At 32.9% G+C, this 118,885-nt stretch overlaps 11 protein-coding genes and 1 long non-coding RNA gene across 15 annotated transcripts; 6 read left to right on the forward strand and 6 right to left on the reverse strand.

Annotated features, from left to right (window-relative positions):
* Positions 1-14,219: 14,219 nt before the first annotated feature.
* Positions 14,220-14,771, forward strand: LOC133309236 (secreted RxLR effector protein 161-like). Its single transcript, XM_061509993.1, has one exon. It carries the CDS (start codon positions 14,220-14,222, stop codon positions 14,769-14,771), a length of 552 nt encoding a protein of 183 aa, XP_061365977.1.
* Positions 14,772-17,816: 3,045 nt separating this feature from the next.
* Positions 17,817-19,241, reverse strand: LOC133309237 (coumaroyl-CoA:anthocyanidin 3-O-glucoside-6''-O-coumaroyltransferase 1-like). Its single transcript, XM_061509994.1, has one exon. It carries the CDS (start codon positions 19,239-19,241, stop codon positions 17,817-17,819), a length of 1,425 nt encoding a protein of 474 aa, XP_061365978.1.
* A 3,232-nt stretch (positions 19,242-22,473) lies between these two features.
* On the reverse strand, positions 22,474-23,824 carry LOC133309238 (receptor-like protein kinase ANXUR2). Its single transcript, XM_061509995.1, has 2 exons — positions 23,206-23,824; positions 22,474-22,925 (listed from the first exon to the last, which is right to left on the reverse strand). The coding sequence occupies exons 1-2, from the start codon at positions 23,822-23,824 to the stop codon at positions 22,474-22,476; spliced, it is 1,071 nt and encodes a 356-aa protein (XP_061365979.1).
* A 1,705-nt stretch (positions 23,825-25,529) lies between these two features.
* On the reverse strand, positions 25,530-31,667 carry LOC133309215 (receptor-like protein kinase ANXUR2). Of its 4 annotated transcripts, none has more exons than XM_061509973.1 (5): positions 31,536-31,667; positions 31,347-31,409; positions 26,630-26,833; positions 26,162-26,476; positions 25,530-26,090 (listed from the first exon to the last, which is right to left on the reverse strand). In XM_061509973.1, exons 3-5 carry the CDS (start codon positions 26,808-26,810, stop codon positions 25,699-25,701), a joined length of 888 nt encoding a protein of 295 aa, XP_061365957.1. In that variant the 5' UTR covers positions 26,811-26,833; positions 31,347-31,409; positions 31,536-31,667; the 3' UTR covers positions 25,530-25,698. The 4 variants fall into 4 exon arrangements, with proteins under 4 accessions (XP_061365957.1, XP_061365956.1, XP_061365953.1 ...); XM_061509972.1 differs by having other exon boundaries at positions 26,162-26,213; positions 26,286-26,833; XM_061509969.1 differs by having other exon boundaries at positions 26,162-26,833.
* A 6,210-nt stretch (positions 31,668-37,877) lies between these two features.
* Positions 37,878-48,115, forward strand: LOC133309185 (putative disease resistance protein At1g50180). The gene is made up of 4 exons (XM_061509920.1): positions 37,878-37,989; positions 38,731-39,788; positions 45,804-47,614; positions 47,851-48,115. Exons 2-3 carry the CDS (start codon positions 38,774-38,776, stop codon positions 47,579-47,581), a joined length of 2,793 nt encoding a protein of 930 aa, XP_061365904.1. The 5' UTR covers positions 37,878-37,989; positions 38,731-38,773; the 3' UTR covers positions 47,582-47,614; positions 47,851-48,115.
* A 765-nt stretch (positions 48,116-48,880) lies between these two features.
* On the forward strand, positions 48,881-49,508 carry LOC133309239 (probable disease resistance RPP8-like protein 4). Its single transcript, XM_061509996.1, has one exon. It carries the CDS (start codon positions 48,945-48,947, stop codon positions 49,506-49,508), a length of 564 nt encoding a protein of 187 aa, XP_061365980.1. The 5' UTR covers positions 48,881-48,944.
* A 4,464-nt stretch (positions 49,509-53,972) lies between these two features.
* Positions 53,973-55,924, forward strand: LOC133309272 (uncharacterized). The gene is made up of 3 exons (XR_009751293.1): positions 53,973-54,176; positions 55,052-55,131; positions 55,601-55,924. It is a non-coding gene; the product is annotated as an uncharacterized LOC133309272 (long non-coding RNA).
* A 3,647-nt stretch (positions 55,925-59,571) lies between these two features.
* On the forward strand, positions 59,572-61,932 carry LOC133309240 (PI-PLC X domain-containing protein At5g67130-like). Its single transcript, XM_061509997.1, has 8 exons — positions 59,572-59,655; positions 59,752-59,874; positions 60,244-60,381; positions 60,499-60,597; positions 60,698-61,001; positions 61,142-61,365; positions 61,467-61,553; positions 61,655-61,932. Exons 1-8 carry the CDS (start codon positions 59,572-59,574, stop codon positions 61,688-61,690), a joined length of 1,095 nt encoding a protein of 364 aa, XP_061365981.1. The 3' UTR covers positions 61,691-61,932.
* Positions 61,664-64,336, reverse strand: LOC133309180 (receptor-like protein kinase FERONIA). The gene is made up of 3 exons (XM_061509913.1): positions 62,941-64,336; positions 61,898-62,026; positions 61,664-61,796 (listed from the first exon to the last, which is right to left on the reverse strand). Exons 1-2 carry the CDS (start codon positions 64,286-64,288, stop codon positions 62,013-62,015), a joined length of 1,362 nt encoding a protein of 453 aa, XP_061365897.1. The 5' UTR covers positions 64,289-64,336; the 3' UTR covers positions 61,664-61,796; positions 61,898-62,012.
* Positions 64,337-82,073: 17,737 nt separating this feature from the next.
* On the forward strand, positions 82,074-82,827 carry LOC133309270 (uncharacterized). The gene has a single exon (XM_061510024.1). The coding sequence runs from the start codon at positions 82,197-82,199 to the stop codon at positions 82,596-82,598; it is 402 nt and encodes a 133-aa protein (XP_061366008.1). The 5' UTR covers positions 82,074-82,196; the 3' UTR covers positions 82,599-82,827.
* Positions 82,828-96,451: 13,624 nt separating this feature from the next.
* LOC133309174 (receptor-like protein kinase FERONIA) lies at positions 96,452-100,096 on the reverse strand. Its single transcript, XM_061509908.1, has one exon. It carries the CDS (start codon positions 99,417-99,419, stop codon positions 96,657-96,659), a length of 2,763 nt encoding a protein of 920 aa, XP_061365892.1. The 5' UTR covers positions 99,420-100,096; the 3' UTR covers positions 96,452-96,656.
* Positions 100,097-101,169: 1,073 nt separating this feature from the next.
* On the reverse strand, positions 101,170-107,280 carry LOC133309194 (putative methylesterase 11, chloroplastic). Its single transcript, XM_061509939.1, has 5 exons — positions 106,889-107,280; positions 105,455-105,691; positions 103,989-104,132; positions 103,170-103,301; positions 101,170-102,037 (listed from the first exon to the last, which is right to left on the reverse strand). Exons 1-5 carry the CDS (start codon positions 107,186-107,188, stop codon positions 101,765-101,767), a joined length of 1,086 nt encoding a protein of 361 aa, XP_061365923.1. The 5' UTR covers positions 107,189-107,280; the 3' UTR covers positions 101,170-101,764.
* Positions 107,281-118,885: the final 11,605 nt, after the last annotated feature.

The raw sequence follows: 118,885 nt of genomic DNA on the forward strand, positions 1-118,885 counted from the left end.
ACGGCCAATGAGGCGACGATAAGCAGCAGGATCCTCATAAGGTGTTCCTTGAACACGCTGTAACTTAAGAGAAGGATCAATAGGTGTCATTACAGGTTCTGCCCGCGTGGTAATCGATTAATTTTCACTTGGTAATCGATTACCATGTGCAGTAATCGATTACTTTGTTTTGGGTAATCGGTTACCATGTGCAGTAATCGATTACCAAGTGTTTGGTAATCGATTACCCCCTGTCAAAATGACCAGAAACTAGTTTTAATGCGTGGGAAAAGTCCCTATTTGGGCACGATGCCCTAGGAAGTCTGTGTTACTGTTGGGAAACAGTAATATCTTTAATTGTGGGGCTTAATGTTTGATAATTATGAACTAGAAAAGATGTAAACGAAAAAGGAAATGTTGCCATATTGAAATGAACCTTTAGAGTTTGGATATTGATGATATTTCTGATATAAACAGACTGTGATTGTGCTGTTTGGTGACCTTGGGCCAGTGTGGACTCTTTGGTTGGATAGTTAGCTTGCGAGGTAAGCTTTTGTGTCCTCGGTTTAGCCATTGTTGGTTCCACTATACCCATGGGGGAATGGTTTATATGCATGATGTGTTTTCATGTATTGATTTTGAAATGTTGTTGAGCTTTTATGTGCAAATGCCTTATAATATGCATGTGTTGTTCCACCTAGACGGTAAGCCTGTGTATGTAGGAGACATACCATAGGGTGATTCTATGGGATAGGTGAGAGTGGTGTCTTGCACTGATTGTAGGTAATAGACGTATGTAAACCCTGCATTTCTCTGGCCAGTAGAATAGTTGACACACATAACATGATTATTCTGCTGCATTGCACTGATTCTGGAACTTATACTGTTTTACTATTTTTAGAACTTATATTGCACATGTAAGTGAGCTTGGGGTGGAGAAATCCTTGAGGACCCCTTCTCTTACTGAGATTTCTGTTTAGAGATATCACCCCACGTTTGGGGCATATTTTCAAGTTCAGGTAACTCGGGGATTGATACCTCGGGCGGCAGGAGGTCGGAGCTGAGTTAAGAATTATGCTTTTATGATGATGTGCTGGATTCTGACATGCTTCACATTTATTATCATGTTATTTGATGTGAGACCCTGTTGGGCTTTATTGCCTTATTTGGTGAGCATGGGGATTGTCCATGCCATATTGACTTGACTTTGTTGATTTAGTTTCGAGTATATAATTGTATCAGGATTATGGTCCGGACTACGTGTTGTAGTTCCGTGACTTAGATACTCACTTATTTATATTATGAGGTTATTCAGTGTAGATAGCTGTTTATTTGCAATTACATACAGACAATCTCTTGAAAAGAAATTAAGTAATCAACTTGGTTAATGTAATGACATCATAATTGAAAAGAAAAAGTTATTTCCGTATTTTTAAATTAGTGCAGCCTAATACAATGATATGTTAACAAACCGGGTATACACGGAGTGTTACAAAGCTCATTACCAAATGAAAAAAATCTCATAACACATATCCTATTTATACACAAAATATTTTCATTTTTTTAATGACTATTTTTTAACAAAATATTTTTTTTATGCAACATTGATATGGCTAACTATTACCTATGTATAAAGTAATGGGATAATAAATGAGTTGTCTGTCATAAATAATTGTTCAAATATTTTCTCACAATTACAAAGTTTAAAATTCAAAATTCAAAATCAAAATTGAAATTTAAATGAAATTTGAAATTTAAAATAAATATTTCAGAAAGCAGTGAGTTATTATTAATTTGGAAATTCTAATGTAGAAAGCAGTGGGGTATTAAATGAGTTGTCTGCCACTAAAAATTGTTGACACATTTTTCCATTTAATTTATTTCCAAATTTCAAATTTATTTTATATTTTTTTAATTTCATCTATTCACTAAAGAAGGAAAGTTTTCAAATGGCATGTAGTGTGAATATAAATGTGAGACTGAAGGAGGGAGTGACACATCATCAAAGTTTCCAAAGAATGAGTTTCCTTTATATATATATAAATTACGATCCTAATTCAATGCAACAACCATTATTGAGGGAAAATCATAAATTCTCTAACCATGCTCTGATACCACATGTTCGGTTTTCTATATAATTTCATGTTCAAACATGAAATAATAAGAACACGAATAAAGATCTTAAGAATTCATGATTTTCACATTGCTATATGTTTATGTCAAAATGCACTAACCTTTGTCCATGATCGCGAAAGATTGTTTGTTATTCAAAAAGGCCTTTATTGAAACCTTTATCAATCTCTTTACCTTTCTTAGTACGCTTTCTCTTCTTGATGGAAAACTTGAAGTGTCTTTAACTGTCTGAGAATGAATGGATAAGTTTCTTTTCTTTATATAAATTATATACCCAAATAATATGACTCTTCAAATCCAATGGATATGACTATTCTCATCAAGCAGTAAAATTTTTTTTTCCCAAAAGTCATTTGCCAATGATCATTTAAGAATTTTTTAATATGGTCGAAAATCACTATGGTTTTTTTACTAAAAATTTGACATCTAGATCAATTTTTTTTCTTCCTTCTCTCTCCTCTCTCCTTTCTCCTCAACCTTTTTGTTCTTTCTCTCACTTCAGTCCCACCAAACTTTTTTTTTGATCCCGAAGCACACTAACTTTGCTTGGTCATTTAGCCGTTTCATTTTATTTTTTTGAGTACAAATTTAACCCTTTTATTAATTATTAAATCATATAAATTTTTCACAGACACATGAGGCATTTCTTACACAAAACACTAACTGTTATTATTAATTCAGTTTTGAGTTTAAGTTTCTCGGTCCTCTGCAGATTTTTTTTTTAAATAACAAAATTAAAACTTCATTAGCTGTAAGAACTAATTATACATAATTGGGATGTAATGGCTTTTTTAAAATCTCCAATATATAAGATGCTGCTATATATTGTGATATTTCACAATTATTTATTGTATTATTAATATGGAGTGCACACAAGATTTTTCTCATCTTCCACAAACAACATCACATGTGCATAGTCGTTTATTATTGGGAAGATCTCCACAATGGCAATTCATAGCCATGGCGCTTGCTCCATATTTCGAGTTGAATTCTAGAAAACAGTCGAAGCCTCCACGAACACCGTCACATTTGCCATCCAACGTCATTTGTTTAGGACAAAACTTGAGATCCCCTGTGTATTTTAAACAAGTGAATTTATTTGAGAATGTAATATACTCTCTATGAAAATTTGTACGAATGACAAGAAGAGCTACTCTACTACTACAACTACTACTAATAATAATAATAATAATAATAATAATAATAATAATAAATAAGTGATGGTGGTCGTACCATAGGTGTGATTGAAGAGAGCGAACAAAGCCCACACAATGAGAATGCTTCCTAGCTTCATGGTTATATTCTCTCCAAGATGATATTCTTAACTTGAAGTCTTAACTCTTAAGAAGATGGGACAGAAGTTGACTCCAAATGAGATGAATATATAGATCTTCGAGCATCCAAGTTCGAGCATCCAATTTGGTAATTGCTCAGAGGCTTTAACATTCTTTAAAACCAAAGATGGCAGTTTTATTAAGAATCCTATAGAATAGATGGGTTTGGATAATGTACAAAAAAATGATTATGTTATTTGATCACAATTATTCATTGATAATGACATAAGAGAGAGAAAAATATATATTTTTTAAATGGATGGTTATGATCAAATGACATGACTACTTTTTTACATTATAAGATCTAAATCCAAAATGGGAAAATATTTAATATGCACCTGTGCACAAAAAAATTAGTGGGCCAAGCCAATTAAAAACTTGCATTTTCTAAAAAATTTATACGAAAGAGAGAGAAAATAAATTTTTTATTCTAATGTCATCAATTGAGTGTGGGAGGCCCACGTGCTCCAAGTTCACTAAAAACGTCCTCCCAGAATGGATAAATATTATTATTATTATCAGCAGGTGTTTTTATTGAGCTAATAATATTATATTTGATAAATTATTATAATGCAATACTTCAAGAGTAAATACTATTTTGGATTCCTAACAAAAAATACGGTCCATTTTTTAGTCTTTTATAAAACAAAAATTAGTCAGTTGATCTCTATGAAATTCAAAATGGATCCACTTAGTTAAAATTGTGGTCCCTAAAATTTTCAAAACAGACCCACATTAGTCCCTCAAAAGGTATAAAATAGGTCGACTTTGAATTTCATAGGGATCAACCGACTAATTTTCTTTTATATGGGATTAAAGTAGAAAACATATTTTTTGTTAAGGATCCAAAAAGATATTTACTCGTACTTTAAAAAAAATTTCAATAAAAAATGTAATAATGATCATTTGCAAGATATCAATCAGTGATTGTTGACCAATTAATTAAAGATGATTAATAGTCATTCAATGATTTAACCATTCGAAGATGAGCAATAACCATTCAGGTGATAGGCTGATAGCCACTGACAGTTGACCAACCAAAGATAATTAATAGTCATTGACAATAAAATCAAACCATTGACAATTCAAATGATAATCGCCAAATGATATATGATTATATGTTGACGAGTCAAGAATGAATGAATGATATAGCTTAACAAGAGTAATTTGACTATAATTTGAATTACATGGTCTTTTTCTTTAATTATAAAGAGAACTAATGACCATTTTTTTTTCAATCTTTATAAAATAAATATTGCTTATTTATTTTGTTATGAATTGTGGTTGTTTTGAGAAATAACTTTTTCTATCCAAGTGTGATGGGTGATGGCTCAGTTGGTAGCATGGAAACTGAGTGGTGGGAGAGGACCTCGGTTCGAATCCCACTAACACCATCTGGGGAGGGGCATAAGTACCGTAATCCTTGGACTCGCACTCGAACTCTGGATTAGTCCCACAGACGACTCAAAGAGTCGAACCCGTGAGGATACCGAAGATTCTGATTCGCCTCAAAGAAGTAATAAGATCAGTTACCAAAAAAAAAAATAACTTTTTCTTATTTTAAAAGTTTAAGAAATTTATTCTCTCTTGAGTCTTGAGTATATCTTTGGTGTTATAAGAGGAGATACTCCTTTTAAAAAATTAAAAAATATATATTTTATATATATATATATATATATATATATATATATATATATATATATATATATATAGGGTCAGGATCATTTTACACCAGTGTAAGTTACACTCTCAATCTTGACCATTGATCTCACTTATATCTAAGGGCTCCAAGTTTTTAGTAATGTGAGCCATTGGATATGAGTGAATCAATGATCAAAATTGGGTGTAAGACTTCTAATTCTTACACTGGTGTAAGAATATCCTGCCCCATATATATATATATATATATATATATATATATATATATATATATATATATATATATATATATAAGATCGGAGTTAGTTGCAACATAACTCAGTGAATACATAAAGGAGAAATCTTTTCTTATGTTGCTGGAATTTTCTTCTCTTATGTCACTCACACAATCTTATATTGGGTCCCACCATTTTAATTAAAAACAAAAACAAAAAACCTTAAATAAAAAACTAATGTGAGATAACAGGAGATGAATTCTCTCCAATAACAGGAGAAAATCATCTCCCATACATAAATCATGAAATCTACAAAAAAAAAAATGATAAGACATGATAATATATTAAAATAATATTTAATTAAATGATAAATATGTGAAATTTTCAAATATAAATTAATTTACATGTGTAGCAGAAATTAATATTGTACCAAATTAAGATACGGATGAAATATAAGAACAAGTTGAAAGTAAATATAATAATTCAAATCAATTTCTATAATCCAAAAATTCACACTTTTCTAAATAATATGTTGACACTGTGCTAGTGCCAACATTGTGGGCATTGTTTGCTCTCTTCAGACTTCAATCACACCTATGGTACGACCACCATCACTTGATATATTATTAGTAGTAGTAGTGGTGGTTGTAGTAGATTAGCTCTTTATGTCGTTCGTATAAATTTTCAGTATACATTATATTCTTAAATAAATTGACTTGTTTAAAACATGGATTTTATAAGAATTATGCTGTAGGAAAAGTGATTGTGTAATATTATAGAGATTCGTTTTGCGTGCCTTAATTTTTTATTTATTTTTTTGTTTTAAAAAGTGTGGGCCCCACAAAATGTTGTGAGTGTAGAAAAGTTTGTTGTGTTATGTTAAAGGATAAAACGAAAACCCTTAAAACATACGGGGGATCCCACGTTTGTCCCAAACAAATGACGTTGGATGGCAAATGTGATGCCGTTTGTGGAGGCTTTGACTGTTTTCGAGAATTCAACTCAAACTATGGGGCAAGTGCCACGCCCTTCAGCGTATAGAGTTTTTTTAAGTTAAAAAGAGCAAGAAATTAATCTAAGTTGAAGTGAAAAGACTCATAATTGTTAAAAATATTGATTATGCCAGAAAATATTAGAAATGCAAGATTTTGAAAACAATACACATTCATTAAACATCAATTAATTATATAGCATAAAACCAAATTTATTTATTATATGGGATATTCCAAGGTTGCTTTTAATTTTTTTTCTTCAAATTATTATATTGAAGTAATTATTATGTAAATGTCTATTAGATTAATTATTAATTTAATAATGAATATTACGTCTGAGGTGTTCATCGCTAGGTTATGACTAAATTAGGGTAATATGAAATAATAAAATATCTAAACAATTAAAGTAATACATTTTTTAATAAAATAAAAAAATTAAGAAAACACAAGCGTATAAAATTAATACTAGAAAAAATGTAGTTGACCCACTTAAACAAAAAAATCCGCTAGACATGAAAAAAAAAATGTTAAAAATTTGCCCCAAACTGGTAATATTTTTAAAACGTGAACTACCATTGTTCAATCAGCTAGATCTTATTGCAAATTTTGCAAATTCCATTTCCTAAACTTTAAAATTAATTTCACTTCTCCTCGATATTTATGGTTTGGTTACTTCTTATTTATGAACAATTATGTCTTAATTCTATTGTGCTTTTATTGATAAAAAATATTTTAGTATCTTCCGATAAGTTTTTATAAAAATGTTGAAATATTTAAAATATGTACTCATTTCATGGATAAATTCATTTAAAATATAGTTTTTAAAAATTTAAATCTTCAAAGAAATAATTAAAAGCAATCTTGAGATATCCCATACAATTAATGAATTTGACTTTTTTCCATGTAATTAATTAATGTATAATTAATGTCTAGTGGTCCTTAAAAGTTATATGGGAGTGGATAAAATTTCCTCATGTGAAATATTTGTGTCTAGCTCTTACTTTATTAATAACTAGTGAATTACCCGTGCGATGCTCGGGGGAAAAAGAACAAAATTGTTGTCGGCTGTCGTTGGTTAATCATCGCTTCGGGTAAATCAACACCTTCATCGTAGTGTGAAACTTTGAATTTTAATGTGCTAGAGATATAAACATAAAATTATAAATATAAAGGAACAAAAAACACAAAAAAGCATATCTGTTCTGAAATGGAAATGAATTATCGTGCTATATTGTGGTACTTTTGAACTTGAAAAAACTACCGCATTCACGCAGAACTTTGAAAATAACTACTTGCCAAATTCTTGAATGAAGTAAAAAGGCGACAGAGTCCAGGACAATGCATAACAGTCAATGCAGCCAAAAATTTCGGCTGTATTTTATTTTTCTATCTTGCTTTCCTTGGGCAAAGAGGACACGTCCAACACCCTACAAAGACAAAAAAAAAAAAACAACCAGAAATTATTTGGGAAGAACACTATTTGAGAATAGAAATTTTAAATGAATATAGCAACCAATGAATAAAAAAATAAATTACAGGTCGCATTAAACAAACTGGTCAAACATTTGGGATAATTTATATATTGGTCATTAAATATAAGACACTTATATTTTAAGATGCAGAAGAAATAGAATAAAATAAATCTTGTCTTACAGTGGACACAAAGAACTACACTAATCTTTGAAATAGTTCCTTGTAGACGATGTTAAAGGTGTTGTCTGTAACACAACCATTATCTCCAATCTATGTTTGCTCTTTACTCTCGATATTGCCACATTTAATTGCCCATGAGTGAAGACATACCTAGTGAATTACCTGTGAGATGCCCGAAGGAAAAAGAACGAAATTGTTGTCGTCGTCGTTGCGTCTAGATTACTATCTATCTAAGTTTTTATATTTAGATAGTAAACATAAGGGGGAAAAAAGTGTAGGAGGGCGGGGTGGGCCGGCCCTCTGGGCCGAGCCCATTTTGTCACCTCTAACTATCAGCATTTTATATAAGCATGTAATAGGTTTTTATATCTATCCACAAAAAAGATTCTTATAGTTGCGTCTAGATTACTATCTATCTATATTTTCTATAGTTTGACAATAAACATAATAATAGATATAAAAAACTGCTGGCGAGCATGGGTGGGTTAGTCTTCCGGGCTTCCGGGCCGAGCCTATTTTGTCACCTCTAACTGTCAGTATTTTATATAAGCATGTGATAGGTTTTTATATCTATCCACACAAAAAAGTTCTTATAGTTGCGTTTAAATTACTATCTATCTACGTTTTCTATATTTAGACAGTAAACATAAGGAAAAAAATGTGTTGGCGGGCGAGGCGGGCCGGCCCTCCAGGCCGAACCCATTTTGCCACCTCTAACTGTCAGCATTTTATATAAGCATGTAATAGGTTTTTATATCTATACACAAAAAAGATTCTTATAGTTGCGTCTAGATTACTATCTATCTATGTTTTCTATAGTTTGACAATAAACATAATAATAGATATAAAAAACTATTGGCGAGCATGGGTGGGTCGGTCCTCCGAGCCGAGCCTATTTTGCTACCTCTAACTGTCAGCATTTTATATAAGCATGTAATAGATTTTATATCTATCCACACAAAAAAAAAGTTCTTTTAGTTGCGTCTAGATTACTATCTATCCACGTTTTCTATATTTAGACAGTAAACATAAGAAAAAAATGTGTTACCGGCAGGTTGGGCCGGCCCTCCGGGCCAAACCCATTTTGCTACCTCTAACTGTCAGCATTTTATATAAGCATGTAATAGGTTTTTATATCTATCCACAAAAAATATTCTTATAGTTGCGTCTAGATTACTATCTATATATGTTTTCTATAGTTAGACAGTAAACATAACAAAAAAAAACATGTTGGCAGGCTAACCTGCTTATTTGGCAGGCAGGGTAGGTCGGCCCTCAGGAATAATCTATTATTTTAAGCTTTTAATTTATTTTATTTTAAAGTATAAACATGTCATTTCTTATTTTTTTCAATTAAATTTCAAATTTAAATTATTTTTTATCAACTATACATATAATTTTATAATTTTAAATATTTTTTTCGTTTTATATTAGAATTATATTTATTACATATATCTTTTTCTAGTTTTATAGTTAATTCTAATAAGTATAATAATTAAGCCCAATAGACATAATAATAATTCTTATTAATATATGCTTAACAATTTTTCCTGAAGAAAGTAGTGAACAATATTAAATGATGAATCTTTTCCCACCTATAAAGTTCAAAATTAAAATTTAAAAAGTTTAAATTTTCAATACTAAATATTTTTCCTTCCAATAGACATAATAACAAATATTATTAATAGGCTTAACAATTTTTTATGCAGAAAATAATAGGAAACATGCATAAAAGTATGTGCACATTCTCCAAGTAATAACTTCTACTATTCACTCTTCATCAAAAAAAAAACTTCTACTATTCACTTACGACATAGAAAATTGTGTTAATTACACTCTTACATAAAATGAATGAAAATTTAATTTATTTCTTATTTAATACATTAAAATTTACATTTGTATAGTGGTCAAATTTTTATAATTTATTATTTACAGAATGATAGATATCATTATTAATTTTTTATCTAAATTTAAAAAAATTTAAATTCTTTTGTATTATTTATATGTATTTTTAAAAAAATTAGTTTTTTCTCTTTTAATTAATAGTTTCTATATATAATTTTTAAATTGGTTATACATATATATTTAAAACTTTGATATTAAATATTTTCTTAAAATTACTTGTACGGAATTTGTTTTAACTTTTTGTACTATTTTTTAAGTTAAGCTTTTAATTTATTTTCTTATAAAGTATAAATATTTCATTTCTTATTTTTTTCATTTAAATTTCAATTTCAAATTATTTTTTATCAACTATATATTTATTTTTATAATTTTAAATTTTTTTTGTTTAATCAGTAATTTTATATTAAATTTAAATTTATTATATATATCTTTTCTAAAGTTTTATAGTTAATTCTAATATGAATAATAATTAAGCCCAATAGACATAATAATAAATATTATTAATATACTTAACAATTTTCCATGCAGAAAGTAGTGGAAAATATTAAATGCTGAATCTTTCCCCCTGTCAAGTTCAAAATTCAAATTTGAAAATTGTAAATTGTAAATTTTAAATATTTTCCACCCAATAGACAAAATAATAAATATCATTAATAGGCTTAATAATTTTCTATGCAGAAAGTGGTGGAAAACATGCATAGAAGTATGTGTACATTCTTCAAATAATAACTTCTAGTTATCCATTCACAACATAGAAAATTGTGTTAATTACACTATTACATCAAAAAAATGAAACTTTAATCTCTATCTAATATATTAAATTAAAATTTACATTTTTATAGTGATTTTTTTCCTATTTTTTTACATAATGATATTTGTAATTTGTAATTTTTTATATTTAATTTTAAATTGGTTATTCACATAAATTTAAAATATTTATGTTAAATTTTTTTTTTAATTTCTTGTACGAATTTTTTTCTCTTTTTGAATCATTATTTTAAGTTAATGTTTTAATTTAATTTATTTAAATTATAAATATGTCATTTCTTATTTTTTCAGTTAAATTTTAAATTTAAATTATTTTTATCAACTATACATATATTTTTACAATTTTAATTATTTTTTCATTTAATATATAATTTTATATTAAATTTAAATTTATTTTATATATCTTTTTTCTAGCTTTATAATTGATCCTAATAGGTATAATAATTAAGACCAATAGACATAAAATTAAATATTATTAATATGCTTAACTTTTTTCATGCATAAAGTAGTGGAAAACATTAAATGTTTAACTCTTTTCCCACCTATAAAGTTTAAAATTCAAATTTAAAAAGTTTAAATTTTAAATATAAAATATTTTTTCACCAAATAGACATAATAATAAATGTTATTAATAGGCTTAACAATTTTCCATACATAAAGTAGTTGAAAACATGCATAGAATGTTGCGCACATTCTCCAAGTAAAAGTCTATAAAATACTTAATGGCAAACATCCTTTTATTATGCAGAAGTTGGATGGTCATTCATTTTAGTTGAGTTATTAATAATAATAAATAATTATTAAGATTTGTGGCTTTTTCAACAATCTAAATTATTTATGTTTCTTAAAATTAAGCCCAATAGACATTGATAGGGAATAGTTGAAGAATTGATAGGGAATAAAATAACAAAAAAGAGATGTTCTTGCCAAAAAGTCAAATTATTTAAAATAAGATTGTCTCATTCTTGGAAGTGGGGATTATAGTGTAGGATACATAAGAAAATTGAGAAGAAAAAAATCTTGAATATAAGTGATACTAAACAACAAAATATCAAGTTCGATTTTGATCTCGTTTGATACCGTTTTTTGAAGACTACAACCTCTAGTACATTTGAGTCCAAGATAATCCTTGTCATATATAGAGACAATTAGAGTATAAAAGAGTTAAAAATAATTAACAAATATTAAAAAAAAAATTAAACCCTTTATCCTCGCAAGCTAGAGTATTATGATGTTCTGAGAAGACTGATTGTTTGCCAAAAACGTTCGCATTTCATCCACATACTGTTCGCATAAAGTGACTAAAGCTTGTGACCCCTAAAACCCTTAATTCTTGCAAGCTGGACGATTACAACGTTTTGAGGAGACTCGTTCTTTTCCAAAAAGGACTGCACTTTATCCACGTGTTGCTCCCACAAAGAACGAAATGGAAAAAAAAAAGTAAAAAGAAACTAACAGAACTCAAAGTATTACCTTCTCATCTAATAGAACCATGTCCAGATTGTCGTCAAAATATTTATGCTGAAAATTAGGAACCTTCCAAGTCCTAACCACTCTCACCTTAATCCTCCACTCCTCTTTCGACGGATTAAGATCCTTAATGAAATCATACATGGAGTACATATCTGACACCAAAAAAGGTTGAGAAGATGAAGATACAACAGATAACACATAAGAACAGGATGAAGAGGGGAAAAATCACAAAAGGCGATGACCAAAGGAAAAAACCAAGCAGCACATATGATATATATACACACCTTCCAAAATGGAGTGAGGAAATGAACTCGCTCCACTGCCACATTTAATTGACTCCGAAACCGTGGATGAGAAAGAGGGAAGACTTGGAATCGTTGTGGGTCTTGGGGACCCAACAATGCATAACGGTGCCATCGCCGAGATCTGTGGTGGTGGATTTGAGACCCGCGTTCGAGAAGGAGTAGCGGAAGCACCTGTCACGCGAAGCAGTGAAGCTGAAACATCTAGCCATCTCGTGTGCTTTTTTTTTTTGGATAAAAAATTATGTTGTTTCAAGAAAGTTAAGGAGAATCAGTGTTGAGTTTGATAGATTATGCAGGGAAAATGAAATGATTGGTTGATGATGGAGGAAACAGTGTTAGTGTTGTCGTCAATTGCTGCAGAGCGATAGATAGAGAACATAGAGAGTCATTGACCAGAGGATGAGGAGGGGAAGAATCACAAAAGGCTATGACAAAAGGGAAGAACCAAGCAAAACATATGATATATATACACAACTTCCAAAATGGACTTGAAAAGTCTCTGAACTTCTTTTATTGTGTGCAGTGCATCATCATTTACATTTCAAATTTAATATTAAATGCACCTAACAATTACCCATGCATAAAGTAGTGGAACTTTAATTTAGCCTAACCCCACAAAGATAATGATTCCCTTTTTTCCACTAATTAATATTAATTTTGGATTTTAAATTAATTTTCGATTAAAAAAAATTCCAAAAGAAGAAACTTTTCAAACTTTCTCAAGTGTGAACACATTGGTGAGATTGAAGGAGGGAGTGACACATCATCAAACTTTCCAATGATGTTTATTCCCTTAGTATATATAATGATAATTAATAAAGAAAGAGATAGACACAAAAATTTTACATGAATAGGTCATGTAAAATTTTAATATGAGATGATTTATTTTCATGTTATTATATTCCCCAATATTCGATTACATAATCAATACCTAGTAATATTAAGCACCGTGACATAATATGATGAGACTCGTTATTAGAATTTAGGAGTTACGTACAGGTCTTAAACCCATTGAGCCCGAGCTTTTATTGACCGTGGGTCTTAAAATATTGCATTTTGGTATTTTATTTAGAGAGGGTTATATTGACAAACTTTTTATTTACAAATCATACTGTATCTTACCAGTAAAATATAGTGTGGTTTGTAAGAGTTTGTAAATAAAAAATTTGTAAATATAATTTTCCCCTTCTATTCATAAAGCGTGACATTTTGAAAATTAAAATGTTAAAACGAGACATTTTGATCTTTCTACCTAGTAGTTGTATTTAACCTGAGATCCTTACCATTTCTAGTTTCTCACGCATCTAAGTGAAAAGCTTCTTATTATTACATGGCTAAATTTCACGTTGGAGCTTAAATTTTAGGCACTGCACTTTGTTCACAAAAGAAGTAGCACATATGCAAATCATATGGAATTGAGGGTACATTGAACAGCAATATCTCCAACTTTCTGTTGGGTAATAAAATCCGAAGATTATAATCGTTCTCTAGGAACGGTTTGTTTAGTTTTATTTTTAATTCCTATTTCTAATTTCTTGAATTTTAAGCAATCAATCTTTTAAAACTAAGAAAAGACTAAATGAATCAAGGTATTTATCAAACTTGTATTAAACAAAATTAATAGAAATATCTAATCACAAATGCAACAATTATACAGTACTGGAATTCTTGGATGATGGATTTTCTAAATAAATTCGCATTCCTGCGTTTTACCATTGCTATGGCACTTTAATCTCAGAATTTGAACTACTATAACTACTATCTCAGAAAGGATATATTGAGAAAATTCTAGAGAGATTTAATATGAATAAATGCTCACCTGGGGTTGTTCCTGTACAGAAAGGTGATAAATTTAATCTCATGCAATGTCCAAAGAATGATGTTGAACATAAAGAGATGGAATCAATTCCATATGTCTATGTTGTGGGAAGCTTAATGTATGCTCAAACCTGTACTCGACTGGATATCAATTTTGCGGTCGGGATGTTGGGCAGATATCAAAGTAATCCAAGAATGGAACATTGGAAAGCTGCAAACAAAGTTTTAAGGTACCTTCAATGCACGAAGGATCACATGCTCATGTACAAAAGGTTCAATGAATTAAAAGTCATTGGATATACTGATTCAGATTTTGGTGGATGTCTTGATAGAAGAAAGTCAACCTTTTGCTCCTTGTTTATGTTTGCCCAAGGAGCCATATCATGGAAAAATGCAAAACAGACTATCATTGCTTCATCCACTATGAAGGAAGAATTTGTGGTATGTTTTGAAGCCACAACTTATGCATTACGGCTGCAGAACTTTATTTCAGGGCTTGTGGTTGTCGACACCATTAGCAGGCCACTAAAAATTTAATGTGATAATTCTGCAGTAGTATTCTTCTCTAAGAACGAATGATACTCTAAAGGTGCCAAACGTATAAAGTTAAAGTATTTTTCCGTTAAAGAGGAGATTCAGAAATAGAGAGTGTCAATTATGCACATCAGAACTGAACACATGATGACAGACCCTTTGACGAAAGGGTTACAACCAAAGCTATTTCAAGAACATGTTTAAAGTATGGGCCTTGGTTGTATTAAAGATTATTGATGTGTGACACTCTGAGCTCACCTATGTGTTTCTGACATACATTATGTTTCCTTGTTATTTTATGGTTGTATACACATTATGAATCTTGACAAGGAAGTCTTTGTAAGACATTATGTGGACCATTATGTTTCCTATATTATGAATTTTATATGATGGATTGTTGGTGTTGTAGTATATGGAAGGGAATGTACTGAATTAATAGCGCATTACCACCATAACTCACACTTGTCAATTTATCTTTTATGATGACTAACATTAGAGATGTATGTACGTATATTAAGATTAATTGGGCCAAGTGGGAGAATGTTAAAAATATTAAGAATCAATTATAATATTAAAAGGATTTTATTATAATTATAATATTAAGATTCTTGATATTACCCATTAAATGTTATATGGCCCAATTAATTACTGATACACTTAATCTCAATCATTGATTTGATTTGGTATATAATGGACTTACCAGATTATGAGTTATGGAATATATATATATTAGAAATGGTCTTCTCTCCCCTTCTACCCAAATGTCATTCTCTCCATCAGAATACATATCAAAGTAAAGAAGGCTTAAAGAGAGAAACTATCCTAACACAATTGCTCACAAGATGATGACTTTTGTTAATCCTTCATCATTGTTTCCAGGTATGTCTTTATCTCTTATGTGTATGTGAAAATCATGTATTCCCAAGATCCTTTAGCATGTTCTTGTTTATGATTTATGAACATGATATATTATGAACAAACTAACACTGACATGTAAAAAATTTGTCCAATATTAGTTGCCTCTCCCATGTAAAAAACTTCTCTCCAAAAATGGAATGATGTGATCCATCAGAAGTTGGCTGTAGCTCCACTTGAGCATGAGATAGAACACGACAATATTCACATGTCGTTTCTAGCTATTATTATTTACATACATTTCTACCTTATTATTATGACATTGTTGTTAAAACATCGTTTCAACACATGGAAACATTCGTTTCTATGTTTTTTTGGTCTAAAAACATGTCAGAACGATGGTTGAAATGGAATTTGGGTTGAAACGTCGAGTTGACTCAGTAAACTTGGTTGACTAGATCATTTTACCGAGTTGACTCAGTACAGGGAAAAAATGGAGGGTATTTTGGGGCAAAACAAAATTAAGGCATCGTAGAGGTACTGGCCGTATATCTGGAGCGCATTCTTGGGGTCATCGACAAGCTTGAAATTGATATCGAAGCCACAAGATTGTAAAGATCACTTGAAAAAGAGAAAGTGAAAGGATTTGACGAAGAAGTCATCGAGCAAAACGAGGACTCGCTGGTCTGAGTGTTTATCGAGAGAGAAGGAGCTGCAAAGTAGAGGAATGAGGGTGAGGAACACCAATATGAGCTTAAAAATTTGGGAACACTAAGTCTTCATCTACGACGTTTTTTCCGTAAAGAACCAATTCAACTCAAAAGCTTAAGTTGTTAGCTGAAGTTATATATTAATGGTTTTATATATTTCTAACATGTCTCTTCACACGAGAGCCCATTGAGCTTGAACGGAGAATGACGCATCAGTCTCAACCTATCTGTGTTAAAAAACTCTATAATTAATTATTAATTAAAGGGGACGGTAAGGAACGAACCCATGATATAGAGGCTCTGATACCATGTAATGAATCAATTCAATCCAAAAGTTTAAGTTGTTAGGTGAGACTACATTAATAATTTTTAAATATCTCTGACAATTTCTTAAAGGGATCTATTAATCTCATGTTGCATGAGATAATTATCTCATGCAATAGAGACAAGATAGTGGGGTCCACCATTTGTTAAAAAAAAAAGAATGTGGACCCCACTACTTTGTCTCTGTTGCATGAGATAATTATCTCATGCAACATGAGATAATTATTTCCCTTTCTTAAATCATAATTTGGGTTTCTTTACCAATCACAGTTTTCACCTTTTCCTAGTTCATTTTTGGACTTTGGGCTACGACCCAATATACTTTAAATTATTATCATTGAGTACTTAACAAAAAAAAATTTGTAATATTATATTTGGTGTGTTTCGGTTTTATATATGTTCGATATATTTTAAACTATTGCCGGCAGCTTGTTATGAAAGCGACTAGATTACGAGTGGGTTCAAGCGTTGATTTAAACTTTTTTTTTTTTTTGGAAATATTCCAATCGGTTCATCGCTTCGCAACTAATCCGATTCGGGGCGGGTCCAGGATTAAGGCTTTAAACCTCTCCCAAAGGTGGTACTGAGAGGATTCGAACACATGCTCTCTCCCCACCTGCTCAGCTCCCATGCGCCAACTGAGCTACCACCATTTGGTGATTTAAACTTTCTTTAAACACTAAAAATTCAGGGGCAGCATTAAATATGCAGATATAAATAATTTTTCTTGGGTCCGCCACTGCCTAACACAAGCTAGAGTCTTTTCCCCTAAATTTAGGCTCTCTTTGATAACTGTTTTTTAAAAATAATTTTTTGGTTTTTAGAATAAGAAAACTCGTCCCTCTACAATTATTTATGACATGGACCATAATTATTGGGGATAAATAATAAAAAAATAACCATAAAAGATACCTGATTTTAAGAAAAATTATAGGGAGGTTTTCGAAATTTTCCCAACTTATTATTACATGACCATAACTCACCCACACAAATTAAAAACTTGTGAACTTATTGTTACATGGCCATAACTCACACGCATAGAAATTAAAAACTTGTTAACTTATTATTACATGCATGGTCTTAACTAACTCACCCATAGCTAGTAACATTGGAGCTTATGTCGTGCATGATGTGCAATTCATGCTCAATTGACGGCAGATTAAGGAATAGCAATATTTCTAAGTTGGTCTTCCAAGATGGCATTAAATTTCTTCATTTGAATTCCTTTGAATGCTACCCCAACTTCAACGCCACCTTCTTTGTGATCCCTACAATCAGAAAGACAGATTGTTGCACCATCATCTGCATGAAGTATTTCATGCAACTTGGGCTTTCCCCAACCAAAGTCAGTCTCATACATGTTCATCTTTGGTGATCCTGCGATTTTCAACACACGCTCCACGTTCAACTCTATTTTTTCCCTTGCTGACGCAAACGCTTCAACCCCTTTCATAGGATCACCCCGCAGAACTCTAACCATGTTTCCAATAACACTCACTGCCTCATAAATACCATTTTCTCCAACTAGCTTACTCCTCATAAGTTCCGCAATCCCATTGGTCAAGCAGTTTCCAAAGTATGTGGATGGAATTGAAAGCTCAGGAAAGTTGCGGCAATCTGCTAGAAAAACCAAGCAGCAATTATCATCATTATTGGCAACATTATCAACTTTGTTGTCTTCTGATTTTACCTTACAAACCCAAACCAAAGAACATGTCACAACGAAAGTTGATAAGTGCAATGTCTCTACACCCATACTCTGACCTTTGAAAGCGATCCATTTCTTTAGTTTATCAACTTGGTTACGGCTTAATATAAATCTATGGCGCACCATGTCGCTAGGAGCATCATGGACAAGGCTCGTGTCTTCTATGATTTCTCGTGGCAAATTCCATTTCGTCTCCAAGAAAATGGGCTTAAGCCCTTTTGGGTCTTCGATGATGTCCCTTTTGTGGACCGGCATAGGAAGAGAGCCTTCAAGTGAAGTGAAGTCCCCTTTTGACCTACAAACAGTGGCCCAAAATTTCATGAAATGATCAAAAGCTCTACCATCCGCAATTTCGTGTCTGAAAGTGAGGCAAATGCTGAATCCAGAGTTGGCAAAAACCGTGGCCTGAATGGCCATGGTTGGTAGCAACAATGTGCCATCTTCTAAGGTACGTGATGAAGGATGGACGGGAACAAGTGGATGAGCATCTCTAACATCTCTTGGGGAATCAGATACGAGTCTGGTGAAATCTGCTGTGGATTCTGCGACGGTGAAGGAGACAAAGTCACCTTCGGAGTAGAGTATGTGAGGAGTGTGGGGTTTGGGAGTGAAAGCGACATTACCAGCGAAGGGGAAGAAGCGTTGTAGAGTGAGTGAAAGAGAGTGTTTGAGAATAGGAACCACCGTTTGAAGGAAGTGCTGTGTAGAATAAGGGAACTCATAGAAGAAAATCGATTTCATTAAAGTGCAGGAAAGCCAAGGGATGTCAAGGACAGAAAGAGGAATGTAGGTGGAAGGAACAGAAGATGAAGGAGGACTAACATGACACTGATCTATGACCTTCACCATGTGATGATGCTTGACTTCTTCAACCATGGAACTTTAGCAATAATAACCAGATCGAATGCTTTTCAATCAGAGAAGAAAATAGAAAGTAGTACTGTATATTGTAGCGAAGAAAGAATGACCACTAGAAGACTTTATAGGCGAGGAGTTCTTGATTAGTGTTTTGTTTGTTTTCTATTTTAAGGAGGAGAGGAGTTGAAAATAAGTCCTACCAAATACACACTTAACTTATTATCCATGTTACTTGTATGTCGCACTGTGGACTATCTTAAAAAACAACTTATTGCATGTGTTAATTTGCTGGTGGTTAGATTTCAAAAAGGATTTATGTCAACTTGTACTGTACCAAAAAATAAAAAAATAAAAATGCATGTGTTAATTTGCTGATGGTTAGATTTCAAGAAGGATTGATGTCAACTACTAACATGTAAAAAATGTTGAAAATTTAAGGGATATAAGGAAGAAATGGAGAAGAAACTTTTATATTAAAATTTTACTAAAAGACAAAAAATACAACACAATTTCTCACAAACACTCACTCTTTACTTCCACAAGTGCTACGGCACTTTTACACTTACACACTTGTTGTCTTGTTTTTTATCTTCTCTTTTCAATTGCTCACTTGTGTCTCTTTCTCTTTCTATTCTCTTACACTTCTATCTCAAGGCACGTTACATGAGCTTTAATTTATAACTTGAATAGCTAAAAATTCTGGCCTAACAAGATACAATTAAATATTAAAAATACATCACAACATTAATAATACATGTTTATATAATTGTCCAACAACCCACCTTCCACACATTATGTCCAGCTCCCTTTCTTTTCTTTTCCCACCCACCATCTAAATTATTCTTATCTTTAGCTAAATAATAGCTTGCATACTTGGAGCTTTCTAATTATTATTTGTAGTGGAGTTTCAAGTTGTCTTTCAATCATAGCTAAGATGGTGGGGACTAAATCAAAGTTGGGTTTGTACCTTCTAACAAAAAATTTGTACAATATTAGTTGCTTCTCCCATGTAAAAAACCTCTCTCCAAAAATGGAATGATGTGATCCATCAGAAGTTGGCCGTAGCTCCACTTGACCATGAGATAGAACATTCACATGTCGTTTCTAGATATTATTATTTACATACATTTCTACCTTATTATTACGACATTGTTGTTAAAACGTCGTTTCAACCCGTAGAAAAGTTCATTTCTATGTTTTTTGGTCTAAAAACGTGTCAGAACCATGGTTGGAATGAAATTTGGGTTAAAATACCGAGTTGACTCGGTAAGCTCGATTGACTAGACTATTTTACTGAGTTGACTCAGTATTGAAAAAAAATGGAGGATATTTTGGGCCAAAACAAAATTAAGGCATCATAGAGGTACTGGCCGTATCTCTGGAGCGCATTCTTGGGGTCATTGACAAGCTTGAAATCAATATCGAAGCCACAAGATTGTAGAGATCACTTGAAGAACAGAAAGTGAGAGGATTTGACGGCGAAGTCATCAAGCAAAACGAGGACTCGCCGGTCTGAGTGTTTATCGTGAGAGAAGGAGCTGCAAAGTAGAAGAATAAGGGTGAGGAACACCAATATGAGCTTAAAAATTTTGGAACACTAATACACCTCTCTACTGCAACTTGTTGTGTGTGTGTATGTTTCACAAGGTCTACTCTAAAGTCTTCATCTGCGACGTTATTTCTGTAAAAAATCAATTCAACTCAAAAGCTTAAACTGTTAGCTGAGGCTATTTATTAACGATTTTATATATCTCTAAAACGTCCCCTCACACGAGAGCCCATTGAGCTCGAAGGGAGGATGACGCATCAGTCCCAGCCTATTCGTGTTAAGAAACTCCACAAAACTTAATTAATTATTAATTAAAGTGGACAGTGAGGAACGAACCTATAATATAAAGACTCTAATACCATGTAAAAAACTAATTCAACCCAAAAATTTAAGCTATTAGGTGAGGCTACATTAATAATTTTAAATATCTCTAACAATTTCTTAAATCATAATTTGAGCTTCTCTACCAATTAGAGTTTTCACCTTTTCCTAGTTCATTTATGGACTTGGGCTACAGCCCAATATACTTTAAATTTTTATCATTGAGTACTTAACAAAAAAAATTGTAATATTATATTTGATGTGTTTCGATTTTATATATGTTTTTTTTTTTACGTAGTAACTCTTACATTTCGTTTACGCTTTACGATTTTACATTTTTGCTAACCCCTACCGTTTCTATGTATGCTCTACGTTTGTAACAACATTGATTATGACCATAGTTACGTTTGATATACTATGATTAGTGTGCCATCAATATAATTGTAGATGGTCATTATCAGTGGCGGAGTCAGCCTCCCAATCCAGCTAGGGCCAATAAAAATTTAGCCATTGAGCCCAAATACTAAAATGTGGAAGGTTATTTAACCACAGTTATATTAAATGTGGCTAATTTTCGAAGATAAAAACGTTTGTAACATTGTACTTTTGCCTTAGGTTTGGTCTAACTATGTTGAATTCATACTTATATCCAAAAATAAAAACATCTTAACTTATTATAACATGGCAATAACTCACAAAACCCAAGCTAGTAACGTTGGAGCTTAAACTTCAGGAACTGCACTTTGGTTCACAAGAGAAGTATCGCATATGCAATTTACATGGAACTGAGGGTACATTAAGAAACAACAATATCTCCAAGTTGCTCTTCCATGATGCCATTGAATTTCTTCATTTGAATTCCTTTAAGTACTAGCCCAACTTCAACGGCACATTCTTGGTCCCTAGTCCCTACAATCAGAAAGGCACATTACTCCTCCATCATCTGCATGAAGCATTTCACTCAACTTGGGCTTTCCCCATCCAAAGTGATCAGTCTCATACGTATTCAACAAATAGAAGTCTCCTTTCGCTTAAGCTAAAATAAGTAATGGTTTTGGATAATAAGATATAATCACCATTCGTCTTTTCTATACCTGCTTCTTCCTGCAATGACAGAGCATGCTCAAGTTGAAGCTATTATTCTTAAATATCCTACAATCTTTCCCTCAAATGCAAAACTTTCCTTGATATGCTCCTCTCAACCCTAAGGTTGCAGCATTAGCTTATGTGATGCTATATATAGACCTTCGCAGTATAAGAAGGGAAATTTCTTCGGAACTACAAGAGTACCGAACTCATACTCCCTTTTATTAAAAAGGAATTTTTTTTTTTTTTTTAATTTTACAACCATCAGTTTATTCTCAAGTGAAATTGGAACACCTACTCGGGCTCAGTATTAAAAATGGTTGTGGATAATAAGATAAAATCACCACTAGTCTTGGTGGCATCTGCTTCCTCTTGCAGTGCCAGACCATACTCAAGTTGCACCTCTACTTCACCCATTGTTGGTCTCTCATTTGGTTCCTGCTTCAAGCATCTTTCTGCAATATCTATAAATACTTCCCAACACCCAGGTGCAATCTTTCCTTTGAGAATTGGATCCATCATCTCCTCAACCGGGAACCTGTGCACCAAGTCATATATATCCATGGTTGCTGGGGTAACCTTAATAAACTTCTCTAATTCTTTGCTTTGGTTCTCTACTCTGTTTATCTTGTCAAAAATTGTTTGCTTGTCCTTTGTGCATATCACTAGTAGCATAACTACACCAAAAGAGTACACGTCATATTCAACTGTGAATGTATTGTTTGGGGCATTGTAACCAGATGTACCTGTAAGTGAAATTATGTATCAGTTTCCTAATTCGATATATAAAAGTCATTGATATATAAAATATGCGAAAAAGAAGTATTATTTAAAAGGACAGAAGTTGTGTCCTTTTAATGATTTACAACAAAGTATGACAATTGTGTAAATCTGAAAAGTTGCTTTTTGTCCTCTCTTTTCGGTCACATCGCTGACGTGTAAAATGAAAAAAAAACAACTTTCTCAGAATTAGAGAGACTATGACTGATGGTAATTTGTGTAATACTAAACCCATAAAATATTTACCAGCAATAAAACGTGGTCCCTGTAAGGAAAGCCCGAAACCAGTGATTTTTGGCACCATATTGTTATCCAAAAGAATGCTATTGAGATTGAGGTTTTGGTGAAAGATGGTGCGTTTGGCTCCAGTGTGAAGATAGTGCAGTCCATGCGCTACTGCTATGCATATCTCTAGCCTTTTCTTCCATGAAAGTGGTTCCATATCCTTGCAATATAGACGATCATGGAGAGATCCATTTGCCATGTAGTCATACACAATAATTGTCTCGTTTTTGTCGTCATAGAATCCTACAAGAGAGACCAAATTAGGGTGACAAAGCTGGCAGAGCAACTCTATTTCATTCTTGAACTCCATGATCCCTTGCCGTGATTTTCTATACATACGCTTCAATGCAATTGCATAATCAGTTCCCTCATCATGTTTAAGATGACCCTTGTACACGTCACCAAAGCCTCCTCTTCCTATTATTCGTTTTTCATCAAAGTTGTTGGTTGATTTTCTTAGATCCTCGAGGGAAAATTTACAGCATAGCTCTTCTATTATTGTCGGAGACTGCTTTTTAGATGATGATGATGATGACCTTGTATGCTTTGACCAACAGAAGCACATATACTTGGGAAGCATTGTCAATGACCACGAAAATTCTGCTGAACTTGTCTTGAGTCCACATTATGCATCATTAACGTTAACACTGTTTAGAACCAAACCAAAAGCGAGGAAGTGCAACATATTCTATTGGCAGTTACTAAATACGGATATTGTAATTGAAGCATTTTATTTTTCCCCTGAAGTCACTGCTGGTCAGCTTCTGATAACACATAGGGACTTAATCTTGAATTGAACTCGAGGAATTTGTAAACAGGAATCATAAATTATAACAAGGTCATGGAAGCAGCATATGCGCATGAATAATATATGAATCGTGAGTTACAGTTGTGTTTCAAATAAAAAGAAACACAAGTGCATCAGTGAATACGAAAATAAGGCATCAAAGATTATAATTGAAATGTTTGTGACACTTGCGTTTTTCAAACAAATGACTAAAGACATCATGAATTTGCCAACACAAAAGCAATTAAAAGATGCTTCAAACAGAAAAATGTATTTTTCCTATCATCAGATAAAAGTAAAAATCATCATCAAACATAAGTGCAAACGTGAAGTATCCGTATATGCACAGAAATAGCCCATCAAAAGGAGGTTACCAAATCATAGTAGTAATAATAATAACATAGATCTGGCATAAGAGTTCATACATAGGTAAGGAAAAGAAAAGAACCTGAAATTGGAGTTGCAAAAAAGATGAGAGTATTACTCTTTGATTAAATAAGAATTTCTGGAGAAGAAGGCGGAACAAAGCTTCAAAATGTTCTGCTTTGATGCTGTAGCCCTCTATTGTTGTGCACCTTCTGAGATGTAGGTAGCTTATTTCTTCCAATGGAGGTGAATAAGATGATTTCATTATAATAATTGCAATATTTTTTATCACCCGCCACCATTTTGTTTCATCTACACGTTTTTCCATTTCAAAATGTTTGACTTTGAAAACGCGTTTCAGCAATTCCGGATTTTTTGCAATTGAATACAAAGAATTATCTTTAAGACAACCTTTGTATACGTCACCAATGTCTCCTGTTCGAGTTATTTATTTAGTTTGCATCAAAGTTGTTGGTTGATTCACTGAGATGATCAGCCTGAGAAAATTGATGGGATGCTCTGGTTTTACGATTGGAGATTGTTTCGTAGATGAACTTCAATGCTTTGAATGAAAGAAGCCCAAATACTTGAGAAGCATTATTCCCATTTGAGACTTCGTTGTCTGTCTTGATGAAGATTCAGCTACACTTTGTTTCCAATCTTTATAGCTAACCGGAGGTCAAAAGCATCACGAAAGAGGGGAACACTCATCTTTGAGAACCAAAAGAAGTTACCTCCTTGGGATAAATTAAAAGGATTTAATTTGGAAATGAACGTGTAAAGACTGTAATTAGGAATTTATAAATACAAGTTATGGAAGGAACGCACATATGCACAAACTTGCCATTGAATATTCATTGCACCATCAAGTATGAGAACTGAAGACCTTTTGTGCTGTTCCAAAGCTTGCTCTTCCTATTATTCTGTTTTGATTAAAGTTGTCAATTGTTTCTCTTAAGATTGGCCTCAGAAAATTGACGAGCTCTTCTATGCGATTGTTTACTATATCAGTGTCTCTTCTTGTGAAGTAATAGTGTCCAGACTAAACAGAAGAGGTAGAGCAAGAATTATCGACTGAAAGCAAAGGTTCAATCATTAAGGCTTTGCTCCCATCTGATTTCCTGCATTTCTTTCAAAATTATTCTAGTTCATGATAATTATAATAACAGCTTCCAATACAATCAAAATCCTAGGAATATCTCAAATAAACTTAACGACTGCAAAGAGTCTACAGTGTCTGTTTTCTGACTCAAAATTAACACCCTTAATTCCAGTTGACCACATTACCTAAGAAACGTCTTCTATATCACACTGTCCTCAAATTCCGGTCCCAGCTTAATAATGGTGTTGGACAATAAGGTGTATTTACCATTGGTAGTTGTGCTATCTGCTTCTTCCTGCAATGATAGAGCAAGCTCAAGTTGCACCTCTACTTCACCCATTGTTGGTCGCTCATCTGCTTCCTCCTTCAAGCATCTTTCCGTGATATCCATAAATACTTCCCAACACTCTGGTGCAATATTCCCTTTGAGATTCGGATCAATATTCTCCCAAGCAGGTTTGGACGACTGTATTGAGGATATTGGCTTTTCCAACACAACTTCTAGTAGAAGCCTACCAAATGAGTAAACATCACATTTATCTGTGACGGTACCGTACATGGTATACTCAGGGGCCATGAAACCGAAAGTACCTATAAATTAAAGTGTTAGCTTACTTAATTGATAAAATTCTATGCAACAAGCTTATATAAATAAAATTTACCACAAATGCGGTCTACTTCAATTGGTTTTGGCTTCGACATGAAACGTTGTCCCTGTAAGGAAAGCCCGAAATCTGTGAGTTTGGGAACCATATTGCTATCCAAAAGAATGTTACTAGGCTTTACGTCAAGGTGAATTATCGTGCGCTTGGCTCCTGTGTGAAGGTAGTGCACCCCACATGCTGCTCCTATGCATATCTCAAGCCTTTTCTTCCATGAGAGTGTGTCCCTGTCCCTATCGTGTAGATGATCATGGAAAGTTCCATTGGGTATGTAGTCGTACACAATAATCTTCTCATGTTTGAGGTTGCAGAATCCTATAAGAGACACCAAATTAGCATGACGAAGCTGGCAAAGCAACTCTATTTCGTTCTTGAACTCTCCATAGTTCACGAACTCTCCATAGTTATTCCGGTACGATCGCTTTAATGCGACTGTATAATCACTAACACCATTATGTTTGAGACAACCTTTATATACACTACCAAAGCCTCCACGTCCAATTAGTTGGTTTTCATCAAAGTTGTTGGTTGATTTCCTAAGATCAGCCGGGGAAAAATGATGGCATAGCTCTTCTATCACTGTTGGATACTGTCCCTTAGATGCACTTGTATCCTTTGAGTGGCAGAAACCCAAACATTTGAGAAGCATTATTCCAAATTTGAGACAGACACCTGCGACAAAGATTCAGATGTAATTGACTTCTATCTTAATAGCTAACCTTATCTGAAATGCATCATCAACATGAACACTCATGTTTGGGAGCCATCACCAAAAGTAAAGTTCTTTTTTGGGATGAATATAAGGATTCACCTGAGTGAGCTCTAATAGCATACTAAGCCATGGCAGGAACCCACCATTAATGCTTAGCTACAACTACAACAAGTGAACTTGATACCATGTTGTTGAAAATAGAATTTAAGTTTGAATTATTGTTACATAGAAATAGGAACAAGTTGTTTAGAACAAAATCATTTTCTGATTTAGTTGTTGATTATTGTTAGGATGTTTCCTTATTTTATGGCTTTATTGTTGAAAGTAACTTGTATATATACTCCTCATTGAAGAGGTAAAGGAATGTAGTACAGTGATTGTATTATGGAGTTCAAATTTTAACATGGTATCAGTTTGTTTTGATCCAGGGTTCCTCTCATCCCACATCGATCTTTTCTTAATTTTTACTTAGTCACTCGACCCGAATCTCTTCTCTCACTGACCCGAATCTCTTCTCTCCCACCACAGTTTTTCACTTTACCCGACCCGAAATCATTCTCCTCTCCCATCAGAACAATCTCGAACCCGTCTCCCACATTCCCTTCCTCGATGGAAAGCCCTAATTCCACGGACAAAACCACCACCCAGTCCCCCGCCTTTGTTCCGCCCCAAAATATCGTCATCCAACAAGATACATCTTCATTTCCAATCACCATCATCCTTGATGATTCCAACTACCCTCTCTGGTCCCAGTTAATGGACATGCAAATTGGCGCACGAAATAAGTCTGACTTTCTCATTGGAGCCACACCGAAACCCCCCATCTCTGACCCTCACTACCATACCTGGGTCATCGAAAATAAGAAGGTGAAAAGCTGGCTTATCGAATCCATGACCCCATCCTTAATGCAGCGGTTCATCCGCCATGAATCAGCCCGAGAAATTTGGGATGCGGCTCTTCGTACTTTATATGACGGATCGAATGAAACCTGCCTCTTTGAACTCCGCCAATGTTCCTTTTCCACTAAACAACTTGGTCGCCCTCTCTCTACCTACTACAATGAGCTTCTTTCCATTTTCCAAGAGATCGACCATCGCATGTCTTCTCCAGCCACCACTGTCAATGATGTGGTCCACACGCATTCATCTATGGCACGTCTGCGAGTCTATATTTTTCTTAGCGGATTGGACTCCGAATTCGACCATGTCTGCGGAGAGATTCTTTGAAAAGATCCCAAATTGGATCTTGAGGGCACATATGCATTCCACTGCCACAAGAATCAACAGCGTATCACAATGAATCGCCCGAATCCCACATCAGAATCCTCTGTCTTGGCCACTCGTTTTTCCCTGTGCATTCTTCTTCCAAAAATCGAAGAGATTCTTCCTCCGGCAAACCATTGGTCTGCTCTCACTGTGGAGATTCCGACCACTCCAAGACCCGATGCTACGAAATCATAGGCTACCCAGAATGATGGGACTTCACAAAGAGGCCTCGAAGGAAAGTCACATCCAAGGCTCTGCAATCGTCATCCGAAGGTGAACCATCTGCATCCCCTCAAGCACATGCAATCTACGAAGGAATTTTAGGTAATACCGTTGCTTTCTCTGTTAATTCTGGGATTGGCTCATGGATAATTGATACTGGAGCACCGGATCATATGATCCGTGATGCCTCTGCGTTGACACATTGTTCTACCTGTAGTAAGTCCACCGTCACCACTGCACATGGTGGCTCTGCCCCCATCACTGGTCAGGGTACCATTTCTCTGACCAAAACCTTAACTCTTCATTCGGTTCTTGTGGTTCCCTTTTTTGATTTTAATTTAATCTCTGTAAGTTAACTCACATCACAACTACATTGTTCTGTGATTTTTTGGCCAAATTGTTGTGTGTTTCAGGACTTCCGGACACAGGAGATTCTTGGTTATGGTGTTAGACATGGCAACCTCTACTTCTTGGACCTCAAAGATGGACCTTACCCGCACCCCATGGCGTCTGCTACCAAGGTTCCTGACTCCGCTCCTTCTGAAGTTTCAATTTCTGCATCTACCCATTCTGAAATATGGCTTTGGCATAAACGACTGGGACACCTATCTTTTTTTTCTCTTAGAAAATTATTTCCCAGTTATTCTCTAGACATAATCCATCTGAATTTAGGTGTTCCATTTGTGAAATGGCTAAAAGCCATCGCATTTCTTTTTATCCCAGTCCAAATAAAAGTTGTATCCCCTTTCAAGTTGTTCATTCAGATGTAGCAGGTCCCCTCCCTGTCCCAGTCTTATTATTTTGTATCCTTCATTGATGAATGTACTCGAATGGTTTGGATTTCACTCCTTAGAAATAAAACTGAAGTCTTCTCTATGTTTCAGAAATTTCATAGTATGGTGCAAACCCAGTTTAATAGCTCAATCCAAATATTTCAATCCGATAATGACCTGGAGTATAAAAATAGACTTTTTTCTGAATTTCTGATATTTAAGGGAATAAAACACCAAACTTCTTGTACCTATACACCTCAACAAAATGGCTTAGCTGAGAGGAAAAATAGGCATCTCTTAGAGGTGGTAAGGGCCTCTTTATTTGGCATGAACGTTCCCTCATCCTATTGGGGAGAGGCAGTCCTCTCTGCTGCCTATCTCATTAACTGTATCCCTTCAAGTGCTTTGAATTTCCTCACTCCTCAACAGAAACTGGAATCTTTTTTCTTTATTCCCCATGTCACTAGCTTGGAACCTAAAGTCTTTGGTTGCACTGTCCATGTTCATGTCCTTAAACCACTACGCAGCAAGCTTGAACCTTGTGCAAAAAAATGCATCTTCGTAGGATATTCTGATCTCCAAAAAGGATACTGGTGTTATGATCCCACTTCTAAAAAATTGCATGTCACTCTTGAAGTAAGGAATTCGGATCACACACTGTTTATCAAAAGGAAGGAAGGGAAAATTGCCATACTTGTTGTCTATGTTGATGATATGGTTCTAACGGGAGATGATATGGAAGAAATGAAACTGCTGGAAAAAAGGCTTGCTGATGAATTTGAAATGAAGAGTCTAGGACAACTGAAATATTTCCTTGGAATAGAAATTGCAAGGTCTAAACACGGAATATTCATGTGTCAGAGAAAGTATACACTGGACATCTTGTCTGAGACTGGAATGATGGCGTGTAAACCGAGTGACACTCCAATAGAGATGAATCACTCCCTTGGTATATATCCAGAGCAAGTTGAAATGGATAAAGGGAGATACCAAAGGTTAGTAGGAAAGCTAATATATTTGTCTCATACTAGACCTGATATTGCATATTCTGTAAGTGTAGTAAGCAGGTTTATGCACTCTCCTAGTGAAGAACACATGAAGGCAGTATACCGTATTCTCAGATACCTGAAGGGATCACCAGGAAAGGGACTTCTGTTTTCAAAAAATAAAGAAGCCTACATAGAAGGATACACAGACTCTGATTGGGCTGAAGATAAAACCATTAGGCAGTCAACTTTCGGATACTTCACCTTTGTAGAGGAAAATCTAGTAACATGGAGGAGCAAGAAACATAAGGTGGCAGCCAGGTCCAGTGCAAAAGCAGAAGCCAGAGGTATGTCATATGGCATCTGCGAATTACTTTGGATCAAAAGCATACTTGCTGACTTAGGAATAAAATATAATCAGCAAATGAAGCTTTTTTGTGATAACAAGGCTGCTGTGGAAATTGCACACAATCCAATTCAACATGATAGAACTAAACATGTTGAAGTGGATAGGCACTTCATTAAGAAAAATTTAGAAAATCAAGTAATCCATATACCTTATGTTCGATCAGAAGACCATCTTGCAGATGTGCTGACAAAAGATGTTTCAGTGAAAGTATTCTACAAACTTACTGACAAGTTAGGCATGACTAATATTCATGCACCAACTTGAGGGGGAGTGTTGAAAATAGAATTTAAGTTTGAATTATTGTTACATAGAAATAAAAACAAGTTGTTTAGAACAAAATCATTTTCTGATTTAGTTGTTGATTATTGTTAGGATGTTTCCTTATTTTATGGCTTTATTGTTGAAAGTAACTTGTATATATACTCCTCATTGAAGAGGTAAAGGAATGTAGTACAGTGATTGTATTATGGAGTTCAAGTTTTAACACGTGTTAACCCTAAAGATTAAGGTATTGTTTCCATGCATCCTTTTACTAATATGGAGCCAACCAATTTGAGACTTAAATACCCCAAAAATCTCCCTGAAGCCTCCCTTAGTATGCTCCTCTCAACACTAGAGATTGCAGCATAAGTTCTGTGATGCTATATTGCTATATATAGACCTTCTCCGTATAACAGAGAGATCAGATTGAATAATATCAGCATATTCAGAGTTCTACTCTCTGCTTTCTCTCACTTCTTTGCTTCACTTTTTTCATTTTCTCACGGATTATATTAATACATAACAATTCATATATAGGTTGGGAAAAGAAAAGAACCTGAAAATGAAGACAGGAGCAAAGCTTCAATATGTTTTTACTCTGACGCTGTAACCTTCTTCTCTGTACTAAATTCAATGTGGATATTTATCTAATTGTTATGTTGTAAATGATGTAAAACGAATATAGAAAAATAATACGCAAATACAATATAGGTAGTCATAAAAAGGATCCATTAAAGGAGGTTACCTTATCTTAGAAATCTCTCACCTCACATATGAACCTGAAGATGAGGACAGAAAATGAGCTTCAAAATTTTCTACTCTGAAGATGTAGTAAAGCTCTTCTGAAGAATAAAGAATGAAGCGAGTCAGCAAATTGACTCCAGCTGTTTTCATCATAATTTCGACTGTTTTCATCTGCCTTTTCCTTCCTTTTTCGCGATTTTTTTTTTTTTGGTAATGTCCCTTTTACGCGTTTTAATTATTAACGTATGATATGACAATATGTTACGAGTCCCAGATTGGGCACTGTATATTACTATCACTCTCACCCTTTGAGCTAGCTTTTGAGGTGGTGACCTCAAGGTCCGTAACAATTATTGTTTTCATTGAAAATTGAGACCACGGAAAGGGCTACCTATAGGCTGGATTAAGGTGTCTTTGGGCACTGAGTACTGATAGGTGAGTGAAGCCGCCCCAAAGAGGGAAAGGGCTACCGTCGGGTCAGTGTCGATAGAATTAAAGTCGTCGTGGACGTCGGCCCTTAAAGGGGGTGGCAATGTTACAAGTCCCACATTGGTTGTATAGAAAATTAATGTGGGGTTTAAAAAGGCCTTGGACACTCCCACCCTTTGAGTTAGCTTTTCAGTGTTGACCTCAAGGTCCGTAACAATTGGTGCTTTCATTGAGAGTTGAGACCACCGGAAGGGCTACCTATAGGCTGGATTAAGGTGTCTTTGAGCACTGAATACTGATAGGTGAGTGAAGCCGCCCCAAAGGGGGAAAGAGCTACCGTCGGGTCAGTGTCGATAGAGTGAAAGTCGCCGTGGACGTCGGCCCTTAAAGGGGGTGGCAATGTTACAAGTTCCACGTTGGTTGTATAGGAAACTAATGTGGGGTTTAAAAGGCCTTGGGCACTCCCACCCTTTGAACTAGCTTTTGAGGTGGTGTCCTCAAAGTCCATAACACAATATATTTTTATAAATATTCTTATAAGATAATATTATTTTCTTATTAAATCAAAAATAAAATTTATCCTCAAATCATCTATTAATAATTATATAGTGTTTCCATGAATTCCTTATAGTGGGTGTTTATGAAGCACCGACACTTCAAAACCTCCGACGTGTCGTGTCCGACACTCCCCGACACTCCAACACGTGTTATAGAAATTCAAAAAAAAGTTTAAAGGTTGCGTCGTGTTGAATTTTTAGTTTCAACTATTAGATTAGTTAGATTACCATTACTATTTTATTGAGTTTAATATAAATATTTGTAATATCTTATGTTTCTTTGTAGAATTTATGAATATTATAAGTTTATATTCATTTTTTTGTTAAATTATTGAATATTAAATATAGTATACCCTGCATAAATTAAAAATATTATTTAATATCAAAATGTGTCCTAGCGTGTCGAAATCTAACATTTTTTAGAATTAACGTGTCGGAGTGTCGTGTCGTATCGTGTCACATGTCCCGTGTCGGTATCAGTGCTACATACTGGGTGTTTGGTACGAAGATTTTGATAGAATATGTGAAAAAGTGGTGTGGGAAAAATAGGTTTACCATGTTTGGTATGAAAAAAGTTAAAAAATACCGGTATAAAATATTTCTCATGAATAATTTTTTCAACTGGACTTTGGCAAAAAAAGAAATACAATTCAAAAGGTGGTATTTTTTTTATCTAAGAACTAAGATTCTTGACCTACCCTATAAAAAGTACATTTAAAAATTTTGGACACACACAACCCTATTATAAAGGGAATGGTTTAACAAATTTTCAAATAGGATGGGTACTTTTGTAATTTTATTCCTCTTTCTCACATATATTTCACAACCAACCAAATATAGCATTAATATAATAACTCAATTTTTCCATCAAAAATTTTGGCCTACCAAATAACTTTTTGTAACTTGTCCAACATAAAAAAAATCCCTTCATATTCTCTGTAACTTTTTTTTCTCGGTAAAAAAAATATCTCACGTACCAAACACCCCTTTAGTGAGTTTATTCTTTTTGCCATTCCAACAAATGATTAATTTTACAACCATCAGTTTATTCTCAAGTGAAATTGGAACACCTACTCGGGCTCAGTATTAAAAATGGTTGTGGATAATAAGATAAAATCACCACTGGTCTTGGTGGTATCTGCTTCCTCATGCAGTGCTAGACCATACTCTAAGTTGCACCTCTACTTCACCCATTGTTGGTCTCTCATTTGGTTCCTGCTTCAAGCGTCTTTCTGCAATATCTATAAATACTTAACCCAACACCCTGTGGAATCTTTCCTTTAAGAATTGGATCAATCATCTCCTCTAATCTGTTTATCTTGTCAAAAAATATTTGCTTGTCCTTTGCGTATATCACTAATAGCATAACCACATCAAACGAGCAAACTTCATATTCAACTGTGAATGTATTGTTTGGGGCATTAGAAGTTTGGAACCAGATTTACCTGTCAATGAAATAATTAGTTTCCTAATTTGATATATAAAAGCCATTGCGGTGAGCTTATATAAACCACTTCTAATTAAACCCTGACTAATAAAAATGAGATTTGGGTAATCTTTGTAAATAACATTATCTTTGCATATTTGTCAAGATATAATTTTTTTGGATTCAGAGTCATACCTTTTAGTCACAATAAGTATTTTTACTATTACTTTACGTTGAGCTTATACATAAAATTAAAAAGCTGGCATATTCGTTAGTCTCTTGATTAATGAAATTAAGATAAAGTTATTTAGAAAAATAAATGGTTATTTAATTAGTCAATGTTACATAGCATGAAGAAACTCCCAAAATATTTAATTATTCAAGTAGATATTCATAACCTAAGTCACTAATTATATGCTAAATTATTATTATAACATTATCTATTACTGTCATTTAAAACATATAAAACAAATATTAACACTTATTTGAAAAAAAATTATATAATTCCGGCTCATTTTATATTTTCGTGGTTCCACTCACAGTCAACACTTTGTTTTTACTATTCTACTCTTGCTTTTTCTTTTGTTTTCCGTTTTTGGGAGAGAGCATTTGTCAATTATATAGCACTGGTCCATAGAATAACTCCTCCACTTATTTGAATTGGAGAGTTCTAACCCACAAAAACTTAGAAAAAAGTTAGAGTAAAATCTTAAAAGATGGTGAAAGGGTTGGAAATGAGGGGTGGAGTATCTATATGACGCAATTAGTTAGGCTTAATATCATGCGCAACTCACCATTAGTCGAGCCTAAATGGGGGCGCATTTCACATGCAGTCATCTCTGATTTTGGATGTGACCGAATGGGGCGCAACTTGGCTCTGCCCCGCCTAATTTCGTGTCCAATTTTGGGCACAACTGATTGTTCTAGATATATAAATTGGTACCAAATCGTTATATTTTTATATATTTTTTATTTAAATTACAATATTTTAATTATTTTTGCCCTTTCTTCTCATTAGCTTCGTTTCAGTTCTCAATTAATAAGGTGGGCCTAATTTTATCTCTCTCTCCATCGAAACTACATGGAAAAATAAAGAGGACACCTAAATAGGCACATGTACTGGGGCCGTTAATAGGTTACTAAAATTTCTCACTAAGTAATATATATATAGAGAGAGTTTTGTTATGAGAATTCAAATTTTCCTACACATCATTCGATTTCCGTGCTGACATGGGTCTTATATATAATTTTTTCTAATACCTGGGTCTCACATACTTTTTATCTCTACAACATGAAAATTGAATTCTCATTTAACATGAAAAAATCAAACCCCATATATATATATATATATATATATATATATATATATATATATATATATTGACTTATCATTTCTCAAGCTGCCGGAGATAAAGTTATTTCCGGCTACTAAATCATAACTGTACAAAGATGAATCAATGGTGATAAAGGAAGAGAGAGAAAAAGAGAATCATAACCATTCAAAGGTGAATCAATACATATAAGGAAATAAATAATCAAAACGACGTAGTTTTGGGGTGGTCAGAGATAAATTTATCTCAAGCAGCTTGAGAAATATTTCTCCATATATATATATATATATATATATATATATATATATATATATATATATATATATATTTATACCAGTGTAAGTTCAATCTTGTCCGTTGATCCAACTTATATCTAAGGGCTCTAATTTTTTAGTGATGTGAGTCATTGGATACGAGTGGATCAATGCTCAAGATTGAGTGTAAGACTTCTAACTCTTAGACTGGTGTAAGAATATCTTGCCCTATATATATATATATATATATATATATATATATATATATATATATATAGGGTCAGGATCATTTTACATCAGTGTAAGTTACACTTTCAATCTTGTCCATTGATCCCATTTATATCTAAGGGCTCTATTTTTTTAGTAATGAGAGCCATTGGATATAAATGGATCAATGGTCAAGATTAGGTGTAAGACTTCTAATTCTTACACCGGTGTAAGAATATCCTGCCCTATATATATATATGTGTGTGTGTGTGTGTGTGGTGTCAAATTTAGATGTTCAATTTTAAAATTTGACACCTTATCTAAGAGCTGTTAGATTAAAAAAGATCAATTGTGTCACATGCTTACAAATTAGAGTCGTTGATCTTTTTTGATTTAATGACTTTCAGATGGGGTATGAAACTTTAAATTTGACACTGGTATCAAAGGATCCTACCCATATATATGTGTGTGTGTGTGAGAGAGATAGTATCAACTTATACCAGTGTAACAATAATAAATCTTACACCAGATCTTAACCGTTGATTTACGTGCATCAAACGGTTGAAATTTATTGAAAATCCGTAATCAATTAATGAGTAAGACCCAATAAATATTAACCGTATTACACGAGATAAATTTATTGTTTATACATATAAAAAAGTAAGTGGAATCCACTGAGAAGAAGAGAAAAAGAACTTACCTACTTCTTTTATCTCATACAACATGAGAAATTATATTCCCCATATATATATATATATATATATATATATATATAGGAAAAAGTATTTCTGCAGCCACTTTATATAAGCTTATCTACAGCTACCCATTTATAACTATGTTCTCCCAGGAGAACAAAGTTATAACGTTAAAGTTGTTTTTTTTTCTCTCTCCACGTCAGCAAACAGGTTCTGAAAAATAAATGAGAATATAGCTTATCTACAGCTACTCTTTATAACTATGTTCTCCGGGAGAACATAGTTATAAAGAGTAGCTGTAGATAAACTTATCTAAAGTGGCTACAGAAATGTTTACCCCATATATATATATATATGAGAAATACTTTTCTTATGTTGTAGGAAAGTTGTTACCTCATGTTGTAGAAATAAAATTATAAGTGAGACCCACAAGTAAGAGGAGAGAGAAAAAAAGAGTGGTGGGACCATCCCTCTTTTGTGTGTGTAGGAAAATTGTCTATTTCATGTAAAATGAGATAAATATAACCCTATATATATATATATGATTTAATGTTTTTTTTTTGTTGATAACATATGATTTAATGTTTTTGATGTTATATAGAATGAAATTATCTACTAAATAAATTATCTTTTACACATACTTCTTTTTCTCACATGGCTACATATGAGATTCATGTACTTATATATATATATATATATATAAAAGGAGGTAGGATCCTTTGATATCAGTGTCAAATTTGAAATTTGACACCTCATTTGAGAGCCGTTAAATCAAAAAAGATCAACGACTCTGATTTGCAAGCATGTGACACCATTGATCTTTTTTGATCTAACGACTCTCAGATGAGGTGTCAAATTTCAAATTTGACACTGTTGTCAAAGGATTCTACCTCTATATATATTTTTTATTTATTTTTGAATATTTTGTGTATAAAATATATTTTTTATTTAATATAGATTATTAGTATCAATAATTAATCTCTTCCTCGAAAATATTTATAATTAATATTTTTATTAACCTTAATAGTACTTATAATTTTAAATTTTTATTTATATCCTCTATTTTAGAAAATTCTGCTATACTCCCTTTATCAAGGGTAGCAGGTTTGAACCAACGTGGAAAAGTCTTTCCGACACACTTATTGACGAAAAGGGTTTTGGGTGGAGAGAAAAAAACTTTCTTCTTCGTTGACCTCGTTTTCTAATAAGTTGGAAAATGGGGAAAAAAAGAAAAAAATGAAGGATCCGACGACAAGTTAAAAATTGAATTTTAAAAGTTAATAACTTTTTTTTTTTTTAAAGTAAGAGACACGAAATCCGTTATATTAATTAGTATATATATAATAAACATTATCATTTATGATTTATGTAATCGTTATGTAATTTTCATTCATATGGATAAAAAAACTTAAAATATTAGAAATTGAAAATTCAATTGAGTATTCCAATTGTCCTGAGCTGCAGAACCACATGTATTGCTGCTTTGTTCTACCTACCACAATCATATTCATCGGTGAGCAATTGCCTGAGAACTCCATACCTGTACTCAATTGAAGGTGATATCTCCATCTTCTACAATTGATAGATCGTGTTATGTTAATCTATGGATCTGGTTATGCTCCAAGAATTGGCTTCTATATCTAATTTCTCCGTTCTTCCTTTTGAGTTTTATGCTTATGACATATACTAGTTGTTAAATCATTCATTATATTCTCTAAGAATTTATTAAACACTCTTTTTTTTTTAGGCCAAAGTCAATACTGGTCTGCTTCTGAAAGTGTGGGGATTTATTTTGCAATTGAAGTAACATAAGCGCAAGATTATGTCATAAACCGATTTTTTATGGTTTCTGGAACATGGGTCTGAGTAATAGATTATAGATATAATTGTATGGTTTGATTGTGTACGAAGTTCAATTGCTATCAAGATTTCTTACCGTTTTTCTCCTTTCCAATTTTTGCCTGCTTTTTGTACTTGAAGTTAAAAAAAAAAAAAAAAAAATTAACGTGCCCAGTTTTGGTTTTATCCCCTTTTTGCAATTTGAACTGGAAAACAAAGTGAAGAAGTAGGAAAATGTTTTTTTTTTATTGCCAAAATTTTGTGTATTAGAATCAAAACCGTTTGTGCTGCAAAATCTTATGACAATTTAATTAATTGTTATGCATTCGTATATGATCTATATATAGCGGAATTCCATCCATATATTTTTTTTTCTGTAAATAGAAGGCCTATTGTATATGTGTGAGTAAAGTATCTGTGTCAGATGTAATACCTAGCTGACAACAAGTTTTCCGCAGGTTAAGTCATCATCTTGTTCCTGAAGGAGACAGAATAATCATAATGGTTGAGTCAGTTGTGTCCTTTGCAGTTGAAAGGCTTGGTGACCTATTACTTGAGGAGGCCAAATTGTTAAGTGGGGTGAAAGTCCAAGTCAATAAAATGCAAGATGAACTAAAGTGGATGCAAGGCTTCTTGAGAGATGCTGAGAGAAGGCAGGATAAAGATGAGACTATAAAGAATTGGATATCAGACATCAGAAAATTAGCCTATGATGCTGAGGATGTGATTGAAGTTTATGCAATGAAGGTTGCATGTGGCATAAGTGTTGGAACTAAAAATCCTCTTTCCAGAGGTATGCATCTTCACAAAGTTGGATCTGCCATTGAATCCATTGACTCTCGAATATCTGACCTCACAAGAAGGTTACAAACTTATGGTTTGACCGAAACAAGAGACAACGAGGAGTCACGCTTTGAGAGGCAAAGGCAGTTGAGATGGTCTTATTCTCATATAGTTGAAGAGTTCATTGTTGGCTTAGATGAAGACATAAAACAAGTGGTGAGATGGCTATTGAATCAAGATCAACATTGTAGAGTGGTTTATATTTGTGGAATGGGCGGTCTAGGAAAAACCACTCTTGCCAAAAACATATACCATTACAATGCTATTAGGCGCCACTTTGAGGGGTTTGCTTGGGCATACATATCTCAACAGTGCAAGAAAAGAGATGTTTGGGAGGGAATTTTGCTTAAGCTTATTTCTCCTTCCAAAGAGGAGAGGGATGAGATTATGAAAATGAGAGATGAAGAATTGGCGAAGAAGTTGTATAAAGTTCAGCAAGAGAAAAAATGTTTGATCATCCTGGATGACATATGGAACAATGAGGCATGGGACATTCTAAGTCCTGCCTTTCCCTCTGAAAACACAAGAAGTAAGATAGTTTTTACATCCCGCAAGAAAGGCATTTCAAGGCATGTAGATCCTAAAGGCTTGCTTCATGAACCAAATTGCTTAAATGAAGAAGACAGTTGGGCATTGTTTCAGAAGAAAGCCTTTCCAAGAAAAGATCATCCAGGTACCTATTGTTAGAAATAATATTAATTTATTATTATTAGAATAGTCTAGATTGTGGGCTTGGCCCATTAGGTCATCCCATTAGGTCATCCCATTAGGTCTTTTAGTCTCTATAAATAGAGAGCCTCCTTGTACAGACTTACACACTTGAATATACGATATATTTCAGATTCAATTTGGTATCAGAGCTCTCGATCTGAGGGCTCTGCTTCCGCATATATATCTTTTCCTTTCTTTTTACTGCCGTGCATCATACCAGCAACCATCCTTTCACACCTAACCCTTATTTAGTCACAAATTTCTTGTCCTCAACATCGTATCATCGGGAAAAAGATCGTCAGCCTCCGTTCATCACCAGAAACCGCCACAAAACCACCGTCCGCCACTGTTCACCGCCGTCAGACTGCTTTTCCGGCGACTTTTCCGACCAACCACCACGCGATCAGGAGCGGCTCAGGGAGGCGACCCTGTCTGTCCAAGCCGCGTGTTGATCGGATCATCCACGCGCCGGTGGAAGTCTCCGGCGGCCGAACCACTGTTCCGGCGCGTGAGCCACCGTCCGGCCACCGTTCCAGGCTGGACCACCACCTTCTTGCTCGCCTCCTCACCCTCTTTCCAGATCTGGTCTCCGTTCGTTGTGGGTCCCATCCGTTTGAAAGATATCAGTGAAAAACCCGTTGTTTGGACACTTTTGTGCAACGTTTTTGAGCGATTTCTTGCTTTCTTGTAGTTCTTTGCTATTTTCTGGTCATCTCCTTTTATTTTGTGATGGAGGGCTCAAATAATGCGTCCAAAAACACGACTGGCATCATCTCCGGTACTACCTCATCTCCATTATTTTCTCGGGCCAGTGATTCCAATTGGAACAGTGGACGCAGTCGCAGACGTGGCCGCAGACAGCGGCCTCGTTGCAATTATTGCCAGAATCTTGGGCATTTTGAAGAACGCTGCTATAGGAAGTACCCTCATTTGAAGCCACCGTCTGCCAAATTTGCTCAAACTGATGTTACGCCACCTTCAACTGGATTAGTAACTCTTTCAAGTGCCGACTATGAGGCACTTCTCAATAAGGTTTCTTCTCAGCATCCTACTCAAGACACTGGTAATCATGTTGCTTGTTTTTATCAATCATCTCTTGGACCCTGGATAATAGACTCAGGTGCTACTCATCATCTTTGTGGTAATAAAGATCTCTTCACTTCACTTTCTTATTCTAATAACCTACCCCCTGTCACTCTTGCTGATGGGACTAAGGCTCCTGCTCGTGGAATTGGGGAAGCCAACCCAACTCCCCTTTTAACTTTGAGTTCTGTTTATTATATACCTGGCATTCCTTTTAATTTAATCTCTGTTAGCCAATTGATTCATTCTCTTTCATGTACTATTACCTTCTCTAAACAATCCTTTTCTATGCAGGATTCGGGTACAGGGAAGACGATTGGAGCAGGCGTTGAGTCACGAGGTCTCTACTATCTGATTGCACCACCTTCTCCAGTAGCCTGTTCTCTCACAGAGTCTCCTGAGCTAATTCACAGCCGTCTGGGTCATCCAAACCTCTCTAAGCTTCAGCATATGGTTCCCTTTTTATCCAATCTTAAGTCTTTAAACTGTCATTCTTGTCAGCAAGGAAAACACACTCGCTCCTCCTTTGCTAATAGAGTCAATAAAAGAGCTGATACTCCTTTTTCTATTGTTCATTCTGATATTTGGGGTCCGAGTCGAACAACGTCTATTTTGGGTTTTCAGTATTTTGTCACCTTTATTGATGATTTCTCTCGTTGCACTTGGGTTTATTTAATGAAAAATCGTTCTGAGTTATTTTCAATTTATCAAAAGTTTTGTGCAGAAATAAAAACTCAATTTGGTGCTTCTATTCAAATCTTGCGCAGTGATAATGCAAAAGAGTATGTGTCTCTTGAATTTTCTAAATTTCTGGATACACAAGGGACGATACACCAGACTACCTGTCCCCACACTCCACAACAAAATGGAGTCGCTGAACGTAAAAATAGACATCTAGTTGAAACTGCACATACCCTTCTCATTCATATGAACGTCCCACTCCGTTTTTGGGCAGATGCTATTATCACCTCATGTTTCCTTATCAACCGCATGCCCTCTTCTGTGCTAAATAATGATGTTCCCCACAGTATTTTGTTTTCCGGAGCACCTTCTTATCCTCTGCCTTTATATATTTTTGGTTGTACTTGTTTTGTTCATGATCTTACTCCAGGTAAAGACAAGTTGACATCCAAGGCATTCAAATGTATTTTCCTTAGGTATACACGTTTTCAAAAAGGGTATCGTTGCTATTCTCCTGATCTCAAGCGTTATATCGTTTCTGCTGATGTCACTTTCCTTGATTAGCAGCCTTTTCACTCTACTCCGTCTCCAGTGTCCCAAGTTGATCAGGTCCTTCCTGTTCCTTTTCTTGACTTGTCTTTACCAGCTGCAGGTGACCCTATTCCAGAGGAGCAACCAATTACCTCCATACCTGCAGATCGTCCTCTCCTCACATACCAGTGTCGTCAGCCTGCACCTCCTCCGACTTTGCCTCTTAATGACTCATCGCCCTTTCCCGTCGGCTCTTCTCCTCCGGATCCTCCATCAGAGACTCCTCCCATTGCCCTTCGGAAAGGTATTCGATCCACTCGAAATCCTCATCCCCTTTATTTTTTCTTGAGTTATGACAGACTTTCTTCACAACATTTTACTTTTGTTTCTAGTCTCTCTTCTGTTTCCATCCCTAAAACCACAGGTGAAGCACTATCTCATCCAGGGTGGCGCCAGGCGATGCTTGATGAAATGCAGGCACTTCACTCCAATGGCACTTGGGATCTTGTCCGTGCTCCTCCCGGGAAGTCTGTTGTTGGTTGTCGATGGGTGTTCACAGTTAAAGTTGGTCCTGATGGCACTGTTGATAGCCTTAAAGCTCGCTTAGTGGCCAAGGGATACACACAGATCTTTGGTCTTGATTATGGGGATACCTTTTCTCCTGTTGCTAAGATGGCTTCTGTTCGCCTGTTTTTTGCCCTTGCCGCCATTCATCACTGGCCCCTTCTCCAACTTGATATTAAGAATGTTTTTCTACATGGTGACTTGCAGGAGGAAGTTTATATGGAGCAACCACCAGGTTTTGTTGCTCAGGGGGAGAGTTCTGGAATGATATGTAAACTTTGGAAATCTTTATATGTCCTGAAGCAATCTCCTCGGGCCTGGTTTAGCCGCTTTAGTTCAGCTGTTGAATCCTTTGGATTAATCAGAAGCAAAGCCGATCATTCTGTCTTTTACCGGCATAGCTCTTATGGCCAGTGCGTTTATATCCTGGTCTATGTTGATGACATTATCATTACAGGCAGTGATCAGACCGGGATTGATCAGTTGAAAGAGCATTTATTCAATCAATTTCAGACCAAAGATCTTGGCAGACTTTGATATTTCTTGGGGATCGAAGTTGCACAGTCTAGGCGGGGCATTTCCATCTGTCAGAGGAAGTATGCACTGGATATCCTAGATGAGACTGGCATGTTAGGCTGTAAACCCATTGATACACCTATGGACCCCAATGTTAAGTTATTACCAGGACAGGGGGAGCCACTGCCAGATCCTAGTCGCTACCGCCGACTAGTTGGAAAATTGAATTATCTTACTGTGACAATGCCAGATATCTCCTTCGCAGTGAGTGTTGCAAGTCAATTTCTTGATTCTCCCTGTGACTCCCATTGGGATGCAGTTATTAGAATTCTCCGATATATTAAAAAGGCGCCATGAAGAGGTTTATTATATACAAATAAAGGGAGTTCAGAGATCTCTAGTTATTCAGATGTTGACTGGGCAGGTTCTCCTTCAGATAGACGATCCACCTCAGGGTATTGTGTTCTCTTCGGAGGAAATTTGATCTCTTGGAAGAGTAAGAAGCAAACTGTGGTCGCCAGATCCAGTGCAGAGGCAGAATATCAGGCAATGGCAAATGCAACCTGTGAGCTCATCTGGCTGAGTCAATTGTTGAAGGAACTCCATCTCTGTGAACAAAGGCCTATGAAGCTCATTTGTGACAACCAAGCCGCTTTGCATATATCCTCTAACCCAGTCTTTCATGAGATGACCAAACATATAGAAATTGACTGTTATTTTGTTAGAGAAAAGATCCAGTCAAGGGAGATCGAGACAGCATTTGTCAATTCCAATGATCAACTTGCGGATGTATTCACTAAAGCTCTTAGAGGTCCCCGAATAGATCATATTTGTAACAAGCTGGGAGGTTTTGATATATACGCACCAGCTTGAGGGGGAGTGTTAGAAATAATATTAATTTATTATTATTAGAATAGTCTAGATTGTGGGCTTGGCCCATTAGGTCATCCCACTAGGTCTTTTAGTCTCTATAAATAGAGAGCCTCCTTGTACAGACTTACACACTTGAATATACAATATATTTCAGATTCAATTCCTATGAATGTCTTTAGTGAGCAAGCTTATTTAACCTTGAAATGTCCATTTAGTTTGTTTAATTTTTTCATCATGCACACTTCAAACTATTTTGGTTAATTCTGATTCCCTGAACTCTCACTAATCTTCCATAATTATGTTATGTGATCACTGAAGGAATGTGAGAAAATTAAGTTGTGATTTTTTGTTGTTTAATTGACTATAATATGTGGTCCTTCTGGTATTTAAACAATAGCAAAGCCCTTTTAAAGCCATCTATTGCAATTTAAAAGGAAATTTGAAAGTTAACAAAACCTTAGGTGCTCTCCTTTCATATGAAATGTATTATATCTCCATCCATCAAAAAGAATCTGGTAGTTAACAATGAAATTTCTGTTAAACTACATTAAAAGCACTGAATTACTACTTTCAACATATTCTTCATTCCTTTGGGTTCTAGAGGGAGGGACACATTTTTCTGCAGCTCTATATACAACAATATAAGTCTTATATAATAGATTTTTTTTTAAAAAAAAAAAAATGAGAGAGCTTGAAGTATTTTCTCCTTATATATTGAGATTATATTCTTTCTTTTTTTTGTGAAGTAACAAAAGTAGTTATAGTACTGTTCTAAGTATAACCATCATTGGAGAACAAGATACATATGAGTAATTAGTTTAATACATAATGTAGGAACTAGGAAATACCTAGTCTTGACTGTCACTTAGTTGGGTTTGAGATGGAACAGTTGCAGATTTCTTTTCTCTTGCTTTTGTTTATGAGGCAGATGCAGAGAACCACAACATTTCAGAAAGAAAAAAAAAAATATGGATTAGTTTCATACAGATTCTCGTAATATTGTTTCCTTCTTCTAGCACTAGTCTTTGAAATATCATTGATCCTTAAAGGAGTATTTAGAGTTTTGGCTTGACCGTCATTTGCTCTTTTTGCTTTCTTCATAAATGAAACATTCATTGGGGGCGGGGGATTGTGTTGAAGGAACCAAGTTAGATCACCATGCGTGATGAGTTTACATTGATTCATATATTATTCTAACTGTTGTGTACTCTTTACATGCTTTGTTAATATTATCGCGACCATTTGCTTTGTTAGGACTTGATTCTCACAGGCTAGTGAATTTTTCTTGATTCTAAAATTTTGATTGCTCAAGAGTTGATATAGATCTTTAATAGGAAGTCATATCATTGTTTTTTTTTTTTTTTATTGTTTTACTTTATAAAATGCATTGGAGTCTAAATGGGAAACAGAGGAGGGCAGGAACTTTCTGCTTTTTGTCTGGTTAATAGCAATTGGCTTGCTTTGGGTATGGCCCTTTTTGTTGATGTATATTTAAGAATATGACTCTAAAAGAAAGGTTTTATACTCTTTAACATTGAATTATTTGGTGAGTAGTAATTATTGTTAAGATTAAAAGTTGTATCATTTTTTTCTGCATACCTTGTATGGAAACATGGCAATGTGTAAAAACCTCACTTTTTTTTTTGCATGTATTAAGGCAGAACTTCTGTAAGCATGTTCATAGTACCATTGTTCTGTTAACGTGAGCATTAGCATATGACTTTTGCAGAGTTCACAATTTGCAATGACTTTCAAAGATTAGGCAGAGAAATGGTTGCAAAGTGTGCTGGTCTGCCTTTGGCTATTGTCGTGCTTGGAGGGCTTTTGGCTACAAAGGAGACGGTCAACGAGTGGGAAATGATACACAGATATATAAGTTCATACCTAATAAGAGGTGAGGTACATGAAAGACAGTCAAGATTAGTTGAGGTGTTGGATCTTAGTTATCATGACTTGCCTTTTCAACTGAAACCATGTTTTCTCTATTTAAGTCAATTCCCTGAAGACTCTGAGATACCAACAAACAAATTAATTCAGTTGTTGGTAGCAGAAGGTGTTGTTTCATCTCGATATGAGATTGAAAGGGATGAGACAATGGAGGATGTTGCTGAACGCTACCTAGGTAACTTAATAAGCCGCTGCATGGTTCAAGTTGGTCAAATGGGGTCTACTGGAAGGATTAAAACCTGCAGGCTCCATGATTTAATGCGTGATCTGTGTTTGTCAAAGGCCAAAAAGGAGCATTTTCTTTACATCATTGGTGGATCAAAGCAAAATAAAACCGTTGATGTTGCTTCCTCATCTAATCTATCAGATGCAAGACAAACTGGTGGAGTTCGCAGACTTGCTGTCTTCTTGGATCAACATGTTTATCAATTGTTTCCACATAACGAGCAAGTGAATCAACACTTAAGATCTCTTGTCTATTTCCATGATAAGAAATGTAGATTGGAATACTGGGAGCTAATCAAAGGTGTTTTTGAGAACTTCAAATTACTCAGAGTTCTAGACCTTGAAGGAATTAAGGGGCCAAAGGGACAGTCATTGCCTAAAGAAGTTGGAAATCTGTTCTGGTTGAAATTTCTGAGCTTAAAAAGAACTCGTATCCAAATATTGCCATCTTCCTTGGGCAATTTGGAGAATTTGCAGTCTCTAAATTTGCAAACTATCAACAAAGTGAGCTGGGATTCAACTGTAGAAATTCCGAATGTAATATGGAAGTTGAAACGGTTGAGACATCTATATCTTCCAAATTGGTGTGGGAATGTTGCTAACAACATGCAACTGGAAAATCTGATCAACTTGCAGACACTAGTGAATTTTCCTGCCAGCAAATGCGATGTAAAAGATCTGTTGAAATTGAAAAAGCTCAGAAAATTAGTACTGAATGACCCAAGACACTTTCAAAAGTTTAGTGAAAGTTTCAGTCCCCCTAATAAAATGTTAGACTGCCTTCAATCATTGTCCTTAAGGACTGACATGCTTTCTTTCCCTGACAAAGCAGTAGATGTTGAAAAATTGGTTCTAGGATGTCCTTCCCTCCTTAAACTGCATGTAGAAGGGAGGATGGAAAAGCTGCCAGAAGCCCGTCTATTTCCTCCGCAACTTGCAAAGTTAACTTTATGGGGTTGTAGACTTGTGGAAGACCCAATGGTTACATTAGAGAAGCTTCCTAACTTGAAGTTCCTGAGTGGGTGGGAAATGTTTGTTGGAAAGAAAATGGTATGCTCACAAAATGGTTTTCCTCAACTGAAAGTTCTACTACTTCGTGGCTTGCCTAATTTAGAGGAGTGGACAGTAGAGAATCAAGCTATGCCTAATCTTTACAGATTAGGCATATCTGATTGTAACAAGTTAAAAACTGTTCCCAATGGACTAAGATTTGTTGCTGGTCTCCGGGAGTTAGAGATCAGATGGATGCCTAATTCATTCAAGACCAGGCTTGGAACTGCTGGAGAGGATTACCACAAAGTCCAACATGTGCCATCCATTGTATTTTTGAACTAAGCATTAAAGTTGAAAAGATTAAATAAATACCAGGTGCAAGTGACTTTCTCAATCTCTTTTTCTTTTGCTTTTACTATATTAGCTTTCTATTTTCATTACCATTTGTTAACCAAACAAATAAGCAGGGCACAGCTTGTTTTCGGTTATAGATAATATTCTCTGAACTTGAACATTCTTCCTTTTTAATATTAAATGAAAAAGGAAGTTATTTTTGTATGACTTTGTTTACATGATATTTTCTGCTTACAATTTTAATGCTCCTTTTGCAGTAAAGCAACAGGTGTCATCCTTACTCTTGTGCTTCAGAAGCTGAAGTTTTAAACCTGATCTTTTCGGTGGTATACCTCTGTATTTGTTATAAGTGTTTGTTTGCATGGTGCTTTGATGAATCCAATTGAATTTGTTTAACGTGCAAAACCACAGACACTGATATGTGTATTTCTCTCACAATGTGATTAATGTTTGATAGTGTAGTGCAAAACTTGTAATTGAATAACAACACTGGTGTGTGTATGTTTCTCATAATGTGATTGATGGTTACTTCTCAGTTGTTGCATCATGAACAGCTAGTATCACTTTTTTTTTAATTTATTATTTTTTTGGTATTTTGGTCAGATGGTCTGGTCAGCTTGCATAACCTTCAGTCCTCAAATAATTTTATGATTTTCTTCGCTTTGAATCAAATTTTTGGTGAAAGAACCAATAGAAATGAAGAGTTCAAAAAAAAAAAAAATCATAAAATTAAAAAACAATACAGATGCAAATACAAGTAAAATGCTTGAAATTAAAAGAAGGTAGGGATGAGATAACTGCGCGAAGGATTATCTGAAGGGCTGTATTGGATTTTAATATATTATTTTTGGACAAAAAATTTATTGTTATTCAATTAGGATTTTAAAGGATTGAAAAAAAAAAATCACGTGGCATTTGATTAGGTTTTTAAAAGATTATTTTAGAGTTCGTCCAATCTGTTGATATTCAATCAGGATTTTAAATAAGGAAAAAATAATCTTGTAGTATTCAAAAATCTGACGATTTTATTGAGTTTTCTATTAATGTGGATTTTGTAAGATTTTTTAGTAAGAAATATAAATAGGATGTCTCTCTCACAATCTCACCTTAACCTTAGGATTTCTTGAGATTTTTCTATTGCAGTGTCTTCTTTTTCTTTTGGCGGGTTAACTCGCTCGAAACTCGGTTCCGTCATGGGAGCTTCATCACAAAATAACTCAGAAACAACAAACCAACAAGATTATAATAATCAATCTAAAAAATAGCATATTTTTGAAAGCTCAGAAAATTAGTACTGAATGACCCAAGGCACTTTCAAAAGTTTAGTGAAAGTTTCAGTCCCCCTAATAAAATGTTAGACTGCCTTCAATCATTGTCCTTAAGGACTGACATGCTTTCTTTCCCTGACAAAGCAGTAGATGTTGAAAAATTGGTGCTAGGATGTCCTTCCCTCCTTAAACTGCATGTAGAAGGGAGGATGGAAAAGCTGCCAGAAGCCCGTCTATTTCCTCCGCAACTAGCAAAGTTAACTTTATGGGGTTGTAGACTTCTGGAAGACCCAATGGTTACATTAGAGAAGCTTCCTAACTTGAAGTTCCTGAGTGGGTGGGAAATGTTTGTTGGAAAGAAAATGGTATGCTCACAAAATGGTTTTCCTCAACTGAAAGTTCTACTACTTCGTGGCTTGCCTAATTTAGAGGAGTGGACAGTAGAGAATCAAGCCATGCCTGATCTTTACCGATTAGACATATCTGATTGTAACAAGTTAAAAACTGTTCCCAATGGACTAAGATTTGTTGCTGGTCTCCGGGAGTTAGAGAACACATGGATGCCTAATTCATTCAAGACCAGGCTTGGAACTGCTGGAGAGGATTACCACAAAGTCCAACATGTGCCATCCCCATTGTATTTTTGAACTAAGCATTAAAGTTGAAAAGATTAAATAAAGGAAAATAATTTTCTTATGTTGTAGGAAAAAATTTCTCTCAGAGTTTCAAGATTGCATAATTACCTTATGTCTATTCCTAAGATCACAAGGATTATAATAAATTATCAAGTCAAGGTTCATGTAGAAACAAAATTATAAGTGGGACCCACAGGTAAGAGGAGAAAGAAAAAATAGAGGTGGGATCCACCTCTTTTGTGTGTGTAGGAAATTGGCTTCTCTTATGTAATATGGAATAAATATAACTCTTAAATAAATATCAGGTGCAAGTGACTTTCCCAATTTCTTTTTCTTTTTCTTTTACTATCTTTTACTATATCAGCTCTCTGTTTTCATTATCATTTGTTAACCAGACAAATAAGCAGGGCACAACTTGTTTTCCCTCAATGATTATAGATAATATTCTCTGAACTTGAACATTCTTCCTTTTTGATATTAAATAAAAATGAAGTTATTTTTGTATGATTGTGTTTACATGATAATTTCTGCTTACAATCTTACTGCTCCTTTCATGTGAAGATAAGATGAACATGTAAAAAAGAAAAGAATTCTGGAACGATTTCTTGTATTGAATATTATGAAAACAATTACATTTTGTTACTGAATACACACAGCCTTATATACTGATTTAACTAACTAACATAACTACTATTCACTAATATAACTAACAACTAATTGACTGGGCTTTGCCCATTCACTAGTGTATCCTTTCACCCCCTAAGCTGAGTGGGCTTATATTCGAAGACTCTCAGCTTGAGTTTGAAGTCCATGAACTTGGTAGTGGCACAACTTCACATGGTCTTACCATTCAACCTTCAACACACTTTCACCTTGCTGTATACAGTGATTCTGACTGGGGATCTGATGTAGATAATCGAAGATCTACTAGTGGCTTTTGCTTTGTGGCGGAGCTAAGGTTTAATTTTAGCCGGGATAAAAAATTTGACATATCAAATTATCAAAATATTTTTGTAATTATACAAATCTATTATGAAAAAAATTTACTTAAAATTTATAAAGTAATAGGATTGATGTTACTTTAACAAATAATAAATATTTATTTAAAATTTAAAATATAATATAAAATTAAATTAGTAATGAAAGTGAAAATTATATGCATATATACATATATAAAATTTTCATGTGATTTTTATGAACATTTTCATGTGATCTTTATTAATATTATTTCATGTGATATTAATGAAAATTTATTTCATATGATGTTAATGAAAATTTATTTCATGTGATATTAATGAAAATTTATTTTATGTGATCTTTGTGAATATTTTTTTTTATCTTTTATATTTTAATTTGGTTTGAGGCCTATAAACTTTAATTTGCAACTTGGTAGGCCTTACAGGTCGAATTAGATTTTTTAGTTTTTTATAATAGGTCAGGCTAGACCTATAAATCAAGTCTTTAATAGGCTAATAGGTCAGTATAGGCTCTAAATATTTTACATAGGCTTAGGCTTAGGCTTAGGCTATCAAAGTCAAAGTCTGGTCTAACTTGGCCCATTTATATCACTAGTCGTGACATGTGAAGAACATCAACGTAGAGGGACAACAAACTTCACAATTAAAAAGAAATATAGAACAATCAGCAACAAATGTCTAAAATCATTTAAATGACATTGGATCCAGATAAATCATTTAATCAGTGTATAGATATTTTAAATATTTTTAAAATACAAAAAAAAAAAGAAGTTGTTAATGAATATGTACAAGAAATTTTCATACTCCATATATATACGCATTCGACATCAGCAACGAGAAATCAGAGAAAGGGAGCGCCATGCGTAAATAAACAAAAGAAAGGAGATTCAGCTACCTTATCTTTGTTTTTTCAAGTTTCAGAAGAATCTACAAAGAAACAAAAGAAGGGAGATTCAAGATCGCTACTAGCCTACTACCAATAACGGGACAAAAAAAAAGTACAGTTAAAGAACATATCAGTACCTTCTTGCCGGATACAGCACTGCGACGGAAACCATCATCTTTGTCACGCCCTAAAAACTGATCAAGTACAAAAAGCTAGGAAAATAAAGAACCATAGAAGCAAGTAAATGTATTGAATTTCTGAGCCAGATTACAATAAAAACCTTGGAAAGCTGCACAGGGCTCCTCCTCCTCTCATCATGTTGCTTCTATATAAAAATCTCATTGCCAGGACAACCCCGATCAAGAAACAACATCCAAGCAAGTCAATCAAGCGCCCCCAAACATGTCACAGATCCCAGCTCCAATTTCAAAGAGCAAATCATAAAATAGGCAGAAAGTATCATAAGCAATTATTTACCCGGGTACACTCCTTCTTACCCGGGTAAATAATTCAAGCAATTTCCCAGGTGCCAAGAAAAATACTCGGGTACACCCCTCCCTATTTGGGTAGGCAAAAAATTTCAAAAAATACCCGGGTAGGGAGGGGTGTGCCTGGATAGGCTTGGTGGTCAACGGTCAAACAATGGCAGATTGGTGTTATATTTTTGAAGGGGGTTAAATTTTTAAAATAGTTTAAAATAAAAGTCAATTTGATAATTAATTATTAATAAAAAATTATAAGGGTCAAAAAGCCCTCAAAATGTGATTAATGTTTGACAGTGAAGTGCAAAACTTGTAATTGAGTAACAACACTGGTGTGTATGTTTCTCATAATGTGATTGATGATTACTTCTCAGCTGTTGCATCATGAACAACCAGTATCACTTTTTTTTCTTAATTTATTATTTTTTTGGTATTTTGGTCAAATGGTCTGGTCAGCTTGCATAACCTAAGTTCAGTCCTCAAATAATTTTATGATTGAAAGAACCAATTGGGGGAAAATTATTCTGAGTTCAAAAAAAAAAATCATAAAATAAAAAAACAATACAGATGCAAATACAAGTAAAATGCTTGAAATTAAAAGAAGGTAGGGCTGAGATAATTGCGCGAAGGATTATCTTAGGGGTTATTAGATTTATTATTTTTGAACAAAAAAATTTATTGGTATTCAATTAGGATTTTAAAGAATTGAAAAAAAAAATCACGTGGTATTCGATTAGTATTTTAAAAATCTCACGATTTTAATGGATTTTCTATTGATGTGGATTTCATGAGATTTTTTAATGAGAAATATAAATAGGAGACCCCTCTCACAATCTCACCTAAACCTCTAGGACTTGTTGAGATTTTTCTATTGTAGTGTCTTCTTCTTCCTTTGGCGAGTTAACTCACTCGAAACCCGGTTCCGCTATAGGAGCATCGTCAAAGCTCAAAAATAACATATTTTTGAGTGATTTTATCACAAAACAACCCAAAAACAACAAATCAACAATATTCTACTATAATCCATCTAAAAAATAGCATATTTTTTTTAGCGCTTTTGGAAGTTTAAAAAATGATTTTTCAAGCTATGGATCGCGATTTTTCTTAGCACAAAAAAGTATTTTTTTATTACAAATAGGGGAATTATTTTGTAACAATCAATTAGTGTTACTACCAATGTTACTTCCAATCAATTTCACCATTAGATCGATTATGTTGATCCAACGGTTATATTTATTTTCATCTTTGTATGGTTATGATTCCTTATATTTAATATTTTATATTTATTTTTACTTTTGTATGGTTATGATTTCTCATATTTAATGCTTTCACATTAAATTTGGGAAATCATAACCAAACAAAGATGGAAATAAATATAACCGTTGGATCAACATAATCGATCTAACGGTGAAATTGATTGGTAGTAACATTGGCAGTAACACTAATTGGTTGTTACAATATCCTACCCTTCAAAATAACATAAAACAGTTGAAAAACAACAGGGAAACTAAAACCTTTAAACTAATTTTCGTTTTACATCAATAAAACAAGATCAATTTAAAGAAAGATTGAAACTTTCATAATATAAACTCTATATTTCGTCAGAATACATTTGTAAGAACCCGCACCGTTAATTAAGGTATTTAATTAATTAATTATGTGAAAATATGAAATGATTCCATAATTGACCCTAATAATTATTAAGAGGCTTTAATAATTATGATAAGTGATTAAGAATGCTGAAAGTCACTTTTCGGAAGAAAAGTGCAGATACCGGTTCTGCTAGTCGGTATAAATGCGTACCGAAAAAGTATCCCAGAAAAGTAATGTAAGTGCATGATAATTACTATAATAATATATGGGACTTGTAAAACGAGTTTCAAGTCCAAATAATGAGAACTGATGCCAGAAACTGATACTGGCTATGAAAAACGCGTACCGGAAAGGTGCTCAGAAAAATATAATAAAAATATGGCAATTCTTGTAAAATTGATTAGGTTATGAATCCAAAGTTTGAGATTAAAATGCTAAGCGTAGCAATTAAAGTTAATACTGTGTGTTTTAACCCTTAAGTGGCCTATAAATACAATAGTTGGGCACAAAACCCTAGGTGTTTTTTTTTTGAAAGAAACTCAGCGGCTGAGTGTGGCTTCACTTTGGAGTTTCTTAAATTCCTAGCCTTCTTAAAAGTTTTCATTTTTTTCTCCTCTCCTCCATTGAAACACCACCCATCCATTAAAGCTTTAGTTTTGTTGAAGGAGAACCCATTGTTGAAGATTTGAGTGCTTCCTCAACCTCTAAAGTTCTCATTTTTCTGTTCCCAAAATGATCCTAGGTAAATTTAACTACCCCTTTGTAAATCTATAATTGTGGGTATAATCTTTGTTCTTTGTTAATGTTGATTCAGAATCTATGTTAATAAAAAAGAAAAGGGACTTTCGCACAGCACACTGTGTGCTACCTCTTCTCTGTATATGGCCATCTATTTTGTCACTTTGGCTTTATTGGGTTGCGTGATTACAAATTGAAAAGTTTGCATCTTTTTACATGAATTCGATTAGTACCTGGTTTACGTTGGTTCATGTTGTTTTTTTATATATATATTGTTAGCTCCAGGGAGTCTTTACCGAGGGAGTTAGAAAAAAAAATAGAAAAGCATGCTTACTCTTTTTAGTGTGTAAAGTATTCATATATTATATATATATATATATATATATATATGCTTACTTTTAGAATGTGTGAAGTATTCATATACATATATTGTACCCAGGAAGCCAATTGATTTGAACAGGTTCGGAAAACGTGTTTACCCAGGGACACTTTCATTCAAATTCGTGAGAAAAGCATGCTATTGTTTAGAAAAGTATGCTTTCGTTTATATATAATATATTATTATGATGTGCAGAAAGTTATTCTTTAATGGTAGATATGCTGAATTATATATATATATAACTAACTAACGTTGATATATATATTTAGTTATATACGTTTATATATATATATATATATATATATATATATATATATATATATATATAAATATATATATATTTATAAAATAATAATCATCAAAATTAAATAAGTTAAATGGTACATCTTAGAAAGCATATCCGGTTCGAATTAAAAAAAAAAAAAAAAAAAGAAAATAATATCTGATTGCCTTGGAATTTCAGAATATGTATATTGATACTATGATGGTCATTGAACCAGATCTGTGAGTGCATTGGATTCTATTAGTGGTGTGGACCCTTGTGATACCGAGTTCGAGTCGGAGGGGCATACGGGTACATGTAAGCTTTCTCGGTTTAGCCATGTTATGGTTCCACAATGTCCCATGGGGGTATGGTTATATGCGTGCTGTGTTTTCATGCCTTTGATGTTTTGGAAAATGCTGTTGAGCTATTATATGTTAGTGCCTTATGGATATGCATGTGATGTTCCACCTATACGGTAAGCCTGAGTATGTGGTACATACAAGATGGTGAGGATGTGGGTGAGGTGCAAGCGGTATTCCTTGTACTCATGTGGGGTTAAACGTATTCCTGCATTTCTCTGGCCAGTAGATAGTGATAAACATACATGTCATAGATATCTGTTGCACTGCATAGTTTTGGAAGAACTGATATTGTTATAAATGCTTTTTGAACTTATATTGCACATGTAAGTGAGCTGGGGATGGAAGATCCTTGAGGACCCCTAGTCTTACTGAGATTTCTTGTGTAGAGATCTCACCCCACGTTTGGGGAATGCTTATTTCAGGTTCAGGTAGTATTGAGGCTTCTAGTGGCAGGAGGCCAGAGCTTAGTTGATTGATGATTATTATGCTGCTGTTATGCTGGATTGCATGCTGTTTATACTTTTAGTTTCAGTTTACGTATGGAGTATTATGTGGAGACTCTGTTATTATTGCTGTTTGTTTGGTAAGCATGGGGATTGTCCATGACACACAGTCTGTTTATGTCTTAGTCTTATGTCGGGAGTTGTAATAATTAATCAGGATTATTGTCCGGACTCCGAGTGTGGACCCGTGATAGATACTCACTCTTTATTTTTATATTGAGGTATTTCAGTTAGTTGTCTTGCAATTTACATACAGGCATTATTTTTATGAAATTGATTAAGTAATCAACTTGGCTAAGTATAATGACGTCATAATTGGAAAAGAAAAAGATATTCCGCAATTTTTAATTAAGCGCAGCTTAATACGATGTAATGTTAACAAACAGGGTATACACGAGGTGTTACATTTTATGGTATCAGAGCAACGGTTCAAGGGAAAAGCCTGTATGTATTGCAATAATTAGGATGTTTGGTTGTGTCTGTTTTGTGTGTTTGCTCCGTCTAGCATATCTTTAGATATGTGCAGAGCTATTGCTTAGTAATTTTGAATGTTTGTTAAAAATTATATTATGTTTTACTGAGTAAGAAAATTATAATAGGTTTTACTTTTTTATTAATATCATTGCATTTCTTTGTTATTTTTTTTATTGAATCTTGTAATTTTCAATGTTTGTTAAAAATTCATATATTTTTTTAAAATCTTATAAATTCATATTGTCTTTCAAATTATATAAATTGTATTAAAATCCTTTAAAATGTAATCTTATGAATTCTTGATTGTAAAAAAAAGTCTTTTAAAAAAGTCTTTAAAGTCCCTGCAATTCTAAATAATCTTTTAAAATCTATGAAATTTTTTATCTTAAAAAAATCTTTTAAAATTCTAATCCAATACATCCCTTTAATTCAGTCACAATGAATGACCTAAGTTCAGTCCTCAAATAACTTTATGATTTTCTTCACTTTGCATCAAATTTTTGTCTACAAAAACTTTGACGAGCCTTTCTCCATCTCCACTCAAAATAAAAATCATTCATATATAGTTTTGATTCTTTCTTCCTAGTAACTTATCTCAAATTAAGAAAATTTCACACCGCATTTCTTGATTAAATAACTTTTGAAAAAAAGGCTTTTTAAGTATTGTTTTTCGAAAATTATTTTCTCATGCAATAGGAGATAATTTTCTCATGTTGGGAGATATCGAAATCTGTGTTATCCTTTTTGTTTTTTTTAACAAGTGGTGGCCTCACCACTTGGTGTGTCTATGGCATGAGAGATGCTACCTCATGTGACATAAGAAAAGAGAAACTCATTGTTTCTTCAATAGAATTTTTTTTAAAAGTTAAAGTTATTTTGCTTTTGGATGTATGATTCAGTGTTATTAAATTCGACCCAGGTATCAACCCGATCGAGGTACCAGGTAACTGGTCAGACCGATTGACCCAGATACATAATTATATATATATAAATATGAACATATAAATTTAATTATATTTTTCGTATCTAAAATGATTTAAACAAGGTTCACTAGATAAACTCAAAAATTTCTCAATCACATTTCTACAAGTTCATAAAGCACAAATAAATGAAAATATATGTAATTACTATGTCAATTTAAATTGCAACTTAAAATTTCCATAAATATATCTCTCAATGACATTCAAAAATGTCAGATATTAAAACCATTAGGATTGGTCTAGTGGTGAGTGGTTTTGGATAAGTTATATTAAGTTATGTGTTTAATTCTCACTTGTATAAAAAAAATAAAAAATAAAAAATGAAAATAAAAGCAGAGATGTTGTGAATTCCACCTTTTATACTTATTAGGTTGACACGTGTCTCACCTAAGGTTGACACGTGTCATTTTTTTTTTCCAAAAATAATAATAATTTAATCATAAAACTTCTGAAGGCCATAACTTTTGATTCAGGTATCCAATTTAGGTAATTCTTTTTTTGATTCCACATAACTTTTCGAGATCTACGCAATGATATCTCATTTGATATATTTTATTTCTCACAAACACAATTTTAATTTGCAAGAATGGTATTATAAGAGCGATTAAATCAAAAAGCCTCTGAGTTCTGAGTTTGTGATTTAATATAAAAAAATAAATAAAATTTTGATTTGCGATTTAATTTTTTTATAATACTTTTTTTATTATAACAAAAATTTGGTTTGTGATTTAAATTAAAAATAAAAATAAAAATGATTATTAATAAGGAAAACAAAATAAAGATTTGATTTGTGATTTAAACTAAAAAATCAATTTGAAAAATCTGTAGAAATAAAGAAAATAATTAAATAAATATTCTAAATCTCTGAGGAAGAAGGATATTATTTTTGAAATTAATAATTAATGCTATAAGCTTCTGGGTTATTATTCGTGATCTGAAATTACTGATGGCTTATGAATGTTTTTCATAAAAATTACCTAAATTAGGCGTAATTGCCTCTTGATTGAAACCCAATTTAGACGTGATTGGTGACGTGTCAGGTGTTGACACGTGTCACATTTTTAAACTCAGAAGCCTCTGAGTTCTGCGTTTGTGATTTAATATAAAAAATAAATCAAGATTTGATGTGTGATTTAATTTAAAAAATAATTTTTTTTATTTTTATTATAAAAAAAATTTGGTTTGTGATTTAAATTAAAAGTAACAATTATTATTAATAAGGAAAAAAAATAAAGATTTGATTTGTGATTTAAACTCAAAAATCAATTTGAAAAATCTGTATTGATAAAGGAAATAATTAAATAAATATTCTAAATCTCTAAGGAAGAAGGATTACCTAATTTAAATTTAAATTATGTTTGTGAGAAATAAAATATATCAAATAAGATGTCATTGCGTAGATCTCGAAAAGTTATGTGGAATCAAAAAAAGAATTACCTGAATTGGATACCCGAGTCAAAAGTTATGGCCTTCAGAAGTTTTATGATTAAATTATTATTATTATTATTTTAAAAATGACATGTGTCAACTTTAGGTGAGAGACGCCCAATGGGCGTCTTCCCTTAGGTAAGAGACGCCTAAATGAGGCGTCATATTATACAATAGATCCATAATTATTTCTAAAACTGTAATAAATACGTAATTATTTAATTAAAATGTAATAATTAAATTTTTTTTGCCGGGATAAGATTCAAGTGGTTGAATCTCAAGGGTAGAATAGATTCTACTGTGTATGAGATTTTATTTGATTCTGAATTTAATTTTTTGCCAATTGAAAAGTAACCTTAATTGGGACCCTGGTTTTTTTTTTTTTTTTCTCTGCCTCGGAGTTTTTTTTCCTTTTTAAACCCCTTCTTGAATAGTGATGGGACACTAACAGCTAACCTGTCACCTTCAAAGGGGTATATATATATAGAAGTTCATTTTGTAATTAAGTATTAATGTTGTTTTCATAAATGCTTGATAACATAATAATTGTATATTGTTTGAGAATAATATAAATTATTAAAAATGTTTTTATCCAACACATCAAAAAATAACAAAAATTTGGGCCTATGCTATAGTCACGATTTTAGTCCAAGCACTCTTGTGTGAGAGTGGCTTCTAGTCCAAAAAACTCTTACATAAGGGGAATGTATTAGAGAATAATATAAATCAATTTTCGTGTTCATTTATCATAATTGTAATCGCTCAATATTAAAAGTAGAAAACGTTTCCCAAATAGAAATTTAAAGCCCGGGTAGTAACGGCTTCGCCTTTAATTTGGCTTTAAGTCTGGGAATATTCCATCGACCAAAGACACCTATGAACATGAGATATGAGAATCCTATGAATTTCCTTAGTTTTCTCAGCCAAGACACAATATCCATCATTGTTTATTCATATAAATCAGACCTCATTTCGTGATTCAATTCTCTTTCTTTAATCATTGTCGACATGTTTTCTCTTCCATGCTTGCTTATGCTTATTCTTCCACTCATTTACAATGTTGCTAGTGCTTGTTCTAATGGAGCTTGCAGGGTTTGTATCCCACACTGTGTTCTGTTTTTATCAAATATTGCAGTTATGTTTTTCTTGTTTTCATCTTTAATTGTTTTCAATTTAATCTTTGATTAGCTTCTTGATGAGTGCTCCTCTGATGGAGACTGTGGCACTGGGCTCTACTGTTTCTCTTGTCCATTTGGGTTTGCAGGCTCTAGGTGTGTGAGATCATCTATCACAGATCAATTCAAGCTCTTAGTAAGATACCTATCTCTTTACTATTGAGCAATACAAAAATAAGTCATATATTAGGATATTATGAGTCTCATTAGTTGGTAATGCTAAGTAAAGTATATATAAGTGAGAGAACTTATATAGTGTCGGATCCATGGTGTCAGATCCATTTGATATGATTGGTCTAGTATCCCACTAGTGATGTGTCCTGTCACGGGCTCCTCCTAGCCCAGCTTCACATGATATGGGTAAATAATTATAGATACATGGACTCATGTAATTTGCGAAGGATAGATAGAAGCACAATCTATTAAAAAAATAGAAAAGACAATAAAATTTGGATGCTTCTGACCTTAATATCATGTTAATTGCTTCTTCTTTTTTGCCTGATAGAATAATTCTCTACCGTTCAACAAATATGCATTTTTGACAACACACAACTCTTATGCCATTGATGGGGAGCCATCTCATACAGATGTGCCTCGTGTAACCTTCACCAACCAAGAAGACAATGTCACCCAACAGCTAAATGTATGTGATTCAGTACTACTAAGCATAGCTTAGATATCTTTACTTTTCTATATTGCTTGGATTCTTACAAGCAATGTTCAAGTCACCACTTTTGTTTTTACAATGGTTAATTTGTAGAATGGAGTTCGGGCACTAATGCTGGATACATACGATTTTGAGGGAGATGTGTGGTTATGCCATTCATTTGGAGGCCAATGCCATGACTTTACAGCTTTTGTATGTTAAAGTCATCTACCCAATTTTGGTTTATACTTTCCTAAAAAAAATTTGGAGCATAATTTTGCAATTTAGATCCTAACTTTTGATTAACTAGTAGGAACCTGCTATAGACACACTGAAGGAAATTGAAGCTTTTTTATCAGCAAATCCAACAGAAATTGTCACAATTATCTTGGAAGATTATGTTCAAGCCCCAAATGGTTTGACAAAGGTCTTCACTGATGCTGGCCTGATGAAGTATTGGTTTCCATTGACAAGCATGCCGAAAAATGGTGGAGATTGGCCTCTTGTGAGTGATATGGTTGCCAAAAACCAAAGATTATTAGTGTTCACTTCTATCAGGTCTAAGGAACAAAGTGAAGGCATTGCTTACCAGTGGAATTACATGGTTGAGAATCAGTGTAAGAAAACACCATCTATTAAACCTCTTTCATTATTACCACAAGCATTTTTTTTTTGGTAAGCTTATTACCACAAGCATTTATTCTTGACTCCTTTGTCAATTTTCTTTTTGTGCATTATCTTATCTTCAATTCTGCAGATGGGGATGGAGGAATGAATGCAGGAAGCTGTCCAAACAGGGCGGAATCATCTCCTATGAATGACACAAGCAAATCCTTAGTGTTGGTAAACTATTTTAGATCAACTCCACTTAAGCCAATTACATGTGAAGATAATTCTGGAGTACTTGTTGACATGCTAAAAACTTGTTATGGTGCTGCTGGTAACCGGTGGGCTAATTTTGTTGCTGTTGATTATTACAAGGTGTGTTTTAGGCAAACATTTTTCTCTTCCTTTTGTTGCTAAAGCATCAATTTTTTACTCATATTCCTTATATTCTTCTAATTTGGGGGGTTATTATGCAGAGGAGTGAGGGAGGAGGGTCCTTTCAAGCTGCGGACACTCTCAATGGGGAGCTATTATGTGGATGTGATGATGTTCATACGTGTGTGGTAAATGAATTTAACTTCACTCTTGGTTTCTATAAAGTATAAATACATAATTAAGTTAATGTAAAACTACTAACTCTTTTATATTGATTTATTTGTTTCAGCCTGGATCAACTTCACAAGCTTGCACACCACCCTAGAAAGCATAGTAACAAGCAATTTTCAGTCATTGAAACCATTATGGCTTGCCATTGTATCACAAACCCCAGCTTCTGATATAGTTATGCAAATGCTGTTTTCGCTTTTCTGCAGTAATAATGGTGACAGGTTAAATTAAATTCAACAATCATGATGGAGCTACTTGTTTTTGGCAAATTTCAAATATATAATGGGCAAAAAAATATCACCTTCTTGTTGAAATTTTAGAAGTCATCATTTGTGTTTGCATAAAAACAAAATACTTTGTACTAGTCATCACTGCTTGGCTCAAAGGTCTTGTAGATCTTCTAAGTAACTCAAAGATCAACACCTGCAATCTTTAGGTATATTTGAAGTTAGCTACTCATAGTTTTTCAAGACACCCACTGGAAATCCTAAAAAAAAGGTCATGTTACTGGCTAGTTAGACCGTTCCATCATATATTCAAATGATAAAATTATTTTATTTAATATTTTCTTCACCTCGTGAAAAGAAAGATTATTTTCTAATTCTTTATGTAATTTAATTCAACATAAAGCTTATATCCTGATTCCTGAGGGAGTTTATATTCTAACAATTAAAATGTAGTAATAAACTTTAACACTAATTATGTTATCAAAAGAATCAGAAAAATCATTTTCCGTAAACAACTCTTATCAAGGGATTTTTTTAATGTGCTCTTGGAACACAATACTATTTGATGGTCTTTTATTAAAAAAGAAAATATTTTTTTTTTTCATTTATACTCCTTTCTTCCTTCTAAATCATCTACCAATCCTTTTTTCCTTTTATTTTTGGAAAATGAGCTCCTTATCAAGAGGTCAAAAGTTATAAAAGTTTTTTATACAAAAAAAAAAAAGTTATAAAAGTTTCGTCACCTCAACTGTCAAGTCTCCGCTACCCCACTCTAATTCTCATGTGAATAATTCTTTCAATTATTTCATGTTCACTTAAACGGTTTACTATAAAAAATTTATATCATTAAATAATATTTCACTCTCAACTTAGTTATTTTCATTTAAAATTTGAAAAATCATTATCAACAAAAAGTATACATTAAAAAATTGATTACATTCACTTAGTATGATGTTAATTAACACAAAAATCTCTTAAGGTGGGTCTTACATCTCCAATAGTAAGAAAGCCTTCATTTTTCTCCGAAATAAAGTTTTTTTTTTCTTTTTCAAGCAAATGAAACTTTAAATTAAGACATCATGGAATATACAATATCAAAGATGGAAAAATGACTTACTCAATATCATTTTTCTTCTCAAGCTATATAGAAATCTTTGGTCATTAATGGGTCCCTTCGAGCCTTGGATCTTCTTCCATGCACTCTTGTATTGTAGCTGCAAAACATGCTGAAGTCCCTCTACCACATCGCTCATCGATGGCCGTTGATTTCCATCATGAACAACACAATTGAGTGCCATCTCAACGAACTTATACAAACAATCTGGCACACTCTTTCCTCTAATAAATGGATCAATCATTTGGTCCAAGGCTTGTGGTCCCTCACTGTGGCATGCTCGGGCCCACTCCACAAGACTTCTCTGTATTCCCTCCACTTTACGCATCAAAGGTGGCCTACCACACAATACCTCAAGCAACACCACACCAAAAGAGTACACATCAGACTTGTGAGTCAACCTTTTAGTCTTTGAATATTCAGGGTCCAAATATCCAAGGCTACCCTTAACCTGTGTGGTAACATGGAACTTTGATATCCCATTGGGTCCAATTTTGGACAACCCGAAATCTGAAATCTTAGCCACCCATTTCTCATCCAACAAAATGTTTGAAGTCTTCACATCTCGATGGATTATGCTGTACTTGGCACCATTATGGAGATACTGCAATCCAAGCCCTGCCCCAATGCAAATCTCAAGCCTTTGCTTCCAAGAAAGATAAGGTGTGTTTGAAGAGCCATATAGATGGTCACGTAAGGTTCCATTAGCCATGAAATCGTAAACAATAATCATATCATCTTCATCGTTACAAAAACCTATTAGAGAAACCAAATGAGGGTGTTTAAGCTGAGACAACATCTCAACCTCTGTTATGAACTCTTGAACTCCTTGTCCACGATTTGGTATGAAGCGTTTGATTGCCACAGGTGTGGTTCCATCATCAATGTATCCTGTGTACACTTTTCCAAAACCACCAACTCCAACAACGAAAATATCATCGAAGTTTATAGTGGCTGCTCTTATCTCATTGATTGAAAAGTAACGGCACGTATCTGAAGGCTTCATTGATCTACTTTTATTGCTTATCTCTTCAGAGAGCATCTCCACCTCTGTCTTGCGCTTGGTTCTATTACCTATTTGCCAGAACCAATTACACAAGAAGAAAACAACAGGGACCAAAATGAAAGCAGAAACCAGTGCACCGAAGAAAACAACATCAAATATTGTTTTGTCACTCTTTGAGGAATCTAATGAACCATGGTTGGTTTTTGCTTCGGGGACTAATACAAGGGTGTAAGAGTTAACGGGGATTATGAACATGTGCCTAAGGAATGAGAATATCAGATAAGAGAAACTGAACCTTGATGATTTAGCAACACGGCCGAAGTTTTTCAAGCTCAAGTGCACCATGATTAATTATAACTCTTACTTTATAAAACTACAACAACTTTAATAATTATATTCATCTGCAAGAGGAAAAGACAAGGCAAACGAAGGGAACACTTTTGAGGTCAAAGAAGTCAGAGTTGCATTGCCGTATCGGTTGCTAAGAAATTTCGAAGGTAGTCATTGTGAATATTTAATGAAATTATATCCAATATTCCATTCTTCACTCGGAACGGAACACTTTCTTGTCTTTTTGTTAAGGAAAATTATAGAGTTTTAGGAGAATCGTGTTACAAATAACATTAAGCAACCATACGACTCTCTATGTTAGAGAGCTGATTGCTGTGATTCCATAAGATACTCTGAGGCTAAAAAAATGCCACAACATTCCTTGATGAAAATGAAAAAGAGTTTTGTATGAAATTAAGTTGTAAGTCAGTCAACTAAGTATACCTTATTTTACCTATTATGGGCTAGAATTGCCAGGCAAAATTTGTTCTGCGTGTGTGGCATAAATTACAATAGGCTATTGTAGGAGGTAAATGATTTGATTTATTCTACATGCTTGGCTTAATTATGATTAAGAATCTATTGTGAATATACAAGGAACAGTGACCATTGTGCCACTGTTCACCAACTTTTTTACTTAAATGCCACGAGAACAGTGTTATTTTTTAATCTGCCACGGGACAAGTTCGCTTCTGACACAAGCGACCTCAGTTTGCTGATGTGTCAGCTTCCTGGTGGTGTCAGAGTTCGCTTCTGACACAGGCGACCTCGGTTCCAACAATATTTTAACCAAGTTCGCCTACATGGTAGGCGAACTTCATTTTTTTTGAATTTTTTTTTTTAAATTTAATACTTGTTATCCACTAAAATTGTGACACGTCAGCAAACCGAGATCGCTTGTGTCAGAAGCGAATTTGCCCCCGTGGCAGATTGGAAAATAACACTGTTCGCGTGACATTTAAGTAAAAAAGTTGATGAACAGTGACATTTTGGTCAGTATCCCAATATACAATATATGCCCGTATTTATAGAGCATATATTTGTTGGTTAATTCAAAGCTGTTTTAGACCTCAAGGTAACAATATGGTTGAATGAAAATTGTCAATACTTGATTAATAATCATCGATTCAAATGATAAATAATTTGTTCCTCTTAGCCAGAAATCTTAAATCGGAATACTGAAAATGAAGAAAGAAATTGTATTGGAAGAATCGGTGCACACCGTCAGTCAGCTTTACACACTATTCAGAAAAGCAACGACAGTACCCAAAAAGCTAACAGGGAAAAGAAAGAATAAAATAACTTTACCACACACTAGACTAACTATAGTTACAACTTTACCACAATGACAGCTGTATTGAATTAGGATTTTAAAAAAAAAATTGAGATAAATTTTTTTACAAATTTTAAAAGACATTTTAAAATTTGAGAGATTTTATAGGCTTTTTTAAGAGACTTTTTTTACCATCAAAATTTCAGAGGATTAAATTTTAAAAGATTTTAATAGGATTCATAAGATTTGAAAGGACAATATAGATTTATAAGATTTTAAAAAATTATATGAATTTTTAGCAAATATTCAAAATTACAAGAGTCAATAAAAATAAATAACAAAGAAATGAAATGATATTAATAAAAAAAAGTAAACTTAACAACGGGTTGAAAATTATCTCAAAAATTGCTTACCAAAAAAAAGAAAATTATCTCAAAAATTACTAAGCAACAACTCTCCACGTATCAATAAAATCTAATATAATTTTCTCAATGAGTTTGAGTTTAAGTTTGATTTGCGAAAATAATAACCATATATCAACGGTTAACTTCCAAGTTAAATATTAATTAATGAGTTTGATTTGTGAAAATAATAACCATTAATTGACGGAAATCAACGGTTAAAAAATAGTTGTAAACAAAAATAGGTTGTAAGTATAATATTTCCCATAAAAAAATAACAAAGAAATGCAATGAAATTAATAAAAAAAGTAAAACCTAATATAATGTTCTCAATCAGTAAAACGTAATATAATTTTTAACAAACATTTAAAATTATTAAACAACAGCTTTTCACATATCTAATGGGTTAAAAATTATCTTTTTTATTTGGTATCAAAGTTATGCATATATGATTACAATACCCAATTTTTTTAATTATAAAAATAATTCTAAATTTGCATATAAAATTTAATGTTCATTGATAAAATTTCGTTGGATCGGATTTGAACAAATATAAATTTAAAAGTAGACTAATTAAATGATAAAAATTAAATTAAATAAATTCTCTCTTCAAGATTTAGGAATACCCTTTCTCGGACATGTTTGAGATAATATATATCAGCCATTCATTTAATTATGAATATATTTCATGCTGTTGTTGAAAGGACAAATGCAACCATTTTCGAGGCTTTTAAATGCTTCCTTTAATAAATACATATATGCCACCAAAAGCTCCATTCTTGTAGGGGACCCGTATTAAGATTCGCGTGTGCATCATATCTGCCGTGACTTTTGCATCATGCCCCTACTTTATTGAGTTCACCGACCCAGTTCCTTACTGTTTTTTTTTGTTACTGCCTTTTTATATACTAATATTTTATATTTTTTACAAACAATAAAATTAAGAAAATAAAAATATCTCTCATAAACAAAAAATAAAGAGCAAGATTGACATTATAATTTTTAAAAATTAAACATATAGGGCTTTTACATTTTTTTTTGGTTGAAACATTTTATTTATAAGTTTTATGAATATAATGTTAAATGATATTTCTTGTGTCATGTCATAGACACATAAATATCATGAGTCTTGCTAGAGAACTTTTTTTTAAATGAGTCTCACCTTTTTGGGTGACTAGAAAAAAGAAGTTGTATCATGAAACATGACATTTCTATTTTCTTTTGTTTATTCTATTTGGTATTTTTTTAATTTGTTTGTACGTTGTTTTTTAATTGTTTTACTAAAAAAATATACAAAAAATTAAAATTATGTCAAAAATCAAATTTTCATATAAATTATTTAAATCTGAATACTTTTAACAAATACACATAAAATGTAAATAAAAGATTAAATTTGTTTTGATTACTTTATTTTGAAATTTAAAAAACAAACATATTTTTTCTGAAAAAAAAAGACTTAAAAGAAAGTAATTTTTTCTATAAAAAAAAAAAACCAATCACGTGCAAAATGAAATGAATATTTTTTTAGATTTAAAATTTTACATATAAATATAACACTGCTGAGGAATTTTTTTTTTTTTTTTGGTAATTGTTATATTTATATGTAAAGAGGAAATGGTTGGGTGTTGAGTACTCATATAGATTATAATACATATTCTTCTTATTAAAAATAAAGAAATGAATAAATTAAATGAACCTTTTTTTTTAAAGTTTTAATGGATGTATTACGGATAGAACTTATTTTTTCAACTAGTTTTTACTTTTTAGTACAGTACGGAGAACTTATCCCAGAGTGAGGGAGCATTTATATGCTCCTTATTATATAGAGACTTATTGTGTCGGTGTTAGCAAGAAGAGGATTGGCATAATTGAAAAATGAGGGGATTCCTTTGTCTATTGTTCCTTATTGTAGTGCTTACAGAACCATTCCAACCATATCGTACCATAGCTGCTGTGGCTTCTGCTAGGGGAACTAACTCAGCTTCACAGAACAATATCACTTATGGATGTGTTGGCATTCAGTGCCTAGTTGCCCATGATGTTCAAACTAATTTGGTGGTGGATCAACACGGATTAAGCAGAATGCTTTATGATGCTTCTAAACTCAAAATTACTTCAGGCACAAAAAATGGAGGAAAACCAGCAATTGATTGTCCAAGAAGGAAACGGTACAGTTCCTGCCTTAATCCATCATTGTCTCATTGTCATTCTAGTACCTACCTCAGAGTTCCTAATCGCTGCAAGTGATCATATGGCATTCTATACCCCTTTTTTTTTTTGCATTTAATTATCTCGATCTACTTGTTCTACTTTTCTTAATGATTTTCATGTTTTAAGGTGAACTCTTATGTCGTGTTAGATTTTACCATAATTCCCTCGTTCTGTATTTTTATGTATTTTATATTTATAATTTCTTTTCTCTTATCTTTTCTTATTACCGTTTTTATTATCACTTTTTTATATCAAAATCAAACTAATAGTAGCAAAATAACGTATAACCGTAAGAGATTATAAAATAAAAATAAAAATTATAAGAATAATCTCTCGATATTTTATGGAAAATGTTATATTTACAACTTATTTTCATTTACAACTTCTTACGATCATATTTTAACTGTTGATTGCCGTCAATCAACGGTTAAGATTTTCGCAAATCAAATTTATTAATTAATTATTAATTCACAATAAATGAGAATCGTTGATTAGCCGAAATCAACGGTTAAGATATAGTTGTAAGAGTTTGTAAATTATTTGGATTGTAAATATAATCTCTCCCATATTTTATATATTATTTTAAAGCTTTTAAGGCAAGTTACATGCGAAACACTCTGGTTTTGTTGAATGGTTATTTTTTTTGGGGTCGGTTGTGAGGCTGATGTTGGGCCTAAGTTCAGAAAGAATAGACTACGGGCCAGGCTGATATTGGACCCATAATTTAGGAAGCATGGGTTGGACGACCTGATACCTGGTGTCCATTTAATTTTGAGACATAATTAGGTAAATGGATTAGGGGTTAAATAATAAAATAAACAGTAACGATAAAAGATTAAAATTTAAAAATCCCTAAAAAAATAAATAGAAGAAGAAGAAAACCATAATTGATCAGTTGAAATGAATTAAGAGAGGAACATAAACGTAGTAAATAAAATCACAAAAAAGAAAATAGAAGTGAAATTAAATTAAGTAAAATAAAATATTTTGAGTTCTTTAGAATTTTATATTTCATGTGTTCATTATTTTATCCTATTTATGGTTAATTTTATTTAATTTCAATTTAAGTTTTTATCAGTTTATTTATTTTTTAAAAGGAATTCTCAAAGAAGAAAGATTAATTTAAATTTCTAATAATATTTTTAGCTCTCATATGTAATATAAAAGTTCTTCCACTACGTTTGTTAATTTATTTTTTTAAATTGTTGTTTTTAAATTTCTTCAACTATAATTTAAATTGTTATGTCTACAAGCTATTATTTTCCCAATTTTTAAATTTTTTTATTTTATTACTTCATTTATTTTGTATTAATTTTTTTTTTGGTAGGCGTATTAAATTTCAATATACTTGATCGATGTTGATTAATTATTATTTTACTATTTGTCAAAAGCTCATTCAGCTATTTTAAAAAGAAATACACACCGACACACATAAAAATAAAAAATAAAAATCATATTCAAGAAACTTTTGCTGTGAGCTGACATATCCACACGTGGAATTCTAAAGAGTAGCACATTTGGGTCTCCGAATGTGTTATAGGGATGGGGTCTCAAGTTTGATTTTAAGAAAAGTTATTTAAGACAAGAGACGAAACTCTTGTATTCTATGTCTCTGAGGGCGTTTAATCTGACTTCACGTCTGATGTAGCAACTCATTTATATACAGAAACACATGCTACCAATGGCTATAAATGCACTGAGTAAATATTACAGAGAGTAGCAGTATCATAGGAGGCAGGATATTCTTACACCGGTGTAAGAGTTAGAAGTCTTACACCCAATCTTGATCATTGATCCACTTGTATCCAATGGCTCATAATACTAAAAAATTAGAGCCCTTAGATATAACTGGGATCATTGGACAAGATTGGGAGTGTAACTTACACTGGTGTAAAATGATCCTGACCCGTATCATAGATATTTTCAATAGGAGATCATCTTCTTCTGAACATTTATAATATGTATATCTCTCGTTTAATAAGTGATATTTGGATAAAAAAAAATATTTTTCTTTTCTTTTCATATAAACATATAGTCATTTCTCATTTTTTATTAGTTAGATGCATTGAATAAATGGTACAGAGCGGTAGTACTATAAATATTTCCAACCGATCGAAGATCATCTTTTGTATATTTATAAGAGAAAGGTTATAGTTACTACATTTTTTTCTTACTACTTGTCACTATCAAATCTTAACCGTTGATTTATGTCAATCTAGCGGTTATGATTTATTGGGTCACATTTATTAATTAATTAATAATTATAATAAATTATAACCGTTAGATTGACGGAAATCAACGGTTAAGATTTGGTAGTAACAAGTACTAAGAAAAAAAGTAGTAATTATAATCTCTCTCTATTTATAATAGGGAAAAATTCACCAATGTCCCTGTGGTTTACTCCAGAATCACTTATGTCTCTGTGATTTTTTTCTTATCACATATGCCCCCGGTGGTTTGTAAAAGAGTATGTTTTTTATCACATATACCCCTGTGATTTCTTATTTTTTACAAAGCACAGGGGCATATGTGATAGGAAAAAAACCACAGGGTCATAAATGATTCTGAAGCAAATCATAGGAACGTTGGTGAACTTTTCCCTTTATAATATGTATATCTGTTGTTCAACAAGTTACACTTGATAAAATAAATTTTTTCTTCTTCTTTTCATATAAAGATAATAGTGATTCCTCATTTTTTTTTTATTGGTCAGTAGTAGTGTAGTACTATGGTTAAACATTATCTTTTTATATAACAATAATATAAATTTTTATCCCCCTCAAATAATTTTCTGGATTCTAACACGGATACCGAAGATGTTCTCCGCTTTATGATGCAAAGTTGGCCTACCACTCAACAATTAAGCCAACTCAAATCCAAAATAGTACACATCAGTCAAAGTTGTGGGTCACCCGTTTAGTCACGGAGGATTCCGAGTCCAAAAATATAAGGCTACCCTTAACCTGTGTGGTATAACATGCAACTTTGATAACCTAAAATCAGAACTCGTTATCCACCAATTTCTCGTCCAACAAAATGCTCAATTACAGCTATACAGAGGGACCCCCAAGTCTTTGGTCCCGCTTCTTAAATTATTATTTTTTTTTGAAGAGAGCGATAGAGAGATTTTTTTTACATGGACCCCTTTGTCATCCTTTTTAATTTATATAACGACCAATTGTGTTGAAATTGGAAATCGGCACCATTGTAGAGCTTCTTCATTTTTATTTTTATTTTTTTTTCTCTCTTACGACAAAAAATGAGGGGATTCTTTTGTGTAGCGTTGCTCATGATAGTGGTGACCGTGGCGGATTCTTCAAAGGAGAGGAACTCATCAGCGTCAGAGAACAACGTCGCTTATGGATGCGTTGGGCTTCACTGCCTTGTTGACGATGATGTCGAAGCTGATTTGTTCATGGATCAACATGGGTTACGACGAATGCTTGCCGGTGCTCCTCAATCAAATGCTTTAGAGACAATCAACCAAAACAAACCAGTACGGGCTGACTGTTCACCAGATTCCCAGTATGGTGCCTCTTCCTGCCTTAACAGTGCACAATTCGTGGGAACATGTCCTGGTGATCCAAAGAATAGAGGTGTCAATTTCTGCAGGCGCAACAATAAGCCATAGTGACTTATTAGTGATTTTGATTTTCATGTTTTAAGGTGAATTCTGTGTATCGTTTTAGATTTTATCGTGGTTGCCTTTTATTCTTTTATTTTACGCTTTTAAAGGTTCCATAAATCGTCACTTATATATATCGTGAATTGTTGTATGAATAAATAAATATGTTGGAAGTTATGAGTCTTCAGATGAATGAATTTGTCCACTTGGAGGTTGGGAGTAACTATGTATGTTATTAAAATAATGTGTTATGAATAAAGATATGGTATGGAGTCTCATATTCTGGACTAATTTTTATGCAATATATGGACCCTTTTTTTCTCTCTTTTGACTGGCACAAGTTGTGTACATGGTTTTGAGATGATTCTATTTACTATTATTAATATCGTGGGAAATACTTTTGTTAATGGTGCATAAAAAAAAGTATTATCTTCTACTTAAATAATAAATAAGAGAGATAAAAAAGTCGTAGGTGATCAGAATTTTTTTTTTTATGAGATCCATTTAAAAAATGAATGTGACTATGTGAATGTATGAGATAATATTTTATTTATGCAATATAAGAAAAATATTATCCTAATATTGCATGTATAAATAAGTGATGGACTACATACTTGACTTATTATTTATAATTTAATTTAAGGGAAGATTATATTTATAAACTTTTTGTTTACAAACTCAATTATATACTTCGAGAAATACAATCACTTAAGTGTGTATTCTTCAAAATACATAATTGAGTTTGTAAATAAAAAAGTTATAAATATAATATATCCCTTGCTTTAAATTTAAAAGTTTACTTTTCTTATTGTTTAGAAAAAACGGGTTAGGAAGATGAGTTTTTTTGTGGAATTTTTTCTTTTGAAAAAAATCACTTTTCAATATGTAAAAAAAAATATAAATAAAACCGATGAAAAGTCAATTTTCGAAAAATTGACTTTTCAATAAAATTTATAAAAATAAAAACATTGAATTTTTTTCCTATTTTTATACAGGGAAGGGTATTTGTCATTTTAAATGACACAACTTTATATCATTTTTTAATAATGGGTATTGCTCATACTTCGCATGCTGATGAGGGCCCTTGTTGTCGGGATCAGCAGAAAGGCAACTGAGGTCTCACTCCCAAGTGAGCAGGCGGGGGTCCGGGGTAGAGGTGGCAATACGGGTTGAACCCAACGGGTCAACCCGCCAACCCGCCAAAACAGGGCGGGTTGGGTTACACTTTTCAACCCATCAACCCGCCTCGTTTAGTAGTGGGTCAAAATGGGTTGACGACGGGTCGGGGCGGGTTGGCCCGCGGGTCAATTTTTTTTTTTAAACTATTAGATAGTATTTTATATGTCACTAAGCTTTTGTGATATACATTTTTTTTTAATACTCCCCTAGAAAAATAAAGAAAAAAAAACTTTATTTATGACAAAGATTATCCATATATAAAGGCAAAAATAAGTTCCTAAAAAATATCTGACTGAATATTAGCTTATATTTATAGGCTTGAGATTGAAAAAAAATTAAGCGAAGTGTGAAATAAAAATAAGTAATATTATAAAATTAATAAAATATAATTTTTTTTAATTTTTAATTATTTTTTATTTTTAAGGCGGGTTGACCCGCCAACCCACCTCAAAACGGGGTGGGTTGATGTTTCCAACCCACCATCAAATGGCGGGTCAACTCGCTCCGCCCCGTTTTTTGCAATTTTAAGACGGGTCGGGGCGAGTTGGCCCGTTTTGCCACCTCTAGTCCGGGGGGCAGCGCCCCCAAGTCCATTGAGACTAGGTACTATTGTGGACCTCTGATTTAATGTAATTTTCTTAGCAGTTTGGGCTTAGGCTCATGAATAACTGCTGTTAGGATTTTCTAATCCTATTTATATTTTCTAGGGGTGTTCGCGGTCTGGATTGGATCAGTTTTGAAAGAAAAAATTATCTGATCCAATCCCTTCGGTTTGATCATGTAATCATCCATTTGGTTTGCATTTTTTTTCAAATCCCATTCGATCTAATCCAATTTTTTTTAGTTTGGATTTGATCAGTTTTCGGTTTTTTGAAAATCGTAAAATTAGTTTCATGATTATTGTGCAAATAACATCTTTTGTATATATTGACTTTGTAAAAAAAAAAATTTGAAATACAAAAATATCAGTAAACGATAGTATAGTTTTTTGTTTGGGCAATGAGATATGAAGCTCTACATAGATGAAATTTTGTTGATGAGATGTGATTAGGTTTTTTCTTGGGTTTAGTTGATGGGTTAATGGGTCTTGGATTTAGAAATTTTTGAGCTATGATTGGGGAAATGACCAAGTAGGTAAAGGGGAATTAATATATTCGATCGGTTTTCATCAACCCATCCGAAAACCGATCCAATTCAATTAAAATTTTCGATTTTTTTTTTCGGTTTTTGATTTTTCGGTTTTCGGTTTAATCGGTTATCGATTTTTCGGTTCGGTCGCCGCGGTTTGAATCGGTTTGTATCGGTTGATGAACACCCCTAATATTTTTCTTGTAAACCGAGTGACTTGTAACGAGTGGCAATAAGGTGAATATATTACAGACAAGCTGGACGTAACCTATATTGGGTGAACTAGGGTAAATCACTGTGTCAATCTCTCTTCTTTTTTCTGTTTTTTGTCGATTTCGTGTTATTCTCGATTTCCAACATTTGTCATTTTAAATGACACAACTCTATATCATTTTTAATAAAATTGCGTTGTTTTGGTGTGTTTTAATATTTTTTTTACATTTTCTCTTTTTTATAAAATTAGAAAGAAAAAGAAAGTGAATGAGAGAGAATGCAAAAATATACCAAAACGATGTAGTTTAATAAAAATGACATAAAATTGTATCATTTAAAATGATAAACACTTTTTCCTTTTATAACTTTATAAAAATCGAATCAGCATCTCGAAATAAAATATATATTTTAAAATGTAAAATGAAATTTTTTGCGTTGTACGAATGTAGTTAGAAGCAACATTTCATTTTAATAATGATTGATTATTGATTCAAGTGGGTTTTTTTATAAGTAAAGACAATAATCTAGTTAGATAGAAAAACTCAAAATCTGTTAATTTATTGAGTGTTTGAACTTGTTTTTATTTTTATTTTTTACTTTTTGTCAAAAGCTCATTCAGTTATTTTAAAAAAGAAATACACACACATAAAAATAAAAAATAAAAAATAAAAATCATATTCAAGAAACTTTTGCTGTGAGCTGCTGTGAGCTGACATATCCACACGTAGAATTCTAAAGAGTAGCACATTTAGTTGGCGGAATCAAGTTTGATTTTTAGAAAAGTTAGTTAAGACTAGAGACGAAACTCTTGTATTCTGTGTATGAGGGAGATTAATTCGACCTCACTTCTGATTCCGGTTGAAATTTTAAGGAGTAAATATCATTTTTAGTTCTCAGTAAATTTCACTAGGTCCGTTTTAGTCCATAGCAAATAAAAAGGTCCATCATGGTTCCTAAGAAATTCAAAATTGTCCCATTTAGTTCAAATCGTGATTCCTCACAAATTCAAAAAAGACCCATATTAGTTTCTAAAAGAACTAAAATGGGTCCATTTTGAATTTTTTAGAGACCACGATGGACCTGTTTATTTGCTAGGGACTAAAACGGATATCGTGAAATTTGCTAAAGATCAAAAATGATATTTACTCAAATTTTAAGTGTATGTGATAAAAAATCTAATATTAAAAATGAATGAGATAAATATAATAAATATAAGTGAAAGAAATTATAAATTCAATAATTTAAAATTTTTGATTGAAATATGATGTCGAACTCGTTGCTGTGGCTTATTTGATACATGAATGATAATTTTCTTTAATTTGGGCTCCCTTTGGCCACTGCCCAATGACTGATAGACATGAGTATACCGAGTATTTAGAAATAGTAATCCAATATTAGAAATGAGTGAGATAAGCATATATAATATATAGTAAAAGGACCTATTGAGATGTGATATGAGACTCTTTATTGTGAATTTATCGTCTAACCTCATTTAATAAACAAGTGATAGTCTTTTCTAATATGAGCTCCCCAACCACTCTACAACAACTCGAAAGTGATTTAGTGAGAATAACTCAAGGTACATTGACTTATCAATGCCCAGCGAAATCAAAAACATATGTAGCCAGCGGTGTTAAAATAGATTCACACAATATAAATACGTTAACACGAATATGATACAAAATTTTATTTATGTCAAAAACACAAATTTTTTGCGAGTTGACATGGCATTACACGAATAACACGTAAAATAAGAGTCAAACAAAAAAAATTAAAAAATTGGGTCAAAATTAAAAAAATAATAATTAAAAAAATATACTAGTCGATATGAATTTAACATGCAACACGATACGAATTTTTTGCAAGTTATTTTATTCAATACAAATATATTTTTTTATTTTTTTTTATACATAGTATACAAATTTTATTTTTATGCTATAAATTGATCCACATGTCATGACCTCTTTTGGCAGTATTATACTATACATATTATGTTACCAAATAAAAAAAAAAGAAAAAGATAAGTAGCGCACGGCTTGGGGTGGCTAACCGTGGCATGTTCGATCGGGCTCACTCCCCGTGACTCTACTTCATGATGCAAAGGTGGCCTACCACTCAACACTCAAGCAAACTCCAATCCGAAAAGATTATACATCAATCGAACTTGTGGGTCACCCGTTTAGTCATGGAATATTCCGAGTCCAAATATTTAAGGCTACCCTTGACCTATGTGGTAACATGCAATTTTAATACCCTACTGGGTCCAATTTTAGACACTCCGAAATCCGAAATCTTATCCAGCGATTTCTTGTCCAACGAAATGCACAATATTCACAATTACGAACTATACGAAAAAAAATTAATTTATTATTTTTTTAATAAAAAATTATGAAAATATAATTGTTTTGAAATTAATTACACAAATATAACACTCAAATACATTTACATGAAACGTATTCCAATAAAAAAAGACACGTTCACATAAAACGTAACTAGGAGAGAGACACGCTCAATGTAAACTGACCTCCCTTGTCCTAGTTTCAGCTTTTACTTTTAAAAAACAACGCGTGTGATGTATTTTTTTAATTATGTACTTTTTGCATAGACACTTAACTTTACACTGTTGAAGCCTTTGCGCAGAGACACTTAACTTAACACTGTTGAAGCCTTTTTTCAATTCTTCAGTTCTTGTATCTATTATGCTCAATCTAATAAAAGCATAACTCATTAAATTGAATTAAAAATATAATATATATTCAATATTTCATATTGAGTTATTTTAATCATTTAAAATGATCAAAATAAATAAATTCAAAAAATTCTCTTCGATTCGTATCCGTACTCCAACAGTCACATGATGATTTGGTGGTTTTATTGTGTCGCAGGTTGAAAATTGAAAGCTGAAAGGTTTGAAAATTGAAAGCTGAAAGGTTTGAAATTTTGAAACTTGAAAAATTACAAGTCAGAGCGCAGGAAAGGGTCAGCCAACATAGGCCAAGTCTAGTCTTATGGATTTGTCAAGATTTTCTTCCACTCAAGTTTTATTATTCCCCATTTCTTGAAACTAGGACCAGGGAGGTCACGCTCATCTTGGCGTGTCTCTCTCCTAATCATATCTTATATGGGCGTATTTTTTTTAGGTTACGTTTTACATGAACGTGTCTCTTTTCATCGGATCACACTATATATGAGTGTGTCTCTTTCTTGATCACGTCCCATGTGAGCGTATCTCTCTCTTAGGTCACGTCTCACATGGGCATATCTATCTTTACTGGATCACGTCCTATGTGGGCAGTAGCGGACTTATAAAATATTATTTATGTCTACACATTCTACCCTTGTTGTTAAGAAGATTTTTGAGCCACCACAGAACCATCTTGCAAAACTCCTCTATACACAACACTATACTCTCCTTCCGCAATCACATTCCATTGATCAAATCCACGCGTTGCAACCTCCACTTCCTTTAGGCTATATATACTAGCAACCACACCCTATATTCAAATCCTTCATAAACACATCATTGTAGTGAACTCAAAAAAACAAAAAAACAAAATTCAAAAGTTAGGGTCTGCACTTGCACTCATGTGCACCCAAGTAGGTCCGCTGCTGCATGTGAACGTATTTGATTGCTATATTCATGTAATTAATTTCAAAATAATTACATTTTCATAATTTTTTATTAAAAAAATAATAAATTAATTTTTTTTCCAGAACTATACCATAGGTCGGCCAACTGTAATGCAACATTCAAGAAGAGTGATTCATGTGCCACTCTTTCAAAAACAAATTGCTCAAATGCGAGGTAAATATAAAATTTTACAAATTGCCACACATGCAAATTTACTATAATAAATAGCAAATTTAGTTTGCAAATGGGTTATATTATCCGTGGTCACCTAATTTGTTATAAATAATAACAAATTAGATAGTCGAAATATCAATATATTCTGAATAAAAGTGAGACATGTGACATATCTTTTTGTTTTTTGTTTTATCATAAAGCTTTTTGTGTATATCTTTTTGCCTCTACTTTTTTCTCTCTCTCTCTTTCATTCTTTTGTGTTTTTTTATGCATCTTTCTTTTCTCTTTCTTCCATTAATGTTTTGTTACGAGAAGTTACTCCCTCTCTTCCATTTTCTATTCAGTTTCATATTTCATTCTTTTTCTCTTGTTTTTACATTTATTTAATTTTTCACAACCCACAAATTTAGATACATAAGTCAACAAAAATAATTCATATCCCCGACCCGCCCCGTCCCGCCACCAACCCGTCAAAAACGGGGCGGGGCGGGTTGACTCGCCAAAAAATATGAGTTGAAAAAATAAACTAATCTCGTTTTGTGGTGGATTGGCAGGTCAACCCACCAACCCACCAATTAATTAAAATTCAAAAATAAATTATATTTTATGAATTTTTATAATATTATTTTATTTTATTTCACACTTCTCTATATTTTTTTAGTCTCAATCTTAAATGTATACTAATATTTGTCAAACATTTTTTAGAAATTTATATATAGATAACATTTATCATAAATAAAATTGTTATTCTTTATTTTTTCTAGGAAGTACTAAGATAAAAAAAATAAATTGAATATCACAAAAATTTAAGGACTAATGAAATACTACCTAATTGTAAAAAAATAAATAAAAATATAACCCGGCAGGTCAACCCACCCCACAGCGAGTTGAACCCGTTTTGACCCACTTCTAGACGGGGCGGGTTGAGGTGGGTTGGTGGGTTGAAAACCTCAGCCCAACCCGCCCCGTTTTAACGGATTGATGGGTTGACCCCCGAACTCAACCCATATTACCACCGCTAATCCGCACCAAATTCACCCACCACCTTAATCCTTGACAACACGAAGTCCAAATCTTCCCACAGTACTTTGCATCAAGCTAAACATTGCTTGGTTGATATAATATCCCAAGGCACAAGAACTCCTATGCGCTAGCAACATATGATATTATGCAAAACTTGCTCTCCCCAACTCATACTCAAAAACCCATTATCAGAGGGTCTTGCAAGCTTTTATCCCACATATATTCATATACCAACCTTTTTTGTTATTTCTCACACAGTATTCAAAGAAAAGAGAGAGAAGAAAAGAAGAAAATAGAAGAACAACAAAAGAGAATGACATCAAATTTTTTTCACAAATTAAAGGAAATCTACAAAAATAAAAATAAAAATCATAACAGGTGAATATGGCATCTAATATCTGTGAGAGTTTCTGACTTATGTTTCATCGACATCGACATAGATAAGAGACAATATTTCGACACGTTAATTTTAAAAAATGTTAAATTTTGACACGTTAGAACATGTTTTGATATTAAATATATATTTTTAATGAAAAATTATTTTCTTCAACTGTAGGAGATATCTATCTCATGTGATAGAGATATGAAAAGACGTGTTTGCAATTTCTTTTCTTTTTTATTTTTCTTTAACTTGTGGGCTACACATTTCTTGTTAGTGTAGAAAAAAAACTTCTCTCATGTTAAATTAGAAAAGTATTACCCATTTTTAATTTATGGAGTGTCTATTATATTTAATATTTAATAATTTTAAAAAAAAACTAAACTTATAATACCACATCAATTTTGCAAAGAAACATAAGATATCACAATATCTATATTAAACTCAATAAAATGGTAATAGTAAGATATCACTGATTTTTTCTTGAAAATTTTCAACAGAATCCATTTTTCATCGAAAACCATAACAACAATTTTCGAAACAATTCTATTGATTTTCCGTCGAAAATTTTCGACAGAATTTGTTTTCTGTGGAAAATTTTCGACGGAAACCATTTTCCATCGAAAACCATCCCAATAATTTTCGACGAAATTTCATTGATTTTTGATCAAAGATTTTCGACAGTATCTCTAATTTCGTCGAAAACTTCATTTTCGATGGAATTTTTCCGTAAAAAAAAAGAAGAAGCATTTTTTAGTAGTGTACTAATTATCTTAAAAAATATATGTGATTCGTAAAGCATAAATAATAAATGGTATAACTAAATGTATTATTAAACCACATCTCAATAATAAATGACATAACTAACATTAAAATCGATAATGAATGTAACAAAAAAATAAAATAACTAATATTAAGAGTAATGAAAAAACAAGAAATAGTTTAAAATATTTAACTGAATACGAAAGTAGCGAGAGAACATAAGCAAGATTTAATGGGAGGAGAGGCTCTTGAGTGTGTGAGAAGGTTTACAAGGAAGATATTAGGGAAGAGAAAGGGGTTGGGAAGGAGGCCTGTTGGAATGTGTAGTTCCTCTTATAGGATGTTAATTCATGTGACGTCTTGGGTAACTGAAATATAAATTGCTAAAAAGTTTACTAATAGAAAACAAGGGTGGATGCGGTTGGTTAAAGATTTAGCTCATACCAAAAAATGTTTTGAGTTTAAATATCACTAACTGATGTGAGGGCTTCATTAGTAATGCGTTTTTTTGCCCTCCCAGAATTTTGCTATGACCTTGGTGGTATATCTCGCTGATTGAAGTGAGGATTGCGATGGTAGTACAGTCTAAATATGAGAAAAGTGTGTATTATTTTAAAAGATATAAAGTTGTGTCATTTTAAGTGAAAGAAAGTGATATATAAAGGAAGAGAGAGGACAAAAAGATATAAAAGTGTTGGTTCCACCTCTTTGTGAGAGTAAAATGACACAAGTTGTGTTATTTAAAAGACAAACATTTTTCCCTCTATATATTATCCTTCTACCCTCCTAGAATTTTGTCCTAACTTAAATGGGATATCTACATTTAACTCCGCCTAAACTTTTTTTGTACTAAAAAAAAATTACTAATAAAATATGGAGAATGTTATATTTAAAAAAAATTTGTTTACAAACTATACTATATCTGACCAGTCATACAGTAATCAATAATGTATGACCGGTCATACTTAGTGTAATTTGTAAAAAAAAAATATAAACTAATCACTCCTCATAAAATATAAATGTGTCAAACTTGCAGAAAAGTAATTTACATAAAGGAAATGACAAAAAAAGATAAAATTATAAAAAGTTAAATAACAATTTTTTTTTTAGTACATAAATAGCAAAACTTTTAAAAGTAGTTGAAACTAAAAGTGCCCAAATAAATGAATAAAAAAGACAATGCAATGGATCGATTTTAACGAAGTTTGTTGAGTTCACGTGTCTAGTGCATGCCTTCGTACGTGGACATAAACATGATAGCAAATACTGTTCTACGGGGCAATTTGGTTATTTGATTTTTATATAATCTTACCAAACATGTTATATTTTTAGAATAATAATAGTAGTAATCTTATGCCTCATTTCCTATACTTAAAAGATAAGACAAAGAAGAAGAAAAACCTTCTTTCTCTTTTTTTCTTCTAGTAAAAAGGTGTAAAATGATATTAGAAAAAATGAAATATTGTAAAGATAACAGTGTTATTTTTAGAAATTGTATATATATATATATTCTACCCAACTTTTACTTTTTGCTTATTGTTTATTGCATTTTAGACTTTTTAACGTTATTTTTTGCAACCTATTTTACTCAAAAATATATATAATATAACAATAAAAAGCTTTCTTCCCCCCATAAATTAAAGGATGCGTGTTATTTAAAAAATAAATAAAATTTTTATCTAAGCCATTTAAAGCTGAATATTTTGAAGAGCTACTCATAAAATATGAATAGAATCATGGGTTCCCTGTGTTATCTTTGTATGAGTGGCCAGAGCGAGAGAGAGATTTTTTTCATATGGAACCTTTTGTCATCCTTTTAATCTATATATAAAGACCAATTGTGTTGATGTTAGCAAGAATTGGAAATTGCCACCCACAAGATTGGTAGAGCTTTTTATTTTATTTTCCTTCTCTTACAACAAAAATGAGGGGATTCTATTGTCTAATGTTGCTCATGATAGTGGTGACAGCACTCATCCAATCAAACCATAACATGGTTGCTGCGGATTCTTTTAAGGAGAAGAACTCATCAGCATCAGAGAACAACATCACTTATGGATGCGTTGGGCTTCACTGCCAAGTTGACGATGATGTCGAAGCTGATTTGTTCATGGATCAACATGGATTACGAAGAATGCTTGCCAGTGATCCTCCAATTTCTTTTGGGTCGCTCGATCAATTTACAGCAGTACGGGGTGACTGTCCACCAGATTCCCAATATGGTTCCTCTTCCTGCCTTAACAGCGCACAATTCGTGGGAACATGTCCTGGTGATCCAAAGAATAGAGGTGTCAGTTTCTGCAGGCGCAACAATAAGCCACAGTGACTTATTAGTGATTTTGATTTTCATGTTTTAAGGTGAACTCTGTGTATCGTTTTAGATTTTACCCTGTTTGTCTTAGTATGTATTGTTGTTCTTTTCTTTTACGTTTTTAAAGGTTCCATAACTTGTTCAGTTATATATGGTGAATTGTTGTATGAATAAATAAATATGTTGTTTGAATAAATTGTTATGATGTCGCATGGAGTCTCATATTCTGGATTGCTTTTTATGCAATGGGACTTCAATTTTTTATTTTTTTTTATTCTTGTCAGGCACAAGTTTTGTTTATATGGTTTTGAGATGATTCCATTTACTGTTATTAATATTGTATGTATAAATATGCGATGGGCTACATGCTTGACTAATAATGTATAATTCCTTAATGGTTTCAATTTGTCACCTTGATTTTGGCTGCAAAAGGAATAATTTATATAAAATAATTAAGTTAATATGAATTGATATTTTTTTTTTTCAAAAGGTCATGTTAAAAATTTAAAAATTAAGGTATATAATAAAAATACAGATTTTAATATAGTTAGAATTTAAGAAGTTTTACCTTTTATTTTTATCCAGTGCGCGCTTTTCATTTTTAGTTCTTTAATCAGTTACATAAGGACACTTGTTAACATTTTTTTTTCTCCAAAATAGAAGGATTTCAATTACAACTTTTGACTGTTCCTCCTTTTAAGTATCCAATCGGGAATTATGATTCTGAAGGAATTAAGAAATAATTATCACAAGGTTTATTCGCTTTATTTTAAAAAATTTCGCCAGCTAAAGAAAAATTATAACAAAAATTTAGGTTTATTGATGTTGAATAAGCTACCTAGAGTACTTTAGGTTTACTCTGACTAGAGTTTTAGATATTTTAAGAGAAAAAGAAAATTTTTAATATTATATAATAATATAAAATATTTATAACTCAAAAGATAATAAATTATATCAAATATAAAATTTTAAATAAATCTAAATCAAAGTTAAATTTCTCAAAATATAAAATTTTAATCAGATCCAATGAAATAAAAAATCATGAGAATATTCTCTTAAGAATACATTAACTAAGCATATACAAATATTTTTAGAAAATGCTCATTGTAACTGAGAAGTGTAGGAACAGTTATTTCGTAGAGTATTTGGCTAATCTTAGGATAGTATATGCATCGTACCATATCACAAGATAAAATGTCATAATACAGATTACATTGGACATGCGATTTAAATAATTACTACAACAAAAAAGAGTTTTAGTGACGGTTTTAGTAGATATTTAATTAGACGAAAAGAGGCTACAAGGGAATAAGAACACCGTATTGAGAACAATTTATCTATTTAAAATATGGGAAAACATTTTCTCCTTTTAAAGGAGAAATTTTTTTTCATGTTAGTGACTCATAGCATAAGTGGGTCTCACCTTGAAACTTTTTCTCTCTCCACTATTTTGTGGGCCACACTTACATTATGAGTCAGTAACATGAGAAAAATTTTCTCCTTTAAAAGGAGAAAATGTTTTCCCTTAAAATATTAAGGCATGCCGTCGAAAATAGGGAAAATTATCATGTAGATATACGTGTCTTTCTTGAATTTCTTTTCTATTTTCTGAAAAGTCTTCCTAATTAATGAAACAAAACACAATGTGGGAGCAAATTACATACGTAAATAGGACGTGTTGATATTTGTTATTTATCATCAGTATACGAGTTGTATCAGATGATTGTATTTATCAGTAGGTGAGTTAGTTAGATAAGTAGTTGGCTTTGTAGAGTTTGTTAAAACTGAAGATAGTTCGGTTAGTTAGTTCTGTTTTCACTCCATGTATATAAATGGAGTACCTGTTCATATTGTACTTACTTTTTCATTAATGCAATATTCAGATATGAATTTCTCATTCATTTTTCTCTCTTACTCCTTGGGTTCTGATATGGTATCAGAGCTCTGAGGGGGCTCTGGTATCTTCTTGTTATCTGAAACCTTTCTTTCGTCACTTTCTTTCGTGATTTTCCTCTTAATCACTATGGTGAATTCGAATTCGAACCAAAGCTCCCTCCCGGATCATCTCACGAACCCAGCTAATGCATTGTATCTGCATCCATCAGAAAATCCGAATCTTGTTCTAGTTACTCCTCTTCTCAACGGCAAGAATTTTCATTCTTGGCAAAGATCGATGAAAATGGCCTTACGATCCAAAAATAAATTGTGTCTAGTAGATGGAACTTTCAAGATTCCAGAAGAAAATGATCCTACTTTTGCTGCTTGGGACCGCTGTAATACGATGGTTTTACAATGGATTCACCACTCAATTGAAGGATCTATTGTAAAATCAATCATATGGATGGAAAAGGCTCATGAAGTTTGGAAAGATCTCAATGAGAGATTTTCACAAACGGATGTATTTCGTATTGGTGATATACAAGAAGATGTTCATCATCTGCATCAGGGAGAATGCACAGTAAGCGAGTTTTTCACTCAGCTGAAAACTCTTTGGGATGAATTGGAGAATCTACAGCCAATACCAATTTGTACCTGTGGAGCAGCTGAGAAATTCAAGAAATGTCGTGAACAGAATCAAGTTATAAGATTCTTGAAAGGTTTAAGTGACCAATTCTCTCACGTACGTCCTCAAATCATGTTAATTGATCCGCTTCCAAGTATGAACAAGGCTTTCTCTTTAGTAATTCAACAACAACGTCAGATGAATACTGAAAATGTGATTGAGGCTGGTATTGATACAAAAGCATATACTGCTGCTCAACAATGTACTCGTAATTTTGTTCCGAACAGATTCAAGGCTAGTCGAGGAAGAGGAACAAAATTGTGCACTCATTGTGGACGTAATAATCATACAGTGGACACATGTTATGCTAAACATGGATATCCACTAGGTTTTCGAAATATGAGTAATGTAGCTTTCGCCAATGCAGTAGAAATCTCTGAGAACTCTAGTGATGTGAAAGAAGATGCTAGATCTGTTACAATTAGTCAGGAAGAGTATCAAAACCTTACTGATCTTTTCCACCAGACTAAGATGGAATCTGGAAATGAAGGCACTGCATCTCATAGTGCACACATGATACAAATTACTCAAGGAATGGCTCTGAGCGCCAATAATGGTAAGCCTTCTGTCCATTGGGTTGTGGATACAGGGGCAACTGATCATATAAGTTCTACACTTTCTCATTTTTCTTATTTTAAGAAAATTGAACCTATAATGATCACGCTTCCTAATGGTCATAAGGTATTATCACAGCACTCTAGCACAGTCATTTTATCTTCATCATTGAAACTGGTTGATGTGTTATATGTACCTGAATTTCAGGTAAACTTGATTTCAGTTGCAAAATTACTGACACAATATGAACTCATATTTCGTGGTTCTATTTGTTATATAAAGCAGATCCTTTCGAGCCAAGTAATTGGTTCTGGTAAATTGCATAACGGACTCTTCATTCTGGAAGCAGAAGACTCAACATAATAGATAAAGGTTGCTGATGCTTCTTGTTCTGCTAATTATGTCAAGCCAATCATGGCTATGAATGTTATTTTGAATAAATGTGTTAGCAATGTCACTGTTGACACTTCTCTTTTATGGCACTATCGTTTAGGTCACATTTCTGATGCTGTAATGACAGATATGTGTAATCATTTTCCCTTTGTACATTGTAATAAGGCAGGAGCACCTTTTGATGTTTGTCATTTTGCTAAGCAGCGAAATTACCATATTCTAACATCAACAGCACTTCGCAAAAGCCTTTTGATCTAATCCACACAGATATTTGGGGTCCTTTTTCAGTACCTTCATCTAATGGTGACAAATATTTTTTGACCATTGTGGATGATTTTTCCAAATTTACTTGGGTGGTGTTGATGAAACACAAAGGAGAAACACGTATCCATCTTCGTAATTTCTTCCAGCTAATTGAAAACCAGTTTGGCACCTCTATTAAGGTGATTCGAGTGACAATGGTGCAGAATTCATGATGCATGATTTTTATGCAAGTAAAGGAGTAATACATCATACTTCATGCGTTCAGAGTCCACAACAGAATGGTGTGGTGGAAAGAAAGCATCAACACATTCTTAATGTGGCAAGAACCTTATGTTTTCAAGCTAAACTCCCTTTGAAGTTCTGGTTATTCTGTATTCTACATGCTGCACACCTCATCAATCGAGTTAGTAGTCCCTTTCTTGCTGGAAAAACTCCATATGAGTCACTTTATGGTCAGCCACCCATACTCATCCATTTAAAAGTGTTTTGGTGCCTATGTTACGCAAGCTCTCTCACTACTGGACGCACCAAATTTACTTCTCGAGCTCGAAAATGTTTGTTTTTGGGTTACAAACTTGGTACAAAGGGGTATGTTTTACTGGATCTTAACTCTCATGAAGTCTTTATTTCCCAAAATGTGGTATTGTACGAGCAGCACTTTCCATTCAATATTTCTTCCCAAGACTCAACTCACATAGCCACAGAACGACAAACCTCAAATACGAACACTACCTTTGATGACTTTCCTATCCCTTACCAGCCTCAAATACAAACTTCAAATTTATCTAACCTCATACCTGCAGAACCTGTTCCAACTCAAACACAAACACAAATCGTTCTTATTTCTTCTCCTCAATATACTGTACCTACCTTTGAGCCAGTTATCTCTGAACCAGTTATCTCTAATTCCTCTAATCCTTCTCCTCGTCGGTCTAATCGCACCCGACGTAACCCCACCTACTTAAATGACTTCCATTGCAATATTGCTTCCTCAACACCATATCTTTTATCCTCTTTCCTATCCTATGACTCTTGTCCTAATATACACACCAAACTTTGTCATAGTATAAACACCACGTGCGAACCTCAAACCTATAATGAAGCTGCTCAACATGGTTGTTGGAAAGATACAATGGCCTCTGAACTTCGAGCTCTTGAACAGAACAATACTTGGCTTCTTACAGAACTTCTTCCTGGTAAGCATCCCATTGGATGCAAATGGGTTTTTAAAACAAAGCTCCGAGCTGATGGCAGTATTGAACGTCATAAGGCACGTCTTGTAGCTAAGGGTTATACCCAACTTGAAGGCGTGGACTTTCTCGATACCTTTTCTCCAGTTGCAAAAGTTGCTACCATTATGATTCTTCTCAGCGTTGCCACTGCGAGGGGCTGGCATTTGGAGCAACTTGACGTTAATAACATGTTTCTGCATGGAGAGCTTCACGAAGAGGTTTACATGAGACTGCCTCCTAGAGTTGTATCAGATAAACTGTTGGACATTTAGCAAGTGTACTAGTCGTACAAGTAATAAAATGATGAGTAAAGATCGTTCCCACGAGGATTTGTGTCAAGCACTGACTAACCATATGTATTTGAGTTGAATCAACCAAAAGATCATTGATTGCTTGATTTCTTGTCACCAGAAATAAAGTTGAATTGCATAAAATTAAGATTTGATAAAACAAATAAAATGTACTTATAATTTAAACAAGTAGTCAGATGTCATTTTCCCTCAAACATGAATTTATAGATGAACCAATTTCCATTATGAATTATCTACTATGTGATGTTGATCAACCTTTTTCTTATCATCTCAAGATGTAATCCCTTACTACCCTGATAGACACATTAATCAGAAACCCCAATCCCTTGGTGATTCCTTTCTTAATACATGCATTAATTACTAAGGTCTTAAGAACACATCAGAATCCTAGCATCAATCCCTTGACTACTAGAACACTGATGATGAAGTTGTCAAAAATAGAGAAATAATGTAAACATGTATGTTCTACACTATTCCTCAACATGAAGAATTAATCAAGACAACTTCATACAATCATATAATAGATAAACAAAACATCTAATTAACCATTCATAAATTCAAACTTGAGTTCCATTGAATCAGACTACAAAGGACTCTACTCAGACATAATTGAAATACAAACAAGAGAAGAAAGATAGATCAAACTCCATTGTCATGATAGTTGAGTCTTCAATCTCCAAGTACAATTACATAGGAAATACTAACTATTACAAGAACTAATCCTAAAGAATTTGGAAATTCAGAGAAAATGAGGAGTCAGATCAGATCTATGAAAGACCTGATCTGATCTCCCTTCTCCTAGTGTGATGGAAAAAGTCAGAATGAGATATGATGGATTGGATCTGATATCTGGAATATGTCAGAATGTGAAGGCCCCTTGTCCTTTTATAATTTACAAATTACAACTGAAAACTGACATGGGCGCTAAAACTCTCATTTCTGGACGTTTTAGCGCTCAACCTTGACGGATGCCCAACTGCTTTTAACTGTCTTGGGCGCTAAAACGCTCAGTTTTGGGCGTTTTAATGTTCAGCACCAGCATCTTTTGTGCAACAGGGCGCTAAAACGCTCAGTTTTGGGCGTTTTAGCGCCCAACACTTAGAATTTTCTCATTCTTCAGAATCTTCTTCCTTCTCTCTTTTGCTTCTTGAGCTTCATTTCCCTACAAAAACAATGTAAATTTTCGACATAAGCTTCAGAACTTGTATTTGAGAGATTTCCAGGACATTAACCTCTTTTCCATCCATTTAATCACACAAATTGATATTAATTTATGCTTAAAAACCTGATGAACTAAGGGTTCATCACAATTCCCAGATTTGAACATTGTTGTCCTCAGCAATGAATTAAAACAGAGAAGGACTTGAGATTCTTTACAGATGAAATTCATGAGGATGGACTTCAATTAACAAAAGATCAACATTTCATGATACAAAATTATAACCATGCAATCTCTTATTTCCTATGATTTGCCCAACATCATTTGTGACTTTTCAACAGATCAATAAAGATGATATACAGAGACTTCCAAACAACAACACCCCCTCACTAGGAACTTCTCAAAAATTATAAGAATTTTAACACTATTGCACACTAGTGTTTAAGGATGTACTTATCACTCACTCTTCATTGCACTCAAACTACCATAGGCTTGCCCATCTTCTCACTATTCATAGTAACAATGATCCATAAGGTAGATCAAAAAGGTTTTGGTATGATTAGCAATGAGGCTTGGTGTGTGGCTTGACTAAAGTAAGGATTTCTGTGAAAGGGTAAGTTCAGATCAAATGAATCAGATTCAGATAAGAGGAAATTCACAGTAATTAATCAATTTCTTCCTAATTCCCTCAACTTTCTTCCTTTTCATTCCTTGTTCTTTTCTTTGAACCTTTCTTCCTCCTTTTCTTCCTGACACTTTGCGTCTTTAACAAATTTTTTTTTTCTTTCAGACACTTTGTGTCTTTAATACTTCCCTCTGTCTCTTCCAAACACTTTGTGTTTCACAATCTTTTCTTTCTTTTCCTTCTTTCTTTCTTATGTTTCCAACACTTTGCATTCACTTATTGCAAAAACACTTTCCTCCCCACAGAACACTCCATCCCTTATCACTTATCTGAAACTTTTAATCTGAAGGATTGGAATAAATGTGGTTCTTGGCTTGATAGACAACAGGCTAGGCTCAAGTGTTTCACGCAATTGGAACTTAAAGGTTGGCCATTTGACTTTCTAGTTCAAGAAGAAAATGCCTCTACCCTACACATCATCAACCATTTCAAGCAAGAAACAGGGCAAGTTCTAGAGTTAATCATGCAGTGAAGTGCTCTCTGAACAAAATTTTCTGTATAGGCTCAATTTCCTCACAGTTCAGAGTGCATGCTTGACTTTCTCTATATGCATCAAAACTAATCTTTCTACTCTTACACATTGAATGAGTCATGCAATCATTTCATTTAAGCTCAGCATGCAAGGTATAAGATTGTATCCTTTAATTTGATCAATCATATAAAACTTTGATCAGTCAAATCCTCATGAAATTCCATATCAAAACTGAAATCCAAATTCAATATTACAGCTAAAATCTAAATCACACAGAAAACTTAGAAAAGAAAAAGATTGAGATGTTTTCCTGTTTTGGCTCATCAATTGGTGTGACATCTCCTTGAAGTTTGCATGCCATTCAATCACACCCAATTCCCAGATTTAAATGTTGTTGTCCCCAGCAACTAATTGAAATCTAAAACAGTAATTGATCACTGAAACACATTATACATAACCCAATAGCATTAGTACTATCACAATGTGAATCAGTCAAAACAGTAATTATCTCAATGTACTAAACTGAATTACAAAACTAAACTAACAGCAAAATAAAACTAAGAGAAAACTACCCAGAAACATGTAAATCATATGAGTGGACCAGCGCTAAAACGTTGAAATCAAGCGTTTTAGCGCTGGTCTCCAGAGACATGTGCACATTGATGTGCGTCGCATCGCGCTAAAACGGTCACGTCTGAACGTTTTAGCGCTCTGGACCAGAAAGAACAAAAATTCACACATAAATTTAAATTGCTGAAAAATAAAAGATTCAATCTCAAATATTAATGATGTTTGTCAATGTTGAAGAACAAATCCCCGGCAACGGCGCCAAAAACTTGTTGGACGTTTAGCAAGTGTACTAGTCGTACAAGTAATAAAATGATGAGTAAAGATCGTTCCCACGAGGATTTGTGTCAAGCACTGACTAACCATATGTATTTGAGTTGAATCAACCAAAAGATCATTGATTGCTTGATTTCTTGTCACCAGAAATAAAGTTGAATTGCATAAAATTAAGATTTGATAAAACAAATAAAATGTACTTATAATTTAAACAAGTAGTCAAATGTCATTTTCCCTCAAACATGAATTTATAGATGAACCAATTTCCATTATGAATTAACTACTATGTGATGTTGATCAACCTTTTTCTTATCATCTCAAGATGTAATCCCTTACTACCCTGATAGACACATTAATCAGAAACTCCAATCCCTTGGTGATTCCTTTCTTAATACATGCATTAATTACTAAGGTCTTAAGAACACATCATAATCCTAGCATCAATCCCTTGGCTACTAGAACACTGATGATGAAGTTGTCAAAAATAGAGAAATAATGTAAACATGTCTGTTCTACACTATTCCTCAACATGAAGAATTAATCAAGACAACTTCATACAATCATATAATAGATAAACAAAACATCTAATTAACCATTCATAAATTCAAACTTGAGTTCCATTGAATCAGACTACAAAGGACTCTACTCAGACATAATTGAAATACAAACAAGAGAAGAAAGATAGATCAAATTCCATTGTCATGATAGTTGAGTCTTCAATCTCCAAGTACAATTACATAGGAAATTAACTGTCTTAGGCGCTAAAACGCTCAGTTTTGGGCGTTTTAATGTTCAGGCGCTAAAACGCTCAGTTTTGGGCGTTTTAATGTTCAACACCAGCATCTTTTGTGCAACAGGGCGCTAAAACGCTCAGTTTTGGGCGTTTTAGCGCCCAACACTTAGAATTTTCCCATTCTTCAGAATCTTCTTCCTTCTCTCTTTTGCTTCTTGAGCTTCATTTCCCTACAAAACAATGTAAATTTTCGACATAAGCTTCAGAACTTGTATTTGAGAGATTTCCAGGACATTAACCTCTTTTCCATCCATTTAATCACACAAATTGATATTAATTTATGCTTAAAAACCTGATGAACTAAGGGTTCATCATAAAGCCAACCAAGTTTGCAGATTACAAAAATCCTTGTATGGATTGAGACAAGCGAGTAGACAGTGGTACTCTCGTCTTACTTCTGCATTAATCTCCATTGGATACAAGCAATTTGAGGTTGATCACTCTTTGCTTACCAAGGTAACATCGAGCTTACTCACAACCTTGTTAATCTATGTTGAAGATATTGTATTAGCATGAGATAGCATGAAAGAGATTTCAGATGTTAAATCATTCCTGGATTCTGAATTCAAAATTAAAGACTTGGGTAAATTGCATTATTTTCTCGGTCTTGAGATTCTCAGAACAGAAGAAGGAATGGTCATCAATCAACGTAAATATGCCTTAGACTTGATTGCAGATGGTGGTGTGATTGGATCTAAACCAACCTCTACACCAATGGAACATGGAACAAAGTTGAATCGCGAGTCAGGCACAACATATGGAGATGCTGGAAAATATAAGAGACTTATTGGGAGGTTGTTGTATCTGACTACTACAAGGCCTGACATATGTCATGCAGTACAACAACTTAGCCAATTTGTTTCGAATCCTATAGACGAACACATGAAAGCTGCATTACATGTGTTAAGATACATCAAAGGTGCTCCTGGGAATGGTTTGTTCTACCCAGAAGAATGATCTCGTACCTAGTGGCTTTGCAGATTCTGATTGGGCCACATGTTCTGATACTAGAAGATCCATAGCAGGCTTCTGTGTGTTTTTGGGTAATTCATTAGTAGGCTGGAAATCGAAGAAGCAGACAACGGTCTCTAGAAGTTCTTCAGAGGCAGAATATCGAGCATTGGCCTCGTTGACTTGCGAGTTGCAGTGTCTTCGTTATATCATGGATGATTTGAGTGTTAAAATTCCTAAACCAATATCGGTTTATTGTGATAATCGCTCAGCAATATACTTGGCTCACAACCCTAGTTTCCATGAAAGAACAAAGCATATAGAGATCGATTGTCATCTGATTCGTGAAAAGATCACATTGGGTCTTATACATCTCCTCCCGGTTTCTTCTGCAACACAATTAGCTAATCCTTTTACTAAGAATTTGTCGCCAGGTCCCTTTAAGAGTTTGATTGGCAAGTTGGGTTTGGTAAATATCCACCATCCAACTTGAGGGGGGTGTTGATATTTGTTATTTATCATCAGTATACGAGTTGTATCAGATGATTGCATTTATCAAAAGGTGAGTTAGTTAGATAAGTAGTTAGCTTTGTAGAGTTTGTTAAAACTGAAGATAGTTCGGTTAGTTAGTTCTGTTTTCACTCCATGTGTATAAATGGAGTACATGTTCATATTGTACTTACTTTTTCATTAATGCAATATTCAGATATGAATTTCTCATTCGTTTTTCTCTCTTACTCCTTGGGTTCTGATAGGACGTCATATAACATGAATGATAGAGAGAGCAGGAAGCCTAGAGAAAAGTCAATGGAAATTATAAACTATACATAAGTATTCTATTTTGGTTAATATATATATAGGGGTAGTATCATCTTACACCGATGTAAAAATAATAAGTCTTACACCAAATTTTAATTGTTGATTTACGTACAGTTAGATGCACAGAAATCAATGGTGATTTGGTGAAAGACTTATTATTCTTACACAGATGTAAGTTGATCGTATTCCATATATATATATATATAAAAGACAAGATCAATTTACACCAGTGTAAGACTAATAAATCTTACACTCATTTTAACCATTAATTTTCGTTCATCAAACGACTGTAATTAATTAAATTATTCTCATTAATTAATTATTAATTATAACTATCAGATATGCAAAAATCAACTGTTAAGATTGAGTGTAAGAGTTATTACTCTTACACCGGTGTAAGAAGATCTTGCCTCTCTATATATACATGGAGAGAGTTATATTTACAAACTACACTATATTCTCCCGGAAGAACACTAGGTTACATTATGTTCTCCCGGGAGTACATAATGTAATTTGCAAAAATTTATAAATTTTTTTGTAAATTTGGATCCTTCTTTTATTTATTTATATATATATATATATATATATATATATATATATTCTACTATTTTACATTTTGCTTATTGTATGTCGACCATTTTATCCTATGACTCGTTTTTGGAAGGAAATAATTTACTTTTTGTTGCTTAAAAAGAGTTTATGAGAAAAATATATATTTTAAATAACACAATTGAATTTTTTTTTCACTGACAGAATACGTATTAATATTAATAATGCATTTTATTATGTGTACATTTAATAAATAATGTGTTAAGAAAAATACTTTGTTTTCTTTATGTCAATTTATATTCCTTAATAATAGATTCATTCATTCTTTGCAATAGAAAATAAATTAATGTAGTACTTATGTCTATAACAGAGCTCCTAGCTACCTGCTAGTTATTGATAATAGTATTTAGCCAATCTTATGATGGTAGTGTGCATCATTAATATCGAAAGGCAAAATGTTAAATACAGATTACACTAGATTTTCTGTTAACATAAACCTTGTTATTTTTTTTAAAAACTTGTAGTTTTTTTGGATAAGACATGCGTTCAAATAATAAGGACATATTTGGTACATAGTATAGGATAAAGCCTGATAGTATAAGACCTGATGGTATAAGACCTAATTAAATTTTAATACTATCTAGGGTTTGGTATGACATCGTATAAGATAATATCCTCCAATATTTTAAAAATTAATATATTAAAAAAAATTATTTTAATATATTAATATTGAAATGATATATTAGTTCTTGAAAATTGTAATTGTAAGCAATATTAATAGATCAACCCCTTATCAGGCATAATCCACCCACCTTAGGCCGGATTATACATCATTTTGATGTATTAAGGGGTTATGCTGTATAAGCTTATACTATACGATGATTACACCAAACAACTGAAAATATCATAACGTATAGTATAAGCTTATACTATCAAGTTTTATACATCACACCAAAGAGACCCTAAGTGGTATTAGAATCTATTTAGAGGTGAAGAGGCTACAAGGGAATTAGGACGCCATATTCATGAGAACAATCTAATTTAAAATTTAAGGCACACAGTCAAAATTGCAGGAAATTATCAAGTTGATATACTTGTCTCTTGAATTTGTCTTTTATTTTTTGAAAAGTCTTCCAAATGAAACAAAACACACCCTGATTTGAACGCAACAGGAGCAAATCACATGCATAAAAAGGACGTGATGTAACGTGAATGATGGAAGAGGAAGAATAGAGAAAAGTCTATGGGAAATTATAAACAATATATAAGTATTCTATTTTGGTGAACATATACGAATATTCTAAACATACATAGCCCCAAGTATATGAAACACCAAAAGCATTCTGGTTTTATCGTTTTCAGTTCTTTTCCTTCACAACTTGCAGGGCAGATGCACTGCCGTTATAATCTCGTGACATTTTATTTTTTTTGAAAACTTTTTTTTTTTTGGAAAACATAATCTCGTGACATTAATTACGTACCTAGTATATGTAACTTTCCGAATGATAATAGTCACATATAATAAGAATGAATCCTCTAATATATTATTTAATATGACTATATGATATGAGAAAGTTTTTACTATGTATTACTTAATATGATTATGTCATATAGAAAAATTAATATGATTATGTCGTACGAGAAAAATTCTAACTATGTATTATTTTGAAAGAATTCTAACTATACAACATTGTTGAGTATATATAGATAGCAATACTCATAGATTAGTCCACTAGCCTCTTTGGAAATTGGAATGATCATCAGAACTAATCTTTTGAGTGAATCTCTTCCACCCATTATGGAATCCCAATCATGAATTAAAAACCACCAAAGAATAAAGTTGTGTCACACTTCATTTTATAGCAATTTGCAATTACAAAAACGCAAATAATGTTAAGCTTTTAACGGAAGTTGTGCTTCCACTGATACGTTTGAATATAATTGAAGAAAACTAGAATGCGCTTGAAAAGGACACGATGGGGAGACGAAGACTTCTTCAAGTCTTCGGGAAAATTTTGCCACAAAAAGACTGTTCTTTCCTGCAGAGACATTACATTTTATTACAGTTGACGTTCAACGACGTGATGCAGGGAGAACAGGGAACTCAACATAGTCACGTTAGCCTCGTTAGTTTTCCACTTGAAAAGTACCAAAACATGTGTTTGCTTTGCACAAAAAACTTTATATATCTTTATAACTTTTATCTAATTAAATCATGACTACGAGGATGAGAAACCAAACATATATAGAAATTCAGGTAACTCTACTAGAAACCCCAATTCTTCATTTACTTCATGGAAAAATACGATATGATAAAATAACACCTTCGTAGGGGCTAAAATTATTTTATTTAAACAATATATGTTAAGAAAGGTTATACCTAATTTTATTTATAAACTCTTATAACTATATACTAACCATTGATTTTTTATCAATCTAAGACACAAGGGTGTATTCATCGTTGCAAAATATAAACAACGACTCCTATCGTGCTCTTGGATTTGCAATCTCGGAGAACACCGTAGCAGAAACCAAAGCTTGTTCCTCAGTACTGGCCGAGACAGCTGTCGCATTGCTTGACTTTGACACCGATTCATCACTACTGGTGAAACGCACATCACTCCCTTCATCACTCAAAAACTTCGTTAACAACGGTCCTTGCTCACTTTTTCCCACTTCTTGGGTCCCACTAAACTCGTTATCTTCCTGATCAGTCTCCACCAACTGCATTGCAAACTCAAGTGCCCCAACCACATCACTCATCGAGGGCCGTTGATTCCCATCATCTAGCAAACAACTCAACGCCATCTGGCTATAACATTTCAAACACTCATCCGTGATTGAATCCTTCAGAAACGGGTCCACCGTCTGATCAATCTCTCCTTTATCATAACATCTCCGAACCCAATCAACCAAACTCGCCTTCTGTTTCTCCAACCTACGAATCAAAGGTGGCCTCGCACACAACACCTCGAGAAGCACCACACCGAATGAGTACACGTCAGACTTAAGAGTCAACCTTTGACGCTTGCAGTATTCAGGATCAAAATACCCAAGACTACCCTTCACGATCGTGCTGACGTGTGTATTCGACATCCCCGTGGGTCCCACTTTGGATAACCCGAAATCAGAAACCTTAGCCACCCATTTCTCATCCAACAAGATGTTGGTGGTTTTCACGTCACGGTGAATGATATTGTGCTTCGCACCCGCATGAAGATAATGCAACCCTCTTGCCGCACCCAATAGAATCTCGAGCCTCTGTTTCCACGGAAGGGGATCGTTATCTGAGTCGTAGAGATACTCGCGGAGAGTGCCACGTTGCATGAAGTCATAAACAAGGATCATCTCTGCGCCATCGTTGCAATAACCAATGAGGGAAACCAAATGAAGGTGACGAAGCTGAGAAAGCATCTCAATCTCGTTCATGAACTCATTGAAACCCTGTTGAGAACCCTGTTTAAGGCGTTTGATCGCAACGGGTGTGGAACCATCGATGTAACCTTTGTACACGTTGCCGAAACCTCCAACGCCGATGAGGAAAACATCATCGAAGTTGTTTGTGGAAGCTCTTATCTCAGCGATTGTAAAGTAACGACACAAATGGGATGGTAAAGACGAACCTTCATTCTTTCTCTTCCATGATGAGTTTTCATTTTCATCCACGTCACCACCTCTTTTCCTTCCCCGTAAAACTAAAAACCCAATAACAACAAACACAATCACGAGGCTCGAAATTGCAACCGCGGCAATGATAACTACAATGGTCTTCTTCGATTTCTTTGATGACTCTGTTTGAACCACTTGTCCCGGAGGAGGAGACAGAGTTGTTGGTTCAGGATTTGTTCCAGCGAGGTTGTTATTTTCGTCACTTATCTTGAAAACCTCGATGCCATTCAATATGACATCAACATATTTGGTGTTACCTTCTCCCTCTGGCAACCGTTGAAGTTTGATCGAAAGGTTAACTTTCTCAGTGCTTCCATGTTTGGACATAAGCACAGCATAATCCTTACGAACAGGAACAAGGTAACCTCCACTCCAGCCAATAACATCGGCTTTTTCCTCAGCCAAAGTGTCATCTATAAAAATCTGGAAAGTTCTATCACCGTAACTTTGAATCAATTTGTCAAACTCGCAGAAATGTAACCTCACCATATAAGTAAACTCTGAGTCCACTTCAAAATTCCATGTCACATTATAATTCTCAGTCGCACCCTTCCCGTAACTTCTTGCAGTGAGGTATACTTCGCTTGGTGCTGTGTAATTTGGAGTAACATTATCTTTGTAGATTGGAGTAATTCCATAGCCACTTGATACAGTTTGGCCATATTGCTTCTCCAAGTAGAGAGGATAATCGTTGTCCCAATTCCGAAACATACCAGTATCATTACTTGGTGGAACCTGGGGATCGCCAACGTTGACTCTGTAAAGTGTCTCCAACGCTTTGGAATTTTGAATTGGGTGTGGAGTGTAGTTATCAGGACCCACGAGTTTAACCTCCAAATTAGGATCATCTACGTTTGGATCACTGTAATAGAGGTGGGTGGGCATAGACACGACCTCAATTCCGTTGATGAAAGCGTAAGCGTTGGAGTGATTGGTGCTGGGAATGAAGGTTATGTTTAAGCTCTCACCTTTTTCCACGTTGATACAGTACTCTTTGGTGATTTTGTTATCATCAGGATTGTTGTGAACCCAAAGTAAGGGTTTGAAGTCTTTGAGAAGGGTAAGGTCGCTTCCTACTATGACAGAGAAGAGGGAGTTGTTGGGTTCAAAGTTGAGATATGAAGTTGGATAAAAGTGAAGCCGAATGAACTTTGGACCGTTGGTGACTGGGAAAGAGTATGTGAATTTGGAGTGAGAGATTCGTGCGGAACCAAATGGAACTGAGGTAGGAGGGTTAGGTGCATTCAATGATTGACTAGTTTGTGATTCAATGATTGAAAATGGTTTGGTGTCAACGTCGTCTCCAACCCATTTTCGATTTTGAAAGCTAATATTTCGGGAGTTGCCACAGTTAACAGCAAAATTATCAGCAGGGTTGTAATTGTATGAGTAAGCCTGCAGAATGAACAAAAGTTGAAGTTGAAGGAGAAAAAAAAGCAGAGAGAGGTTGATCTCAAAGGGAGCTTTGTTCTTTCTGAAGTTCACCATATTTGGGTAAGAGTGTTTGTTGAAGAAAATGAAGAGTAGATTTTTCTTTTTCTTTGTTCTTGGTTTCTTTTGGTTTGCCAGAAGCTGCATTTATTGTGCGGGGGTCTTGAAAGGTAGCGAAATTACCGAGAAACAATACAAGTAGAAGTAGCTACCAGTCACGAAGTTGTTGCCAACTAAATGCCAAGTTTGAAAATGTCAAACTTACTTTTTTGTGGTTGAGATATATAGTCCCAGAGCAACTAATATGAAATTTATAAGCCTTTGGGCACTCCCACCCCTTAAGCTAACTTTTGGGGTGGTGTATTCCAAGGTTCTTTACATGGTATCAGATCCTTACCGTCCACAAAAAACACAAACATAATCCACCCTTCAAGTCCAAAGGGCCCTTGTGTAAGGGAGCGTGTTGAGATATATAGTCCCACACCCCTTGAGTTATGTATGGGAGCGTGTTGAGATATATAATTCCACATTGGTTGTATGAGCAACTAATGTGGTCTTTATAAGACTTTGGACACTCCCTCACCCCTTGAGCTAGCTTTTGGAGTGGTGTATCCAAGTTTCTTTACAACATTTGAGATAAAATCAACCCTCGGGGTCGTGCTTAACGGGTTATAATTGAAGTGTTTATGGGATTAGAAATAGGTATATGAGTAAGTAATACGGTAGGTTGGTTTCTGAAAATGTTTTCTGTGAGATTTGGGATTTAAGATCTTGAATCACTATTTTTGCATTTGAGTTTTAATTTTAACTGCAAGGAGAATATTTACGACGTTACCGAATTGTGATTATCTATTATAAGTGATATCTCAGATTGTCAGTCACCCCTGACAGCCATTACCAATATAGTCGCAATCAATATTTTATTTCAATCATAACCAAGTTTGGAGTCTGAATCGTGACAAATTCTTTATACAAAATGTTCAAAATATAATCAATAAATTGACTCAAAGCCCATAGCTTAGCTTTGTTTATGTTCACTTTCTTATTCATTTTTATTAACATTTCGTTGTTTCTTATTACAACCGTGCTAAAGCCAGGTCCAAGGCCTACCAAGGAAGTTAAAATTGAGATTTTATATAAAATTAGAAAGAAAATAAAAAATCATTCAACATAATTTTTTTTATAAAAGAGCATAAAAATATTAGTAAAATCATTTTGGAGAAAATAAATTGTGAAAACATAAAATCATAATGATAAATCAAAATTTTAATTACCACGAATACCAACTCTAATTTGTTTCTTATTATTAATACCAGTGAATTGAAACAATAATCTTAAAAAGTTAGGTTTTTGTTTCTTATTATTAATACCAGTGAATTGAAAAAATAATCTTAAAAAGTAACCTAACTTTTTAAATACCAAGACGGAGTTAAACTTTACTCAGTCATTATCTACTAAATTTCAATTCAATTGATTTGCATAAGCATTCATTCAACTCGAGCAATATTTGTTTAATTTTATAAAATGCAATTGTATTCTACTAGTTACTGATTCCAAGCATGATTTAATGACTATTCTACATAAATTATAGGATAATATTACTCTCATGTAACATGAGAGTAGTTCTCTCATGTCACAGAGAGAATCCAAGTAGGACCTGCTATTTAAAAAAAAAAAAAAGGAGATAACTACCTCATGTAAAATGAGAGTAGTATTTCCCTAAATTATAACATCCACTTTTTCCGGGCTAGTTCTATTTTTAGTCAGGCTAGGCACTATCATGCGAGATAGCAACAGAATCACCAATCACCATAAATCGTAAAGGCATTATTCAAAAACATTAGAGCATCTCAGCTTTCTTGCAATTTGTAAAACACAAGGAATTTATTTACTCATGTTGCAAAAGATACAAAATTACTTATCATAATTAGAGTGGCATGCAAAAATATTTGGGAAAACTACCTTAAAAAAAAAAAAAGAGAAGAAGAAGAAGAATGTAAACCTCTAAGGAGTCTCCAGGACTCTCAAAATGTAAACCTCCAGCAACCAGCAGCATTATTGGAACATCAAAAGAATGTTAACACATTTGATGACCAAGACTTTCTTCCTTCCAATGTACCTCTGCATTGTGATGATCCCTTACTAAGATGGAAGGTGGCGTTACCATAAAATTTCCTTAATAGTAACAATTTACAAGTATTTTTTTTTTTATTGTCTATCAGGTAACTTGCAACTTTAATCAGAAAACCTTGACACTCTTAACTAGTAATGCTTGCAATATAACATGGTTTTTCTGTTGTAAGTAATACCTGTTGCAAGTTACAGGTTAAACAAGCAAGTTTTCTAGCTTAACTCCAAAGAAGAAGAAGAATGAAACCTGAGACTTGCACACAATACACTTTCATGATAAGGCAACTGCACATTCCTATTTCATGTTAATGAAGCTTTTAGCATGGATGGGACTTCACAAACAATATAGGCAATGAATGTTCTTAACGGATCTTTGAGATCTCTACCAGTAACTTATGAAGAGCTTGAGGCTTTGAGAAAAAAGGAGAATGATCAGCACCCTTCAAACGGAAAACCTTTTCTGGGGGGCTTGCATTTATCATGTTCTCCTGGAGTGAGATGGGTATGGCATTGTCTTCAAGAGTTTCTATATAAAACCTCCTTACAGATCCATATTTCAGGTCTGAAAGGGAAAGTTTCTCTAAAACTGGTGCAAATGGTGTGGGCCTCATTGAGACAGAAGCTAAAGCAACATCCTGTTTTAAGAAAGCAATCAATCAACAAGGGGGGTTAGGGAAAATAGATATAGGCACTATCCCAAACTATCAAAAACGAGAGAGAGAAACAAAGCTTTGATTCCAAAGCACAAATTATTTAATTATGTAGTAGTCAGTATATTTATTTACAAATGCATCCCCTATTGCTAGAGACCATATTTGGTTGGTTAGGGAGAGATCCTGAGAGCAAGGCTTTCACAAAAGACTTCATTACAAAATATGCCATATTTTTTGTGTTATACAACACAAGGGATATCAGCTTCCTCCTGCAACATAATGCATAAGTAACCATCTTTCTGAGAAATATTATGTGCTTGATTTGCCAAAGAATCATACGGAGTCATTTTGTAGCGTACTTGTTAAACTACAGAGTTCAAATGACAACATTGAAAACTATCAATTTGAAAATTATGAAGCACTCGATAAACCAGTTGCCCACAATACAACTAATTGCACAATCTCACTTCTCATCTAACATGTATTTTTCATGTGTCAAAACTCACTTTGATAAGAAGTTTAGTCCTCAATAAATCTAGGATCAACTAATTAAATGGTTTACACAAACAGATTCAGTCATCAAACGCCAAAGAATAGTTTGCACATCTTTATCAACTCAGACTGAATAAGACGCTGGAAATGAGGTACTTAAGTCACTTTCACAGGTATTGCCATTTTAATTTAAAAAAAAAAAAAAAAGCCAATGCAGCAGCAGGGGGGGATGCTTCTGTTTGTATTCTTTGACAGTGAACAATAAGAGGAAATTTGGCACCCTAAGGCATTTCTTTTTTTTTTTGAAAATTTTCACATATGAAATAGATATCCAATCACTTGCTTTCTCCTTCAGATATACTAAATTCGTTTGACCCCCAAGAAGAACAAGCACTTCAAGAGCCCATATGTAACTTCTGTATCTTACTAAATATTAACATTTTCATTCATACATATAATTAAAGCTTATAAAAGTCAAGGGTATGTTTACTAAAAACTAAAAAAATTGGAAGTCCCAAGCCCAAAAACACTTAGAAAAAGCCCTCTCATAACAGTTGAATGCTAAAATTAAAAAAAATAAAATAAAATAATAGACTTTTACTTTTACGTGTATACTACTTACTTTGGTGGGACATAGGTTGAATAACAAATCCCTCAACAAAGACTTGTCCAGATCAATAGAAGTGGGAGGGCGATCATTCCCATTAGCATACAAAAAAATCTGAGCCTGTTGCATAAGATCATTTGAACCTGCCTGCAACAGATAGCCACAATCAAATCATCACTAATAGGATAAAAGAACTATTTATTTATAAATATTTTAACTGCATTGTATTTGACCGGCAGAAATAATTATGATGCTCTCTGTCTCTGTTTTCAGTCTCAGTCCCATCTAAAATGTAAACATTCTTCTCCAAGGGAGAGTGATATTATAATTTTACTAGAAACAATAGTAACTTCATCAGGTTAGCAAAGAGTTTGTGCATATTTTGCACAACCAACCAGCCATAAAGTAGGTGTATACCTCTGGCAAATGGCTTTTCAACTTTCAAATGTTTGGAATCACACATCTGTAACTTTTTTATGTATTACAAAAACTTCTCAACACAAAGAACAAAATACAATTGAGGCAAAATGACTGCGCATGATGCATTTCATTTTGCAATTCAAGTGCTACTGTTAGCCATATGCAAAGAGGTAACTGAAAATACTGAAATGTTTGGGAAGGATTCAATCATGTTACTGTACATATTTGAAAAATCGTAACAAAATTCAGAATAATAATAATATTACTATTCCATGACTACCCCGTCCCCATCACAGGACCTGCCCTTTTTTTTTCCAAGCTCTGCGTAAATTTGATAGAACTTGTAAATTTCAGTTCACAGAACAAGTGAAAATTAAGATATATCAATATTGATGCTAGAAGGAGATGGAAAACCTGTTGAGAAATGATATCAAGAGTACTATGTCCGCTAGTCAGCATTGCTGCAGCAATAAAAACAGCCTTGGAAATCTTAAGAGGAAACAACTCCATCGCATACGATATACATGCCCCACCAAAATCATGTCCAACCAAAATCACCTTCAGAAGAAGCAGAAAGAAAATTAAAAATACGTGGAAAGAATACTTTGCAGATAACTTATTCTCAAAGTAGGTAGCAATTTGACGCGTGGACATCAGGACATGTCATGCAACTAACTCTCCCAAAAAAAGCTCAAGCCAATTAGAGGAGGCACGTGAATGACTTTATCATATCTCTTAACACGCCCCTCACACAAGACCCTATTTTCTAAAATTTTTAGTTTTTGGTTCAAAGCATGGATATTGCATAGGTCCATTTTTTATTTTCTATTTTCTATTTTCTATTTTTTAAATTGAACCAAACATAGAATAGAACCCATGTGTTCCGACCCATTTTTCTAACACATTTACCAAATGCTATTATAGATTTTGTCATACCAAATATCACATCCTAGCAAGCAACAATGTCAAATGGTCCAGTAACAAAACATCAGTGTCCTACCAGGAGTGTATTGATGGTGAAACATTTACATTTCACATGGGTTTTCACCAGTGCGATTTAAAAAGAATAATTTAAAAGTACACTGTGTGTCTAAGTACAATATGTTCCATCTGTACCAAGCTAAATTGAAACTTTTAACACTTCGGAAAATATAGAGAAAAAAACTAAGACTACTGCAATCATGTTAACTATGTGACTGGTCACCACATATCCTAAGCAATTTCTGGAAAGCTGTACTAATTTTTGCAGAATAGAAGAACTCAAGTAAACCATAAATCCAAAGTAACTAAGATAACCACATAACTTTTCCTTTCGCTACTCAACCATAACAAAGGTAACATCTTGATTTACGTCTTCTGCAATTGTATAATTTTTATCTCTTCGTATTAATTTTCTCTACACCTTTTTTACTCCAAATTCAATTGCTTTGCTTTCCAGCACCTTTTTTTTGTGCTCCTAAATCTTTTCACAATTAAATCAAATTCCTCTTGTTTTGAACTACAATACTACATATAGGGTATCTTTATACATTGGAAACTCTGTTCCTTAACTTTTCTTCTTGACCATTCATCTACGTTGAAATTCATAACTCCACTTAAACCTCTTACGCATGATTTTAAATTTTATAGAGCTAAGATACATTTGCGGGGAAGAGAGAGAAAGAGACAGAGATAAGACAAGCCACAAAAGCCATATCTTTGACAGGAAGCTGGCAATGATTGAAAAAAAAAAAACATATATGCTAAATGGCATGCATCCTACCTCCCCCACTGAAATACTCGAACACAGTCAATACAGGCAATGGAGATATACAATGAAGATAGAATAGAACTATTCATTAGTTATAATTACGATGCTCAGGAAGCAATAAAATAAGTACCTTATCTCCTTCAGGAAGTTTTTCAAGGAAGTCAGTAAGTGGCTTCACATATTGTGACAGACTTGTAATGTTGTTGGTATCAAATGAATGGACTCCAGAACCAGTTAAATCTATGGCAGCTACTTTATAGCCACTTTCTTCTAGAAGTGCTATAGTTTTGTACCAACACCAGGCCCCGAAGCCACCTCCATGAACAAGGACAAAATGATTGGTCTCAAGTTCATCAACCTTTACACCCTGTCAAATTGAAAATCTGCATGTATAAGCTAAAGAAAATACAACAACAAAGATGACAGGGAAAGGAAAAAATGAAGAACTCTCAATATTCGAATTAAAAACAAATAATGTGCTGACTTTTCACCCTACAACTGGCAAAGATAACGTGGATATATTAACAGTATACCAGCTTTTTTGCTTTACTAACAAAAAAGTAAATGAATAAAGTGGATTCCTGTTTTATGCAACACCATTCCAGAATCAAAGAAGCTGGGAATATTTTAATATAAATGTTTAATTAAGAAAATGACACTAAATTTACATCATCAAGTCAGAAAGAACATTATTGGATCCATCTGAGTTTCAATGTCATTTTAGAAACCCTGATATCTCTGTTGTTACAAGAAACAGGCAAAACAAGGTTACCTTCAAAGCTACACCTAACTTCCAGTAAAAAACACTTCAAAAGTTGAAACCTCTCCTCCTTCATATGCCCTCCGATTATTCAAACTCAAACGCATTATTCTCGAAGAAAATTATAATTTAAGTGCCTATAGCACATGGCACCCCATAACGCTTTAACACGTGCCTTTACAATTGCCTCTTGAACTAATAATAATAGTGGATGTAAACCAAACAAATAATTTTATTTCCCTACACTGTTCTGATATAAGTCTAAGAAACCTGATCATCATAACACACCAATCCATTCCAGAATTCTTCAATTTTCTTCAACATCTTATTTCATTTCCCAAATCATCATCTCCTTGTAAGTCTAAGAAACTACATCATCATAGAAACCCCATCCAGTAATTATTGTAAGCCCATGGCTTCAAGGAAGGCCTCATTCTGAAGAGGGGAGGACCAAAAAAAAAAAGAAAAATCAATTTTGTCGTAAATATCAAATCGCCCATTAAAGCAAACCAAATTAAAAAAAAAAAATTGATAATCAGAAAACAAGAACCCCATCACTCCAAAATTAACTAAATTGTCAAAATTTCCATAATCACCTGATATAAATACAACAAACCAAATCAACCCCAATAAATAAATAAATCAGTTTTTTAAAAAAATCACGTGATGACTCTTTTTCTCGCTTCAAATTAAGACCATGATCATGATCAACCATGATCAAGTTCCATCCTTTTGAACAAAAACCCACAAACAAGACCATGGTACAAATCAAAAACAAGGATAACAAAAATGAAAGCAAAGTACCTGATTAAGAAGCTGATGGGGTTGGAGGAGAGGGTCAGTGAGGGACCTGGCTCTGGAACTCGAACTTCGTGGCAAGGCGTTCTTCTTAGAGTGGCCATTGGCGTAGCGTAGAGAACTTGAACGATCGAACTGCGCCTGGTGCTGCTTGAAGAGTATGGCAGCAGCTATAGCCTGCTCTCGAATCGCAGCATCGTCGAGCTTCTTCTCTTTCCTCGAAGAAGAACGGTTGCCGGAGGAACGCTTCTTTGTGGTGGTTGGTGGCGGTGGCTTATGCTTGAAGAGAGTACAGATGTTTCCCATTGGTATTGGTCTTGGTTGTGGTGGCGCATGCAAAGGAAGACTATAGAAAGAGAAACAGAGAAAGAGAAAGAAAGAGAGAAAATTTGTGTGTTCTGTTTTGTGGGGCTGAGTTTAAGGAAGGTTCAGTTGAGGTTAGCATTCATAGTTGGCAACAACAGCGACAGAGAGAGAGAGAGAGAGAGAGAGAGTGTGTTGTACTTTGTTTATAGGAAAGAACATTTGACGTACGCTTCAAAATACGTCTATTATGAAATAAATTAATGACAAGAAATTGATAGTTTCAATTTCAACTTTGAAAATTTTAGTTTTAGAAAACGTGTCTCTAATCTAATCTAATCTATTCTCCAATATTCCTATTTGAATTATTCTAGTGTTTTTTTAAAGTCAAAAGTGTATTAAGATAAGTATTTTTTTTTTTTTAAAAATATGCTTTTATAAGATAACCTGTTTTAGAATTTCTTTTAATAAGCTTGAAACATTTAATACAAATATTCAAATTATTTTTTAATTTAACTAAAAATAATTGTAAATACCTTTTTATACGCGATGGCTTAGACTAAAGCAACCACAAGTCAAAACCAAAGATAGGTAAAGTCATAGCTGACATTTCCAGAATTGATGAAATTATTTTAAATGGAAAAGTATAATTCAATGATGAAAATACTGTGATTGACATGATGATAAAACAAATACACATGTATAATATATAAAACATAATAATTTTTGTCTCTAGAAACAAGAATTAATGTTATACCAAACTGTAAAGAAACCTCTTAACATTAAAACAAAAACAAGGGGGTCAATTTGAATATAGTTTTGAAACAAACTGTGGAACTTCTTCTTCTTCTTTTTTGGTAAAATGTGGAACTTCAAATTTAAATCCGTTTTACTCTTTATGCTGTATTTTTTTTTCCAGTATTGATGCTTTGGAGAATATTACAGATAAACAACAACTTACGTCAACTTCAATTTATATTTGAGACGTGATACTTATCATTATTTTAGGTTTATTATCCTTATTATATAATTAATTATCGATCAATTAATTTAAAATTAACGGTTGAAAAAGAAAAAAAATAACTATTGTTGATTTCAATTATTGATTCAACGATAATTAATCAGATAGTAAAAATGATAAACATAAAATGATGGTAAGTATAACTAGGATGGCAAAAACAAGCCAATCCTTCTTAAATGAGTCGGGTTGGGTTGGCCTAAATGAGCTGCCAACCCGACTCAACCCGACCCAAACGAGCCAGTCCACGGGTCAAACGGGACAACTCGCGGGTTCGGTATTTTTTTTAATTAAAAAAATAAAAAATAATATGACTGTATTAAAATAATAATAATAATAATAATAATAATAATATGAAAGATGAAAGCTTACATTTTGAACTTATAAATAATTAGCTTTTCCAATTAGAAACTTATAAATTTTATTAAGAATATGGTAGTATTTTGGTCCATTTGTATGTTTATTGCTGTGAAGTATTTTTTTTCATTTTATTTTGACTGTTTGATTTTATTTGGCTTAATTTTGATCAGTGGAAGATGAAAACTTATAACTTTAAACTTGTTTAGTACAAGTCCATAAATAAGACTAGTTCCACCAAAATCAATTTTTTTGAGCCAACCCACTAGCATCATTTCGAGCTGATCTGCGAGCTTTTTTTGAGCCAACCCGCGAGCTTTTTTCAGAGCCAACCCGTGAGCTGATTATCAAGCCAACCTACGAGCCAACCCTAACCCGGCTCGAGTCGGGCTGGGTTGAATTTTCTGGCTCATTTATTTTTTCGGGCAAATCCTAACTCGACTCGTTTTTTACGGATTGGGCCGGATCGAGCCGGGTTTGCCAACCCTGTATAACCTATCCTTTTATATTTTACTGTAACTTTAATTTCACAATTAAATCTCAAATTTAGTTGATTATGAAAATTATAAAATCTTTAATTATTATAAAATTAATAGAAGAATATATTTAATATTTTCTATCTATGAAAAAATGCATCTATTGTTGCGTTAACTGTTAAACTCTCAAAATCCTTTTGTTCAGGGTATGAGTTAATAACTTGAAAAGACTGTTTACCAAACTTGCTAATGTTTTTTTTCTGTCCTCTAATTTTATTTGTTTTATTTTTAAATATATATCAATATTTTGGAATAATCGAGAGAATAAACTGATATAATCCTCTTTTTCGGAAACATACCGTAACTATTTCTTTGAAACGATTAAGCTTCTTCAGATATTTGCACAAATTTTAATTTTTTGAATCGGCTATGAAAATAATTCCGAACACGGGACGAGATTGATATTAAATTTTAAATTCTTCCCCAAAATGATATTAATGAAGATGGAATCGAAATCTTTTCTCACCCAACTCAGCTCTCTTGAACTAGTAGATAAAGAGTGAATAATTTAAAAATAGTGCTGGCTAGTGTATTGTTTTATTATTTTATCCCTTCATTTTATTTGATTTTAAATAAAGCACGTATATTGACATGTTAGATCAATCCAGTTATAATAAACTAATATAATCGTCTTTTTCTTGAACATACATTTTATTTAATCATTAGATATTTATTTCCTATTATATAAAGGTTTAATAATTTTAAAAAAGTGATAATTGAGTTGTTACACTATTTTATCCTTAATTTTTATTTGTTTTTCTGATGAATCATATTAACATTTAGGACTTAAAAGTTGACAAATTCTTATAAAAATGAGTGATAAACTTAAGGGTAATATTTTAGGTAACTTACGTTAATTAATTTTAAAATATTGATTTTTTAAAACTATTGGGTCAATCTTTTTGTGTTAAATTGTATAAATCATTATCATTTTTTGTGTATTTTATAAAACATTATCATTATATTACAATATCAATTGAATATCACATAAAATAATAAGTAATAACTAATATTTTGAAAATAACGTAACAATTTACTCTTTGCACTTTTTCTTTTATTATCTTTTAATAATCTCCCAATGTCATTATTTGTTTTTTTTATCTTATAATATTTTTTCAGTCCTTTTTTTTTTTGTGAAATATTTTTCTCAGTCTTTAAGCGTGAGATTGATGTTTATTTAAGACATTAAAAATGTCTACAGTCATAAGTACTTTATCATGGTATCAAACTCATGATGCCATTCTCTATATAGGGTGTACAAATATGATTAGAAGCATACATGTTTTTCTTCAGAAATGGCAATACACATACAAATTAAGTCCATTTTTTCATATTTCACTCAGGACCACACTCTTTGAAAATATTCCTCTCAATTAGGACCACTAATACTGCTTTCTTGTAGCTTTTCAGCAGAAGGATGCATCAGGGGGCCATTACCAAAAGCATTATATCTTACACACCTCCTCTTAGGATGAACAGTGTATATGCTCCAGCATGTGAATCTACAATTATGGCGTGCATTAAATGCACATGATCCTAGTGATCCTTCTGCAAAGTAACAACCATTAAGTTACATGAATTGAATGAACTTGTTGGCACGACCAATTAACTTTAAGAATCTGGTCATGAAGGCTGCCCGTAAACTTGGTACATATGAATTTTCTGGCGAATGCTTTTCTACCATATAATTATGATTCTCCAACTACCGAGTTTGTAGGCAGGGATGAGTATTACTATTTGCATTATACTTGCAGTGATACACCATACGTAATAATAAGTTCCATTTAAATCTAGGTGACTTCTTTCTTTCGCTTAGATATATATTGAATTAGATAAATATGGAAGTGGAAACTTTCAAGTGTTATTTAATATGTGAGAAGATCTTACTCATTCATATACGAAATCAATGAGGATGATATTGCCAGTTGTCACTTTTTATTTTAATATTTTTCTCTTTTATCTGTCATCATATTTGTCCATAAATGATTAGGATTATCACACGCATAACATCATCAGATTAAATATATTACATGAGAGGATGCAAATATGACTCCATGGGAGATAATCTTATTCCAGCCAAGAATATTCATATCATGATGGGGCTAGTTCTTTCAAAGAAATTTTTTTGTATTCACAAAAATTTGAATCCAAGACCTTGCTTGAGTGGAATCAAGCATGTACCACTTGAACCAATCCCTTTGGTTAATGATAATCTTTAAAATGACAATTTTTCCATCCCCAATTTGTATTTGGGTTTAAAGTTCCTCATATTATAAAAGATAAAATTATTTCCTATACACATTTATATATGTGTGTTGGCCTTGGGGATCCATATGAGGAGAACTAATAGATAGAGAAAAATTAAGCCTCACACTGTAATGTATATATGTACAAGATATTTTTAACACCTCATCAACACGAGACACTTTAAACTATTTGTAAATTTTAGTCGTATAAAAATGTGTAGGAACACATTTATATATAAAAATTGTAAATACGTATTCTTATTAAACAAAAAAAATTACATATTTTTTTTTTTGGAAAACAAGAATACATAATACTGTAAATATTTTGGCACATAAAAAAATATTTTTAAATAAAATTTGTAATAGTAAAAAATCATCTATATCAAAGATTTAAGTTTTTAACTGATACTTGCGATTTCTTATATCTAATATACAATATTATGCAGAAATTGTTTGGACTTGGAGTTTCTTTTACCCTTTAGAAATTTAACTCTATTAACAATGCTTAAATTATTTACACTCAATCATAGAGATTCAAACATCATAATAATAGCTAATCAACTATACATCTAGAAGCTTAAAGATTAAATAATTCTTTTCTTAACATATAATCAATTTACTAACGGTGAGCCTTAAGTTTAGTATTTTTGTCTTAGTCCCAAAGAAGAAGACGAGCAAGTTTTATGTTTTTTATTTTTTATTTAATTTAAAATAATTTAAAAGTACTGAAATATGATTTTTTAATTAGAAATATGAATTAATGATTCATATTTAATAAGAATGAATAGTTAGAATGTGTTCAACTTTATTTAGTAATACCAAATAAATAAAGGGTAAAGATTTCTCCAACTCAATGAAGATAAGTTATCTCCGGCGAGTTATTGGGAAGAAAATTATGATATTTTTATAATTTTAATATATTGTAGAGTTATATTAATTTTTATCATTATAATTTTTTAATCTTATAATCTCAAAACGACTTCATTTGGAACTCATTGAAAATAACTTTCACTACTAGAAAAGTCTTTATTATCAACGAAATTTTTCGTCGAAAAAAATTCCATTGAAATTACTGATAGAATTTCCACGGAATCTGTTTTCTGTCAAACTTTTTAACGAAAAACCGATTCAGTCAAAAAAATTTGATGGAAAATGAATTCCGTCGAAATTTTTTGAAAAAAATAAATGAAAAATAAAATATATTTGTGGAGTTTTCTACGGAATTCATTTTCCGTAGAAATTTTTTGAAAAAAATAAATGAAAAAAATATATATTTGTGGAGTTTTTGACGGAATTCATTTTCCGTCGAAAATTTAAAAAAAATAAATGAAAAAGGAAATATATTTGTAGATTTTTCGACGGAATTTAGATTCTGTCAAAAAGTATTGAAAAAAATAAATGAAAAAGAAAATATATTTGTGAAGTTTTTGACGGAATTAATTTTCTGTCGAAAGTTTTGGACGGAAAATGAATTTCGTCAAAATTCTTGAAAAAAATAAATAGAAAAGAAAATATATTTGTGGAGTTTTTGAAAGAAGTCATTTTTCGTCGAATTTTTTTGAAAAAAATAAATGAAAAAAATATATTTGTGGAGTTTTCGACGAAATTTGTTTTTCGTCGAATTTTTTTGAAAAAATAAATGAAAAAGCCACTTAAAATAAATAAATTTTTGACAAGGGAGAAAAAAGCCAGGGAGGGTTCAAGTTAAGGAGAGCCTTCATGATGGAGGAATATTTCAAGTTCATCCATTTAAAATCATTATCCATATGTATGAAGAAGATACTTCTGATCCTAAGTTTGCAAAACTTAGAAAGTTAAATATTGTATGTGTTAGAATAGAAGGATTGTGTACTGATGTGAAGTTCAAACAAAACTGAGAAGAAATTGTTTAGTTGATTTATGAAGTCAGTTTTGCATTGTGTATTGATATGTTAATTTGTATTTGTTAATTTTTTAAGGTTACAATATATATTTGTTGTACACTGCTGGCTAATTCTATAAGCCTTTTTTAATATTTTTAATATATGATATGGACTTTTTTGCATTTAATGTATTGATTAAGGAGATTTGATTTTTATATGTTGTTTACTTTGATTATATTTTTTTATTAGGTGCAGTAAAAGAATTTGGTATTAATTTTGTGGAGAGAAATTTAAAAAAAAAATTCTAAAATTTTTTGAAGGAATTTTTTTTCCGTCGAAAATCTTTACATCAGTTTTTCGACGGAATTCATTTTCCGTCAAAAATTATAACAATAATTTTTGGCGGAATTTGTTTTCCGTCGAAAATCTTTATATCAGTTTTCGACATAAATTCATTGATTTTTCGTCGAAAACCCTCACAATAATTTTCGACGAAATTCCATTGATTTTCCTTGGAAAACCCTCTTAACAATTTTCGACGGAATTCCATTGATTTTTCGTCGAAATTTTCGATGGAATCTCTAATTCCGTCAAAAAAATTGTCAACAATGAAGAAAAATTCGACGATTTGTATTCCATCGAAAACTTTATTTTCGACAAAATTTTTCGGTCGAAAAAATGGTCTTTTCTAATAATGTTTATTTCCGATAACTGGAAAAATACTTTTCTCATTACCAAAAGAACCTATTCTAAACTCTCAAGGGTAGCTCAGATGGCAACTGAAGGGTTTGCTTGAGTCAGGGGTTCAAAACCTGCCTCAAGCAAATTCTTGAAAAATCTTTGGGGGCCAGAGGATGTGCCTCCCTCTTCGAATGAGGGATTAGTCTCATCCTTCCTCCGGTAGCGAAGCTCAATGCACTCGTTGTTCCAATGAAGAGTTAGCCTACAGGGCCGTACCCTGAGGACAAGGTGACCGGAGGAGGTTGAATAAATTTTTCCTTTTAAAAAAAATAAATAAAGTTAAATAATAGATTCTACCTAGACGGTTGGAAATGTGGTTGTGCAATAATGTCATCAGATGGGGATCCGAATTTCACGGAGTTGTCGGTCCACCGAAAATTAGGTGGGCAGCACCGTATGGGCAATTGGAGATGCATCAACAAGTATATATATGCATCATATTCATTGCTACACAGTATTTTTCCTCACATATGGTTCGCAAGTAATGGGTGGACAATGGAATCATCTGTTAAAGTTTGATCCCTACTCCTTGGAGATAATTTAGGGGGCGTTTGGTAGAAGAGAAAAATTTTTTTTTCCGGAAATTTCGATTTTTCAAAATATGATTTTTATATTCAGTTTACGATAATATCTGAAAATTTAAAATTTAAAAAAATTCAATTTCCTAAAAATTCGGCCAAAATCCTTGTACCAAACGCCCCCTTAATGTTTTCCTCTTTTCTTTGACTTCTTAAATAGCTAAATGGTTGCTAAATGAATTGCCTCTCATAATTTTATTTTATTTTTTTGCTAACAACAACAAGATAGTTAATTCTCAATTTATCTGTAAATTTTGTGGAACATATTTTAAAGACGTCCATCTCTCATTCAAAAACTTCATATAAATAATTAAAAGACATCACTATAATAAAATATCCATAATTACTCTCTCTCTTTTCTACTGTTTTGACTTTTGAGTATTTTATATTTTTCCATTTCTTTTAAAAACTCTTTGGATTAGTCAAATTTCTGAATGAAAAATTGTTTTTTCTCCATCCATTTATTAACTATTAGATTAATCCACTTTGAACCGGACAGAATCACAAATACAACAAAACTCTTTCTATCATTTTTTTTAAATGTATTTGTGCTGTTTAACAAGTAAGTAATTAACATATGGCAAATTTTATTGCATATTAGCAGCAAAGTATTCGTTCATTTAAGAGACCTGGTTTTGACTTTTGAGTCGTCCATATTAACAGCAAAGTATTCGTGGTTCTGAGAAGAAGTAGTAGTGCTATTGTTACAGATATAATGTCTTCTATTATATCACATGCTGACTGGTGCAGTCAGACTTTAATTGGAGTTTGGACTAAAAAATTATATGTGTATTTTTTTTTAATTTTAGTTAGTTCATGTCATAATATATTTAAATTATATTAAATACAAAATACCTGAGCATGTAGCATAAAAAAATTACAATTTTATTAAATATTTTTTAATTTTATTAAATATATTTTAATTTTTTTATATAAATGGAAATAGAACACATAATTTAATACAACTTATCCAAATCTCTCATCAAATATATTTTAATTTTTTGATAGGGCCACATTATAATTTTAGAATAGGACAACTTATAATTAATTATATAATTATACATGATAAATACAATATGTTAAAATTTAATCCGAGCCGAGACTATAATGAGATATCACGTGGCTCCGCCATATTGCACATGGCTTGTCTAAACTCTTGTACTGTACACCTCTGAAAGCATTTAAAAAAAAAATCAATATTCATTATGTATATTATAAATATTATGGGGTTTAAACTTCTCATTTAACATAAAATGAAAATTTTTCCCCCAGACTCATGGGAGAAGAGCTCTTCATCTTTTTTTTTTTAATTAAATAATAGATGCCATTTCAAAATTTGTGTCTACAGCAAGAAATCCCACTTTTCGTGTCACATGTGATTTCCCCAAATGTTATATGCCTATACATATAGTTATATGTTTCTTTTATATAAAACAGAGAAAGTTATATTTACAAATTTTTTATTTACAAACTTTTATAAACTACACTAAATATGACCGGTCATACTTCAATCAAGAATGTATGACCGGTCATACCTAGTGTAATTTGTAAAAAAAAAAAAGCTGCAAACAGACCATTCTCCATATAAAATTATGTAATTTTTACCTTCCCATAAAAGATAAAATTACTATCTCGATCCATATACAAAATTACAAATACACATTCTTTTGGTAGTTACAAATATACACTTTGAGTAACAGCTAAAAATGTTACTTTTAAAAAAAGGTTTGTTTTTTCTAAAAAAATGTTACTTTTACTTTTACAAATATACATTTTTTATTTACTTTTAAAAAAATGTTACTTTAGATAACTTTGTCTAATGTTCATCGAAACGACGTCGTTTTGGGACAGAAATCATGGTGTTTTTAAAATTTAATTTATTTCAGGGTTATAATAGTCTTTATCATTCTAATTTTTTAACCTCAAAACGACGTCGTTTCGATGAACATTAGACAAAGTTATCTAAAGTAACATTAGATAGTTTTTTTCCTTTAAAAAACTTACGAAAGTTTATAATTATATAAGTTTTATCGCTGATCAGATAACCTTTAAAAAAAAGAATTTTTACTATTATTTCCCCCCCCCCCCCCCCCCCCCCCCCCCCCCCCCTAAAACTTTGATTAGAAACTATTCTTTTTCACTTAATTAACATAGAGATACTAAAACTGTATTTTTTTTAGAATTGTAAATTTTTTAAAAACATAATTATCTAAATTTTTTTATAGAATATATTTTTTGGTTAAAAAAATACTTTGGTCTTAATAAATGTTATAGTTGATTTATCCGTACATCGCTATATATATATATACATATATTGGAAAAGTGTTTGTCCTTTTAAATGACACAACTTATGTCATTTTACTCTCACAAAGAGGTGAGATCTACGCCTTTATATTTTTTTGTCAACTCTCTCCTCCTTTATGTATCTCTTTCTCTCATTTAAATTGACATAATTTTACATCCTTTAAAATAATACTCATTTTTTCTACATATATAATAGACTCTAGAAAAGAAATCTTGAAATTTCAAAAGTTGGTGTTAGGATTGGGCATGGCATGGCATGGCCCATGCCACTTAGGTTGGGCTTGTGCTGTGTGAACAACAGAAATTCAAATAGTTGGAAGGGTTGCGTGGCAAGGAGTAGTTGGGAGGGCCAAGACAACGTTACGGCTTCTGAAATATTACTAGAAAGAAGTTCTGTTGATTACAACAATCACATTAACTAAGGAGGCTAAGCAAATTTTTACTAAAATAAAAAAAAGGAGGCTAAGCAATTTATTAACCCCATCGTTAGTAAGCCGCCTTTGGATGGTTTTTCTAGAGATGGGAACTTTAGGGATTCACATAATAGTTATGTGCCTAATTTGTAGAGACCACTTTTGAGAAAGAATGTAGCTGGATATATATATATATATATATATATATATATAGTGTGTTTATAAGAGTTATGTTGTAGAAAATATATATATATATATATATATAGTGTGTTTTATAAGAGTTATGTTGTAGAAAAAATGATTGTGTAATGTTATAGAGATTCGTTTTGTGTGCCGTAATTTCTTTTTTTTTTTCAAAAAGTGTGGGTCCCACAAAATATTGTGTCTGTAGGAAAATTTGTTGTGTCGTGTTAAATGACAAATGCAAACCCCATATATATATATATATATATATATATAGGTAGGTAGGATCCTTTGACACCAGTGTCAAATTTAAAATTTGACACTTCATCTGAGAGCCATTAGATCAAAAAAGATCAACAACTCTGATTTGTAAGCATGTGACACCATTGATTTTTTTTGATCTAACGGCTCTCAAATGAGGTGTCAAATTTCAAATTTGACACCGGTGTCAAAGGATCCTGCCTCATATATATATATATATATATGAAAAATATTAATCTCATGTCACATGAGACAACAACTCTCTCCTACACACTAAAAAAAATATGGGTCTCACTTCAATTTTTTTCCCTCTTTTCCTGTGCAATGAGACCCACATAAAAATTGTGAGTGCAACATTACATAAATATCTCCTATTACATAAGAAAATATAATCTCTATCTATATATATATATATATATATATATAATGCGCTTGCTTGCTGGAGGAGAAGTTTTTGATGTTAACCCGGTATACATCTCTTGTAATATGCTAAAATGTTAGGAGTGTGTTATTATTTCTTAATATCCACAGTGTTGAATATTTGTTATATTCTAATTGTTTAATTGATTTTAAATATGTTTTGATGATTATAATCAATTTAATATTAATTTAATTGATAATATTTTATTGTCTTGAAATTATTAATGAGCTAATTGTTTGAGATTTCAAAATAATATTTATTTTGATTTGAAATAGTATTCAAGATAATTAAAGATTGCATTAAAATTGGAGAAGATATGGAAGATATCATGAAGAGAGAGAAAAACATGAGATCAATATTCAAGATAATTGAAGATTGCATGCAGATTGGAAAAGATATGGAAGATATCATGAAGAGAGAAACATGAAATCAATTAAAGATTAGGATAGATTTTATCTTTTTAAGTTTCATGTAAGAGAAATAAAATATTATTTGCCAAAGATTTGATTAGGATTGCATAATAGATTAAGATGTTATTATTATAAACAGGGTTCATTGCATATTATTCATTAAGAGGAGAAAATACAAGAGAGAAGAGAGACAAATATACAAGAAAGAAAAAAGAGAAATAGATTTTAAGATTATGATTCTTTCTTGTGCATGAAGAGCTTTCTTGAGAACAATCATTCATACATTCCTCTTTTGGCAAAGTGAATATTTTTCTGTAGGAATTCAGATTACTTATCTGCTCAACGAAAAAAAGCACTGCGGTAAATAATT

This window comes from Gastrolobium bilobum, unplaced genomic scaffold (genome assembly GCF_033153095.1).
Source record: "Gastrolobium bilobum isolate Gb01-03AN ecotype WA unplaced genomic scaffold, APGP_CSIRO_Gbil_v1 utg7600, whole genome shotgun sequence".
Lineage (NCBI taxonomy): Eukaryota > Viridiplantae > Streptophyta > Magnoliopsida > Fabales > Fabaceae > Gastrolobium > Gastrolobium bilobum.

Coding starts and splice junctions, on each gene's coding strand:
- LOC133309236 (XM_061509993.1), top strand. CDS start 14,220: ATGAATAAATGCTCACCTGGGGTTGTTCCTGTACAGAAAGGTGATAAA.
- LOC133309237 (XM_061509994.1), bottom strand. CDS start 19,241: ATGGTTGAAGAAGTCAAGCATCATCACATGGTGAAGGTCATAGATCAG.
- LOC133309238 (XM_061509995.1), bottom strand. CDS start 23,824: ATGCTTCCCAAGTATATGTGCTTCTGTTGGTCAAAGCATACAAGGTCA. Junction 22,926..23,205: donor GGGACCACGTTTTATTGCTG/GTAAATATTTTA, acceptor TTTCACTTACAG/GTACATCTGGTTACAATGCC.
- LOC133309215 (XM_061509969.1), bottom strand. CDS start 26,810: ATGCTTCTCAAATGTTTGGGTTTCTGCCACTCAAAGGATACAAGTGCA. Junction 26,091..26,161: donor TGAAGTAGACCGCATTTGTG/GTAAATTTTATT, acceptor TTTAATTTATAG/GTACTTTCGGTTTCATGGCC.
- LOC133309185 (XM_061509920.1), top strand. CDS start 38,774: ATGGTTGAGTCAGTTGTGTCCTTTGCAGTTGAAAGGCTTGGTGACCTA. Junction 39,789..45,803: donor TCCAAGAAAAGATCATCCAG/GTACCTATTGTT, acceptor TGACTTTTGCAG/AGTTCACAATTTGCAATGAC.
- LOC133309239 (XM_061509996.1), top strand. CDS start 48,945: ATGTTAGACTGCCTTCAATCATTGTCCTTAAGGACTGACATGCTTTCT.
- LOC133309240 (XM_061509997.1), top strand. CDS start 59,572: ATGTTTTCTCTTCCATGCTTGCTTATGCTTATTCTTCCACTCATTTAC. Junction 59,656..59,751: donor GTTCTAATGGAGCTTGCAGG/GTTTGTATCCCA, acceptor ATCTTTGATTAG/CTTCTTGATGAGTGCTCCTC. Junction 59,875..60,243: donor CAGATCAATTCAAGCTCTTA/GTAAGATACCTA, acceptor TTTGCCTGATAG/AATAATTCTCTACCGTTCAA.
- LOC133309180 (XM_061509913.1), bottom strand. CDS start 64,288: ATGGTGCACTTGAGCTTGAAAAACTTCGGCCGTGTTGCTAAATCATCA.
- LOC133309270 (XM_061510024.1), top strand. CDS start 82,197: ATGAGGGGATTCTATTGTCTAATGTTGCTCATGATAGTGGTGACAGCA.
- LOC133309174 (XM_061509908.1), bottom strand. CDS start 99,419: ATGCAGCTTCTGGCAAACCAAAAGAAACCAAGAACAAAGAAAAAGAAA.
- LOC133309194 (XM_061509939.1), bottom strand. CDS start 107,188: ATGGGAAACATCTGTACTCTCTTCAAGCATAAGCCACCGCCACCAACC. Junction 103,302..103,988: donor TTGATATCATTTCTCAACAG/GTTTTCCATCTC, acceptor TATCTGTTGCAG/GCAGGTTCAAATGATCTTAT. Junction 102,038..103,169: donor TCAACCTATGTCCCACCAAA/GTAAGTAGTATA, acceptor TTCTTAAAACAG/GATGTTGCTTTAGCTTCTGT.